This window comes from Haliotis rubra, unplaced genomic scaffold (assembly GCF_003918875.1).
Source record: "Haliotis rubra isolate DU_JTF1 unplaced genomic scaffold, ASM391887v1 Scf39, whole genome shotgun sequence".
NCBI lineage: Eukaryota > Metazoa > Mollusca > Gastropoda > Lepetellida > Haliotidae > Haliotis > Haliotis rubra.
Window position 1 is genome coordinate 1,426,081 of NW_025767068.1, and position 111,483 is coordinate 1,537,563.

The window sequence follows — 111,483 nt, forward strand, 5'->3', positions numbered from 1 at the left end:
TGACTATATCATGAGCAGATCTTTGTTTCGGCAGTATTACAGCTGTATGATGTTTGTAAACAAATCGAGTCTGAACCAGACAATCCAGTGACTGTCACCATGCGAAATGATGTCAGAGCATATGTGTATATGAATCACTATGGAATTGTGATGATACCAGGTGTTCGCGAACAGGTGAGTGTATCCTGCCCCACCGGTGGTACCCGTCATACACATATACAAAGTCATTTGTTCACCTGAAATGATTCGGAACGTATGGTATAAGTCAAAATAGGGAACTGCATCGGACATCATGTTTGTCACTGATGCATCAAAGTTGGAAACTTCCTCCACATGTCTACAATAAACCTTCTAAGCTTTACTGAGGCCTCGAATGTTGTAACCTTGATCAAACAACTTCTGAGCACGAGTGGCATGACGTTCTTTAAAATCCTGATAAAAAGAGCAGGCTCGATTGTACCTCAAAAGTTGTGAAATGTAAACACCAAAGGCTGGAGCTTTCTTGAATATATGTAAAACTCTATCCATAAACATAGGACATTGCAGAGTCAGTTATGCAATAGATTCACAAGCTCACTATCAAATACTGCTGATACCGGAGGTAAGGAGACACAGAACCACACAGGCGGTTGTCAGATCCATGTGTTTTCTCTCCGACTAATTGTTATGTATACAAATCAAACTTTTGAAAGCAATAAGTGCTAATATCCGCAAGCAGACATTGTGATGGCACATTTCAGTGATCCTTAGTATTCTGTTGTGCCGTATGGAATATGATCGTCTGACGTTGTCGTTTTGAATTGGATAGGGCCGTTCACCCATCTGATTGGATATCAAAACTTAGCAAAAGTGCGAAAGCATTTAGTTTATTGATTGAAGATTTTCACTTAATAATGTTTCGATGTAGAAACACGTCAGTTTCAAGTCTGTGGTCTCTAACTGCCCTTGGTCTCATATGTTGTGTAGCTGTGTCTCGCTATGGTATCTGTGTGTAGTCATATCATCTGATTTCACCCAATATATTCCCAGCGAGTCAAATTCAAACTGTCACTGCGCGTCTCTCCATGTGGGTGTTTTCAGAGACACAACAGTGAGTCGTGTAAACTGTTTGGAGAACTATTTATTCTACAGGGTATTGTCCATCATGAAGTGTTTCGCCAAACGCTCGGCCTTGTTAATGCTCCGTCTGACCACATCTGGAACATCCTGAAATGACCAAACAGATGGAAAACATATCGTAAACATACTATGGATGTCTTGAATTGACTGTGTAAGATGTGAGGAATCGCCACATGACGGCTGCTTATGGGTAAGAGAGTAATTTGGATATGCTACTTAAGAACCTGGAAACATTATCTAGATAAGCATGATACACACATATCCTGACATATGGTACGAGAGGTGCGACGCCTAGCGGGCTCCCCGCCTCCCATGGTTACAGTGGTATAAAGTTGATAATGAATTATGTCCCCTCAGTTCTTTTCACCCAACTTCAAGATACATGCACGATGGACTTACATTAGATGGCAAAGGCTTGCAGTTGTCTGGGACAAGGAAGACATCCGGCTTTCTGATTCCTGGCTGGAAGTTGGTTAGGATGTAGAGGATGTCCGCAGAACCTGCAAATAGTCGCATTTCAGGGCAATCCGAATGTATTGTTTAAACATGACAAACAATAAACTCCCTTAAAACGAACCCGAATATAATGACCAGTGTTTTTGCTGTGGTAGAAATGTGTATAACGAGCTACGATTATAACGATCTAAAATTAGTCGTTTCTTTAAGTTCGCAATAACCGTTGTTTACTTACAGGGATCATTCTTCCTATCACATCGTCCTTTATCACACTGATTTCATAAAGTTCTGCATCATATATATGGAGGACACAGTGCATGTGATTACAAAACACATATATAACTGAACGAACATTTTGTTCTGGCAAACTAGGGCCGGTGTTACATGTTACTTACCACCCTGAATGGTTCCAAAGAGAGATTCGAATATCGGGATACATCCTTTGTCGGTGACAGATAGTCGTATAACGTTGCCAGATTCAGGAACCAAGAACTGCCAGGTTGTGAAGGGAATCGCGCTGACGCCTGATCCGATATAGCTTTCTCGTACCTTGACAGCATCATCTGAAGAATCCAGACATTAAGACACTCTGGACAGGCGTGGGCACTGACTCCACAGCAACTCATTTGAACTGATGGCACATTTACATGAGAACATCTTTACAGTTGGTCAGTGAAAACTCCAGTTTAACATCCACGTGGCACTGACTGGTTCCACATACAAATCATCAAGTTCAAGAATCTTTAGTCCACTTGGGATCAATAAAAGAGTGGATCGTAAAATCAAGAAACCTCTGAAATCCCACCTGGTATGCAGCTTTTCAGAAACCGGATAGTATTCTTAGATTTGAAACATCCATCCTTTGTTAGTACGAACATTTCATCCTATTGAAATATAAAGTAGAAGGTAAAACATAGATACAATAGCGGCTCAGTCTCCAAAGTTTCGGGGCAGTTGTTAAAGCTAAAATCAAGCACCATCTTAGAGGTACTGAGATAACAATATGTGAAATACCGGACATCTTCATTGATAACATCTGTGCCGGTGAGGACCTTAAGGCCAGGAGTAACAATCTCCATGGACATGCACCAATCCACCACCAGTCAGCTTTCTAGTCAGCTTTCCATTTACGTCTAGCAATATTCAATCAGTCACATCATTTGATGTCTACATATCCATGTCAGTAATGTTGTGGCGATATATGGCAATGTACGGAACATGGTATTCACAACTTCACACATTCATTGGACGATAAGATTTCGAAATGCAAATTTCTTACGGCAACGTCATCTACGACTACGTTGGTGGTCAAGCTGCTGCCATTGGTGAAGTTCAGGGTCGCTTCTACCATCAGCTTCCGGGAATAGAAATCGTAGTGGATGACGTTCTCGCCCTGTAAATCCATACTGGAGATACTAATGTGGTTGTATTTTTAAGAATGAAATTATCTTTTACGCTCGCAGTCAGCGGGTGGTCATTTGGGTAAATCAAACACTTCTTATGTTGAGGGCCGTGTACCGTGTCTTGTTGGTACCAGCAGGTGCACTCTACAACAACGTCTTGTTGGTACCAGCAGGTGCACTTTACAACAACGTCTTGTTGGTACCAGCAGGTGCACTTTACAAACATTCAAAACCATAACTAGGCCAGAGTGGCTGCATCTACTCAAGGACGCGAGATAAACCACGTTGCTCTTCTACCTGTTACTTTGTTCCAAGAAAAAGGCTAAGTTAAGGATGCATGAGGAGACCAGAGAATAAGTTAATGACCAATTACAATATATACGTGTTTTGTATGTTCATTACAGATCAGCAAAGCACTAACCAGCAGGTAATAACTACATGTCTACTCACATTAATCAAACCTGGCTTTGGCTGGCCATTTTGGGTGAATATACCACCCCCCACTTCGCCCATTCTAGCCTCAAACTTGCGATCTATGCAGCATGGCGTCCCTGCCGACGTTGACGCCACGAGGATGCCACATACCAACACGGACAACATATTAACAGAACTGGTCTGATGGACGTACTTACTAAAACTGATATAATACTCGTGGCCATATGTTCAAACTCACATTGCCGAGTTCCATGCGGACAATCCCAGTTTTTCTGATAAACACCTTTCCACAGAGAGTCAACGAGTTCAGTCCCGAAATACATGTTGACTTTAAGATTCATGACTTGTGTTATGTCGCTCACAATAATAGATACGGATTAATTATGACGAATATTGGTTTTGATTCAATGAAGTTGAAACAAAAACTACATGTATTCTACAAGTATTCTACAGTATCATTATCATCTATATTACAGAATAACAGAATAACAGAACTTTAATGTATTTCGGGGCCGGGAGGCCTAGAGTACAGTGTGGAAATATTATGATATATATATAATTGTTAGAGCGCTATAATGTTATGGTACATCATACACAATGCCATTGAGAATGTGGTCAAATGCAACACGCTCTATCTGGGACCACGCCCACACAGACTCCCGCACCCCTGCCGGGCCGAGTCCCATCTAGGACCCGGACCCACACCCCCACAGCCCGGCACCGATAGGCTGTGGGCCGAAGCAGGTATTTGTCCCTAAACTTGGAAGTGCTAAAAGTTTTTGGTGAATACGTGAACTTGGTATCAAATTAAAGGTCCTGGAACTGCTCTTTCAGAAAATACAATGTTCTTGTGAAAAGATGTGTTCACTGAGGAAATACTGTTGTTTTAATAAGACTCCAACTTTACATTCGAAGGAAATCCGGAATAATGTTCACAACAGCATACTAACACACTTACATTGCATTAACATAGGAATGTTTTTATTAAAAATATTTGTTATCATTTATTATGTCTTAAATGTGATAAAGTTAAAGGTCACATGCAACCCAAAAATCAAACATAATTAAAACACAATTATCACTTCTTCATGACATATAATATGCATTGCTGATTATGAAAAAACAAATAAACAAAATTATAAGCGTATAATCGCAAATCAAAAGTGCAATATTTTGTACTTGGGTTTACCTCCCTCGCAACGAAGCAGGTGGGATACCGAACCCAGTCAGAGCGGGTGGGTGTGTACTCAAGTGTAACGGCTGGTTCATTAGCAGATGCTGCCCTCACGGCTTATTGTGTGTATATATATAGAGATGTTGGGTTTTGTAATTACATGATCAGTTTTTGTGTATAACATTTTGCAATCAACAGACATCATAACATGTCATGTGTTCAAGTATCACACCTGCCTGTCTGTGTAATTACATAATGTGACAGAGACCGAACTCGGGCCATAAATCAATGCGTTTTGTTTATGGTGTATAGCCTGATTGGTGTTAAGTTCAAATTGCATGTGGTCAGTGATCGCAGTTGTGTACTGAATATTGTCATTAGCAGACAGGCAGGCAGACACACAGGTGTCAATAAAACAAGACATTGAGTTTTGTCTGTGACAACGACATATCTATATCACAGTTAGAAATTGTGTCAACGCTAAATAATGACATTGCTTTTAAGTATCGAAGTGAGAAAGTGACTCGGTAAGAAGAACGTGTGGTGAAATAGACAAATGAAATTATATAAACAGTTTATTTACTGTCATAACATATAAAAAGCTCGCGCCTGTGAGATATCAACAAAACATTATGAAAATAGCTCACGCCAAAGCCTTCACCGAGTTTTCACCAGACAGCCCGCTTCCAAGTTGCGCGAACCTATTTCACTGTGCACGTGCTATGAGCGCAGCCCAGCTGTTCAAACCCGTTTTCCCGGGGAAATTTAGTGAAACGTTTGAACTCCAATTTCGCGCGTTTTTTTTCATCGCGTTATTTTTTAACTTTATAAGTTGAATTTGCATTTTTGACGCTTTGTTTCGGTAAGTCCATACCGAAAGGTATCAGAATCTGCAAAGTTGTGTTTTACGTTGCATGTGACCTTTAAGAATTTCAAGTTTCATTTGCCACATTTGTAGGTATTTGACTTGTTATGTGTCACAAACGCTGTCTCTTAAGTGTAATGCAACTGTAATGAGGATCAAAGAACAGTATTTTCCAAGTAAAGTACATTTTGTTAATTCTCATATGAAACTAACAAATATCTCATTCATATTATGGAGTACACTATGTAATGGTAATGTTGAAAGTGCACTGTATACAAGTCTTCTTTGTGCCACATCATAGTATTTCAAACACAAACCACATGTTATGACTACTCTTGTTACTGTAAGGTGTCAGTATTCCTCTTCACTGTCTTCAGTGGCACTCTCAGTGCATCTTCTGTCACCTGTCGATTTTGACAATCTGATTCACTGTCACTACATGGAATGTTGATCAAGGATGATTTTCCTGTCTTGTTGTAGTACACAAACTCACAGCAAATTGATTTAGGCTGTAGAAACTCTAAATTTGTATACTTTGACTGGAGTCGTGATTTTAGCTGACTGTTTCTATGTGTCATGTCAATTCCTTCTATTTCTTTAACAGTCTTAATGAAAATTTCTGTCAAGAGGGACATCTTCAACACTTCCTCATTTGATATCAACCGCTCTTCTATGACATGTAAACAAAATACATCAAATGATTTTGCCAGTGGCTTGGGTCCTGCACCACAATTAACTTCATAAACACACTTTGTGTATGTTTTGTAGCAAGAGGCATGATATCTAACCTCAACTGAAACAGGATCTAGGTCACCTATTTTCAATAAAATCCGCTCATCATTCCTTATCTTGGCAGCCTCTAATAGTTTTGCAGCATCAGTTTCACAACTAACTGGTTTCTCAATCTTTCTTGTGAAAGTAGATTTGTCACAAACAGTCTTATTACTGCTGCAAATTATACATTCTGGCGGCAGAACATATTGTGAATGGCTTTTAGCACTAGAAGTTTTAGGAAACTGTAATCTCAGTAGCAGTTTTGATTTCTTTGGAGAAGACACTGATTCAGAGCTGACAGACTCCAATTCTGATCGCAAACAGCCTTTATGCTTCCGCTTAAGACCCCTCTCAATTCGAGTTTTATCAGTAAGTCTCTGATAACAACGTCTGTGAAATCCACCAGTTTCCAGATTGGTTTTATCAAAACTCAGGGCTATTTTTTTCTCCTTACCATCAAGTGTAGCCCAGACAACCAAACACTGCAGTAAGTTTGACCATGATGTTTCAGAACAAGAGTCTTCAGAAGATGACATATCCCCCCGGTCCCCACATCTTTGAAAGAACAAATCATCTGACAGTTACTTGAAGTCCAGCTTAGTGCAAATCGTTTTAGACTGACTCTTCGACCTTGTGCTTCATCTAAATCGACGTCGTGACTTCAACAATCATATTCTGTAGTTGCCATTAAAACGTATATTTCAGAAATGTATTTTAGGGTCTGACAGGCTACTAACTGCACGAGCTCAAACCTGCATCCTACACATGATAAGTATCTGTGATGCAACGGCGCTTGCAGTCATCATCCGGCCAGGAGGCGTAGTATGGGTGGCTTCTCTGGTGAGTATTTCATTGTGCGAAGGAATGGGATGAAGTGGTGTATTATCCTTTGTCAAGGTATTTAACTCCCACATTATTGATGAAGGAAGATAGTAAGGCAGCTAGGCGAGACTCTGTGGTGGAACAGCATGTCCTAATCCATTTAATGGGAAACATAGCCGCGGGCAATATGGCTCTCATTGTGAGGTAAATAATGTGTAGTTGGTGACTTGGAGTGTAGGTATGGGTTGATCCCAGTCGTGACAGAGCGTCACCATGCCAAGCGATACGCTAGGATTTCCTTCCAAGTCGCCATCAGGGTGGGCGTAGACTGTAACTGAGGTTGAGAAGGCCGGAGAGGGTATACTGTTCACGAATGAGAACAGGTTTTATCTATGCATATCGTATCATCGTGACAAGAGTCTACAGCTTGTGTTACCCAACTTCATCAGTTTGGGGAGGAAGTGTAATAGTATAAGCATAATGGGAGCGAAAAAATGTATCATTCTCCATGGCAATCAATATCAATGGCATACACTATCTTCGACATCGTTCGAGATCATATTTGCCCGAAACGACGTAATGTCACGTTGCAGAAGAAGAACGCCCACCCGCGCTGCACGGGTTGTAACATATTTTGAGGCAGCATAGCATTGCTGCACTGCCTTGTCCGGCTGGTCCAATAGACCTTTCACACATGTCTGGGATAAGACGCTCCGATGTGTACGACAGGACCAGAATCAGCCCGTAAAGGTCTTTCACCTTGGCCAATCTTTGGTGAGCATCTGGAACAACATCCCCAAGGCTGTTTTCAATCATCTTGTGTCTTCAATGCACCTCCCCTGTATCGGCGCAAATGGTGGACACATCCTATGTTTACATATAGTTAACTCAGGCTGTTACGCCAAGCCTCTCATAAGGCGTGTCGCTCTGTCTCCTGTTCCCAGGTATGGAGTGTTTTACATGCGTTTATTGGAAAATGTCAAATGACCAAATACCATGTTATTATTTTCATACTTTTTACAGCAGTTAGTATAAAGCACAGTTACTCTTTCTGTTAGTATACAGCACGTAATCACACAGCGTTATTAGGGCGTCAAGCAGTGTAAAATTTTACAAAAGATCCTGAATTATATTGAATTGATGTATATAAGGAAAACACGAAGTAATGCAGGTCCATGGTCCTAAAACACCTATAAACATAATGTGGGCGAACTGGGGTTCGAAGCCCTTATACATTGCATATTGTTGAATGATGGACTGTGTTTAGGATGAAGTTTAAAGTTACTAAGATGTTTCACAATTGCTCATCAATAATTGCACGGATGTTCTTTAGCGTCCGAAAACCCAAACTACAAGGATACTTGACAGAGATTTACCTGTAATTAATGAAAAATGGTCCATTAGCACACAAGCATTATTCCATATTTGTAATGTAGCACTATTAATATGCATGGGTGACTCCCATAGAGTTGGCAGGTGGATTCATTACTACACGTGTCTTGCAGCTGGAGCTGATGACGTCTTATAGGTTCATTCAACATAGTGGATGATTACGTCTTATGGTGTTGTAGTGGATGTATTACGTCTTATAGGTTCATTCAACATGGTGTTGTAGTGGATGTATTACGTCTTATAGGTTCATTCAACATGGTGTTGTAGAGTGGATGTATTACGTCTTATAGGTTCATTCAACATGGTGTTGGAGTGGATGTATTACGTCTTATAGGTTCATTCAACATGGTGTTGTAGTGGATGTATTACGTCTTATAGGTTCATTCAACATGGTGTTGTAGTGGATGTATTACGTCTTATAGGTTCATTCAACATGGTGTTGTAGTGGATGTATTACGTCTTATAGGTTCATTCAACATGGTGTTGAGTGGATGTATTGTCTTATAGGTTCATTATACGTCTTATAGGTTCATTCAACATGGTGTTGTAGTGGATGTATTACGGATGTATTACGTCTTATAGGTTCATTCAACATGGTGTTGTAGTGGATGTATTACGTCTTATAGGTTCATTCAACATGGTGTTGTAGTGGATGTATTACGTCTTATAGGTTCATTCAACATGGTGTTGTAGTGGATGTATTACGTCTTATAGGTTCATTCAACATGGTGTTGGAGTGGATGTATTACGTCTTATAGGTTCATTCAACATGGTGTTGTAGTGGATGTATTACGTCTTATAGGTTCATTCAACATGGTGTTGTAGTGGATGTATTACGTCTTATAGGTTCATTCAACATGGTGTTGTGTTGTGTGGATGTATTACGTCTTATAGGTTCATTCAACATGGTGTTGTAGTGGATGTATTATAGGTCTTATAGGTTCATTCAATAGTGGATGTATTACGTCTTATAGGTTCATTCAACATGGTTCATTTGTTGTAGTGGATGTATTACGTCTTATAGGTTCATTCAACATGGTGTTGTAGTGGATGTATTACGTCTTATAGGTTCATTCAACATGGTGTTGTAGTGGATGTATTACGTCTTATAGGTTCATTCAACATGGTGTTGTAGTGGATGTATTACGTCTTATAGGTTCATTCAACATGGTGTTGTCTTATAGTGGGATGTATTACGTCTTATAGGTTCATTCAACATGGTGTTGTAGTGGATGTATTACGTCTTATAGGTTCATTCAACATGGTGTTGTAGTGGATGTATTACGTCTTATAGGTTCATTCAACATGGTGTTGGAGTGGATGTATTACGTCTTATAGGTTCATTCAACATGGTGTTGTAGTGGATGTATTACGTCTTATAGGTTCATTCAACATGGTGTTGTAGTGGATGTATTACGTCTTATAGGTTCATTCAACATGGTGTTGTAGTGGATGTATTACGTCTTATAGGTTCATTCAACATGGTGTTGTAGTGGATGTATTACGTCTTATAGGTTCATTCAACATGGTGTTGTAGTGGATGTATTACGTCTTATAGGTCTTATGGTCCAACGTGGTGTTGTAGTGGATGTATTACGTCTTATAGGTTCATTCAACATGGTGTTGTAGTGGATGTATTACGTCTTATAGGTTCATTCAACATGGTGTTGTTCATTAGTGGATGTATTACGTCTTATAGGTTCATTCAACATGGTGTTGTAGTGGATGTATTACGTCTTATAGGTTCATTCAACATGGTGTTGTAGTGGAGTGGATGTGGATGTACGTCTTATAGGTTCATTCAACATGGTGTTGTAGTGGATGTATTACGTCTTATAGGTTCATTCAACATGGTGTTGTAGTGGATGTATTACGTCTTATAGGTTCATTCAACATGGTGTTGTAGTGGATGTATTGTCTTATAGGTTCATTCAACATGGTGTTGTAGTGGATGTATTACGTCTTATAGGTTCATTCAACATGGTGTTGTAGTGGATGTATTACGTCTTATAGGTTCATTCAACATGGTGTTGTAGTGGATGTATTACGTCTTATAGGTTCATTCAACATGTGGATGTATTACGTCTTATAGGTTCATTCAACATGGTGTTGTAGTGGATGTATTATTACGTCTTATAGGTTCATTCAACATGGTGTTTGTAGTGGATGTATTACGTCTTATAGGTTCATTCAACATGGTGTTGTAGTGGATGTATTACGTCTTATAGGTTCATTCAACATGGTGTTGTAGTGGATGTATTACGTCTTATAGGTTCATTCAACATGGTGTTGGTGTGGATGTATTACGTAGGTTCATTCAACATGGTGTTGTAGTGGATTATTACGTCTTATAGGTTCATTCAACATGGTGTTGTAGTGGATGTATTACGTCTTATAGGTTCATTCAACATGGTGTTGTAGTGGATGTATTACGTCTTATAGGTTCATTCAACATGGTGTTGTAGTGGATGTATTACGTCTTATAGGTTCATTCAACATGGTGTTGTAGTGGATGTATTACGTCTTATAGGTTCATTCAACATGGTGTTGTTGTGGATGTATTACGTCTTATAGGTTCATTCAACATGGTGTTGTAGTGGATGTATTACGTCTTATAGGTTCATTCAACATGGTGTTGTAGTGGATGTATTACGTCTTATAGGTTCATTCAACATGGTGTTGTAGTGGATGTATTACGTCTTATAGGTTCATTCAACATGGTGTTGTAGTGGATGTATTACGTCTTATAGGTTCATTCTTATAGGTTCATTCAAACATGGTGTTGTTGTAGTGGATGTATTACGTCTTATAGGTTCATTCAACATGGTGTTGTAGTGGATGTATTACGTCTTATAGGTTCATTCAACATGGTGTTGTAGTGGATGTATTACGTCTTATAGGTTCATTCAACATGGTGTTGTAGTGGATGTATTACGTCTTATAGGTTCATTCAACATGGTGTTGTAGTGGATGTATTACGTCTTATAGGTTCATTCAACATGGTGTTGTAGTGGATGTATTACGTCTTATAGGTTCATTCAACATGGTGTTGTAGTGGATGTATTACGTCTTATAGGTTCATTCAACATGGTGTTGTAGTGGATGTATTACGTCTTATAGGTTCATTCAACATGGTGTTGTAGTGGATGTATTACGTCTTATAGGTTCATTCAACATGGTGTTGTAGATTGATTCATCACTAGATGGCCTTGAAAATAGATTCATTACGTGGTGACCATGTAGTCAGAATAATTTTGTGATCGTCTTGAAGATGGATTCCTGGCGTGTGCTATTGTAGATTGAATCATTACTAAATGTCCCTACTTCAACAGAAGAGGGCTCTGCAGATGTGTCCACATGATGTTATTGGTGTTAACATTTCATATTGCCCTTTCACAGTTCGCACAGTCCGTATGACATAAATGGTTTATGATTCGATACTGACTTAATAGAGAATATGGATTAGTGCTCCATTTACCTTGATTCGTAGTCGTATTAACCTGTCTATGCATGGTATCTTCAAAACTGAGTTGAAAACATAATAAAAGCGCGTATCAGTTTTATGTTTATTGGGGACAGCTGTAACCAGAGGGTGCGTCATCACTGAGAGAACACTGTTTGGACGTGTCGGACGGACCTGCCAACTGGGTTCGGAAGCTGAAACAAATGGTTTGAATCAATCAGTTTAACTAACTTATTCCTTGGACTCTAGCGTCAAGAAAATCAGTTCCGTCACATAGAGTAAAGTAAGTGTTTGAACACCCCACGGCAGTACAGCCAACAGCCAATCCAGCTATGAACCCCAAACTCAGCCACATCGCATTTCCTGATTCTATTAAAAATAGCTGAAAGCGATATGGTTATTTAGAATTACGTCTGTTGTGTACAAGATGAGATTCTACTGCTTATAAAGTAAAGAAATAGAAAGTTTCAGGAATATGTTCGTTATAAAATAACTTATAACAGTCCTGCACCTCTAAATCTCTGTTTGACGAAATGCTACACCTTATTTCACAAGTACAACATCTTAAATGGGTGATGCTAGACTGACGTTAATATAGTTAGAAATATCACTATCTTATTTGAGTTGATATAAGGAGCCATATTTCAGGTCAGAACTGATCAATCAAGTCTTGCCAAATCTTCCTAGACTAATTACTAAAATATAAGACTATGACGATCGTTAAGCTAGCGGGTAATCGGGGCAATTATCACTCGATAAGGTCGTATTCGGATCTCAGTGTAAATCTGAAATGGCCAATGTGCCAATAACCGGAAATAAGAACACAATCTCTACGTAATATCTCTGTGAGAGGTGTGCACTCACCGAAGAAGACATCCGACAGGCTTGAGGGACGTTAAACACGTCACTATTTCTGAGCCCAGTTCGGAACTCACTGAAGACGTACACAAAGTTGGTCTCAATCACTGAAAATGGTAAATCATAGAGTTTAAGGATACAGGAACAAGCATGATGTGATAACAGCAGTAAATGCTCTCTTACAACCACATTATCCAGTAGCACCGTTTGAAACATGGAGCAGGATGAACCATATGCTGCATTTAGGAGCGAATTAGGGTAAGAACATTGCTGCCTCTTGCTTCAAGCGCAGTCAAGCTGGACTATAGTCTGTCTGTAGTGAAAACGTACCGATGAATTTCATTTTAAACAAAAAAGTAAATCGAATAAAGTGAAATTAAGATTGCGAATCCTCATAATTTTACCTTGCCAATTGAACATTTAAATCTCAGAATTTTATTCAACTTTGGATAAAAGTTGTTTAACAAACGATCATAGATTCAAATCGCTATTATTGTTTTGTATTACAAAGGAGCATGCACATTAAAATGAAACACCGAGAACAAGTAGGGTTGGTCTAAGTTAACGCTCATCACGTATCGCAGTTGCATTTGTTTCACTGTTCCAACTACTGCGCTTACCCCCTTGTAATATCTATGAATTGAATCTATGATCGTTTGTTAAACGACTTTTATCCTTAGATGCATAAAAGTCTGAGATTTAAATGTTCAATTGGAAAGGTAAACTTATGAGGATTCGCAATTTCCATTTCACTTTATTTCATTTACTTTTTAGTTTAAAGTGAAATTCATAGGTGCGTTTTCAGGCGCGTACAGCAAGCCAAGTTTTTCGTGTAAGCCCGATAGGATGCAAAGCTTTATAATTAGATAGTATTGAGGACTTGCCCAACTCTTTTTTTTTTTTTATATAATGGTATCTCCGCCCCTGGTTTTCACTGCAAACAGGCTATAGTCCCAAGCTGGTTCGATCGTACCATCGTTGTTCATAACTTCAGTCAATCGAAACGGCAATCTATAGGTGAGTATCATACAGGTGGGACATTGCTGTGTTTGGTGTCAGCCAACAAATACAAATGTAATACAACAACATATGTATGTAGGTTTACATACTCTGTTTTCCATCAGGCGTTGGTACATGACCCACAAAAGACTCGACAATGGGCGAGCATCCGTCCTGAGTGACGGCCACTTTGAGGGACTGGTCAGTGTTCTGGGGATGGTACTCCCAGTTATACAGAGCCAACTTCGACGTGCCGTACCCCATGTATGTTTCCCCAATGTACTTGGCAGTGTCTGGTGGCAGAGAGACAATTGGCACATCAAGTAATTCTACTGCTCGAAATTGATCATATTTACTGTTATTTCACATATATATTTCCAAATGCTTACTGCCCATTTACATTGCGAATTGAAATAAAGATTACTTTGGATTTTGATCAAAGGAATTTATTGAACAATGAGAAAAAGATCATTCACATGGGCGACAGGGAGTGATTGATTAATAAATGGAATCAATTCCTTCGCGGACACAACCCGTCAGGTGCACGTGTCTGTTAAGGGGAACTTAGCTTATCAATATTAATAACGTTATAGTGTACCTTTAGGAAAAAGGTCTGTCCAAGAATTGGCAGATCATATTTCTGTCTTTCTCTCAACAAATGTTACATACCAGGAACACACGGATCTCGCATCTTCGTGGTCAGAGGAGTGTGGTAGCAATTGCCTCGGTTTTGGACATATTGCCTTTTCTGCAGAAAAATGAGATTCTATACTGGTAAGTTGGGTTTGGCGCTGCTCTGAATGATGTCTTAAAGTCCAGTATTGAGTCAGGTTTATGTGACAGGAAAGATCGAATATACGTCTGTATGGAAGTGTGGGCAGTGTCGCAGTCTATATCATATTATTTTATCATCATATATTTAACATATTTATAATGAATAATATATCTTAATATTATTATGTCCATTTATTACGTCCATTCATTATTGTTCGTGTTTCTGTTGGGAGCGGGCGGTAATAAGTTAAATAACTTGTGCCCAATCGCTTTCAACATGGAATAAAATATGTTCAAACAAACAAACAAACAATATCATCTGCCTGGAGGGCAACTGACTCGGACACCACGTGGAGGAAGCTGTAGCCACTGTGTTACTGCTCATGGAGCTATCAGACCAAGGATCATCATGGGACATTCACATTAACATTCAATACAGTAAAACTGTGTGATGCAAGATGTGCCACTTTATCCATAACGATGAACATTAAACCGATTTGTGTAATACGGTAAGAGCGATATAGTGTTCAGTTATACGGGGGTGAGTCAGTTAAATGTGGAGGAGAGTGAAGGGCTTGATGCAGATGAAACCAAACACCTAGAGTATAGAGTAACTAACTCAGAATCGTAATCAAGATCATGGGTTTCAGGCAAACTTGATAGACGCAGCACTGAATAATTACATCAGTAACATAGACAGGTGGACTGACTGACTGACTGAGTTTAGTTTTACGCCGCTTTTAGCAATATTCCAGCAATATCACGGCGGGGGACACCAGAAATGGGCTTCACACATTGTACCCATATGGGGAATCGAACCCGGGTCTTCGGCGTGACGAGCCAACGCTTTAACCACTAGGCTACCACACCGGCCCTGGAAGGTCCGAAGACGAATTGTAGATATACTGTCTCTTTTCAGATGAATGAAGCGTGAGCGTACTATTTTTTGTTTGGAACTTCCGGGTTGTGAACTAATTTTCTGGGATTAAGACGCTATTAAATGACCATTAAAAGACTATCACGATACTGATGAGTTTTTGAGTTTTAACTCACAGGTACAAAGATTATTCAATGAACACATCATGTATATATTGTTCTTACGTTGGGGTAATCCAGCAAGATGTTCGTGACGGTCACTGATCCGTTCATCAGGGTCTGATGGGCCTCCACAGCGATCAGTTGGTTGTAGGCATCGTAGTGCACCCTGTTGTAGCCCTGGAGGACGTCACATGTTGTTGCAATCAGTAAATTTGGTTGAAGACAATTGTGTTCAATATTTCAGTCGCATCATAGCACAAACATGTCGAGTAGGTGGAAAGCCTAAATTGATATTAACCTAGCACGGGAATGGTACTAATAACTAAGAACCATAATCAAATTCTAGGATTCTGCTACCTTTCATGGATGCCCTAGTGCCTTGGACATTTTGGTAACCCAAACATCATAATGACGTCACATTGACACATAGCGATTATACGTTGTTATTAACCACTTCATACTTGCACGTGACCACAGCAGTGATCTATGGGACCTATTAATGAAACAGTATTATGGCAATGGGGTGGAAACACCAACCCTCCGCTCTCTGGGCAGACGATCTGTCCGCTACACGATCAAAACATACCGTAAACTTACCAATATAAAATACCAATCGTTTCCACTTGGCATGGTGTTGGCAGACCGAGGATCAAACTCAGAACGAATCAGGGATCAGACCCACGATCATCAGATCCATCGGTCTCCGATAATGAATTGAAGGGCTCCTGCTCTACTTACATCTAGGAACGATGGAGATCCGGGTTAGAATTGATCTTCAGTAACGCATGCTTGTCGTAAGAAGCGATTAAAGGGATCTGGGGGTCAGGCTCGCTGGCTTGGTTGACACAGGTCATCGTATCCCAGTTGCGTAGATTGGTGCTCATGCTGTTGATCACTGGATTGTCTGGTCCAGACTCGATTATTTACAGACTGCCACCATATAGCTGGATTATTGCTGAGTGCGGCATAAACGCCAAACCAAAATCAAACCATACTTACATCTAGCCAGTTCTGTACGAGATGCCCATTGTGGTTGTAGACATTTCCCCCCACCTGACCCATCACCGCCTCGAACTGATGGTCAGTACAACAAGGCTTGGGGTCAACCCCCAGGGCAAGGCCAAACACAGCGGACAGAATCAGAAACCTCATAGTGGAGAGTAGCTCAGTGTTTGAAGTCTTCGTCTGTTCTGACGAACCATCTGCCACGTTATATGAATGCCCTGGTTTTTGATAGGTCACTCTACAAAAATAGAACTGCTATCACTCAGGTCTTTATCTCTCACTGTAACAAAGTCTTTTGAAATAGTGTGAATACGTGCAATAGTTCGTATTTCTTTAAAATACACCCATGTAAACATGTTGTAATCATACACACGATGTAGGCTGAGAGGACTCGTGTTATACACCCCTACTATGCCTTATAGGAGGGTACGTATCAACCGAACATTGTAATGAACAATTTCCCCATTGCATGTTAAAGTTCTCCGAGAGTATGAACAGATATTGATAAACTTCATTGAACGATTCTATGATAACAAGTGAAGATACCACGTGGCACAGGTTACAAACACGCGCAAACACAGGGCAAATGTTAACCTGACAGACTAGAACATTGTACTGTTCAGTGTTTTTACTGACAGGTATCAGGCAAGGTGAATGTTTATTTCCCAAGAGAAATAGTCCTCTATCTGGACCGCGTTCGAATGTCACATCATGTCATTATAGTTTTATGCGATGGAGATCAGATGGTGGAAACTGCCTGTGATTCCCTGTTGTCGACCACTCGCTTTATTATTGCTGTAAACGGCCCACTGAGAAGCAGCTGTATCTGTATGAGGCTCAAAGAGATATTGAGACAATAGATTTGTTGATTCCATTGGTTCTCTGGGACAGTGCTCATGGAACTATGCTTACTGTATGACATGACCTAGATAGCAAATATTACATTACATACTAACATTTGTATAGCGCCGATATCCAGCTCAGCTCAGCTGCTCAAAGGCGCTTAGTTTTTCCCTCGTTCACTGGATGTCAATCTCAACGGCAGATCGTATTGTCAATCTCAACTCCCTGGGGAGCATACAACTCTTGCAGCCACTTGGCGCACCAGGTTATTGTGGCATTCCCATCCTTACGGGGTACCCATTCACAGCAGGGTGGACTGGGACACATAGTCACAGTACTTTGTGCAAGTTTTACTGCACGTTGCTGTACCCGCAACTAGGTGTTTGCACGTATTCATGTGGCCACCATCTGGTCATATACCAACGGATTCGTGGGTTCTTTTAAGTGCACAGGGTTGTGTACTGTACACTAGGGGTTGTGACAACACGGAAAGAGTCTGCACACAAAGTTGACTCCAAGGTTTTACACCCGCTCACAGGTGGGCTCCATCCCGTCACCTCCAGCTCGCTGGATCACTAGCCTGGCGATCAGAAACTGTATAGGCAATGACATAGCACTTGCAATGACATAGCCGTCTACTTCGACGAGGTTTCTACTTTGGATGGAGACCAGCGAAGCCATTTTGGATTGTATATTTACATTATGCTGACAGTGTCCTCCCAGATCACCTAATTTCTCCCCACAAGGTAACACAGTAGAATTAGGTGATTTGGGTGATCATGCTTGGATGGCAGACAGTATGGTGTGGATTTACATCTACTTCATCGTCTACAACACGACGTTTCTGGGCTACTTCTTGTCCCTTCATCAGGTGAAGGACAGAATATGATAACGAACAAAATATATAGTACGTACAGGAGGCCAGTGAGATGGAATTAAAGATTGAGATGTACATAAATCAAGGAGATTAAGCATCGGATGCTTGGATGAGTTTATAATTAGGTAATGTGGGTAGTTGGAACAGTCCATTTTACTGAATGAAGGGTAGGCAAGACAATACATATCAGGCATTTTAATCCAAGTAGTCTGATGCATAATTCCAATAGTTAAGCAAATCAGGTATTTTAATCCACATACTGTTACAAGTATCAAGTTAATCCATGATCAATGATCATTTACAGATTGAGATGTGTCTCTCAATGTCTCTGATTGATCAATGTCATTTACAGATTTAGATGTGTCTCTCAATATCTCTGAATGATCAATGTCATTTACAGATTTAGATGTGTCTCTCAATGTCTCTGATTGATCAATGTCATTTCCACCTGCACATCATCGATTGTGGTAGTTTTTAGATTATGTCGACATTGTTATGTTTGAATCTTGTTCTGACATTGATAATCATCACGAGCGTTTTGTGCTCAGGTTAGGTCTCATGGAGTTTACTTTGTATGTTTTCACAAGCAAACATCAATCGCTTCACTCCCCGCAGTTTCATATATTTATTCCAAGAATTTCACCCACAGAGCAAACCATACCTTGTGAAGAAACCCTTATTTATTTCCCTTATATATATCCAACTTACGTCAACAATGAAGTATGGTGCCTGGAATCACACTTCATGCGTGTGACAATTCGACTCCTATATTCGTGGGTGGTAGCATCATTCTCATAGTCATGTATACCTCTTGCTCTCGGAAATTTCAAACAACCGTTATATTTTCTTAAAACTAGTATTACATTCAGAGCATCCTGATACCACATCAATACAGAATATAACAATGGCAATATATACTGAACGGCAAAAGAGACGTCATACCGATAGAGGTTTCTTAAAGTACACACTTTACTTCACTGTAACTAACAATCAAAACGGAGGATTCAGTTCAAACTTGACTATTATGGCTAACAAATTTACGGGAATCATGGTACCATTAAGATACCCCAAAGTCAGTATCGTGTGTGGCCACCATGGGCATTGATGAAAGCGTTGCATCGTCTGTACATGGAATGAATTAGCCGGTTGATGAAGGCCATAGGCACTTGGGTCCATACTCTGCAAAATGAATGATCGAGTCCAGCCGCAGTTGTCGGCCTTGGTTGGAGGTCATTCAGTCTTCTGTTAATCTCGTCCCAAAGGTGTTCTGTTGGACTTCGGGCTGAGTGCAGGCCATTGTAGGGTTTGGATGCCATGTTGTCTTAGGAAGTCCAATGCTCTGGCAGTGTGGGCACGAGCGTTGTCTTGTTGGAAGATGTGATTTCTGTGACGTCCAAAATGTGATACAACATTGGATCTTATGATCTGGTCAATATAGCGAGCAGCTGTCACGTCATTTCTTTGTCCTAGACCGAGATTCTGGAACCCCATGGGGCCAACTCTCTGGTTCAGATCAATTGCACATCAACAACAATACACTCATTTGAAAACCGTTCCCCACGCCTTCGCCATACGCTCACTCTGCCATCGACTGTCGAAACACAATATCGGCTTTAATGCGAAAAAGGCACAGTTCTCCAATTGTCGATAACGCCAATTTCGATGCTGAGTTGCCCATTGCAGTCGGTTTTGGCTGTGACGAGCGGTGAGGACAGGACCACGATATGGCCTGTGACAGCAGAGGTTTCTTGTGCGCAAACGTCGACCCACTGTATCAGCACTATTGGGTCTGTTGTGAGTTCAAATGGTCTGGCGTGCTGTTTCCGTCGCTCTAGGGAAGCAATCCTGCAGATGGTTGCGCACAGTCTGTCGGTCTTGACGTTGTGAGGTTACTGAACGTCGCCCACGGTCTTAAATGCTGTTAATGGCCTGACACCGCTCCTGCAGTCGGTAGATTGTCCTAACATGAACATTAAAATGATTGGCTACCCTCCGTGCAGTCTGGCCAACTTGCAATGGTCCCAAGACTTGGTTCCTCTGATCTCTGGTAAGTCGTAGCATGGCGATTGTGTCAAAACAAAAATGATTTCAGGCGAGTTTGGGACTCGCTTTCGTTGGTAGTGTTATCACGATATGCACGTGCATTTTCATTTTCAAGAATGTCATACGGAACCTTTTACCACATCTGCCTTTTTAGATGCGTTTGGTCGCTATGCTTGTTCATCAGAAAACACACTGATGTTGGTAATAACTGTCAATTCGGATTGAAAAACACGTTAACAAAACGGCGCAATCATAATAAAAACACCACATTGTAAGAACAAAATTTTGCATTGGGTTTTGAAAGGTGACGTTTCTTTTGCGGTTCAGTATATACATAATAACAGGCTTATGTATATTGTATACGATGTACTACAGATATATCCCAATGTCTGGGGCGCAGGTAGTCTGCCAGTCCTCCAGGGGGAGGTAATTCTCTGGTCAGAGTTGCCTCCCATCACAACGATTTACGCAGATCATGTTCCCAGGTTTGTCAGCATCATGCCGGCGCTCCTTGGTTTCACACAAGTAGTGAACGTCTGAGACCACCTTCACTTCGGATTGTTAAAAGCGGCATTAAACTCAACTCACTCAATCCCTGTGTAACATTAGAATACACAAATGCACTATAACTGGCAACCCTATGTCGTCACCCCCGACTTAGACCCAGAGTAGATTTGCATCCTACGTGAGTCCATTCATTCTGAGTATCAGCACAGTAACAAACATGGAGAACCTGGTCGGGTTCTGCATCCATCCTACAATAGGCAGTACACAACACCATATAACTCACATGCTGTTTACATGTATCTAGCTGCTCGGTTCACATACTAACCTATGTTGGTTTCATACCTTACCAACAAAGTCTGTAATGATAGTACCTGCCTCGTACCTTCGAACCTTCGACATGGCTATAACCTGTCTCCGGTTGAACGTGTCTCCGGTTGTCGCCCAAACAAAACACAACAAACTCCACGATTACTTCAGAGCGCTTTATGTAAAGGTACAAGCCGACGGATTTAGTTGGCGAACAGAGCGTGAACACCACGAAGAGAGCGACCAACAGGTTGTGGAATCTGCAATAAGATATTCTTTCAAACATACAAGTAAAACTCGCAGTAGACGAATGAAAAGATTCCATGAAAGCATAGTGACAATAAGAAGCAGATTGGCTTAACTAACAATTTCTAAATTAAGCATCGCATTGATCTAACCTGTTTCAAACATGGTTGACATTTAATGAACCCTTGTGCCTAAAGGTTTAAACAACATTTTTTTGATAAGCGTTTTTCAATAGATATTCATGATTTTACTGTTAGACCACCTCTGAGTGACGTACGTGAAATATGTTCGCTGTACCTTTGGTATACGTGCATCTCGTTCTTTGGTGAATCGTTAGATTAATGCCCGTCCCGGGACAAATATGCAAATCATGATTTCCTGCTGTTGGTTAGTGTACGGTTAAAAAACGGAGTCATGGTTTGAATAAAATAATATTTTTAGGAATGCGGCCCAAATTACAGAAATACATTTCTATACTATTAACTGTTGAAATCGATGGTGGGGTCCACAATTCCCTAACCATCAGTTCTTAACCAAAGTTTGGCGTGGCCGCGACGTTACCATGTCATCATTTAATTTATATTAGACAGACAGACAGACAGACATTTATTCAGTAATAGGCCACTGGCCCAAAATACATTCATAAAAATAATAAGAAGTTACATGCGTTTTACCAGGGAGACTATATAATGTTGTAGATTATCCCTGGTTTACACATAAAACATTAGAATCTCTTATTTTCCCAACATTATATAAAAAATTATTATTATATTAATTTATTATATTAATTTATATTACAATTATATAAATATTCACAGAGTTAATGTTTTTTTTGTATATCTGAGGCAATCAAAGCCACGATGTGTGTAACGACATACGTCTTACCGTGTCAGTGGAGCTGGTACACCCGGAGGGGATTTTGAAAGCGTCACGGTTACCGATGGAAGGTTGGAATCCCACCATTAGGAACATGGTATTGGCAACGACTGAAACAAGGAACCACAGCTGACACGTGGGTCACAGGAGCATACTCATTCACCCGTGCGGATATTCCTGGACAGATTTTGATCCCAACCCCCGGAGTCGGCATGACGGGGATTGGTCGGTTACTGTAACCTTCATGCAACATTCTGGCACCATCTTACCCAGGGCGGTGGGGTAGCCTAATGGTTAAAGCGTTCACTCGTCACGCCAAAGACCCGGGTTCGATTCCCCACGTGGGTACAAAGTGTGAAGCCGTGATATTGCTAGAATATTGCTAAAGGCGGCGTAAAACCAAACTCACTCGCTCACTCATCTTACCCCTGGCGGATAGATTTGACGCTGCCAATCACTGGCTTTCCTGAGCCAGACTAGCTTGGTTTCAATCTTCAATCATCAATCAATCAATAGAGTATGATTTATTGCTGCTTTTAACAACTCCCCTCAGATATTACAAAGGAGGACAGTGAAAATAATTCTCAAGTCTTTGATATGACATGAAAATGCTAATCCCACCGTGTCAGATGGGGAGGAGTCCCAAGTACTCTGCTGCTTGACAGTGACGACTCAACAAATAGGATGCTGGTGCAGGTGACATGTCAGCCACTGGACCAACCACACTACCAGCCGCTGTGATAAACACGGACAACTGATGACTGCGACTTAACCCCATTCTCTTTCACAATGTGCGTTTTGTTCTATTTGCAATATTCATTGATACCCTCGAGTTTTGTAAATATTCATATTGATTTGAAGGCTACCAGGTTCACTGATGTTCGTGATCTGGTAGTGTCCGAATATATTCTCGATGATAGGGACACAGCCTTCCTTGGTGACAGTCAGCTTGATGATGTGGTCGGTCCCGGGTTGCCGGTACCTCCAGCTGACCAGGGGCAGCTCCTCCGTCCCGTAGCCCATGTAGGAGTAGCCGTCGAACTCGGAGTCATCTGGAACACACACGGGCAGCTGCATAATATACCGCTCGGATATAGTAAGGGAACAAGGAGGTGCTGTATCAGGAAACAGGTAGAGTACAGTATCAGGGAACAAGTAGGCTGCAGTATCATGTAACAAGCAGGGTGCAGTATCAGGGAACAGGTTGGCTGCAGTATCAGCGAACAAGTAGGCTGTAGTATCAGGGAACAAGTAGGCTGCAGTATCAGCGAACAAGTAGGCTGCAGTATCAGGGAACAAGTAGGGTGCAGTATCAGGGAACAAGTAGGGTGCAGTATTAGGGAATAAATAGGGTGCAGTATCAGGGAACATGTAGGGTGCAGTATCAGGGAACATGTAGGGTGTAGTATCAGATCAGAAAACAAGTAGGGTGCAGTATTAGGGAATAAATAGGGTGCACTATCAGGGAACATGTAGGGTGCAGTATCAGGGAACATGTAGGGTGTAGTATCAGGAAACAAGTAGGGTGCAGTATTAGGGAATAAAATAGGGTGCAGTATCAGGGAACAAGTAGGGTGCAGTATCAGGGAACAAGTAGGGTACAGTATCAGGGAACAAGTAGGGTACAGTATCAGGGAACAAGTAGGGTGCAGTATTAGGGAATAAGTAGGCTGCAGTATCAGGGAACAAGTAGGCTGCAGTGATACAAGTAGGCTGCAGTATCAGGAAACAAGTAGGCTGCAGTATCAGGGAACAAGTAGGCTTCAGTATCAGGGAACAAGTAGGGTACAGTATAATGGAACAAGTGGGCTGCAGTATTAGGGAATAAGTAGGCTGCAGTATCAGGGAACATGTAGGGTGCAGTATCAGGGAACAAGTAGGGTACAGTATCAGGGAACAAGTAGAGTGCAGTATCAGGGAACATGTAGGGTGCAGTATCAGGGAACATGTAGGGTACAGTATTAGGGAACATGTAGGGTGCAGTATCAGGGAACATGTAGGGTGCAGTATTAGGGAACATGTAGGGTGAAGTATCAGGGAACAACTAGGGTGTAGTATCAGGGAACAAGTAGGGTGTAGTATCAGGGAAAAAGTAGGGTGAAGTATCAGGGAACAAGTAGGATATAGTATCAGGGAACAAGTTGGGTACAGTATCAGGGAACAAGTGGGATATAGTATCAGGGAACAAGTAGGATCAGGGAACAAGTAGGATATAGTATCAGGGAACAAGTGGGATATAGTATCAGGGAACAAGTGGGGTACAGTATCAGGGAAGACGTAGTGTATTTTGCGGTTACCCACACCCATAAAATATTAAATATTGTTTCATTCAGATCAATTCATGCACTTTTTTGTGTAAATTAATGACAACAATATTGAAATATAATAACATTATTGAAATAGTTAACAAACATAACAGAAATACCCGGAACACCTTGCCTACACCAGGACGAGTTCCCCCTCCCCACTTGCCAGGCCTTGTCTTATTTGTTTACGTCAGTGAGGAACCAGGGCCAATCTATTCTTTATATCCAAAATATCTTTCCCAAATTATACACAATAATTCCGTGTATAATTAAGGATCCAATTGGGTGTGACAACATCACACTGGTTTCATATGTCCATGTTGTGTTCAGATATAGGGCACTCAGTGTTCCGCCCAAGTTCACACTGGCGTCTTACCGGGTATGCACGGTTTCCGGAATGTCCGTGTCATGGCGTAGCGGGTACACGTGCCGTCTTTGGTGATAAGATACTGGGATTTCTGAAATGCATACATTTTCATAGTAAAATGACAGTCATGTTAAGGCAGCTACTCACGTGTAACAGAGTTATGACCTAAATCTCCGCCCCTTTCTCTGCACGTATTGTTGCAATGCTGCACGTAAGGATCGACAAACGTTGTAAGTGGAACATCCAGGATATATATCATGTATATTGTCTGAGTGCGTGCATACCTTTGGATAGTCTTGGACGAGGTGGCTGGTGATTTTTGTTCCATTCGAGAAGATAACAGCTTCAACGGCCATCATCTCGTTGTAGGAGTCGTAGTAGACGACGTTGTAACCCTATTCCAGACATATATAGTACGGTAGTTAACATGTAATGCATGTAATATTACCTCGTGTAACTAGACATGTCAAATATATTTCGAAGACACGATATTCTGCTTATTTGTTATGGGACAAATGATTACCTTAAATATCAAAACTACACAACGTGCCATTCCGTGGGAATTCTGGTGGGGAAATGGGTATTGCTTGCAGATTTCCGCACTAAACAGGTGAAGATCCGGTTTACAATTAGTCTACAGCAGCCTATGCTACATCCTACCTCCTCGTATGAGGGTGGTCAAGCTGGCCTGTTTGATGTACAGTTGTAGCTGTATCCTGCGTGCACCGATGCTCTTAATGTCAACCACTGAACTGTTTACTCCAGACTTGATTGTCTACAGACAGCCGTCATATAAGCGGAAATATCGCTGAGTGCTAAACTATTTATAAGCGATTTCACAGCAATATCAACGGGGTTTGCCGCGGAATAAAATGGCTGGCAGGATCGACTGACCTGTATGAAGTTCTGAACATAGTGTCCATTCACTTTATACATTGCCCCTCCCGCCTCTCCAAGCGTGACCTTGAACTCCCGGTCCGTGCAGCACGGTTTGGGTGGGGCAGGGGTAGCCGACTGACCAACGCCCACCAGACAGACCAGCAAAAGGATGACGCACATAGCAAACACTTGACAGGTAACAGTAACTGTACCGCTATAAGCTCTTAATGTTGGTGGGTTTATCTGTAGATGGTCAGCTGGTGAATCACATACTGATTAAATCTAGTGGTCACTCCTGCGTCATTCAGCACTAGTGGGGTACAGCACGCGGTTTAGACTAATGCTTAGTCTCTGAATATATATAATTTTGATTGTAACAAACAAGCCCATTTAATTTGAAAAGGAGCCCCAGTTAGACCAGAGATTCAGAACCTGAGGAAATCTAGACTTGCTTTATTTAGGGCTTTAGCACTGCAGAGAGGGCTTGGCAGTAGGGAACATAATGTGGTTCAGGGACTGTGAGACAGACTAGGGGCGGTTGGGTAGCCTCGTGGTTAAAGCGTTTGCTCGTCACGCCGAAGACCCGAGTTCGATTCCCCACATTGGGTACAATGTGTGAAGACCATTTCTGGTCTCCCCGCCGTGATATTGCTGGAATATTGCTAAAAGCGGCGTAATACCATACTCACTCACTCACTCATATCTTTTGGTGGATAGGGGATTCTTTGATTTCGTTAACAGAAACATTGGGGTGGGGGGATATGTGGGCGGGTGACACGGCGCCGTTGTTGTTTATATCTGCGTGGTTGTTCAGTCAAAAGTCATGGAGATCACACGATGTCTATGTTTTAATGGCAACAAACTAACGTTTCAAACTAAAGCACTCACACAATGAAACGGATGACATCCCTTTGTTCTGCTGTCCTTACACCGTGGTCATTGTCAAAGGAGAAGTATTTATCTATCAGCAGTTTGATGTGGTATTGGTGGTGGTACATTTACAGCAGTTACTTCAAACGAGACGAATGTATTGATCGGAATTATATACATGTATTAATCAGTAGATCAGTGTCATTTAAAGTAGATCTAATCAATATCCTTTTCCCTACAAAGCGTCGGAGGAGGAGATATACCTATGATATTATTTGGTGAAAGTTTATTCCACACATATTGTCTCCTTTTTAACTATAACCCAGATAGCATTCGGACGTTGGCCCAACGTTGGCAATGTTGGCAAAACCATTGCCAACATTGGGCCAACGTCTGAATGCTATCTGGGAATCGTCATCCAAGCAATTACCAATATATATTTTATGTTTTGCGTCCGAAAAGTTAACAGGGTTAAACGAAATCCCTGCATGCAAACAGCTAGATTATACGACCGCTTCTGTAGATGTTTCGACGATGTCTGAGCATGCGCATGGTCTAACAGGAAGCACGAGTTATTTTTCTGCGAGCGAAGTTTGTGTGATAAGAAGAAAATGCAGAATCAAAGGTCTTGGCAGGTTCAAACATATGATGTGTTTGTTGGTAACTTGCCGCTTGATACTGACCAGGTAAGCTGGTATCAAGACAAACGAGGTCATTGAGTAAATTGCTTAGTTCGCCGATATGTTGACAGTCAATCCATCTGCAAAATGAAAATACACCGGTTTTCAGAAACTGACACAACAAACATGAAATGTTCAATATAAATTTTGATGTTTTCTCTTTGATTGTGAACTTTTGTCAGTAAGGGGAATTATACCTCGGGTTCATGCATGTGTCTATTAAATTGTTGAGTAATAATTTGACAAGAAATACTTCGAGAGTGATGGCCTTCTACAGCAGTGTCATTTTCCAGAATTTTAATCACATGGACATTTCGCGCCATTTTGGTGTCAACTTATCCTTGAGAACTAGGGGTGACAGGTCATATATATCAGTTCTTGACAGTGGAAATCACAGACTATATGTAGTATTCACAGGTTATACCATTTTTAAATAAAATTAACTGTAGAATCCATGATATAAATACAGTGAGTGATGCAGGTCTTTCCATCCTCTATACGGTGATAAGTATTATCTATCTGTTACAGTGAATAAGGTTTTATGCCATGTTTACCAATATTCCAGCAATATCACCACGGGGAACCAGACATGGGATTTACACATTGTATCCAAGTGGGGATTGGAAGCTGGGTCTTTGGTATGACAAGCAAACTAGACTACCACTAGACTAACCCACCACCCCAAACAACTATAACATCACCAGTGAATTGCACTGAAAACAGAGTAGTTGAAGAAACTTTGAGTCAATGTAGCATTGAAGTAGCCATGGCAGCAGTCAAGTTCAGAACAAATTGGGGGTGGTGGGGAAGCCTAATGGTTAAAGTGTTCGCTCATCACACTGAAGACCCAGGTTCGATTCCCCACATTGGTACAATGTATGAAGCCAATTTCTGGTGTCCCCTGACGTGATATTACTGTAAATATAGTAGATGGTATTTCCTTTGAATTATGTTTCTTCATCATGTTCATGGTCATCACTATATGATGTTATGGTGCAGTTATCTGATACTTTGCATTTAAGTATTAGTAAATTCAGTGTGCAGAGTACAAAATATGGCTCCATACACAGGTGCATAGGGACCGCACTATCTATGTTTGCCCATTGCAGTATTTGTAAGTGTATTATTTGGAGGTTAACAACGTTACAATCAAAACATACTCATGTTGTTTTGGTTGCAGCATGCTTTATGTATTTTATTAGATTCAAACTCTGCCCCAACCTGGATACCCCCTGTAATTTCACTGTGCATCATAAAGAGTGGAATTTGCCAATAGTGTAATGATGTGGTTATCTGAATATAAATAATAGCTGTTACATAAGTTGTCAATCATGTCAGTGGAAAACATCTTTATAACAAGTGTATTTAAACCATATCTGTAGCTGATCTCTTCAGTGGCTGATGGTGGCCATTGGTTCCCGTTTCTCATCTTTGATGACTGTAGTGTCGTAGCACAAATATGTGTGACGTCATAGGTTAATGTGTATGACGTACTACACGGTATCGAGCAGACGACCATTAGATCCAGGGAGCGGTGCGGCCGTCACGTAGACTTACAAGTCAGTGTATTTGAACCATGAAGATTAAAGGGTGTTAAAGTTATATACAACGCTTGTTCTTCCTTGCAATACTTGGACTTCACGATACTATAATGACTATCTCAGTATCATTGTGTGCACCTCAGGAACTACCTGTACCCCTGGGTTCCAAGGTTACTTTCTTTGCACATTGTTTGCTTTGAGTGAGACCTTCCAGCTTAAGAAGCATGGAGTTGTAGTTCTTATTTGTAGTATCAGAAGAACATATTACTATTGTTTTTTAAGGATTTATCGTGCCAAATAATATTATAGGCACAACCTTGATTTCATCAAACTGCCTAAAATACAGATGAGCATAATCTGACTTCTGAGTTTCAGAATGGATGCACAGTTTGACATATTACGTTAGATTCTCTGTGTAATATATGAACTGTATAAAGAACTCATATTTACTATCAGTACAATGGATAGATACTCACATAATTATCATTATGTTTGTATATGTGCAAAGTTTCTCCCTTGTTTTCTTGTACAGAAAAAGGTGTCCAAGTACTTCACAAAGTTTGGAGAGGTTCATGCAGTCATTGTCCGTGACAGCAACACAGATGGCAAGAAACTGGCGTAAGGGTTCTTCCTACTAACCATGCTAACAATATTCTGTATGATATTCATGATACTAGTTTTGAAAACAGTACTAAGTACAGGAGACTTTTAATTAAGGATGTGTCAAGCCACTGTGATATAATGTTTCCAACCAATCAAATCACTTCATATGCTCTTTTCAATGACAGCTTTGGCTGAGTGAAATGGCAGTAACTTGAGTAAGCATGTGATATCTGTTTTGTCTTTGTGGTGATTTCTAGATAGATTAATTGTATAATTGAACAGCTTTATGAAAGTATCAGAAAGAAAACTAATAATTGAAATCATACTTTGTGATTGTGGTGAACTGATCATACAAGTACAGATATGCTGGTAGACAGTTTAGCTTGTTTGGTATGTTTAGTAATGAAATCAATTCTTGTTTTGTTTTTCAGCTATGTAAAGTTTTTATGCCAAGAAGATGCGGAAAAGGCAGTTGCAGAGTGTCAGAATATTGATATTAATGGGACCAAAGTTGTTGTCAGGAAAGCTGAACCAAGGAAGAAGTATGTGTTATATGGATATGTTATGTTTTTATGTTGTGAAGTGATTCATCTGCAGAAACAGTCTCCTGTATCATATACTTCTGGGTTGATATTTGGGATGTTACCTGATATTTGTAATGAGTGAAGATCTGCATTAGAATTGATCTTCAGCGATCCATGCTTGTCTTAAGAAACAACTGTAAAGATTGGTCAGATTCACAGAGTTTGATGATGTATATCATATCATATTTGCTCATGGTGTCAGTCACTGGATAGTGAGGTCCAGGCTTCATATTTGCAGACATCAGTCAGCTGGAATATTGCTTTGCCACAGTACCGCCTCCTGTGGTGTAGTGGTTAGAGCGTCTGCCCGGAGAGGGGAAGGTCGCGGGTTCGATCCCCGACCGCGTCATACCAAAAGACGTTAAAATATGGTACTTGTTGGTCCCTGCCTGGCGCTCGGCATTAATGGGTACAACAAGGACTGGTTGGCTCGGAGTCAGTATAATGTGTCTGAGTGGGGTATTCATGCTTCACTGCGGCATGGTATCTCAGTGGGCTAGCACTATAAAACCAGCTTCAGTCTGGGCTAGTACAAGCAGCCGCACATACACATACACATACACACGCATGCACGTTGTCATATGAGTGAAATATTCTCAGGTACGACATTAAACCCAATTTTCACCTCACCTCACCTCACCTTTGCCACAGTAACCCCCTGGATACGAGATGTCGGTACTATCCTCCTCATCAACCCTCACTGTAATGTTGAATATAAAGCATGCACACAAACACACTTCAATCTTCTGAATTCTGTGGGAAATGTGATTGCCATTTTGTAAAATGCTGAAAACATGAACGTGCTGAAAACAAACTTAAAATTAGTTCCATTGTAAACCTTGCCCATTTAGACATGTTGCAAAATCACCCTTGTTTAGTATGTGTTTTGAAAAATGTTGATTACTCATAAGACCCTTTTATGTACACTAAACGCCAAAAGTGCCTCCTGCCTTAGAGATGGAGGTACCTATCTTAAGCTGGCGTTGTGATGCGTGGACGTGCACTGCTTTGTCTGTCTACGGTGACCCAGTCTGACTGAAGCCCTGAATAAGTCTTAGAACCGTCCTACGGTGGCATCCGAGGGCGTTGGGAGCAGCATTGTATGTCTACCCCATCTGCTCCATCCCAATGGCTCTTTCTCTCTCTTCAGCTGTTAATCGTGGCATATTTCTTGTACTTGTGGATCATATCATGCATTCTAGTCTCTGTTCATACCCTATAGATTCATTCCACATGTGAAAATGATGCAAATACTGCTTGAATATTGCTGCGTTTTGGCAATGTTTTAGAAGACTGTAATCATAGGAATGGTTATTTTCCAATTTCCAACAGTTGTTTCTTGTTTTAACAGTTGATAAATGGCGACTTGGAATGATTTATCTTTGTCTCAAAGCAGAATTTTATTACGTTTCTTTTGGACATCTAAATCACTGTTGTTGGTTTATTTCGACATGGATGAAAATAGGACAATTTAATTCTTCTGAAAAGGATGCATTTCACCTAAATATGAATGCATTTGAGAATTTCTTTTCGTGATTTGCATAAAGCTGTGTTGTTAAGCTTTCTTGTAAACTAATACCTTCTAACATATCTTTGATAGTTTTTCAGTAATTCATAAAGGTAGGAGGGTAACATTTCTTCTGGCGTGTAGTGTATATACGATCCCTGATTGAGCGTGTAAGTCCCCCTGCAAAACCCGGCTGACTGATGCCATTGTCAATGTAAAAGTCAGTTGCAGGATAGTAATGTTTCAACATTGTTGAAGGATCATGCAAGTAATAAAAGATACAAGTACTCAAAAATGTTGCAACTTACAGGAGTGCAGTTCAGTTGCAACTGGAATGAACCATTTTATACCCACAATGACCCTGATGACTTACGTGCCGTGTAATGCAAGAGCACAGGCTAAACCTAAACTCACTCACTCACTCACTGATTGGATGTTTGTAGCATGTTTTGGAAACTGCAAACATGGGAAAGTTGCAAGACTGACAGTGATGGAACTCACGCCTGACAGCAAACAATGTTTTACGCCGCATTCAGCAATATTCCAGCTATATGGCGGCGGTCTGTAAATAATTGAGTCTGGACCAGACAATCCAGTGATCAGCAGCATGAACATCGATCTGTGCAAATTGGGAAACGATGAATGTGTCAACCAAGTCAGCGAGCCTGACCACCTGATCCCGTAAGTCGCCTCTTACGACAAGCATGGGTTACTGAAGATCAATATTCTAACCCGGACCTTCACAGTGTGCATCCAATCAGTGTGACATAGACGTGAATAGCGTGTTCATATTGTCTACGTAATTAGACCTATTGACCTTGTGGGCACATGTTTATGTCCTACACAGAGTACCTACACTAAGTATATTCGCAGTATTCTTAGAGTTGAAGGTTGAGTGACTACAGTACATATGGTCAGGGCTATCTCTATAAGCCAAGCATTAATCCCCAGTAGTATGAACTGTCAGGCACATGCATGCAGGTCACTATGGAAGTGAAATAATTTTCAATTTTCAGCTCACCTCACGACATTCATGATGTTCAATGTAGAAATGCCCAAATTCCGCAATTATGGTAGGTTTCACAGACTGTAGTACATATGACATGTTTACGAAATCTGATTGGATCAAGGGGACGAATGGTATCGTCATGATTTGTTCTACTTGGTCTGTTGCAGAGCAGGACCAGACCGATTCAACAAGGACGATGCTGGCACAAAGTCAAAAGGTCCGTACGGACAGAAATCGGATCAGGGTGAGGACACAGGAACATTTGTTGTATTTCACATGTTCAAGAAGTGAGCATGACTCAAGTAGTGAGTTGATGTAAACTAAGGTTTAAACTTCATGTAAAATCAAGGCAGCCGCAGCTATCACCATTACAAACAAACATTATCATTTTATTGGCTAATTTGGCAAGGACTAGAAGACTAATTGGGATCTGGTTGGGAAAGTTATAGACCCTGTCTTAAACCTGATGCATCTGATACCAATAGAAGTTAGTAACAACCCGCTGATCCCTGAAACTCATCGTGATGATTTTACTTTCAGGAAATGCATCAAACATTCAATCAAAGGATTTACTTGAGGTGAGTTGATTTTTTCCATTGGTGACCATTGGTACAGCCAGGCAAATTAGACCACCCTCAACAGGTTTTTGACACCACTTCTTACCCCATTCAGTAATTATGAAATCTTATCAAAGACAAGTCTATAAAAGATAAAAAGTCAAAGGCAAGCAAAAGTTGAAGAAAGTACTGCTGAAAGTGCTGCATGTTTGTGTCATGGAGAAACCATGTAATTTGATTGGATATTTGCTTTGTGCGTTGTCGTTCTTTATTGATTGTAAACTATCATACTACTTGATGGTTGAGGAGACTTCCAGTGTCCTAATATGTTGTCGTGTCACTACCAGGAAATGGTGATGGTGACCCATGTCGAGTCTGCCAACTCCTTGTGGGCTCAGATTGTCACGGAGGACAACATGCAGCACCTCCTAACCATGACGGAACAGCTGCAGACACTGTGTGCAGCCGCTTCCAAGATCGCAGGTGTCCCAGAACAGAACAAGGTAAGAGTTTGTATGGCCAGGGTCTGGTGGGTACAGTTGTCTATACGGAGGATGGAAGGTGGGTAGTTTGATGCCCTGACTGTGTCACACCAAAGTAAAACGGTAGTTCTCATTAGCCTGCTTCAGAGTTTTACATGACGCGTGATTCCTGCGTGATTTGACGCAACAATTTTGTTAATAACTCTCAAAATACTATCATACGAGTCAAGCTTGATCCAAGTTTTATAGGTGGCCCTCACAATTCAGTTCAATAAAATCGATTTGATAAGCAAAAACCTTAGGATATTGTTCAATGATAGTTTGACTTTTACAGAGCTGTCAAATTGTTCCTGAGAACTCAGAGGACACAGTAATCCTGGCTGTTCGAATTGAAATATGCTGTAGTTTCATTTGGTGGTGTGACATACATAGTTACATACTGAGAATGATTGACACAAAGAAATAATAAATTCTTTTTCAGAAGAAGTCCCCCTTGGGGTACATATAAGCATTAAAATGTCCATTTTAAATCCTACGACAGTTGTAACTATATTTTTCAATAAAATATTTACAAAACAAAAAACTCGTTTTGTCTTGAGACCACACCTACAGGGCCCCACCGCCCCCTACAAGAGCAGGTAACTCTCGCCGTCTACCTCGTACCTCACTTTTCATGCTGTCGTTCTGTTGAATAGACGTGCATGGTGTTCGTTTTGAGTTTGCTCTCCTACCGATACGATGAGTGTTAAAGTGAGTCAATCTGTATGTATGGTTCCTTTCTTTACGCACGGGCGTTAGATGGACTTTATATGTTGATATTCTCATTCATCTTTTGTTGTAACTTTGCCGTCGGTTCTCTGTTTTCTAGCCTTGTGGCAGGCAAAATGGCGGACCACGCGATCATGGTTTCCTTGCTACATGTTCTTGGTAGCTTGTAGTAGGGAGTTCATATATTATGTTTGCATATTATATGGTAGGCTTGCCTAAATTCGCTCTCTTTTCAGCGAATTTGTGGTAAGTCATTGTTGAGTAATTTTGATAGTGTTCGTTTCGTATCACTCCACTTTACTCACTAGTATGTACACGCAGGTGCGGCTAGCCTTTTTTCTGCTTTGCATTGTATGTTTAGTATTTAAATGGCTGTAGCTTGTAGCATCTAAATATCGCCTGTGCGTTTTATTTATTGCTATTTACTTGTGTTTATATGTTTGCTGCTTCACAGTTCCTGCTAGTAACACTGGCATGGTTCTGTTTGTTGCAGTTTAAGCCCTTTGCGTTATGCCGTGCACACTACCGCCACAGGATGGTCATAAAGTATGCCTCTGGTGTTTACCCGAGGACGCTCACAACAATCAAGGATGTTCATAATAAGCGCCTTTGTGCCAATATTCCTGTTACGTTATGTTGTGTTATGTTACACATTTATACATTTCATACGTTTATACACAACGTCGCTCATGGTGGCCGAGGTTGTGTTTTTTTCCTGGGTTTCTGCGCCTCACGCGCATTCTTTCAGGCACACAGATTTTATGTTTTTCACTAATCTGCTTCAGGCGGGGGATAATGTTTGATGAAAGGTTTCTAAGGAAATCCCTTTATCGTCCCCATGACTACTCCTCCCCCACAAACAATGTTGCTACACTAACGATTGATTTCTTACTGATAGCAGCAGCGGAGATCGTGGTTTCCAGACTCCAAGAGGAGATTGGTACCCGGTCTGCGGGTAGAGATTACACCGGCGCATCATTTGGGGAGGTCCCGACCTGAGCTCTGGGTCAGGAACCACCGACCAGAAACACACACACACACACACACACACACACACACACACACACACACACACACTTATATAGCGCTATAGACTATGTTTGACTATATGCTCAGTGCGCTTTTGGAGACAGTACTGGGGGAACCCTGATTTATCTGGCTACTCCTACGTGGTCATGGGATCGCGGTTCAGTCTAGAACCGCCGAGCTTTGGCTCCGCGGATGCTCTGAACCCCATGAGTAGCACCGACCTGGGCTTCGGCACTGGTAGGGCGCAGTTTCCCGGCGCCGGTAGTTCAGGTCTCGGCCTGATGTCTATCGACTCCTTGACCAAGAAGCTATCGAGTGTGCCGGGTGTGTTGGTCACCTCGACGCTCCAAGGTCTGTCTGAGTGCTTGGGATACCTTGATTTATCAGGCTTCTCCCATGTGCCTCGGAACCGGGGTTCAGGCTCGTACAGTGGACAAGTCGATTTGAGCTTCGGCTCTTTTCGCTACTTTGAACTTAACACTGAGTAGGTTCGTCCCTGAGGCAAGTGCGAGATAGAATCGCGGTGTTGTTCACGTCAAATACCCGAACCGTTGGAGTTCGCCTCCCAGAGGGAAGCCTGCTTCCAGCAAGGTATCCGGGACAAGGCCCCACACTCTACCGTCAGTCTGCCGTTGTTTCCCCTTAACAGCTCAACGCTGTATGCTCCACTTGGCGCATCTCTCAGCTCTGCTGAGGGAGCTGGTGGAAAGGGGAAAGAGCGCCAGTCATTTTTCATTGGCGCTCTGGGCGGCATCTGAGCCATTCTCATATGAGAGCTGAACACGTTAATAGAGGTACTGAGGGGATTGGCACACGTCAATCGACCTCGAGGTCACGTACCTCCTTGTCTATTTCACCCTGATTTCAAGATTAACCTTTGGTTCTTCTTCGACGGTATGCGCTACCAGTTTCGTGTGCTCCCCTTAGGCTACATTACAGCGCCAAGAGTGTTCACCAAATTGAGGTTTATTACAGCCCAGATAGCCAGATCGCAGCTGGTGCCGGTGTAGTCACCTGTACCTAGGCGACTGGCTTATCGGGGTTTTAGAATAAGAGTTGAGCCTGGGAACCTCACGATCAGTGTTGGTCACTGTTACGAAACTGGGCCGAATTGTCAACCTCACGCAGTTAGATGGACAGACGTCAGGCGTCTCTCTGAGGGACTCCCCCTGGAGACACCGTCGCTCTCAGTCCAGCCTGGGTTGGGGCAATGTTCTGGGCGACCTGCAGTCTCTTGACAACGAAGTCACAACCTGCACATCAATGTGCTGGAATTGACAGCAGTCAGGTTTGTGTTCGATCCCGCACGCCGGGATTCGAATTACCTTTTTGGCCAGACATTCTCACTCTGAACGGGGCACCACACCCGAATCCTCGGATTCTCTGGGTGGCTTGGCCTCTGTCGGGTCTAACCCCCAGACTCGCGGAATTCCTGCAGCCGTTGCAGACACAATTCTGGCTTCGAGGCGGGATTCGACACCCGTTCAGTGTGTTGATACGTGGGGCGCGCTGGTGTGCAGATAGGGGGATTTCAGAATCCCTATTCTGCGGATTTAGTTCGGATATTGTAGTTACTATAACCTCGTTTTGGTTGAGAGCCTTATGACCTCCACCATTCCCGGGTACTCCATGGCTATTTCCACATTCCACACCTCGTTCGATGGTGCTCTGCCTAGGCAGCACCCTCTCATACAGCGCTTCGTAGCTGGCATGAACAGAGTTCGACCGCCTCAGCGGTGACCCAGCCCACCTTGAAATTGCCAGTTATTCTCAATTGGCTGTCCGGCCCTGACTTTTCAAGTATATCGTCTCTCTCACTTCACTTGTTGACGTGGAAGACGGCTTTACTTGTGGTGGTGAGCTCTGGTAGAAGGGTCGGGTACATCCATGCGATACCCACTGACCCGACACTGACAGTATTTATACTGATCATGTCCGTATTCGCCTCCCGGATACCTACCATTCTCAGTTCGATATTACTTTCTACGTGACTGCTCATATCGAACTTCCACCCCTTACCCAGACTTCCACACCGGGGACCGATCTTTCGATTGCTCACCCGTTGGAGTGACTATAACGAATGAACAAAAGGGATCCGTATTGGTACCCATGTGTTCTGTTTGGTGGAGGGAAGACTGGGGAGTCTGCTAGCAAGCAGATTTTATCTCGTTGGCTTGTTTCCTTAATTGTTCGGTTACAATGCTAAGGTTTACCTTCCCCTGAGGGGTTGAAGGCAGACTGGGTAGGGCAGATGCCGCCTTGTTGACAATACACAGCGGCACTGCTCAATGAAGAGATCGGTTCTGTCGCTCTTTGGAGCCGACAGAACACCTTCATTCGCCATTACCGACTTGACGCGCATTCTAAGGATCGTGCTCGGTTCGGTCTTTCGGTTCTCTCCAGTGGAGAGTGTCCTGCCACCCTGACCAAGTTAGTAACAGGTCATTGGTATCGGTTCTGTGTTCAATGTCGATATGGTTCATATCACTACATCGTATAAGCCTTACCACCCTTTTCGGGTTGGGTCGGGTTTGGGTGTACATACGTCCCTTACGTCCTCTTCACTTAAAGGCAAGAGAGGGCGGGGCCGGTTTTGAATGCTTTAACCAGTCATATGCTATTAACCTGTCTTGCGACGGAATTGGGTACGAACCCCCCACGGGTCGCTGTTTGGTATGCTTCTTTTCGAGACACACGTAACGTGACCAGGTTAGTGTAATAGTGAGCCAACACATGTTCGGACAGGCTTTTCGCCATTCAGGGGATTTTTGTACGCTAACAGTTTTTTCCCTCTTCCCGAGACTTCGGTATTTGGGAGTCTGTGTTTATCAGCACTTTGGGTGATGGTGGTTTACACTTACCTTCCTCATGCCGAGAGCGTTTGATTGGGGTGTTTTATCCTGCTTTTCACTCGTACAATGCATGGCGTTTGTACTTGTTCGATTTCCTCAGAAAGTTTTTAGCGAGGCTAATAATTTCTCTGGGTTTTATTGAGGTCCCGGGCAAGCCCTCTTCCAAACAGGAGGGGTGCATTCGAGCATTAGTTTGCAGTACTTATTAGCTTGACTCTTGGGTTATTGGCTGTTAGCGTTGTTTACGCTTTGATTACCCTTATACCTCTCGCCACGCTTCTCTGGTTCAGGCTATTAAGGTTGGGAGTTGTTTTGGCATGTCACCATACATTCCTTTCCACTGTAATGGTTGGGGGTGGAGTTATTTGTCATAATTGATGTGAGCCAATTGACGTATTAGCTTGGACTCTCTATTTCCCGCCCTAGCCACGCCCCCGCCTGATTGACATCAGCGGTCAGGTGGCTCTGTAAGTGTGTTTTTCTATTTCCGTATCGGTTGTAGATTTCACTCCACCACGGGTTTAGTTGTTGCCAGACAGAATGCCACTCCCGTTACAAATATCTTTGGGAGTCTGTCATATGCTTATATGTACCCCAAGGAGGACTTCTTCTGAAAAAGAATTATACAAACCTGTAGAGGTTATGAATTCTTTGAAGAAAGTCCTCCTTGGGGCACGGCCACCCGCCTCCCCTCATTCTGTCTGATTCGTTCGACATGAAAAGTGAGGTACGAGGTAGACGGCGAAAGTGACCGGCTCTTGGCTGTAGGGGGTCCGGTAGGGCCCTTGTAGGAGTGGTCTCACAAGACAAAACAAGGTTTTTGTTTTGTAAATATTTTGTTGAAAAATATATTTACAACTGTCGTAGGATTTAAAATGGAAATTTTAATGCTTATATGTACCCCAAGGAGGACTTTCTTCAAAGAATTCATAACCTCTACAGGTTTGTATAAATTTTCATGACTCCCAAATATTGAAAATGACTCCCAAAAATAAATATTGTGAGTCACCATGACTCACATTTTTAAAAGTCTGTGTAAAAACCCTGCTGCTTGGCCTTCAGATTTAAGGGGTACGACAAGAGTCTGCTCGTAATGAGTAAACTGTGTCTGGGTGAGGCACCCATGTCAAGCTGTACATCAGTAGCCTAGCACTATAAAACTGGCATGAGTTCAGAGCAAGGACTATTTCAGTACAAGCACAGTAATGTTGGTTGTGACATGAAACCCACTTCACCACGTCTCATCTGCTTCCATGTGCACAGTCTGGAATATTCCAGAAAAGTAGACCTATGATTGTTATAGTGCCCTTACAGTCAATATTTCTAAGTCACTACAAAATGTTTTCTTTCACTCCTTTACAGCATGTTAGTCATGTATGTTAGTGGGATACCATGTAGTTCATGTAGTACCATGTTATGCTGCAGATTTATGGGGCTCAGTTTTCCGAGGATCAGCAGTGGTACAGATGCAGGGTGAAACAGAGCTTTGGCACAGACAGGGTATGTAGTTCCCCAGCATGTTCTGTGGTGTTATAGTTGAGCCAACACTTCCACCCAGTCAGGTTACGCTTGTTTATCACAAGGTTTTAGTTTGGGAGATGTTAGATGAACAACATTCACAGATTAGCTCACCTGCATATAATTACAGATCTTTACTTACTGATCAAAGGAAGGCATCACTCGGACACAAACTCGACTGCAAGAAAGATCACTAAAGGAAGTGCTATATCTGTCATGTTTATTGTAACTTAAGACATGAATCGCTGTCATGAACTTATGTCATATTTGTCAGACAGATGTGAATTCAGAATACCTAACACAGCTTGCTGAGCAGATATTTGTTAAAAACGGGGTCAATTATTGTTTTAATAATATTCATTAAATTGGACCCAAGGGAGATAATATCTAGTGAACACGAACAGAAAACTAAAAATCCCCGAGAAGAATGCTAACGGTAGTATATATTGAATAGCTAAAATTAGTATTAGGAGCACTGGTTGTTCAATGTAATGCCGTCAGATTGTTTGAGGTAGAAATAGAGTTGGGGTTTAAAATATATTGAGGATGTACATGATTGAGATTTGACATGTACAGGTGAAGGTGCTGTACATCGACTACGGCAACACCGAGGAACTGAACCCCAGCTCCCTTGTCGACATGCCGGCTAACATATCCTCCGTGAAGCCTTTTGCAGTCAGATTGATCTTCAACAACATCAGAGTAGCTGACATGTATGATAAGAAGGTGAGATGAATTGTTCGATCCGATGTATTCTATTGATAATGGTGGAAGGAGTTGGTAATCAAGCCTGGATCAGTGGCTCACACCATCATCCTGTGTATTATCCCCCGCAACGCGTTTTGGGGGGTATTAAAATGGACTCCGTCCGTCCGTCCGAGCACATTTGTCTTTTCCGGAGCAGAACTCTAAAACCGTTCAATATTTCTTCACCAAACTTGGCACATACATGGATCTGGTGGTGTTGTCTTTGGTAGTTTTTTCTGAATTAAATAGCAGAACTCTGAAAAACGAGCAGAACTCTAAAACCGTTCAATATTTCTTCACCAAACTTGGCACATACATGGATCTGGTGGTGTACTGGTGCCTTTTGGTAGTTTTGGAATTCTGAATTAAATATTTTTGGCGTTTCCATGGCAACAAGTTTGACTTAGACTGAAATTGGTGGTAGTGCTCTTTTCCGGAGCAGAACTCTAAAACCGTTCAATATTTCTTCACCAAACTTGGCACATACATGGATCTGGTGGTGTACTGGTGCCTTTTGGTAGTTTTGGAATTCTGAATTAAATATTTTTGGCGTTTCCATGGCAACAAGTTCGACTTTGACTGAAATTGGTGGTAGTGCTCTTTTCCGGAGCAGAACTCTAAAACCGTTCACTATTTCATCACCAAACTTGGCACATAGATAGATCTGGTGGTGTACTGGTGCCTTTTGGTAGTTTTGGAATTCTGAATAAAATATTTTTGGCGTTTCCATGGCAACAAGTTCGACTTTGACTGAAATTGGTAGTAGTGCTCTTTTCCGGAGCAGAACTCTAAAACCATTCACTATTTCTTCACCAAACTTGGCACATAGATAGATCTGGTGGTGTACTGGTACCTTTTAGGAGTTTTGGAATTCTGAATAAAATATTTTTGGCGTTTCCATGGCAACAAGTTTGACTTAGACTGAAATTGGTGATAGTGCTCCTTTCTGGAGCAGAACTTTCAAAACCTTTCAATACTCTCCTTCCACTTTTCTATATACGCACCTAAATATTTGACATAATCATAACTCGTAGACATAATCATGAAGAGTATGTTGCCATTGCGGGGATATTGATGACTTTGTCTTCTTGTTTAGTTGACATTTACGGTCATCAACCATTAGCATCTGCATGGCACATGTAAGACCTAAGACTTAATCCCTTCAAAAGCCGCCTGTCTTCCATTGTGATGTTTGTAGGATGCTGTTGGTAGCGGTGTTAAATCATACCTGGGCCTCCTTTCAAAAAGCACTAAGGTGATCGTAAGTCACAAAGGTAACCTTAGTGCAGTGTTAAAGAATGGGAGTTAAGGTTAACCTTAGTAAAGGTTGCTTTGTGAAAGGAGCCCCTGATCAATTGATGGTACTTCCTGAACAGTATATGTGAAATCTTCTACGTTTCATCAACCCGTGAAGGTCCTGGGTTAGAATTGGTCTTCAGTAACCCATGCTTGTCTCAACCTGTGAAGATCCGGGTTAGAATTGGTCTTCAGCAACCCATGCTTGTCTCAACCCGTGAAGGTCCGGATTAGAATTGGTCTTCAGTAACCCATGCTTGTCTCAACCCGTGAAGATCCGGGTTAGAATTGGTCTTCAGCAACCCATGCTTGTCTCAACCCGTGAAGATCGCGGGTTAGAATTGGTCTTCAGTAACCCATGCTTGTCGTAAGAGGCGACTGGTGGGTTTGAGTGGTCAGGCTCACTGACTTGGTTGACACATGTCCTCGTATCCGAATTGCGTGGAACGATGCTCATGATGTTGATCACTGGATTGTCTGGTCAAGACTTGTTATTTACAGACTGCCGTCATATAGCTGGAATATTGCTGAGTGCGACGTAAAACTAAGCTCACTGACTCACTTCAACTGAGGCATCATTATGGAATCCAAAATAGGTCGGTCAAGTACCCCAGCTTAATATTGCTGGGTTTTCTTCCAACATTTTATTGAAAAGAGTGCTTCTTAGTGTTATTTTGCAAATATCTGAAGGCAAACTTGCTTTTATGTTCCTTTCAAGATTAAATACCAGAATGCTATATTCATATGACGTGTAATTTTTCTTTTCCAAGGCTATTAACTACCTCAAACAGACAACAGAAGGGAAATACATTCGTTCTGTGATGAAACGGAAACTTTCAGACCAGACGGGCTACTATGCCGAGATGTTTGTGGAAGGGGAGTGTCTGAATGACAAGATGGTGGAGGAAGGCTATGCTAGCTTCAGGCTGGAGATGAAGCGTCGTGAGATGGACGGCAACACGAGAGGTGGGGGGGGCTTCGGAACACCGACAGAGAGGGATATTGGAGGGGGTTACTCTGTAAACGCAGACAAAGCCTCGGGTGACTTCACTCAGAGACAAGTGTTTGATGAGACAGGAAAAATTCAAGTTTCGTTGCCAAAGTAAGTAGTGAACATTGATTTGGTGTTAACACGCATATGTCTCTTATAGTTCAAAAACATATCAGTCAAGATCTTCCTCTTGATTATGTCCTGCTCACATAATTTGTGTTGTGATCATTCATGAAAAATATTGGACTAATCTTTAACAGCCTTGTCAGTTGCAAGAAATGATTCCTATTTCTCATTTACTTACTACTACTACTCATAATGATAATGTGTTTATGTATATACCGCCAAACTCCGCACTAGGTATGCTCATAGTGCTAACAATCAATACAACAGCACATTACCTCGGATAACCCAGGTTGCCTGATAGGCGCTAGAAGGTTATAGTCACATGACTATATCCCACCGGGTACCCATTTTCTGCTGTAACACTATGGATCTCAGTTTTTGTTTGTATTTCAGCAGTATGAATGTTTGCACATAAGATAATTATGAATGGATTTGACTGTGGACTGATGGAAAGTTCTGATACACATATCCTGCTTTATGTACAGCAGCGGCAGATCCACGCCGAACTCGGACACCAACCATGTCAACTCAGGTCAAGATCTACGCCCAGAACTGAATGCCAAGATTCAGGAGTTGCAAAAAGTCAAATATGAGAAAGAAAAGATCAATGGAGAGCTGGCTAATCTTCGCTCAAGAATGAAGGTGATGATAAACTCAACTAAGTTCCTGTCAGTTTGGGGGCGGTGGGGTAGCCTAGTGGTTAAAGCGTTGGATCGTCACGCCGAAGACCCGGGTTCGATTCCCCACATGGGCACAATGTGTTAAGCCCATTTCTGGTGTCCCCCGCCGTGATATTGCTGGAATATTGCTGAAAGCGGCGTAAAACTAAACTCAGTCAGTCAGTCCTGTCAGTTTGCGAGCATGGATCCCAGTTTGTCAGATGACTCGTTGATTTATACACAAAGGCTTTATTATCCCCCACAATGCATTTTGCAGGGGTATTATTTTGGACGCCGTCCGTCCATCTGTGCAAATTCGTCCATGCAGAAGTGAAAAATCATTAAATATTTATTGCGTTTCCATGGCAGCAAGTTTGACTTCGACTGAAATTGGTGGTAGTGCTCTTTTCCAGAGCGACCCGTGAAGGTCCAGGTTAGAATTGATCTTCAGTAACCCATGCTTGTCGTAAGAGGTGACTAACGGGATTGGGTGGTCAGGCTCGCTGACTGGGTTGACACATGTCATCTTATCCCAGTTGCGTAGATCGAGGTTCATGCTGTTGATACCTGGATTGAATGGTCCAGACTTGATTATTTACAGATTGCTGCCATATAGCTGGAATATTGCTGAATATGGCGTAAAACTAAGCTCGCTTACTCACTCACTTGTCCTGAGCAGAACTTTAAAACCATTAAATATTTCTTCACCAAACTTGGCACATAGATAGGTCTGGTGGTGGACTGGTGCCTTTTAGTAGTTCTGAATAAAATATTTGTTGCGTTTCCATGGCAATAAGTTTTACTTTGACTGAAGTTGGTGGTAGTGCTCCTTTTCAGAGCAGAACTCTAAAACAATACTCTCTTTCCACTTTGTGGGTATCGAGCAACCTAATGACATAAATCAACATTGCCACTCTATTTCCAGTATTAACATTACTGAGGCACATCAAACTGTACATTTGACATGGTCATAACCAGTTGACATATTCATGAAGAGTATTTTACAATTGCGGGGGATAGTAATGACTTTGTCTTCTTCTTGAATATCTTTTCAGCTCTATATCCAATGGTCTGTTAATCAATATTATGTTATATTTAATATGTATGTCTTGTATGAGTTGTGGTACATCTTCAGGTTCTTCAAAATGAGTTTGCATCAGTGTCGAACAAGATGATCGAGACGTCAGTCAACAATCAGTTCCGCACTGTGCTAGAGCTTGCTGGGAAGGTCAAGAAACTCAGGTCAGTTTTAGAGTATATGGGGGTGTTCACTGGGATCAGGTACATGGGGTTGTTCCAACATGGCCACCGTTCATGTTCCCTGGGATCAGGTACATGGGGTTGTTCCAACAAGGCCACCGTTCATGTTCACTGGGATCAGGTATGTGGGGTTGTTCCAACATGGCCGCCGTTCATGTTCACTGGGATCAGGTACGTGGGGTTGTTCCAACATGGCCGCCGTTCATGTTCACTGGGATCAGGTGGGGTTGTTCCAACATGGCCGCCGTTCATGTTCACTGGGATCAGGTACATGGGGTTGTTCCAACAAGGCCACCGTTCATGTTCACTGGTACATGGAGTTGTTCCAATATGGTCGCCTTTCATGTTCTCTGGGATCAGGTACATGGGGTTGTTCCAATGTGGCCACCGTTCATGTTCTCTGGGATCAGGTACATGGAGTTGTTCCAACATGGCCGCCGTTCATGTTCACTGGTACATGGAGTTGTTCCAATATGGTCGCCTTTCATGTTCTCTGGGATCAGGTACATGGGGTTGTTCCAATGTGGCCACTGTTCATGTTCTCTGGGATCAGGTACATGGCCGCTGTTCAACATGGCCGCTGTCCATGTTCTCTGGGATCAAGAACATCTGGTTGTTCCAACATGGCCACCATTCATGTTCACTGGGATCAGGAAAATGGGGTTGTTCAACATGGCCACCATTCATGTTCTCTGGGATCAGGAAAATGGGGTTGTTCCAACATGGCCACCATTCATGTTCACTGGGATCAGGTACATGGGGTTGTTCAACATGGCCACCGTTCATGTTCTCTGGGATCAGGTACATGGGGTTGTTCCAACATGGCCACCATTCATGTTCACTGGGATCAGGTACATGGGGTTGTTCCAACATGGCCACCGTTCATTTTCTCTGGGATCAGGTACATGGGGTTGTTCCAACAAGGCCACCGTTCATGTTCACTGGGATCAGGTACATGGGGTTGTTCCAACAAGGCCACCGTTCATTTTCTCTGGGATCAGGTACATGGGGTTGTTCCAACATGGCCACCGCTCATGTTCTCTTGGATCAGGTACATGGGGTTGTTCCAACATGGCCACCGCCATGTTCTCTTGGATCAGGTACTCCAACATGGCCACCGTTCATGTTCTCTGGGATCAGGTACATGGGGTTGTTCCAACATGGCCACCGTTCATTTTCTCTGGGATCAGGTACATGGGGTTGTTCCAACAAGGCCACCGTTCATTTTCTCTGGGATCAGGTACATGGGGTTGTTCCAACATGGCCACCGTTCATTTTCTCTGGGATCAGGTACATGGGGTTGTTCCAACAAGGCCACCGTTCATGTTCACTGGGATCAGGTACATGGGGTTGTTCAATCTTGCAGGTGTCAGTTTCCCGGGGTCCAGAAGACTCCAATCGATGATGGCATTGACCTTGTGAATAGCGAGGAGAGGATACAGAACACGTCTGTGAAGAGTCTGCCGGATGTGCTGTCTGCACTCTCAAAGTACAGAGGGGCACAGAAAGACATCTGCATGCTGAAAGATATGGTAGGTTATTCATTCTACATGTCTGTGTTTTGATAGCTTCATCAGCCAGTATCTGTTATGGGGCCTGTTGAATATGAAAGGCCAATGTATTGTTCCCGGTTGCAAGAACTCCTTCCACTTCCGAGTGGTGAAATATCTTCAGTTATTAAAAACATTCCCATTTCTGCAGCTCAGTGGCTAATAATTATCTGCTAAGTTATATTCCAGTATAACTTACAAGCAATGCCATGATGCCACTTGTTTGCAATGCTGAAGTTTCATACTTCATACTTGTCCCTCTTTCATTTGCACTCACAATTTCAAGGTGGAATGTAAAACATTTAGTTCAAGCTACAAAGGACATGCCAGAGCTTGAGTCTACCCTAGGTAGTCTGCAGCGTGTAAACATGGCAGTGTCATTGTTTGTTGCAGAGTACATTAGACAGTCTTGTTGAGGCAAGAAACTCGGCCAGGGAGGAGACTGTTGACATTCTGCGAGTGTGTGTAGAGGAGCTGGAGGCGCTTCCCCTGACTGACAGGGGCAAGGCTGTTCAGGTGAGATCTTCAATCTGGTCTACACTGACTCCTAGTCTCTGAAATGACATATTTTACAGAAAAAGCGGTTCTTACATTATCTTCATGAAACATGATGTAAAGGATCCCAGAGACTTTCCTGTTTTCAGTGACTAAACAAATGTGCAGAGCTGTAACACTGCTTGGAATTTCACCCCACAAGTAAAGATTCTTATCTCCCATCACTCGTTTGCCTTTGAAAATGTGTATGACAGGAATATAGATGGCCCCCCACTACCACTCCCAAAACATAGACCCTCCCACTGTTGGCTCAACAATGTTACTGTTATTTGCACCCGTAAACATAAATCTTTTTGAAATCTTTATCTTTGTTTACACGAGTATTAATGCAATGACTGGGCATCTATTTTGTTTGGGTGGGGGTAACAAAAACTCCTCTCTCTCTCTCTCTCTCCCTCTCTCTCTTTCTCTCTCTCTCTCACACACACACACACACACGTGTGTGCATAGAAAAAAGCCATCCAAGTAAAATGTTGATGTTTACCATTATTTATAGTATTATACTATTATCATTTTATCTTCTAGGAAACTTTAGCCAAGATACGAAAGTGCTACGACAGTTACTTCAAGTTTGTTGTCCACTCATGTCCCTCACTAGAAACATTCCTACCAACCTTTGTTGAGTGGAAGGTAAGAAAAGGCCATCTTCACACTTTACTATGCATTGCTTATCCAATTTGTTGTATCATTATTAGAGGTGTGACGATACAGAAATTTCGCGATACGATACATATCACGATATCTTGGAACGATAAGATTTGAATCAATGCATATCATGATATGCTATCTTTAGTTATTTTTTTTGAAAAAGTATAATTTTTCCTTATCCTGACTCATGCTTATTTGCTTTCTCATCCTCTCTTCCGAACGGTCAAGTGGAAACTTGAATCCTTTCAATTCCCTTGAAGCGAACGTACAATATCTCACCCTGAATTACCTCCCTTTTCCCACCAAAACTGGCACGTGACCTGCCATGGCTTGCTCCACACTCTCTCCTCTATCGCCCAAGCGGACGGTTGGGTGGTCACTTCAGGGTCCCTTCGCGGCTTATAACTTCAAATATTTTGGATATATAGCACAAATTCTGCCGTGATTGTGTTTCTCAATGTTGTTTATCATATTTATAACAAAATTTATACATTGTATGTCAAATTAATTCACAATTTCACATCACGTCTCAACGCTTTATTTACACCCTGGGTGTTCTTCTTGGCTGGTTTACGGTTTGAATATGTCTTGATGTTTGAATATTGTGTATAATCATGTGTATATATTGAATTTATGACTTCTGAGCAGCTGAGCGTGGACAACCTGCAGAAGATGATGACTTCGTCTTCACTGAGGCAGAGGTACTGTCATGGTGGCTGATGGTCTGCCGATATCGTCTCTATCCAGAGACTCCAATCCGGCAGAGATGTACTGCATGAAGGAAGATGACTTCGAGTCGATTACCATACCGCCAATGAAGCCCATGGCGCAGGTTGCAGACAACCTGAAAACAGCCTTTGAAAAGTCTTCAAAGACACAAGGGCAGCATACTCCGCAGTTCAGCACTAGATGGTTCCGGCATCATAACATGGACCGCTTCATTAGGCGCCTGACATAGATGAAGATTTCTACCTTGTATCAGACTCGAAGTCTCGCAGTTACAAGGTGGAAGACAAGAAGTTGGCACAGCTTGATACGACAACCCTTAGGGCTTTTTACGGGTTAGCAAGGTCCAGAGCCATCAACGAAGCGCTGATGTGTGCTTTCAAGCATCCTAAGACAGAAGACGAAAGAATGATGTCTACACTAGTGTTACAGCGCAAGGATCAGGAGTTTATCTCCGATCACTTGGCCTCTACGTCGGCGGGCATCACACTATTGCGTCGTCAGGGGCTGCTGAGTTCCTCTACATGGCCAGATGTCTACACCAAGCCTTTACTACGAAAACCTTGGGCAGCGCCTACACTGTTTGACGGCGGCATCCGGCAGTTGTCGCGTGAAGTAACACAAGACTCCAAGGACTTGACGTTGATCAAGTCGGTCCAGACGATGAACACCTTGGTGCGTCAATCTACTCAGCGCAGTCAACTACGATCCCGCTTCTCAGGTATGCAGAGGTCCAAAGAGAAGAAGTTTCCGTCTAAACGTGGTGACAACTCGGATCATTTCATCGACCAAGTAATGCCAGAAGATACTCTGGACGTGGGCGGTCCTCCGGCGGGAGCAGGAGGTCCCGTTGATGAAGATCAGGTTTGGAACGACGTTCCTGTACAACCGTCAACCGTGGGTGGACGGTTGGGTTTATACTGGGAAAATTGGAGAGTACTACAGGACGACTACATTATAGAAATATTACGAGAGGGCTACAGTATCCAGTTGCAATCGACGCCGCCGTTGACCAACAACCTGTTGGTCTTCAAGTATCCGTAGCTGCAGCGAGAGCTATCGAGATGTTATTGACGAAAGGTGCAGTAGAGGTTGTCGATCAACGCAGACTCACGCCCGGGTATTTCTCTCCAATTTTCCTAGTACCCAAAAAGAACTCCAAAGAGAAGTTTCGACTTATCTTCAACATGAAGAGCTTACCTGTTGAAACCAGAGAAGTTCAAGATGCTACATCTACCTCACCTGAGACATCTTATTCGACCCGACGACTTCATGGTCAGCATAGATCTGCAAGATGCCTAACTACATATCCCGATGCACTCAGAATCACGGAAGTACCTGCGATTCCTGTTCGAAGGGCGGCACTACCAGTGGAAGGTCCTGCCCTTTGGAATTTCGTCGGCCACGTGGTTATTTACGCGAATAACCAAACCGATTGTCGCTTATCTCCATCAGAAGGGGCTACGCAGTGCCTTCTACCTAGACAACGGCATCCAGGCACATCAAGATGCAGATCAACTCAGACTACAGCTGCAGTTTGCAATCAACCTGCTGACACAGTTGGGCTGGCTGGTGAATCATCAGAGGTCGGAGCTGGAGCCGACCCAAGATCCACAGTTCCTGGGCATCAGATTCCTGACGTTAGAGAACCGCATCCTGGTACAAGACGACCGATGGCAGAGCATCCAGTCGTGCATACCAGACACCCTCAACTCTCCACTAGACTTAAGAATGTGGCAGCGACTCTTGGGTCTACTGACGTTGGCGCAGGCTCTCACACGCAGAGGAAGATTTCAACTTCGACCACTACGGAGGTTCCTGATAGATCATCTAGACAATGTCCAGCAGTTCGCCATCCCGCAACATCTAAAGCAGTACCTGCTTTGGTGGACAGTAAGATCGAATGTTTGCGGCGGAACCTATTTGAGGGAGCCAGAGTACGATCTTCATCTCTACGTGGATGCGTCCCTCCAAGGCTGGGGGGCACATCTCAATGACAAGGTTGCAGCAGGGCAGTGGTCACAAACAGTGAAGAGTCTGCACATCAGCCAGCTAGAATTGAAAGCAGTAATAGAAGCAGTTCTATATTGGGCGGCGGCAGTTAGAAGATCAGGTCCTGATGATACACACGGACAACTCCACGGTGGCCTTTTACATAAATCTGCAAGGGACCACGAGATCAGCGCCGTTGCTTCAACTGAAGTTCCAGCTGTTCAACATTGCAGACGAAATCAACCTGAAGATGATCCCAGGGGCAAAGAACGTCCTAGCCGACGCCTACCCAGACCAGTACGGCCGTCTCCAACAGAGTGGAAGTTACATCCAGAAGTGTTCCAGTGGGTAACAACTCAACTAGGCCATCCCCTCATCAACCTGTTTGCAACCCGTTTCAACCAGCAGGTGACAACGTTCGTCTCGCCAGTGCCAGACCCGCTGGCATGGGCTGTCGACGCCTTAGCCATATCCTGGGAAGGAATGAAGGCCCACGCCTTCCCTCCACCGATCCTGGTACCTCAAGTATTACGCAAGATCAACCAGACGAGTATGCTACAACTGATTTGGGAAGCGCCTTATTGGCCAGCGAGACTATGGTTCCCAGACCTCATAGATCTTCACGGCGAACCAGTTCTACGATTACCAGATTGGCCGAACCTACTCGTCCATCCTCACACCAAGCAGTGTCATGGCAACCCAGAAGGGTTCCAGTTACACGTACGGAGAATATTATGTAGTGCTTGAAGAATCGAGGTTACTCCACTAGAGCAGCCAAGGCTGTGACCGTTGCCCTACGAAGATCTACACGTAACCTGTATGATGACAAGTGGAGAAGTTTTGACCAGTATGCTGTTCAACAGGGGTTCACGGCCAGAAAAGCGACACATCCACAAGTAGCAGATTACTTGTGTCATCTGAGGTCCACTAGACATCTGAAGGGCTCTAACGCTGTCTACATACCTTGCGGCAATCAGCTCGGTCATCACCATGAAGACAGGGGTGAAGCTGACCAAGGTGCCTGAACTAGTGGCCCTGGTGAGATCTTTCAAGTTGGAAGATCAACAACAGAAGTTCAGAGCACCAGCATGGAACCGCAGACAACATTTGAGTTATTAACTCAAAAGATGATATTCCTCCTCGCCTTGGCTACTGCTGCTCGGATGTCAGAAATACACGCCCTTGACTTCAACCGTACGAGATTCGACACGGGAAGAAGGGAAGCAGTCCATCTAGGCCTTAGATGGCACTTTATAGCCAAGAACCAGCTACCAGGCCAACCGGATCGTCAGTTCTACGTTCCGGCATTATCAACAATCCTGGGTCCAGAAGACACTCAAGATTTATCTTTATACCCGTCAGAGCTGAGAATCTATTTGCAGAAATCTGCTATGAGAAGAAGGAAGTTCAAGCGTCTATTCATCCCGCTATTCACCGCTACGACTGTAGAAGTATCACGTACAACGATCTCCTTCTGGATCAGAGCAGTGCTCTAAGAGCCTACAAAACAGTAGGGTTAGAGCCTCCAGGAGAATCAAACCCACATGAAGTTAATGGAAACTGCTCTATATCATCTATAATGGAAGGCTGCTTTTGGAAGTCAGACACTGTCTTCGCTAATCACTACCTGAGAGACATCTCCACAGAAGACTTATCAGGGATACACCAGTTCGGCCCTCTAGTCGTAGCGCAACAACTCACTGTACCGGCCAGACGTTGAAGAAACTCACCCTTGTCACGCAGATTTGTTGACGCCAGGCAACTGTCCATTGCCACCGGCTGAGAGTCTGTGTTCCCCTGACTTACGAGATAAGTCAGCGCATGAGTGATACATTGACTCAGTTATGGTAATGTTCTTGCCTTAACAGATGGGTCGCAATTCCAGTTTCGGTAAAGTTCTTACCGTACCATATTGGGTCGTTGCAGATATCTAGACAACCAGGCGTCTAGTATACTAAATCCACAAAACTTAAGAAGTTTACTTCTAATACAAATGTATAAGAAGGTGAAGTTAGCCGCAGAAGAAGAAAATTCCCAGGGGGTATATATATCAAGCGAACGCTGACGTGAATACAATCATACAGGGAATCCAGTTAGGTGGTTGACCCACCACCGATTCCGTCGGATTCAGTAAGCAAATAAGCATGAGTCAGGATAAGGAAAAATATGTAATTTTTATGATAAAATTAATATTTTATACTTATCCTGAGATGAAGCCCTCTCAACCGTCCCCTGTCACCACACGTGTTTCCCTGTAAACCTGCGTGGGGCTTATATCGGAGAGAGTGAGGAGCAAGGCATGGCAGGTCACGTGCCAGTTTTGGCGGGAAAAGGGATGTAATTCAGGGTGAGTGATTGTACATTCTCTTCAAGGGAATTGAAGGGATTCAAGTTTCCACTTGACCGTTCGGAAGAGAGGATGAGAAAGCAAATAAGCATGAGTCAGGATAAGTATAAAATGTTAATTGTATCATAAGATTTACATTTTTGATAGCAAGCAACAGTCTGAGTTTTGACATAACTGTTGATTTCTAGTGAAAATTAACAGTTTTAGGTCAATGATACATATCACGATTATAAGAAAAAAAGGTATCGATATAATTATACCCTGATATATCATCACAGCTCTAATCATTATGTATCAAAATGCTTCGCAACAATTTTATTGAAGTCAGAACTTCCAGTTAAATACCTGAGGATTATAACTTTTGTTCAGGGTCGGTTATGACTGTATTGTTCAAGTGTGGATTGTAACTGTATTTTTCAGATGTAGGTTGTAACTGTATTGTTCTGGGGCAGATTGTAACCTCCTTTCAAAGACAGCTCGAAGCAACCTTTACTCCCATTCTTTAACATTGCACTAAGGTTACCTTAGTGACTTACAATCACCTTAGTGCTTTGTGAAAGGAGGCCCAGGTGTGGGTTGTAACATTGTATTATTCAGGTGTAGGTTGTAACTGTATGGTTCAGGTGTGGGTTGTAACATTGTATTATTCAGGTGTAGGTTGTAACTATTGTTCAGGGTGGGTTATAACTGTATTGTTCAGGTGTGGATTGTAACTATTGTTCAGATGTAGGTTGTAACTGTATTGTTCAGGTGCAGATTGTAACTGTATTGTTCAGGTGTGGGTTGTAACATTGTATTATTCAGGTGTAGGTTGTAACTTTTGTTCAGGGTGGGTTGTAACTGTATTGTTCAGGTGTGGGTTGTAACTGTATTGTTCAGGTGTGGGTTTTATCTGTATTCAGGTGTGGCTTGTAACTGTATTGTTCAGGTGTGGATTGTAACTGCATTGTTCAGATGTAGGTTGTTACTATTATTCAAGTGTAGGTTGTAACTATTATTCAGGTGTAGATTGTAACTGTGTTGTTCAGGTGTGGATTGTAACTGTATTATTCAGGTGTAGGTTGTAACTGTATTGTTCAGGTGTAGGTTGTAACTGTATTGTTCAGGTGTGGGTTGTAACTGTATTGTTCAGGGTGGGTTTTAACTGTATTCAGGTGTGGGTTGTAACTATTGTTCAGGTGTGGGTTGTAACTGTATTGTTCAGGTGTGGGTTGTAACTGTATTGTTCAGATGTGGGTTGTAACTGTATTGTTCAGGTGTGGGTTGTAACTGTATTGTTCAGGGTGGGTTTTAACTGTATTCAGGTGTGGGTTATAACTGTATTGTTCAGGTGTGGGTTGTAACTGTATTGTTCAGGTGTGGGTTGTAACTGTATTGTTCAGGTGTGGTTTGTAACTGTATTGTTCAGGTGTGGTTTGTAACTGTATTGTTCAGGTGTGGGTTGTAACTGTATTGTTCAGGTGTGGCTTATAACTGTATTGTTCAGGTGTGGGTTGTAACTGTATTGTTCAGGTGTGGGTTGTAACTATTGTTCAGGTGCAGATTGTAACTGTATTGTTCAGGGTGGGTTATAACTATTGTTCAGGTGCAGATTGTAAGTGTATTGTTCAGGGTGGGTTATAACTGTATTGTTCAGATGTAGGTTGTAACTATTGTTCAGAGTGGGTTGTAACTGTATTGTTCAGGTGTAGGTTGTAGCTATCGTTCAGATGTAGGTTGTAGCTATTGTTCAGGGATGGTTGTAACTGTATTGTTCAGGTGTAGGTTGTAACTATTGTTCAGGGTGGGTTGTAACTATTGTTCAGGTGTAGGTTGTAACTGTATTGTTCAGGTGTGGATTGTAACTGTATTGTTCAGTGTGGGTTTTAACATTGTATTGTTCAGGTGTAGGTTGTAACTATTGTTCAGGTGTAGGTTGTAACTGTATTGTTCAGGGTGGGTTGTAACTGTATTGTTCAGGTGTGCGATATATCTGTATTGTTCAGCCTTAACATAAGAGTGATGCTGTACAAATACAGTGTAATACCATATTTGTGACACATTATCTATTTTCACATGTCATTTTCCCTGGCATCTGATGGACAATTTGTTCTTCACAGCAAAAGAGAATGACTGAGTTCTCCGAGGCACGACAGATGACTGACTCGTACAAGGATGCCGCCATGACAGCACTCACCAGCATTCAGTCTGTAAGTACAGTTGACACAGAGGCCTGCAAGTTGCATAGTTTCTGTATGGTAATGTTTTTAGCACTACATTATAGTTGTATGATCTAGCAATATTACCATCGGAAATCTCTTTAAGACAGATGTCTCATGTTTTGGCTGATATGGACTGATTAACAACTTGAGTACATCATTGGTGTTAGTGTGTCATGGGTGTTCTAGTGGTTGCTGTGTTACACTGAAGGCTGCATCCCCCTACCTTCTCCTATATTCCCTTTGTATTTTTCTAGCAACTTTCGTTCGACAACCTGGAGAGTTCAGAGCAACCTGATTATGACCTGGAAGCCCTTCTTCGCCAATACATTCAGGGCCTGCAGCATGAGATCACCGTCACTGATGCTGTAAGTCAACAGATGGTCACTGCGTCTCGGTTATCATGTGTACAGCACAGTACTATACTTACAGATATTTTCTTATCCTGACTCATTATCTTTTGCTTATCTCCCTTTTCCTTGTGATTAGTAGTGGAACACTTGAATCCCTTGAAGTTCCCGAAGCGGACGTAAAAATACACTCAACCACAAGTTACCTCCCTTTTCCCATGTAAACAGTCATGTGACCAGCCTTACTTGTCACTCTCTCCCTTTTTTGCCCAAGTGGATGGTTGGGCGAGCACTGGAGTCCTGTATACGGCATTATATCCTTTTTATTTAGGTCCTATTCTTCAAACTTAAGCTGTGTATGGATTTGGCAATAACTACTATGTATTATATTTAAATTTTTTGTAAAAGGTATTTGTATTTGTGTCATAATTTCATCGTTATGTAATTTTGTGTACATTTCATGAAATCTTGCAGTGTTTGCAGGTACAGGTTATCCGTGGCTGATCCTCACCCCAATGCATTTCGTGCATCAAACCATGTTCTTCCAGCTTGCGCTGTACTTATTGTGTTGATTTATCAAATCTACAATTTTATCAATATTTGTCTTATATCTATAGACGTGCCATGGATCAGGTGAGGAAGTCATCTCAAGTTACCTCCGCATGAAGTACACGTTTTTTGATGATCCCCCGTTACTTCTAGCCGAGTACCTACGAGATCGGCGACTCAATGGACTTCCACGACTACTAGATGGTCTTCTGCAACGGTCACAGCAGTCCAGCTGTTTGACGAATTACCACCAACTTCTCAACGGAGTGAAGTTGAGGTACACAATTCATCAGCGTTCGCGAACTCTTCCTCTACACCGCAGCAGCTTCAATCAACGCAGAACTTGATCCGGGTGAAATTATGAGACAATTCACCAACCAGATGATGGCTATGATGGAACGGAGGTTCGAGGAGGAAGCGAAGGCTTGGCGAAGCTGCTCATCTACTGACACCGTGAACAAACCTACAGACCTGTGCGAACCTACTCCGGATAGAACTACGTTGCGAAGGTTTCCACAGTCTGACGACTTTCTCATTTTGGAGGAGGACAGAAGACATGAGATGCCTACTCACCGTTCTACATCTGCGAACCCTCAACGTTCGAGAACTTTAAAGAATTCATCTCCTACACATAGCCGTTCTAGATCAAGATCTCATATGTCTCAGACGTTCGCGAAGTCACTCATCACGAGACAGAGGTTCGCGAAGAGAAGGCTCACATCACAGAGGTTCGCGAAAGGATACATCTAGTGACAGAGATTCGCGAAGAGTAGGCTCACGTCACAGAGGTTCGCGAAGAGATGAATCCACAGATAGAGGTTCGCGAAGAGAGGACTCTCAAGACAGATGTTCGCGAAGGGAGGAATCTTCAGTTTCGCGAAAGGATGAGGGAGGTTCAAGAAGGGATACAGGTTCGCAGAAGGATGATTCGCGGAGGCATAGCTCTACCGATCAGGAGATAACTGATGTATAACCAGAGCCAGCCTTCGACACACATCTCTACGTAGACGCATCGATACAAGGTTGGGGTGCACATCTCAACAATCAAGTTGCATCAAGGAAGTGGTCCAAAACAGAGCAGCATCTTCACATCAATCTGCTGGAGATGAAAGCTGTGATCAACGCCTTACAACTATGGTCGAGCTAGCTGATCAACAGAATGCTAATGGTCCACACGGACAACTCTAAGTGGCATTCTCCATAAATTGGCACGGATCTACAAGATCACCAAGCCTACTACAGCTCACATTCCAGTTGTCTGACATAATGAAGGAGGCAAACATCTGGATAAAGGCGTGTCTCATACCCAAAGCCAAGAACGTGCTTGCAGACGCTCTCTCCCGACCACTGCACCCGTCACCTTCAGAATGAATGCTCCATCAAGAAGCATTTCGGCTCATCATAAGGGAAATAGGATCCCCTTGCATAAACCTGTTTGCCACGATGTTCAACATACAACTACAGACGTTTGTCTCACCAGTTCCAGATCCTCAGGCCTGGGCAACAGATGCACTGAGCATATCCTGGGAAGGACTAAACGCTTACGCGTTTCCACCCCCGATATTACTACCGAAAGTACTGTTGAAAATCAAACAGACACAGGCGCTACAACTGACTTTGGCCACGCCATACTTGCCAGCGAGAGTATGGTTCCTAGACCTAATAGAAGATCTCGGAAGTCCAATAATCAAGTTACCAGATTGGCCGAACCTATTCATATATCCGCACACCAAGCAAGTCCACAGGAACCAAACACTGTTCCAGCTACACGTGTGGACCGTATCAAAACATATTTGAAGAAAAGAGGATACTCCACCAGGGCAGCCAAAGCAGTAACGCTAGCGTTACGCAGATCTACTCGTAACCTATATGATGACAAGTGGCTGAAGTTTGAGACTTATGCAAGGCGGAAAGGCTTTATTGCTATGAAAGTTACTCATCCTCAAGTGGCGGAATACCTGTGTCATCTTAGACAGACTAGACATCTGAAAGGTTCGACATTATCTACATACCTCGCTGCCATCAGTACAGTGATTACCATGAAAACAGGCATCAAGTTGACGAAACTTCCAGAATTATTTGCTCTGCTGAGATCTTTTAATCTGGAGGACCAGCAAAAGAAGTTCAGAGCTCCGGCCTGGGATCTGAATGTAATTCTATGTCATCTTACAATTGATGTCTACGAACCTCTAGACCATACTACCTTCGAGCTGCTGACACAGAAGACTCTGTTCCTGCTTGCGCTATCCACGGCAGCTCGAATATCAGAGATACATGTGCTGGACTTTGGTCGAACCAGATTCGACACGGGGCAACATGCTGCAGTTCATCTAGGACTTAGATGGGACTTCATTGCCAAGAACCAACTACCTGGTCAGCCAGATAGACAGTTCCACGTACCAGCGTTATCTACAATCCTCGGACCAGAGGATATAGAGGACCTATCCTTGTGTCCAGGCAGAGTCTTGAAGAGATATCTTCAAAAGACTAAGACAAGGAGACAAAAATTCAAGCACCTGTTCATCCCATTATCCATATAGACATCAGCAGAAGTCTCAAGAACGACGATATCGTTCTGGATGAGAGCCGTCATATTGAGAGCCTATAAAGCAGCAAAACTAGAACCTCCTAGAGCTTCCAACCCACACGAAGTCAGAGCACTGTGGGGTAGCCTAATGGTTAAAGCGCGCCAACATTGGCTCTGCTCTATATCAGCAATTATGGACGGCTACTTTTGGAAGTTGGATCAGTCAGTGTTTGCCAACCACTACCTCCTGCATTATGGAGCTGCTTTTGGAAGTTGAAGGTGTTTGCCAACCACTCACTAACTTGGGTCTGTCGTTGCAGCACAGCTACTAACGGTTCCTCAAAGGCGCTGAGTTGGAAAATCTCACCCTTTATCACGTTGACTTGTTGATAATTTTTATTGAGGAAAAGTATTAGTTTGAAAGTCCATGCGCACAGTCTAGGACAGACTACCATGAGTTATTGAAGATCCTTTACGGATCGTTAAGGGGTCGCAACTCATTTATGATAAAGATCTTATTATAATCTATGGGTTGATATAGATATCTAGTAAAAAGAAGATACTAGTATATCTTAAGCCACATGAATCAAGATGATTAAACTTGTCTGAGATGGAAGTAAGACAAGAAAGTGGTCCCCCCAAGTTATAACGGAAGTTGGAAGAATAGGATCACGGAAATGTCGTTTCGCAGTTCGGGGTGGGTGTGTTCGGATTTGGGTGTTTGTGAGGATACAGGACGTATCTAAGGACTGCTGATGAATCCACAAATGACTTGACCCACCACCAATCCATCAGATTCTATAAGCAAAAGATCATGAGTCAGGATAAGACAAAATATGTAATTTTTCAAGTAAAATTGATATTTTTATACTTATCCTGACTCATGACAAGAAGCCCTCCCAACCTCACCGCTGGAAACACTTTGGATTTCACAGCAGATCCAAGTGCTTGGGCAGAAAAATTAGGAGAGAGTGACAAGTAAGGCTGGTCACATGACTGTTTACGCGGTAAAAGGGAGGTAACCCGTGGGTGAGTGTATTTTTACATCCGCTATGGTAACTTCAAGGGATTCAAGTGTTCCACTACCATTCGCAAGGAAAAGGGAGATAAAAATATCAAAGATCATGAGTCAGCCTAGATGAAGTATAAAAACATCAATTTTACTTGAAAAACATTCTTCACAAACATTCAAGTGCTGTTGCCACACTTTGTTTGAAACCATGCCAAACTTAACATCTCATGCATGCATTATGAAAAACAAAAATCATGTGATTAGCTGAATTTTATCTAAAATTTGTTTACAATGAGAGAACAGTAATGTTAAGGTTGCTGGATGATTATGAACTGATTAGATGTGTTGTTGTCAGGAGCGGACTTCAGAGGGTGCCTTCCTGGCGGCACTGGTCCAATCTTTGTACACTGAGCTGCAGTCTGAGATGACCAACATCGACAACTACCAACACCTCCTGGCCGAGTTCCGCACGATGAAGACAGAATGTGAACCGTGGCTTCATGATAAACCCTGTACAGAGGAACTGCTTGGAATTCGCAAAACACTTCGAGGTTTGCGATCAAAACTCCGACACAGGGTTGCTGACAGACAGGATTTAGAGGAGGCATGTTTTCTCATTGATATTACATTCATTGTCTTGTGTATATTAGAAGATAAAGGAGTAATGTGACTGATCAGGGAAGGTATAGGGCTGAAATGGTAGACCACTGTGTATGCATACTGCGGTATTTTGTTTTCGGTTCGGTACACCGAAATTCACTTTGAAAATACAGTATGTTCTTACTCACCTTATGCACATTACTTTAATTTAATTCTATATGACATCTCCATGTAGCTACCGTTTCTGGCATTTCTGTTCCAAATGCTATTGTCAACAACTCATGCTAATTCGATTGGACGAAGTTTGTGTAAAGGCACTTTCTTTTGGGTCCCAATTCCAAGAAGATTTCTTCTCGGAACTTAAATGTTAATGAACCGAACTGAAATGTACCAAACCGAGAGCTGTGTACAGCAATACGTACTGAACCGTGGCATGGACGTACCGTTGCACCCCTAGCAAGGCACTGCTACAGACTGAGGAATTCTTGTTCTTCCTGTGAGACTCAGCAATTGACCCTATTTTTGGTGTTATTGTAATTATATAATTTGTTTTAACTACTTGTTGATGTTATGTCTATGGACATGAAATCTTACAAGGGTTCAAGATGACATATGTTACATTTAAAAATAGTGTGCAGAATGTTGTATACCAAGAGTTCTTGTAAAGTATTATGCCTAAGTTAGCAAATTATTAAACACACATCTTCAGAATCCATGTTTTTGCCAGCAGAATGAGGGTGGTTCAAGTGAGTTGGATGAGATCAAGAAGGACATCAGTGCCATCAGGACAGAGATACACCAGGCACTCAGCATCGAGGATGGTCTGGTGGTGAGTGGGGCACAGGAGGGATGGGGGATGGTCTGGTGGTGAGGGGGGCACAGGAGGGATGGGGGACCGGTCTGGTGGTGAGTGGGGCACAGGAGGGATGGGGGATGGTCTGGTGGTGAGTGGGGCACAGGAGGGATGGGGATGGTCTGGTGTGAGGGGGGCACAGGAGGGATGGGGGATGGTCTGGTGGTGAGTGGGGCACAGGAGGGATGGGGGATGGTCTGGTGGTGAGGGGGGGCACAGGAGGGATGGGGGATGGTCTGGTGGTGAGTGGGGCACAGGAGGGATGGTCTGGTGGTGAGGGGGGGCACAGGAGGGATGGGGGACGGTCTGGTGGTGAGTGGGGCACAGGAGGGATGGTCTGGTGGTGAGGGGGCTTAGGAGGGATGGGGACGGTCTGGTAGTGAGGAGGGGAAAGAGACAGTCGTGGGGGGAGAGGGGACGGTCTGGTGGTGAGTGGGGCACAGGAGGGAGAGGGGAATGGGAGGGAGAGGGGCACCTGCAAGAATAACATTTCACATTGTGTCCCCTTGTGGTTTTTCAGAGGTTTACGGCATACTTATCTCATATGGCCTTCATGTCAGTAACTTAATTCAGGATTCACTGGTCGATGTAAACATGTCATTGCACACTTGTTTCATTTCCAGACTGACTTGGCCAAGATAGCTGATGCTCACTTCCCAGAACTTATGAAGATGCATCCTGAACTGGGTATTGACATACACCTGGTGAGTGGAATGTTTCCACCCTGACTTGTGTACACCTCTGTTGTGTAAATGAAGATATGTCTCTGAGAAATGTTTCCAAGTGGTGTTATTATTACCATCTAAAACCAGTGTTTAAGACATTATGAACTGTGTTTGCAGGAGTTCAATGGTCTAGTTAAACCCAGCCAGGAGATTGAACATTATGACCTGACACAAGAAGAGGGGGGAGCCCAGGGGCTGTATGTGTCAACCTTCTTGGGGAAGCCTATATTCATCCGGGTGAGCAGAAATCTTGTCTATGTCTATGTTTGTAGTGTTTCTGTTTTCAATAATTGTATTTCCTTGGTCATGTCTTACCTTGCTGCGTACCATGTGGTGTGTGTGTTTGCTCTATACAATATGTGATTTCTTGCTCTGTATCTTGTCTTACCTTCCTGTGCAATGAAAGCTCTGTCTTTGGGTACTGTACCATATTGTAGTTTTCTTCTGTTCTCCACATGTTTTTTTTTCTTCCTGTGCATCGTGTTTTGACTTAGATTAAGTGAGTGAGTTTAGTTTTATGCCGCACTCAGCATTATTCCAGCTATATGGCGGCGGTCTCTAAATAATCGAGTCTGGACCAGACAATCCAGTGATCAACAGCATGAGCATCAATCTGCGCAATTGGGAGCCAATGACATGTCAACCAAGTCAGTGAGCCTGACCACCTTATCCCGTTAGTCGCTTCTTGCGACAAGCATGGGTTACTGAAGATCAATATTCTAACCCGTACCTTCACGGGTACTTAGATTCAGATGTTAAGATTTTGGTTAGAATTGGTCTTCAGCAACACGTCACTATGATGTACCCATTATTTTCATGCATTTACTTCTATTACCCAAAAGTTATCTCCATGTATTCACTTAACTGTTTCAGGAGCACTTGTTGTCTGACGGTGATCGTCTAGACAAGGACGAATGTGTCCGGCATGCCATATCATATTCTGCAGCAAAGCAGGAGAATTTACAATCCGTCATGTCCATCTTCTTTGATAAGGTAAGGGTGAAACTGAATCTGTATGTAAGGCTTCAGTGGGCAACTGTTGCCACTAGTCTGAAGCATCGTCCGTTCCATAGCTCACAATAGCTTCTACCTGAAATCATTAGAGCTGCATCGATTCGGTTTGATTCATCGAAAATCAAATCTGAAACCTATGTTTCGATTTTCGAAAACCATTTTCACTATTTCGATTCAATATTTGAATACCAATTTTAGTTAATTATGTCGTAAACGTTTCGGCTGGATTATGGTTGCCAGTTTCCTGTGGGATACAGGTACATACAGAATGAACGAGATTAAAATATTTCTCTAAGTCATAGCTATCCCTAGTGGTATGCCTAAATATCTACATGGTTATCTCCCTTAGCTGTGATGTCACAGCATTGTTCTTTGAACACCTTCATAATATTTTCTGTATGGTCACACACAGACGGTCAGAGTGGAAGAGGTTTATTGTCAAGTTTAATCTTACAGAGTTATTCATGTACGGTCAGTAGAGATCACATTTGGTCACCAGACAATCGCATTGTGACTTTATTATTGCTTATTGTAAAAACTTTTTGACTTTGTGTAATTTAGGAATTTTCCCGCCCTTTTTGAACTTTCCCGCCATGTCGCAAAATAAGTGCGTTCATTGTCAAAACTTTATGGCACTTTATGTGCATCATGTTTTGTTGGAGCTCCTTGCACAGTTGAAGGTCGCTGTTTGTTATGTTCTGCCTTATCTACGGAGAAATGGATTAGTGTTGATAAAGCACGTAATAAGGCGAGGAAGAGAAAATTGTCAGAGATCTCAGATTCCTCTAGAAGTAAAATACCTGCCTCTCAGCCTTCTAGTTCAGCAGTTAAATCGGACTCAAAGTCAAAATCTAAATCTAGATCAAGTTCATCATCTAGCCAGGTTGATATGTCAGCTATTACGGAGCTTTTGTCTTCTTTCAAGTCGGAAATTCAATCATACATGCGGCAGTCCTTCCATGACTTTGTGTTATGTAACGAAGGGAAAATCTCAGATCCCTATCTATATGACTCATACGATGAAGGGCATGCTAGGTCCCAAGGTCAAGGGTCATTCCCCGTAGGGCGGGACGGTGCTCTGCTCGGTTCGGTCCAGCATTACCCACGTCCTGAAACCGGGTCGCCGATCCCCACGGTGGGAGACGCTAAGGCTTCGAGCGGGAGGGACACGGTCCCTGGCTGTCACCCCTTAGGGGTCAGCACCCAAGCTAGCTTGCCTGCCGAGCCGGCTATCGTGTCACGCTCGGGTGATTCGGCGTCCCTGGCACGGCTTGGTCAGGATCCCGTTAGCCGAGTTAAGGTGGTCGGCATGGGTCCTAATCAGCCGTTATATAACCCAAATTCCATGGCTCACGCACAGCATGGAGTAGCTTGCTCTACGGGGAGTGTAATGGATGTAAGTGGATCAATTTCACGTCAAATGACCTTGATCAACAAGACTTCAGGACTTATGGATATTGGGTACTTGTTCAGGAAGATTTTCATGAACATCTACAAGATTATCGGATGAGAAATTAAATTAGTGATGTGAATTAACAGTGAATGGTGATGGTTTCACAGATCACGTGATTTGGAGAGAACTGTTACATGTTGGGAAGCTGTTCTAGAGGATTAGTTTAGGAAGAGTAGTATATATATCTGAGGATTCATACATGAACCGGAAGTGACGTCATAACCGGGAGTGACATCATAACCGGGAGTGACACCATAGGTAACGTCATAAAGCCAAAGGTGACGTCATAAACCGGAAGGTGATGATAACATACCAGAAGTGACGTCATAGTAACGTAGGGTGACGTCATAAATTCGAAGAAGGTATAGTCAGTAGAACGAAAAGTGACGTCATGTCTGAAAACGAGGTTTCAGGATTGGAATAGGTTCTCGGAATTGGTGAGAACATTATCATCAATTAGGAATTAATTCCGTTAATGGTCTAATTTCTCTCCAAATATTTCAGAATCTTCCTTCACGTTAACTTCCTGTTCTAGTAATGTATTAACAAGATAATATGGTGGCGGGAATATTAAACAGGAAGTTATCTAAGTCATAGTTATCCCAAGAAGGGAATTCGGGATTCCAGAAGTATAGTGGTATTCCTATGTGGGATTCTGGCAACCATAATCCAGAGGGAACGTTTACATAATCAGGAACAATTACGGATATTGTTAGTAATTATTAGTAAACTAACCTCTGGATTATGGGATCTAGGACCCTCCCTTACCTCCCCGCGATGTGTATGAGGAAAAATAAATTTTAAAAAATGAAAAAAATTATGAAGGTGTTCAAAGAACAATGATGTGGTGTCACAGCTAAGGGAGATAACCATGTAGATATTTAGGTATGCCACTAGGGATAGCAATGACTTCGAAAAATTTTAATCTCTTTCATTCTGTATGTATCTGTGTCATCCACAGGAAACTGGCAACCATTATCCAGAGGTAAGTTTACTAATAATTACTAACAATATCCGTAATTGTTCCTATTTCCACACAGCCAGAACTTAATTTTGACTCCAACTTTAGCAGTTTCAACGCTGAAATAAGGCGAAACATGATTGGTTGACGCCGGGCTAATTATCCAGTGAGAATTGTTGTTAGTAGACCTCGCCAAAAAAGCTGACATTACGATAAATAGCTGACTCTGGGAGTTAAACGAAATCTGATGTTTTTACTTGTATGAAGAATCGAATTGAGGGTCCAATATTGAAAATCGAACCGAATCGAGGTCTCAGTGAATCGTTAGAGCCGTAAAAATCATGCTGAGAAGAGTGATGGCAGTACCTTTTTGTTTTTGTCACTGACTCTAGACCAACCAAACTGTGAAACTTTTCATGTGTACTTCAGAACTCCAACTGTCTTTTAGCTTCCATGATGCACTGGATGTTGTCCATTCTGTTTGGTTTTGTCAGTGTAACACCTATGCTCTGGTTTGTTACAAATTTACCGCTTCCACATAACAGGAATATAGCCGAGTGCTTCGTGAAACAATAAACACAATAAACAGACTACAAATTCACTTAAGATTTTATTATTCTCACTTCATTTTTTTGTTGTCAGAATGCTCGTCATGCATATGTCTGCACAGCGAAGAATGGGGAGAGATTGTCGAGTATGGTCCACAAGGGCAAGAAGCCCCACAGAAGGGTAGGTTGTACATCACACAAACACACCGTCAGTAACATCGTCAGTGTACCTGTAAACCCCATGAAGCATCTTCCTCATCAGCTCCAGTTTGACATGACCCGTGAAGATCTTGGGTAGAATAAGTCTTCAGCAACCCATGCTTGCCACAAAAGGTGACTATGCTTGTCATAAGAGGCGACTAACGGGATTGGGTGGTCAGACTCGATGACTTGGTTGACACATGTCATCGGTTCCCAATTGCGCAGATCGATGTTCTAGCTGTTGATCACTAGATTGTCTGGTCCAGACTGGATTATTTACAGACCGCCGCCATATAGCTGGAATATTGCTGAGTGCGGCGAAAAACTAAACTAACTCACTCACTCAAGTTTGACATACACCGACTCACTTAAGTTTCTGTTCTAATTTTGTAATGGTTGAAATTTCTTTAAAGCTTAAGTGTTTATTGTGTTCACAGAGATGGTGATATTCACCTCACTACCAGCTGAGTATCCAGGGTATCCATACAATTGCTGGTCTTCTTGTAACTTGAGATCTAATGTGACATCAGAGACAAGAGTTAGGGCCGCCCGCCGCCCGTTCCTCTATGTACCTAAGAATAAGGTACCAGATCTGTCTCTGCACCAGAGGAGGGTTCCAGTACATTCCAGAACTCTGTATAAATATAGCACAACTCTAAATATAGAGCACAACACTGCCCCCTACTGAATGTCAAATTCAGGTACAATATATTACACTCTGTACATGGTGTCACAATAACACTCCCATGTAAATGTTTCTGTTACCAGGGATCTTTTTCAGATTCTTAGCTCCTACATCTGAATTCACGAAGCTAATGGTGATGATATGTCTTTTTCCAGACAATACAGATGATCATGAGGTGTTTAGCTAAAGCTCTTCAGTCTCTCCATGCCAATAACATTGTCCATGGGGAGGTAACTCCGCAGAACATTCTCATCAGAGAGGAAGATGGCATGGCTGAACTGATGCATCCTGACTTCTCGCAGACAATGGTGAGGTGCCAACTGTGTAAAAATGGTCATTAATATCATGACTTCACTCAGAGCTGTTCCAAGAAGTGTAATGTGTAATATGAGTGTCATTCCTGTGAAAGTTTGGCCCAGATCTGCTGGTCATCTGAAGGTTTGGCCCAGATCTACAGGTCCTACACTCAGCAATATTCCAGCTCTATGGCGGCTGTCTGTAAATAATCGAGTCTGGACCAGACAATCTAGTGTTCAACAGCATGAGCATCAATCTGCGTAATTAGGAACTGATGACATGTGTCAACCAAGCCAGCGACCCTGACCACCTTATCCCGTTAGTCGCCTCTTATGACAAGCATGGGTTACTGAAAATTCATTCTAACCCTGACCTTCACGGGACCCAGGTCCTTTGAAGGTTTGGCCAAGACCTGCAGATCAGGTTTTGTCCTCATTATAAAAATTGGTTCTCAATCTGTTAGCACCATATTCAAAGTGATAATCACCTACCTTCAGTGACTGAGATTTATAGTTTTACAGAAATACAGCTCCTGGAGATAAGAATGCAGACTTGGTTATATCCATGTTTGTCATAAGTCAACTGTCTTGTAAGACCGCATTTTTATTTGTAGAAAGAACGCAGCAGAAAAAAGTACTCCACACCTTCAGGGATCTCATTCATGGCACCAGAGTTGAAGAATGCTATGCTGAAAGATGTCTTCCCAGCAACTGATATGTTCAACCTGGGCTTGTTGTTGCTATGGGTAGGTAAATTAAATATTTTCTTCTTATCCTGACTCATGATCTTTTGCTTATCTCCCTTTCCCTTGCGAATGGTAGTGGAACACTTGAATCCCTTGAAGTTCCCGAAGTGGACGTAAAAATACACTCGCCGACGAGTTACCTCCCTTTTCCCGTGTAAACAGTCGTGTGACAAGCCTTACTTCACTCTCTCCCTTTTCGGACAAGGATGGGGAAGCACTGGAGTCCCGTATACGGCATTTTATCCTTTTTATTTAGATCCTATTCTTCAAAATGACGCTGTGTATGGATTTGGCAATAATTACTTTGTATTATATGTAAAAAAATTGTAAGAAATATTTGTATTTGTGTCATAATTTCATCGTGATGTAACTTGTTTACATTTCATGAAATCTTGCAGTGTTTGCAGGCACAGGTTATCCGTGGCTGATCCTCACCCCCAATGCCCTTCATGCATCAAACCATGTTCTTCCAGCTTGCGCTGTACTTATTGTGTTGATTTATCCATGCCATGGATCGGTTGAGGAAGTCATCACAAGTCACGGCTGATAAATCAGGACATCAGCCTGCAAACCGTATGTTGCTTGCTATGGCTGGAATTCATAATACTGGTGCTATGTTGAGTACGTTGCAGGGTCAGTCGTCTGGTACGGGGGCGAAGAAGAGATAGGCTACAACGCAGTTGACACGGGCTCAAGTAAGAAAAAGACGTCGTCTGCTTCTACGTCGCAGAGGAGAGCATCTGTTACCAGATCGGAGGGTAAATCTACGTGGCATAGTAAGTCAACGCATCAAAAATCCTGAACTTTTTTGATGATCCCCTGTTACTTCTACCCGAAGTACCTACGAGATCGGCGACTTTCACGACTACTAGATCGTCTCGTGCAACTGCCACAGCTGACCAGCTGTTTGACGTACTACCACCAACTTCTCAACGGAGTGAAGTCGAGGCACACAACTCATCAGTGTTCGCGAACGCTTCTTCTACACCGCAGCAGCTTCAATCAACGCAGAACTTTGATCCGGGTGAAATTATCAGACAATTCACCAACCAGATGATGGAACGTAGGTTCGAGGAAGAGACGAAGGTTCAAAGGAACCTCTCATTTGCTGAGTGTATTTTTATGTCCGCTTAGGGAACTTCAAGGGATTCAAGTGTTCCACTACCATTTGCAAGGGAAAGGGAGATAAGCAAAAGATCATGAGTCAGGATAAGTATAAAATATCAGTTTTACTTAAAAAATTACATGTTTGAAGAAGACCACCTCATCACTGTCAACTGGCCAGGCCGAATAATTCTGATCCTGGTTTCAGTGTTGCCTCGAATCAGCAAGTTCTTTGATTATTTTGGGCAGTGACTCCACTTGTTGTCTCACTAACTCCCTGCTTTCTTTATAGAATTTATGAACATAATGAATTCAATTCATGTTCTCAACTATAACTATTTTACCTTTCAGCTTTACTATCCTGATGTGCACTTCAGTATCAAGGCTGATGCTCCGGACTTCACTGGAATGCCTCTTGTAAGCTGAACCATCAGTTGATTATGTAACACAAAAGATGCTACAGGTTGACAAGGGGTGGACAGATGGGTTCAAACAGGCCCGTAAACAGCAACTTCACAAAATTACTTTCAGGCTTGCTTAATCATAAATGCTTGACCGAAATATAATTGTTTTTAAATGATGACCAAAGTGTACAAAAAAAAACTACCATTGCAGTTAAAACTTTTTTCTACCTCCACTTCTTGCTTGCCACAATGGTTATTACAATGTTTACATAAGCAGTCGTTTCACACACTCAATGTGATGATTTGTAGGATTAACTGAAATAGCCACACCTTTGATTTGTGTCCAATTCCTGTGAAACCCAGTGTCTACGAGCAGCCACAGCTCCCAGTCATCTCCTGGTGACATCATGGTACTGGCATGTGGAAAGATACGTGTCGGCACACAGCATGTTAGTCCGGTTGTCACGGAATGCATCCAACTCTCAGAACAGTTCCTTTATTTACCATGGCTTCAGACAATGACTATCATGACCAGTTTATTGTATACTGGGATCTTACATTCGAGGGCGGTGGGGTAGCCTAGTGGTTAAAGCTTTCGCTCATCACGCCGAGACCTGGGTTCGTTTCCCTAAATGGGTACAATGTGTGAAACCCATTCTGGTGTGTCCTGCCGTGATATTGCTGGAAGATTGCTAAAAGGGGGGTAAAACTCACTCACTCTTACTTTCAAGATACCTATTGTAAAGTTCAGGAGAGGCATTAAGAAATGTTTTCTATGTTTAGGAAAAACCCGTCCAAATTTTGCTTTCCTCACTGCTGAACAATCTTCCCCATCTCCGAGTGACAACAGATCTGCTGATGACGTCAGAGTACCTAAACATGACCATCCCAGAAGTAGACCCAGAGTCACAGCAACAACAACAGCAACAGCAGCAGCAGCAACAACAGCAGCAGCAACAACAGCAACAGCAGCAACAACAACAGCAACAACGAGTATCCCAAGACCAACAGCTTGCTCCAATACAGAGTAGTGATTGGTATGTGATGTATACCAGAGCCAGCCAAAGCATTGTCTCATGTCTTGCTTTCAGTATCCTGTAGTGTTTACAGATTAAAGTGGTTATAGCATCCGTCCAGAGAGCAGAAGGTCTCAGGTTTGATCCCCAACTGCATCATACCTGAAGACATTAAAATATTGTACTTGTTGGTCACTGCCTGGCACTCATCATTATTGGGTACATCAAGGACTGGTCGGCTCGGAGTCAGTATTATGTGTCTGAGTGGGGTATTCATGCATAACTGCAGCATGGTATCTCAGTGAGCTAGCACTATTAAACCAGCTTATGTCTGGGCTAGTACAAGCAGCCACACATACACAAGCACGCATATCGGCGGCCATATGAGCATATCTAAAGAGCAAAATAATCTACGCTGAACATCAATTCTCAGTACGACGTTAAACCCCATTTCACCTCACCTTACAAATTGTGGGCCTATGTGATAAGACATTGATGAAAATCTTCAATGATCGTAAATTGTGTAAGCTTACAACTTGAATTTCATGCGAAAAATCCTTTTTTTCTATTTGATAAAACTAGCACACCTGTCAACTAATTAGCATAATGTAGCTTAAGCTCTTTCATTTAAAACAGTAATTTAGTTAGCTAACAATGGGCAATCAATCATCAGATGCTATTTGGCGTTAATCCTTTGAAAAGGACGCTATTTTACGTTATATCAACCCACACGGGCAGAGTGTATTCCAGTATAGATTAGTAAATCTACATACATAAACACTACCTTTGACAATTCCGCTGTAAGATAAAAGTAATTAATCATATCACGCTTGTTATCGGTTAACTTTGATCGAATGTTCATAATGTTGAATATTTACTATACATATGTAGACACAAGAAATGCCAAAATGGAACCTTTGACATAATTAAATGTACGGCGTATACCACTAATTATTTGTTATAAATTCATTAATCTGGTCATCAAGCGAATGATTAAATAACATGTGGTTTATACCACCTTAACACCATGGTTCATTTACAATGGAGTATTACATTGCATATGTATTGCATGTAAAACTTATGGGCCTAATACTCATATTGTCTTTGAGAATACAAACAAGATTTTACATGACATGATTAAACATCAGTGTAAAAATTACAGTGTGTGGGAGTCAATTTGGATCAGTCATTATTCATAGCTAACAAACTCTACATAACTGCCCAAGCACACTACAAATCAATTGTGACATGAAGTATCCAGTGAGCTATGAAAACAAGTTGTAACTCTCGAAAAGCTTATGTTTATATTCTAAAGGCTAGTACAAAATTAAATGCCAGCCACTTAACATACACACTCAAGCACGTCTGCCATATGAGCAAATGTAAATAATCTTAAGTCAAACTGACGTTAAACCCCATTTCACCTCACCTTACAAATTGTGGAATCCTGTCTTTACTGCTAACCAACAAGAATTGTGCTCTGTGTCTTCAATGAAAGCTTACAACTTGAATTTGTTTTTTTCTATTTGATAAAACTATTTTCATCATATAAACATCTCTGATTATGACATTTGTTTCCTCTCATTTTCTAGTGATGTTATGTCAAATATTGGTTCCTTCGATCCAAGCATGCTTGATATGGGTGAACCCGACCCAGAGGCAACCAGCCAGTCCCAGTGGGTACCGGACCAGAATCAGTTTGATCCAGTTGAAACCACACAAAACCATTGTGAACCAGATCTATCAAGTGAGATTTTGCTTTCGAATGGAGAGGAGGCTAACAACACTGTAGAAACCAATGATCAAACCGAAGCAGTCAACTCAGATTGTGATCAGTCTATATCTGTAGAGTGTGTTAAGAACACGGACACTAATGACGTAATGGATTCCTTAGAGGACAAAGGGAGAGAAGCAGTTGAGGATGGTAATACTGAAGCTGAGGGAGAGGTCAAGGCTGAAAGTGAAGATAAACCTGAAAACAAGCAAAACAGCAATACCGGTGAAGGGTCTCCGGGACTAGTGGAGATAATGACTGGGAGGGCATCACCATTGACAAACACAGACAGTATTAACCTAGAAGATGGTGAGTGATAATGAAGGACACTGTTTGAAAGTCTTTATAGGCATGATTTGTGCATGAAAAGTGCAATAAGGTCTTTGAATGACAATAGGACTTAATCTTGATATCTCTACTCTCTTGTTTTCCCCAGTAATATGTAATGGTGAATTGTTTTAAATAACCATGAAACTATTGCCTGAATCAGCTAAGAATCAACCAGTAGAGAGACTTGTCACCATGGTAACTAGAACCATAACAAAAATATTCAGTCTGGCTCTTTGTTTTCCAACTTTGAAAAAGATGCTTGGTGTTTTGTGATTGATATATTTGTGTGGTTGCTTTCTGAATGCCAGAAGATGACTGACCAGGTATGTACAACCCTTGTTTCTGCTTCATCTGCCTCTCTCACAGCCTCACGCTCTCTTGCTTCTAGATGTCCTGACTGCAGATTAGGTGTATAGCTCGCTATTTCGGGGTAGAATAATGTTTAAGAAGTGTTACATTGCAACTTAAAGCTCAGCTTTTTGCCCGAACAGGTCAACTGTACAGAGTTGTGTCGCTTCGCTAACAGGATCCGCTGGCTTGGTCTTTGTTTGATCTAACCTGATTGTGATCCTTGTTGTGTCACCACAACGTCCAGCCTCAGTCACTTTGTCATTACATAATGTGTGTGAAGGACACTTGTAAGATCTGTGAAATACCAAAAGGAGCCGTTTGCTTCTCTTTTCCCCTCACCCTATGAAGAGCCCTGGTTCGAAAGTGTCCCTATCAACCTGTGAAAAATTATGTGGAAGGTTGGGCTTGTTGTTTCTTGTCACCCCAGCATTGCTCTTGCTAAATATTAGTACTGCATGGTATTACCAGTATGATGCAATACGCCTTTTCAAATGATATGTATTACGATATTATTACTGAAAGCCAATCTTTTAGGTAGAGACATATATGACATTTTGTATCTCTCTCTATGGTTTAAGTTAAGATATTCAGAGACTTACATTCACAAGTGATATTTCCCTTCAATAATTCATTGACAAAGCAGCAATACATTACAAAGTATAAATTGTATAAAAATGAAAATAGAATCCCTAACAATCTCTAACTTAATTTTGAAATTTCTGTTATCAGAATCATAACATTTATTTTTAGGGCCTTTGTATAATATGCCTTGTAATTTCTGCAGGTACAATCATTGTCACTTTAGCTCCCAATATATTGCAATACATATCGCAGTACAGATGCCCGAATTGCAATACAATTTATTCGCCACTACACAGACCTAATGACTATTACTGTCCGTCATGACTTTGTCTGGTCCACACTTGCAACCTGCTGTCACGTAGTTGGAACATTGCTGAGTGTGGCAACAACAAATCTGATTTAGCCGAGATCACGTAAGACTCCTTGAAAAAGGTCCACAATGTGGGCAGCAGTGGTCTTAACGGACACCCTCTTGTCCCTGTAGTACAGCATCTGGAGATCACTATCTCTCCTCCTACTTTCTACTCCTGGTGGAGGATCCTCTTCATCACATGTGTACAATATGTGAACCCCTGTATCTGGTGTTCTCTCTCTTTCTCTCTCCTCTTCCTCTTTTCTCTCTTCTCTTTTCTCTCTCTCTCTCTCGCGGCGTTCCCTTCCCTTTAATCAGCCAGACTCACCGCTGTTTTCTGATTAACATTTGGTGGTAGGCTCTATGACATGCAGTTTGCTTGTAATCTTTTTTAACTTTGGTGATGGTGTTTTTATAGTTGATAGCATCTGTAACAAAAACTTCAAGCTTCATCATTTCAGTGGAGAGTAGTTTTAATGAGTGGAGTTTCATTAGGTAAGTTTAGTATGCTGGCTGTGTACCAGTGGCTGAAGTCCCAGTGCTTGCGCTCCTACAGGTCACATACACACAGACTCACTATAACGGCCTGTTTGTCTCTAGTCTGTTGTATGTAGTGTTGCCATTTACGTAACTTTAGAACAAACTCATGCAAGTGAAATTACAGCTTGAAATTGTTTCTTGGCCGGAACCAGTTAGATATGTATATTTTCCATCTGAAAAGTTTTAACAGAAGTTAAAGATATGTAACTTTTGAATCAGCAATGGATAGATTAATAATAAATACTATGATATTATGTCATCTTTCCACTCTGTTAGTTTGGCACTGATGAACATTGTTCTGCAACACTGCTTAGGATATTACAAGTAGAGAAGTGCTTGGTTATATTGGCTGAGCTCAATACATGCATGTCCTATCTCTTTCAACATCTTCCTTGAGTATGTAAGTAAATTAGTACTTTAAATCCTTTAGTGGAAGACATGTTTTTTTAATTAGTTAGATACCGTAGTGTGGGAGTCTCTAATGCCATCAATTCAAGGTTATAGTATCTGTACTTTACTGAGAGAAAGTGTAATCCTAAATATAGCATATTAACTTGATTAACCAGTTTGTTATTCACTATGATGTAGTTTGTAGTAATTGTTATGTGTTGTTTATTTTTCCAAAATGGTATTGTTGGACCTTAAAATCTGACTTGGTTAACAATCCAGACGATAGCGAGGTAACCCACCCTGTGTGCAATATGGGCCGTCATTATCATACCCACGCTGCTTCCATCTAAACCCGTGTGCAGTATGGGCCGTCATTATCATACCCACGCTGCTTCCATCTAAACCTGTGTACAATAAGCCTGCATATACTTCCTTTTCTCTTTGGTACCTTAAGTTCCTGTGTAAAGTTCACACTAAAGGTAGACTGAATGGGTAGCTTAAAGTTCTCTCCAGTGAGCTTCCTTCTCCCATCAGAAAAGAATGTTCACTTGAATACAACATTACAGAGCTTTTTACTTACCTGTCACCATTTCTTTTATTTCACTAGTACTGCTGTGTAATAAGGGCTCTAAATGAAGTTTTAACATTCTCCAGGTGTTTGGTCGGGTAATAAGATGGCCACTTACATTTAAAATTGGCCAGTAAAACATTGACTGGCTGATGCTGTTGAAAGATTGTCTCACTCACTGTGCACAACTATTCTGTTCCAGTGGTGAAAGGGTTTAGCAAGCAGAATTCCTTCCTGAGAGAAGAGACGAGAAGTACGCCACCCCTCTCTCAGCTGCTGAAACAGTACCACAGCCAACCCAGCACAGAAACAACATCTCACCCTTAGATACAGACCCACAGACTGGCAGATCTCTTCTCTTGTGCCTTTTTTGTTTCTGTTCATATAATTTCATTAAGTGTCTAAGACGGATCTGAGTTTTCTGATAAAATGGTTGCTTCATGGGTTCAAGAGATGACCCATGCTGTGCATTGTTTGTGTTGCACAGTGACATATGTTTGTTAAGTTGCTATGGCACAAGCCAGAAATGAAAACATTTTCAAGTTACAGGACCATAACTGATCTCATGTCTTACTCTGCATTCAGTAATGCAGATGTTTGATGATCCGAGCTGTTCTTGTATGTTGTGAGCATATTAACAAAGTTGCGGGAGCAAGGTACCTGAGAGAGAAGCATCTGTACTTTCCTCAAAACAGTTGCTGCCATGCTCTGTGTAGTGTTACATCAAATGTCAGTATGTATTGGGGTTTTATCATGGGTTTCAATTCCAGGTTCAACAATTTTGTGATTTTGGTCTTTCAGCTCAGAAATGTTAAATGTCTGGAAAAAGTCATTTTGACAACAGACATGTTATGAATGAAAGGCTGTTAAAACCTGCATTAAGCCCCGTCCACTTCCTCCCCAGAGCATGCCTTGGTCAACAGGTTTGGTCACACCGGTGACTTGAGGTGGCCCTGTCTTCTTTGGTGCTGCAATTTTCAGTGTAGAGTTGCTTCCCATAGTTACATAGTCACTTGACACGTCTCTCAATCACATAAGTAATTTGAACAGCTAAGTTCAGGGTTGTGTAATTCAAATCGAAATGAAACGAAGTTAGCAAACGTGGGGAGAGTATATTTATGAAAGTGGTGTAGAGATGATATACTAACTGAGGTTGTAGTAACAGGTTGAGGAGGAGGAAATCCCAGCCCCTTTAAGTAAGATTCTACAGACACAATGATTCATTTGTAGTGCCCCTCGGAATTACATTAGTGAGTACATCTAGCAGGTGCCCCTCGAATTACATTAGTGAGTACATCTAGCAGGTGCCCCTCGAATTACATTAGTGAGTACATCTAGCAGGTGCCCCTCGAATTACATTAGTGAGTACATCTAGCAGGTGGGCTATTTAATTAAAGGGTGTATGATATATTCCTCCCAGCTTCATGGTCTAAACTAAAGACAAATACAGAACAGAAGAGACATACTTGTTGATGGTGTTGGAGCAAGTGATCCAGTGGCTGTCAAGCGAACAGATCTAGTCAGCGGATAGGCAGCCGATATTGCTAGTACGACAAAGAAGCACATTGTGTTGACTGTTACTCCGATCATGTAAGATGTAGTTCTGTCTTTCAGTAGTCTAGTATTTTGTAATCTGATGAGTCACAGGATGCCCATTTCAGTCATGAAGAATGCTCATTTCAGAGATAGAGATGCATCATTCATAAAGGATTCCAAATTCAGACATAAAGGATTCCAATTCAATCATAGAGGTGCCCAATTCAGTCATAGATGTGCCCAATTCAATCATAGAGGTACCCAACCTCTTTCTTTCATTCCAGCAATATTTGTCAGATTTTTCTTATTGACACTTTCCTTCATAAGTCCCCAAACATTTTCTATTGGATTTAGGTCAGGGCTATAGCTTGGCCAATCTAATAATGTCATATTTTGGGTCCGAAATCAGGCCTGTGACTGCTTTGAACGATGTTTTGTGTCGTTGTCCTGCTGGAAAATCCAAAATTTCCATAGAACACGTGAGCAGATGGAAGTAAATGTCCCTCGAGAATATCTGTGTACCGCTCACTGTTCATATTCCCATCAAATACACAGAGGGGCATTGCCCCTAACACAGATATTTCGGACACGTTAAATTTCGGACTGTACTTTGGTTGCTGATACAATGGTGTTTTAGTTTGTTTGTTTGGTCCAGAATTTCAGTGTATTAGGAAACAACCGCACATAACTTTAATCTGAGAAAATCACATTGTCCCAGCAATATTTTTCAAAACATGATAAACAGTGGACAAAGGGATGCCTGTTCTACTTGAAATCACTTTAGCTGATCTGATGTCCTTGTTATATTACTCTAAAATCAACTTCCTCTTCTCTAAATCTTCCATACTGAGGATCACTGAAAATGTTGTCTGCTAGCAAGTAAACAAAGGGGGATAACTCTTCACAAACTAATGAAAAAGGATTAGCAGAGTTGTCTCTCTTGAATGAAACAAAGCACTTGATAGCTGGTCAAGGTAGAAATCCAATTAAACATATTCCTAAAATTCTCAATAATTTCTGGTCATACTATAGCTGACCTATACCCTAACTCACAACTAACCTTAAGGATCGATTGTAAATAGGTTACGTTACTCCCAGTATTATCTCTGTCCCTTGCTTCCCCTTTCTGATCAAGCACCCCTTCCATATTTCCTCGGGGCAAGGCACCCTTTGCCGACCAAAGACTTGACAATGATTAGGGTATGGCACCTGTTACCCGAACGATAGAAGACCCACATGAGATCAGTGAAGTGAGTTCAACAGTTGGGGAGGAGGAGCCAGTTGGCCCCACAGGAAGCTGCTCGCAGTAAACTTGATGAGTGCCATGTTACATGTTTATGAATTTGAGACCAGCTCAGAACTATATTATGAATCACTCCAGTTATATTCAGATCGAATATATAAAGATACAGACATTTTGAATTAAGTTGCACAGTGTGAAAGTTATGAAACCTCTTACTTCTTATAGCATGGAAACTACAAACAAAACCATTTGAAACTTCCCTTCTCTGGTCGACCACCCCTGATTATCCCACTTCTAATGGATATATGGTTTGTCACAGTCCCATGATGAAAAGTCAGTCTTGGAACTCTGAAATTTGTGAATTGCTGACATTTTGTGTTGTGACACCAAGGACGTGTCCGAGCATCACTATCATCAGTCGTCCAGTTCCAACTCCATTATTCCACAATATCTATTTCATTATTGCTGCGTTGTAGTCAATCGCTGTTATGTTAATCAGCCTGCAGTCACATGGATATTCCTCCAGAGATATATTCTGGGTCGGTGAGGATACAAGAAACATCTTTTCTGTGGTACCCCTCTCAGACAACTTGTGAATGTTTTGATGGGAAATACTTCAAGCGAGCATGTCTTGATTGGTGCTGAAGGTCCAAGGTGACCGACAAAAGACACATTTTGTTCATTAATATGTACACAGTTTAGTTGCATTCCATATCCAAATTCAGATGAATATTGGATGTATCCATTCAAAAAGAATTACTCTTCCTAGTTTACTGTACTTGTAGAATTTGGTAGAAATGTACTGTGTGATTGTGCACATTGTATCCAATTTTACATAATCATGTGCAAATTGATTTAATTACAAATGTTAAAAACTGGGTTTTTTCATTGTGTTTATTTTTTATTAGTTGATCTGTTTTGTATATGTTATTCATGTCCTGAGTCTGTGATTTTCACATCTCTGTGATAGTCTTAATGGGACAAGTCACACACTATTCATCAAACAAAGGCAGGTCGTTCCCTGACCGTGTGTCCTGATTTCATATTGTTCCAAAGTCTCCATCATCTCTGTAGATTCCCTAGCACCACCTTGTCCAACCAGTCAATCAAAGTTGTTGCCATTTATTTTGTCGGTGTTCCGTCCGTTAGAAACAATTTTCAAAACTAGGTATATTAGTATCATATTAGCACAGATTGATCTTTGACACTGGTCAAATTGAAAAATACTGAAATAAAACACTCTGATGTGTTATAATGTGATATAAAAAAGTTACCTATTTAGTAATGAATAAAAACAACAGTTAAGCTGAAATTGTACAGCCAGGTTTTTATTACACTGCATGAAACTGAATTGTTCAGTGATAAGGTGTGCTTGTGTTGTGACGGTGTTTGGATACCTGACTCTGACAATCGCAGGCTTTTGGAGCTGTTCGTGTGTTTCACAGTGTTTTTTAAAGAATTTCTGGGGCGGTGGGTTAGCCCAGTGGTTAAAGCGTTCGCTTGTCATGCTGAAGGCCCGGGTTTGATTCCCCACATGGGTACAATGTGTGAAGTCCATTTCATGTGATAATGCTAAAAGCTGTGTAAAACCCAACTCACTCTAAAGTATTTCTACGCAGTCCCGAGTAGTTGTACTGGTCAGACTATCATGGCAACATGACAAGCACGTTTAAACAGATCTTTACCAGAGTTGGGTTGACTCTCTGCACACCTTTTGAGTACTTTGAGTCTTGGACCTGGCTGAACAGGATTCCATGAAGTTGTGTGGATTAGTTTGTGTCAAGTGTTACTCCTGGAAGTGCAGTACAGTAATAAAGATGATATTTCAGTTGTCTTCATAGCTATTGTTAGACTAAGATATTATTCATGTGATGAAATTCAGACACGTTTCAAGAATCATTCTGCTGTTTACATGGAAATAATCACAAACTGGTTGGGTTTGTTTTTCTTTTACAAGAAAACATTTCTTCAGTATTTCATGTGTCAAGTTCCTGTCTTGAAGGCACAATGTCACACCACACTTCTGTATAATTACATCATGCATTTCTCTCAATAATAGCATCAGCCCTAAGGGAAGCTACCATATAATTTATTCAAAAAGATATATATAAATGTATTTAGATTACAATATTAAAATGAGAAGTTCGCATGAATTAATGCAACGTTACAACATTATTTCAAGTGAATCCCATAGTTATGTCCCTTGGAACGCTCTTTATGAATATCCTGCGTACAACTTGTGATAAAACTCCAGTTAGACAACACCATGTGCGACTGTTTTTGATATACGGAGCAATCATTTACACTCCATATATGGCAACTGTTATCTATTTGGAAGCTGTTCACCTCGAAGTTTCAATTATCGATTTCAGGCAAGTCGTAAGGGATAATAAGTCTTATTGCATCTCTCTCTCTCCCTCATCCCCCCTCCCCCCAATATATAAAATATTGCCAAAGATGTGAGACATTGTGCCTTTAAGCATGTGATTTTATTCTGTCGATTGTTCTGTTTCCGTTTACTCAGTACTTGGGATCAGTGATGTCCATATTTTTTATTTCACGGGTAGACGTGACATATATTTGTTTTGAAATCTTTGCAAATGTGTATCATGTTATCAAAATCATGCTTCTGTTTTAATTCTGTAATAATATAAGATACAAACTCTAAGTGATCTTTGATTATGTTTGTGTTTGAAAGAACACATGCCAGTCAGGAATCAGATGCCTTGATTACTCCTGTCAAGGTCTGACAAGACTCGGGAAGAGGGCACATCATGTGAGCTCTGATTAAACTTTGACCATCTGATCATTTGATCCAGTCACCGTATCCCAACCTGTAACCATCAGATCAATCCAGTCACCGTATCACACCCTGTAACCACCAGATCAATCCAGTCACCATATCCCACCAGATCAATCCGGTCACCATATCACACTGTAACCACCAGATCAATCCAGTCACCGTATCCCACCCTGTAACCATCAGATCAATCCAGTCACCGTATCCCACCCTGTAACCACCAGAACAATCCAGTCACCGTATCACACCCTGTAACCATCAGATCAATCCAGTCTCTGTATCCCACCACCATATCACACCCTGTAACCACCAGATCCGTGCGGCCACTGTATCACACACTGTTGAGTTTTGAGAAAACACAGGCAAATGCATTTCCCAGAATAAACTGAAATCGATCTTAAATTGTCTACTATGTTTTAGTAGATAGGTTATTTGAGTTGTTTTGGCTTTTGTATTTTAGAAATGCAGCTGAGTTTGACAATTTGAAACCACTGAATTTCTAACTCAGTTTGAGATTTGAGTTAAAAGTTAATTTTGTTTCGAGAAATCAGTCTCAGATCAATGCTAAACTACCAGATCAATGTAAGTCATATGAACACAAACTATAACCATCTGATTGTAGAATTTCCTTATTAACCTCAGTGAAGATGACTTCTTCAATGAGTGGATGGGTTAAAATTTGACACAATCTTTGGTTCAAATGAAAGGAAAAAGAATTGCTCTTACCATTTATTTTTAAATGGACTGTTATGATATGTATATATGCCAGGGTTAGTGATCTCATGTTATACCAATCTTTTAAATAAAAACATCAATACATTCTTCAGTTTTGTCCTGTGTCCAGGACTATCTTCAAAATATGAAATTCACTTTATTGAGGCATCTATAAAGAACGAGCATATACACACAAGCATTAATCAAACACCACGCACATTCTTATTTTAATACGATAAGTACAAAAACATGTATATGCTTTGGAAAACAAATTCTGTGTTTAAAAATGGTAACTGTAACATATCTTACTCTGATTTTAAAAAAAACAACTAAAAAAAATTTAGTATTTGGTAACAATTTACATGCAATTGTGAGGAATATCAACAGTGCTAGAAAGTCTGATCACCATGACTACGCCACCAATCTGATAGTCACACAGTTTTCAAATAATGATGGTATGCATCACAACTGGCAACCACATCAGTACCTGGTCCAGCTTGCACGGATATCCTGACAGTCTCCTCATGAATGTAATTCTCATCATCAGAATTTTTCATGGAGTGCCTGCATCAATTCCTGCAGATTCTTCACAGGAGGATCTTGAACAGGACATCCAAGATAGCCCCAAACACTTTGTTCTTCTTGCAGGCCATGGCAATGTTTCCAAGGAATTCTGAAAATGGGCAATGGTGGCTCGAGAGATCTAGCATTGTCATCCATAATATCGGATGACTGGCAAGTTGATGGTTATCAAAATGTATTCTGTACTTCCTGTTGATAATGATGACCACTGAGAGTCCGAAGAAGAGTAAAGAGATCCAACGTTAAATTGTACAAAACACAACCCCACACCATCACTGGGCTGCCACCACAGAGGTCAACTGCACAGATCAACATACTCTCAGACCAGCTTGCAGCCTAATTTCAATTGGATTCAGGTGGTGCTTAATTAATGATCATGTGTAGATGAAAGGTTTATTGTCATGACAACAACCTCTTAAGAATTAACAGTATTAGAACAGCCTCAAACCAGGTTGATTATCCTTCAACCAGTATTCAGAACATAGAAGTAGCAACATGTATTGAGCACACCATGCCATAAGATGGACATTGTTCTGAATATTTCTCAAAAAGTTTTATTTCCTTTATACACCTTGCTAAAGTGTCTGTAACAGGCAGATTTTCACAAGAATGCTCAGGACAGGAGCTTTTTATTCGCACACAAAACGTAATAGACATAGCGCCATGTGGCGTTTCTGATGAAGACTGTCAGAGTCTACCTATATTAACTTCTTTACACAGTAAAGTCAGACAGTCATCTCAATGCTGAGTGGAGCCTTGGCTGTCCTTTTGTCCCACTACAGGTTCACCCCCATCAACACAGATGTCTGCACAACACACGGAATATTGACCTGAGACTTGTTGATCAGCAGCACCTGGGTTGGATGGGCCATGGATGGGCTGTTATACAGTGAGCTGTACAGATCCAGACATTTGATCTGTGTATGGAGCGAGAGCAGGTATCACTTCAGAATCTAGGAAGTCCAGTACCTGTGGATGTGAAACAAGGGGACTGTGTACCTGGCTGTGGTGTTGATTACTTTCACTGAAGAACCAAATACATGTCAGACATGAAGTTGGAACGACAATGTAAAGGTCTTGACCCCTAATGATAAAATAACACTTAAAGATCTTGTCTTATGGCAAGCTGGGGACTGGCCTTTAGGGAAGAATGAAGGTCCCCAATAAAACAAATCTTGATTACTCAAGTAACTCTAAACATGCGTATCCCTGGAAGATTCTACCAACACCAACACTTCTTTGATTGGCATTTTAGAAGTTGAGATGAAGAATGAGGACAATTTTTATGGATATTCAACTTCATTATTCTGTATAGGCAATATTTCAACATAGGTTCTAATGTTGTCAAGCAAGTGTCACCAATGTTGTCAAGCAAGTGTCACCCCCCCAAAAATTGTCCTCATTCTTCAACAATAACCAAATGACAATTCAATATACCGTGTGACCCCTCACAATAACCTCAGTATCACAGCATTCTTTACAGGTAAAGAACAGGTAATGAACCTTGAACATTCTAGGAGAAATCTGTCAGATTTACCTGTTTAGGAGCCAAGCCAATGAATGATGAAGGGTCCAGCAGTGCATCCAGCTGGGTGTGTATAGGGGCGAAGTACTGGGAGGCGCGGATCCTCTCCACCAGGTCGTTGTCCCGGCCCTCCTGCTTCACCACGCTCCCCGCAGCCTGGGACAGCACACGCACCTCCTCGTGGCACTCCTGGCGACACAACACTCAGACGTGAACCTTGGCACCAACATGGCAGGCTTGACTGTTAGTATGGGGATGGGGCAGTTTCCAGAAAATCATCTACAGATGTACACTGGTATAGGTACACAAGACAAAAAAGGACCAAGACAATCTCCACACCTCCCCTAGGCATTCCTCAAGCTGGGTCACAACATTCATCAGTGAACCATGTCTGTCACCAAGGTTCTACTATCATGTTCAGCATCATGACGATCTCATAACCCAGCAAATTTAATCAGTGTAAAATGTTGCTGTTCATAAGTGATGATGTTACCATAAGGAACTTAATATCTGTATAGTCATGATCCTTTACATTACTTCAATATTCAATCTCAATTTGCATCATTTAAGACAAGAGGTCCAACATTACTGAACAGATTACAGACAATGCGCCATGCAACAATAAACTACATGTGTTTGAACCGAACTGATAATGCTTCATCAACACCATTGGTGCTGACTATAAACACAGCATACATCACAACACTAGGGTCTACAGGACCTACTTGTCTGTTGCCGCCTGCCTTCACCATGGCCATGATGATGTTCTCCGTGGCCATGAACGGCAGCTCCTGCTTCACCCTCTTCTCAATCACCTGTAACGACAACAGAATAGGAGACTACTGAACACTGTAGACATCCTGATCTAGAGGTCACGGGGTGATTCCAGTAGGAAAGTAGACTGCTACTGCACAGTTTGTAATACTAACCTTTGGATATACGACCAATCCCTCGAAGATGTTCTGTAGCGTACACAGCACACAGTCCGTTGTCAAGAAGGCTTCAGCCAGGCTTATTCTCCTGCAAGTCACAAAATACCAGTAAATAGATCGTCATTGATACAGGTCAAACTGGGCTTCACACTTGGAGTGGGTGAGCATAGTTTTATGCCACCTTTAACAATATTGCAGCTATATCAAGGTAGGGACACCCAGACTTTGTCCACTGGACACAGGTGGAGACTTGAACCTCGGTCTCTGACATGACTAGTGAAAGCTCTAACCGATATACTATCCCAGTACCCCAATATGGTGTGCTTGGGGGTAGTTGTAAGGAAAGCATCATTGGTATAATAAATGGGGTGGTTGTAAGAAAAGCATCATTGGTATAATAAATGGGGTGGTTGTAAGGAAAGCATCATTGGTATAATAAATGGGGTGGTTGTAAGGAAAGCATCATAGGTATAATAAATGGGGTGGTTGTAAGGAAAGCATCATTGGCATAATAAATGGGGTGGTTGTTAGGAAAGCATCATTGGTACAATGAATGGGGTGGTTGTAAGGAAAGCATCATTGGTATAATAAATGGGGTGGTTGTTAGGAAAGCATCATTGGTACAATGAATGGGGTGGTTGTAAGGAAAGCATCATTGGCATAATAAATGGGGTGGTTGTTAGGAAAGCATCATTGGTACAATGAATGGGGTGGTTGTAAGGAAAGCATCATTGGTACAATAAATGGGGTGGTAATAAGGAAAGCATCATTGGTATAATAAATGGGGTGGTTGTTAGGAAAGCATCATTGGTACAATAAATGGGGTGGTTTTAAGGAAAGCATCACTGGTACAATAAATGGGGTGGTTGTAAGGAAAGCACCATTGGTACAATAAATGGGGTGGTTGTAAGGAAAACATCATTAGTATAATAAATGGAGTGGTTGTAAGGAAAGTATCATTGGTATAATAAATGGGGTGGTTGTCGTCTAGGGTCCGTTCCATCCACTATACAGAGACAGTCATCAGACAAGCAGTATTCCTACCTATTGGCGCTGTCGTCTAGGGTAAGTTTCATCCACTGTACAGAGACAGTCATCAGACAAGCAGTATTCTCACCTATTGGCGCTGTCGTCTAGGGTACATTCCATCCACTGTACAGAGACAGTCATCAGACAAGCAGTATTCTCACCTATTGACGCTGTTGTCTAGGATACATTCCATCCACTGTACAGAGACAGTCATCAGACAAGCAGTATTCTCACCTATTGGCTGGCTAGGTCGTTCCATCCACTGTACAGAGACAGTCATTGGACAAGCAGTATTCTCGCTAGGGTGTCGTCGTACGTTCCATCCACTGTACAGAGACAGTCATCAGACAAGCAGTATTCTCACCTATTGGCACTGTCGTCTAGGGTACGTTCCATCCACTGTACAGAGACAGTCATCAGACAAGCAGTATTCGCACCTATTGGCGCTGTCGTCTAGGGTACGTTCCATCCACTGTACAGAGACAGTCATCAGACAAGCAGTATTCTCACCTATTGGCACTGTCGTCTAGGGTACGTTCCATCCACTGTACAGAGACAGTCATCAGACAAGCAGTATTCGCACCTATTGACGCTGTTGTCTAGGATACATTCCATCCACTGTACAGAAACAGTCATCAGACAAGCAGTATTGTCATCTATTGGCGCTGTCATCTAGGGTACGTTCAATCCACTGTACAGAGACAGTCATCTGACAAGCAGTATTCTCACCTATTGGCGCTGTCGTCTAGGGTACGTTCCATCCACTGTACAGAGACAGTCATCAGTGGGTCCTGTATGAGACACATCAGATGTCGAGACAGAGCACAGCAACGCTCCGACCTCATGGGGTTACGTTTGTACGCCATTGCACTGGATCCTAAACAAACAAATACCATTTACTATTAGTGGACAAAGTGACACCGTCCTGGTCAGTCAGTCTTGCCGTCCTTTGCCTTGCACTTCAGTCCATATAAAAGGGGACAATTGTCCTTATACACATGATTCAGTAATCAGGAAACCTGCTAGTACAAAGGAACAGGAGATCTAAAAAACAGGACACAAACCGTACTTGTTTCAACAGAAGGGATTTTGGAGATCTGTTTCCTGACCTATTTCTTTCATGTAGCAATATTTGCTCCAGCAGCCATATGTATATTTCCAAGATTGTATCTTCTATAAAACCCTCACCATTTGTATTATAGAAATTGCATTTGTTGAAAGAGGTTAACTAATACACATATTAACCTGTTATTGAATCCAAAGAATCTTCCCTGTAAACTGTATTTCTTTTATTGGACTTGGTTTCAGTTAGCCAATGTGCTATAGACCCATCCTGGGTTGTGATCTCAACCATCACCATGAAGTATATCATTCATGTATGTTAAATATGAGCAATACATCATTGCTCTATCTTCTGCAACATTCATGAGCAATGCAACATTTTGCTCTATTTTCAAAAGGTTCCTCCAACTCCTTGAAGTTGGCCAACAGTCTGATATCTGTACAAATCTGAAGAAGCAGGATAATATTTGATACCTAGTTTGGTGTATTCTCAACAGCTATGGCTATAACACTGTCTTACATTTGATGACAGTGAGTGAATATTGTTGTATTCTCAGCAACAGTCTGTGAGTATCTGATAGTGAGTGAATATTGTTGTATGAAGCAGTTATGGCTATGACACTGTGGCTTACAAGTATTTGATGACAGTGAGTGAATATTGTTTTATGTCTCAGCAACAGCTATGGCTATAACACTGTGGCTTACAAGTATTTGATGACAGTGAGTGAATATTGTTTATGTCTCAGCAACAGTTATGGCTATAACACTGTGGCTTACAAGTATTTGATGACAGTGAGTGAATATTGTTTTATGTCTCAGCAACAGTTATGCTATAACACTGTGGCTTACAAGTATTTGATGACAGTGAGTGAATTTTGTTTTATGTCTCAGCAACAGCTATGTCAGTTGATCCACATACAAACTGGTTACTGATATCTGGTTCGATTCTGTCTACACAATGCACCTCTGAACACGTACTTCTGGTGTGAAGACATTCCTCAGCTGACTGAACTGGATTGGTAACTACAGCTACTAAGGTAAATCAGATACTGAAAACTCACATTGAAAATATATTTTATTAGATATTGCAAAACAAAAATACTCATTAACACTCCAGAAACACTTGTTTCTATAAATAGAAACAAAACATAACAGTAAATAGCTATCTTTGACAAAAGTCTCCTTTCCAATATAGTTACCGGTAAAGCCAATGTCTTAAACAATGTCGACATGTTCAAGTGATCATACAAAACAACAAAAGATGAGAGAAACAACACATGGCACAAAAGTCTCATCTTCACACAAGAGCCTGTCTTGACACTCGAGCCAGTCTTATCCTTGACACACAAGACAGTCTTAGCCTTGACACAAGTCAGTCTTAGCCTTGACACATGAGCTAGTCTTATTCTTGACACACAAGCCAGTCTTATCCTTGACACATGAGCTAGTCTTGTGTGTGTGTGTTGTCACTTACTTTGTACATAAATTTATTTATTTATTTTTATTTATTTAATTTTTTTTTAAAATGGGGGCAGTCACATTGTACATGCTTCTCCATAAAATCATCATCACCCCTAGAGATACATTATGAACAGTCCCTTATCAATAAATATGTGTGCACTTTAATATAGTGAAAACAGAGATCATAATTAAGACATACGAAGGTGTACTGTTTCACTACAACTGTTAGTGTAAATGAATACAGGCCTGCAGGGCTCATACAGATGTATCAACTTTGGAAATTATTTGAAAAGCTTTTACAATGATTAGTTTGATAATTCTTTTTATTTAATTTATCAGGGGTATTGGAGTATTCCATGTCCTGAAATACGGCAAGCAGGTTGTACTGATAAAAGGGTCTCAAAGAACAGAACTTATTACAGAGCATGTGCACACAAGAAGGAAAAAGATATCGCATGGAGAGATGGTCTGTAATCTCATTTTCTGACTTCCAAGTTCCAGTGAAACAGAACTATCTGAGCATCATACAAGTCGGGGTTACAACTAAAGGCCTGTGATGCAGGGTGTTCGGACAAAAAGGTACTGTTCAGAATTGATGACAACAATCACAGCACGAGGGCACAAGGGAGAAAATAGCAGGAAAAATGTCAGCATGTTATACGTACGGAAGCAGTGTGTACTAAAGAAATACAGTTCGCTCTACCCCCTGAACTAGTATAGTTAAAGTACGAGGATGCTTGTGTCAGGACAAAACCTGGCACTATTGATCAGGGGGCATAACCTTAACTTCATGCACAGCACAATGAAATCACTGCTGTATCTGACAAGCACCATCAAAACCCTGAATGTATCGAACAAGAGATGGAGGCAAAGGCAGTTTTACCATATCTTCAGATAAGACAAGTTCTTGAAGTGATGCACGACATATTTCTTTCAATGTCTTTAGACGGAATGAGGAGACAAGACTTAGGACTTGCTGAGCACATGAGAGAAATTGTCCACTTGGTGAAAACACTGGTGCAAAGTGATGGAGGCCATTTGAAGATATGTATGTGAATTGTCCTTTAAACTGTAAGTTCAAGTCATACATGTAGTTCGTAACATTGAAATTCTTGCAGATAGCAGGTAATGGATTATTTGTGGAATCCCCCAGCACAGATAGTATGATTAAACGTTGGTCATGAACGTTTTGCAGAACTGAAAACTTGTCATGGGCTGCTGCACAACCTAAGGCAATGTCTTCAGTAACAGATGTTGTACAATCTTCCAGAATAATCCGACATAATTTAGGTCCACAAGTGTTCATTCTTGCCACAATGAGTGACTTTGTTGGAACAGCAGGATCAAATATAACAGACATTCTCTCAAAAGACATCTCTGGGAGGGGGACTTCTTTACAGCAAGAAAAATCTACTGACATTTTCAACAAGATAAAATCATGTTGTTCATACTCTAGAAAACATTCAGGTTGATAAAGAGGGTTTTTCTTTAGTACAATGTACTGAAGATCCATACTCATACAACATTCAAACAAGTGCAACTTCTCTTGACCTTGGTATCTCCTCTCAAATTTACAAAGAACGTTTTGCTTATTGATGTCACATATAAAGAAGTTTACAGCTCGCTGGAAGAAACACTGAACCACAGCAATGCCTTTACTAAAACCAATCACAGTGCAATGAATGAGACCAGTGCCTCTCATAACTTTCTTTGGTATAAGGCATTTTTTGTCAATAGTTGTCTTTATTATCCACTTCCTTTTATATGACAAATCTGTGACAATTAGTTCTCCAAACTTTCCAATAGCTGCATGGAAATGTCTGTTTTCTGTGCAGTGAGGCTGCAATCCATACACAAGACAATCACATGCAAGGGAGCTACCTCCACTGTGTTCATACAGGACTTGGTAAGCTGGTCGAGAGGTGGATGGCCTCACATGGGGTAAAGTCTCCTGCTTGGTAAATGCTTTACCCATGTCTATAGTCAGCAAACACCTAAATTGTCATCTGTGTCATCAGTAACAATAGAATAGACACATGCTTGTTAACTTGGAGCTATTTGCGACCACGCCCACTTCTATGAAAACTCGAGAACTCATCCAAATCTGCATCTGCTTCTTGACATGACGTGGAGTATTCATCGTAACTGAACCAGCATTACTAGCACTGTCATCGGTGAACAGATCCAAAAACCGAGGACCTTGCGTATGGTGGTTACCTCAGTTCTTCGCCTCTCGTATGTCAACATAAATCCCGGAAGTGAAAATCGTTGCTATGATACCCAAAATATGAACTTCCGGGTCCACCAATAAAGCGGAACGAAAACTATTACTGGCGCGGCGCCTTCCCTTCTCTTTAACTTTGCGAGTAAACAGTGGAGTTAACCCTATTGTGTCGGCATATATTAAATCGGAATCAGAAACGAAAATGAATTTCTTCTTCTCTTGTAAAACTCGGAGAAACATTAGATGCAAAAAAAACCCAAAACAATTTCTATTTCATTTACAATTTAAATGGGTTATTATTATTACGGTTCTAAAAGTCTTCATGGAAATATTGACCAGCATATACAGTCCACTGTTTAAATGAGGAGGGAAAAACTGAGAAAAAATAACTGCACGTAATTCCGTGGCATTAGTGTAGTTGGCTAAAGAGGCATTATATTTTGCGCCGGCTTTCATAAATGAAAACACAGGCCACGCCTACAAACGGATTACTGTTTCCTGATTGGTCGACAATAAAATAGGCGTGTGTCATTACTGCAAGGACAAATCTACGTGTTCTTTACGCGCCACATTCAGTGATTCAGTAGTTACACAATAACACGAACAGATGGTATCTGTATTTTCATGTCCAATTACACGTTTACTTCATCGACTGACCTGACCTTATACCGACTGACCTAATATCATTATATCTCATGATCCACCATTCATCTCCAATTAAAATTAGTGTACAAACAAACCTCAGTACATCCTATCTCCTGTCTAATACATGGACATACAACAGTGAACACGGTGAACAAAACAAGGAAATGTAATACGGACAACAACAGTGTTAGAGCAGAGGTTTTTAGCTCGACTTGGGTCAAACTACACCCGATCTCACTGGTTTCTCTGTTCTTTAATACAACATTTCGGTTTTACAAATTTGTCTTAACAGGGTTAAGGACCATCATCACTTGAGTTATAATGAATATATTTCGGGCAACTCTCTCTCTCTCTCTCTCCATAGCGTTTTTCCTCTATAAAACTGTTCTCATTTTATTGTTTTTCGTACTTTTATTGTTTGGTTTTTGGTTTCGTTTTGTTTTGAAAAATAATATTTATGATAACGCCTAAATAACGCCGCAGGCACCCCCCAAATGTCGCTGGCGTTCCATTATATTTTAAGAAATAAGAACATTCGGGAGAAATAGTTTATTGCTTTAAGTGATTTCTGTATAGTCAGATGTCCATTCCCATATCATGACCACTTTAAGCAAACCTGAGAGTGAGTGAGTTTAGTTAAACGCCGCACTCAGCAATATTCCAGCTATATAGCGGCGGTCTGTAAATAGTAGAGTCTGGACATGACAATCCTGTGATCAACAGCATGAGCATCGATTTACGCAGCTGGGATACGATGACATGTGTCAACCAAGTCAGCGAGTCTGTCCACCCGATCCCGCCTTAGTTAATTAGTTGCCTCTTACGACAAGCATGGGTTGCATCACAGAGATCACGAGTGCCAGACCAAAGTGAAAATGACAGGCAAACTTTAAGAATACTTGTTTAGGGTACGTCGTACGTCAACTCAACGTCCACGGGAACACTAAATGGCGACATTATCAACAGAATAACAATGTCTGTTTTTCACCCACCCGTGATAAGCCCCTACCAAGACATAGTGGTTCGAACAGCGTATCTGCGACACGGGTAGCCTGAGGTCCCAGACAGTAGTTCCCACAACCCATGCCACCACTGACAACAAAGGCGTATCTGTAAGGACAGTCCGACCAGGCGCCCATCCGGACGTCAAATGAGGGATGTTCCTCGGGTGCTCATCACCACGGAGTCACGGTTTCTTCTTCACATGCCGATCTCAGTGCATGTGTCTACGGGCGAGTGTTGTGCCAGTTCCCGAACGCAATTTTATTGTTTTTAACACAGGAGGGCGGTGGACGGACACAGCAACACTGTTTAGCAACACGTCATTCTGTCCTGACTCATAACGTTATTGTGGTACACTGGTGTGATTTGTCATTAATCGAACATGCCTGGGATGAAGTGGAATGTCTTCCAAAGTCTCCAACAACCTTGCAGAACGCCATTCTCCTAGCCTGTGTTCAACAGTTATTAAACCGGAATGAGGCGAAGGTGTCTTGCCTCTCACCCACCATGAGCTTGATGAGTGAAATGATTCATTTGCTCAGAAGTTCCTCGTGAATGATTAGACGTAACCCAACCATCTTTCAGTGGGTTATTATTATCAGTACACGGGAGTTAAATGATTGGATTTCTTCTCTTTAGTTTGACAAAAGTTTATGTGATACACACAACCCAGGACCACACCTTTGACTGAAGCTGATATTTTGGTTCTCAACAAATACGAACTAGCATAAGTCACCTGAAGTTTTGCTTCTGAGTATGAACTCTATGCACATTTTCTATACATCGTTACAGATCCCAACACAGAAGTATGGAAGTCACAGTCCTCGCGTGGAGATCAAGAGGATCACATTCGCATCCCATTCTGGAACAGTGTCTTCACCGCTTGCGTCAAGTGCGGGGAGCGGAACATTTGGAGCCTGCGGGACTGAGCTGTTCTTCTGTATGACCAAGGGCTGTCGATGGGAAACCAGCTTCAAGTACGATGATGGGTGTAAGTGGACTTGTGACTTATGACCAGCTGACAATTTTCAATTTGTAAATATGGTCAGATCTCGTCACCTTACTTTTCATAATTTTCGATTCAATGTTAAGTTTAATTTGAAAGTGAATTGAGCTGAACCTGTAGTCAGACTATCAATAAGATGTCAATAAGTAGACCAAGCAAGCCTTGTAATTTGGACATTGACTCATTCAGATATCATGACCAATCAACCATTTTCCACAAATCATAGTTCCAATGCATACATGTTATCTACAAAAAACACAGCTGAAAGTTGTGGAGCAACACCAGCACCATTCATGTTTTAACTGGCATCTCCAACGTGCATGCTATCTGGGTCTTATCAAACATTGTGATTATGTTCACTTAAAGAGTGAAAATATGACCGTTAGAGCAGTACTGACTTATTACGCCTTTGTAATGATGATTATGACAGACTTCATCCCACCTCCTCTATTGAGGAATTACAATGTAATCTGGCATAGAGCTTTCAAGCTGCACCTAAAGAGCCCCATCAAATATACTGCCTTCCATGGCTGTTACCTGAAGCATGGGTTACCCCCAGTGTCATGACTCTTCATACATGTGCCAAGTCTTCATAAAATAACTTCTATTATTTCTTCATAAGTGAACGAATTGAAAATTAACTTTAGAAAGTCTTTTTAGCATTGAAGTGCAGATGTGTTTTTCAGTTTTCTTGCAACAGGATCCCACTAGTGAAAGCCTAGTCATGTGCATGGTGTCAAGGTAACCCTACCTCGTTACCTTGAACAATGAGGTATTTTACCTTGCCCCTCCTTCTCTTCCCCTCACCATCCAAGTACAATAGCCCTGTTTGTTCCTGTAACTCTATAGGTACAAACATGGGGTCAGTTCAGCAACAACACAACATAAGATTTATACACTTCTGAAAAGAGTCAAAATCCATCTTTCCTCTAATTTCATACCTGTGTATTACAAATATCCATGTTTTTGAAAACACCTACCGGACGTTGACCTAGTTTTTACAGATACACATATAGCTAGTGACAAGGGAGTCCGTTTCCACTGATTCAGTCTGCAGCCTAGACTTCGAAACTGCCCTGTGTTACCCGTTACAGTAAGCTGATTGGGTCCTGTCTGTGTTGACAATCTCTTCTGTGTGTCTGACGTCTGGTCCTCTGTTACCCGTGATAGTAAGCTGATTGTGCTCTGTATTAAATATCCACATAATGAATGGTCGATGTGGATCGGATGCTGAAGTAGGTGATTCTACTTATATTGGTGCTAATGGCACGAGTTTAGTAGACTATGCTATAGCGTCGTCATCACTGTTTGACAGTGTTCGTGACTTTTCAATCCCGTCCCGCACAGAATCTGACCATCTACCTCTTACTTTGTGTCTACGTGCGCTTCACTCATATGGGTACCCCCAATACAATGAAAAGAAATCCTTTAGATTTATTTGGGAACAGGATAAATTAGACCGCTTTAGACAAAATATTCTTTCAGACAATGTACAAGGACTACTTAGTGAGTCTCTGGATTCAGCATTTACTGATATCGATAGAAGTGTTGATTTGATAACTGAAGCTCTTTGCATAGCTGCTAGCGACATGAAAAAAAAATAAATCACACCAGTAGACAATATGAAAATCCATGGCACGATACTGAATGCAGGAAACTTAAAAAGAAAGATGTAGATATTTAAACAAATTTAGGAAATCGAAAGACGAGACACTTTAGAAAAATATCACAGCAGTAGGAATGCATACCATGCACTTTGTAGACAAAAGCTTAAACGAATATTTTAAGGTAAAACAACAAAAATTAGAGAATTGTATAAATGATTCAAAAACATTCTGGTCTATGCTGAAACAAATAAACGGACAAGCGTATTCGCGAAATAATATACAAATTGAAGATTGGTACAATTATTTCAGTGACCTGTTCTCCCACTCGGATAATGACAGTGCATTACATGACCAGTCTGACACAGAAGTGAACAATTCTGATTGTTCTGATTTTAGTCCAAGCTTCATAGAAGGTATTCTTGACTCACCAATTACTAAGGAGGAAATACTTCATAGTATCACAAACTTAAAAGCTAATAAATCTTCTGGTATAGACTCTACCATCTCTGAATTTTTTAAACACTCTACAGATTTACTATTGCCACTCTTAGAATTGATATTTAATATCATCTTGGAAAAGGATACTTCCCAAAATCCTGGTCCACTGGCATAATAGTTCCTATATATAAGAACGAGGACGTAAACAACCCTGAAAATTATAGGGGCATAACGTTATTAAGCATATTTAGCAAAATATTTATATCTACCATAAATAAGAGGTTAGTTAAATGGGCAGATACTCTAGACAAGATAACAGAATCACAAGCTGGCTTTTAGGAAGGGATACACTACTATTGATAACATATTTGTTTTACATTCTATTATTCAGAAATATCTTAATCAAAAGGGACAAAAATTCTATGCCTTATTTGTAGATTTTTCCAAGCATGTTCGATTCAATAAACAGGAACAAACTATGGAATCTCTTAGACAAGCATGGTGTCAGTCGTAAAATGGGAAAATTACTGCGGAGCATATATGCAAATGTGAAAATTTGTGTAAGGAGTAATAATGAATTATCAGATACATTTCGAGCCAATTAGGAGTCAGACAAGGCTGTATATTAAGCCCTTTTCTATTTACATTTTTCATAAATGAACTAGCAACCCAAATCCAAGAAAACTGTTCAAACGGTATCCAATTACATCCAGATATAATGCAAATATTCCTGTTACTATTTGCCGATGACATCATATTGTTTTCCAGCACAATTAAAGGCCTACAAAGAGAAATTATTGAACTAGAGAATTATTGTGATAAATGGAAACTAACTGTAAACCAGGCTAAAACAAAGATAGTTGTTTTTAAAAATGGAGGTAAGCTAGCCAATAATGAAAAATGGTTCTTCAAGGGAAATAGACTGGAAACAACCACTTCATTATAAATACTTAAGGTGCATTTTACCAATCATCTTTCATGGGCAGTACACACATCACAGGCAGCTATACAAGCAAAGAAAATATTAATAGGTATAATAAAATATATACATATTTTAGGCTTAACTTGTCTTACAAGTCTTTTTCAAAATATTTGACGCCAAAATATACCCAATTTTGTTATATGGTGCAGAAGTATGGGGTTTTAAAACTTTTGATGTCATAGAAAAAGTCAATTTGTATGCATGCAAGAAATTTCTGGGCATAAAACAGCCACGTCAACTTGTATGGTCTACGGAGAATGTGGAAGATATCCATTGTACATAGAATCAAATGTAAAAAATTATTAGATATTGGTTGAAATTATTAACAATGCCCTCACACAGATTGCCAAGAAAATGTTATGAAATGATGATACTATATGATAGCCATGGGAAACGTAATTGGGTAACAGACATAAAACAGTTATTATCATCTATCGGCTTCGCAATGCCTGGCATGAACAATTTGTAGAATCTCATTCTCACTTTGTCTGTACAGTTAAACAAAGACTTAAAGATATATTCCTTCAAAATTGGTTAACTAGTCTCTCATTATCTAATAAATGTTTTACTACAAAATGATAAAAGATTCCATATATGCAGAACATTATCTTTAAGTCTTGACCATAAGGAAATATAAATCTTCATTAGCGAGGTTCCGCTGTTCACAAGATGATTTATATGTTGAAACTGGGAGATACCAAGGTATTGAGAAAGAAAGGAGAATCTGCCAAATGTGCAACTTACACGAGGTCGAAGATGAGTTTCACTTTTTATGTGTTTGCCCAGCATACTTAGCGTTAAGAAATAGATATATAAAGAAATATTATTATGTACATCCTGAAATGCATAAGTTTATATCATTGATGAATAATTCCAGTAAAACACATATAGAAAGATTGTCCATATATATCCATAAAGCTTTTATTCTCCGGAAGAATGTTCTACTACCCGCACATGATTAAACAATGTACTACAGGCCTGTGGCCTTTCAGTATGAAATAAAGATTGAAGATTGACTACCCGTTACAGTAAGCTGATTGGGTCCTGTCTGTGTTGACAATCTCTTCTGTGTGTCTGACGTCTGGTCCTGTGTTACTCGTTACAGTAAGCTGATTGGGTCCTGTCTGTGTTGACAATCTCTTCTGTGTGTCTGACGTCTGGTCCTGTGTTACCCGTTATAGTAAGCTGATTGGGTCCTGTCTGTGTTGACAATCTCTTCTGTGTGTCTGACGTCTGGTCCTGTGTTACTCGTTACAGTAAGCTGATTGGGTCCTGTCTGTGTTGACAATCTCTTCTGTGTGTCTGACGTCTGGTCCTGTGTTACCCGTTACAGTAAGCTGATTGGGTCCAGTCTGTGTTGACAATCTCTTCTGTGTGTCTGACGTCTGGTCCTGTGTTACCCGTTACAGTAAGCTGATTGGGTCCTGTCTGTGTTGACAATCTCTTCTGTGTGTCTGACATCTGGTCCTTTCCTGTCTGTGTTGACAATCTCTTCTGTGTCTGACGTCTGGTCCTGTGTTACCCGTTATAGTAAGCTGATTGGGTCCTGTCTGTGTTGACAATCTCTTCTGTGTGTCTGACGTCTGGTCCTGTGTTACCCGTTACAGTAAGCTGATTGGGTCCTGTCTGTGTTGACAATCTCTTCTGTGTGTCTGACGTCTGGTCCTGTGTTACCCGTTACAGTAAGCTGATTGGGTCCTGTCTGTGTTGACAATCTCTTCTGTGTGTCTGACGTCTGGTCCTGTGTTACCCGTTATAGTAAGCTGATTGGGTCCTGTCTGTGTTGACAATCTCTTCTGTGTGTCTGACGTCTGGTCCTGTGTTACCCGTTACAGTAAGCTGATTGGGTCCTGTCTGTGTTGACAATCTCTTCTGTGTGTCTGACATCTGGTCCTTTCCTGTCTGTGTTGACAATCTCTTCTGTGTGTCTGACGCCTGGTCCTGTGTTACCCGCTATAGTAAGCTGATTGGGTCCTGTCTGTGTTGACAATCTCTTCTGTGTGTCTGACGCCTGGTCCTGTGTTACCCGTTACAGTAAGCTGATTGGGTCCTGTCTGTGTTGACAATCTCTTCTGTGTGTCTGACGCCTGGTCCTGTGTTACCCGCTACAGTAAGCTGATTGGGTCCTGTCTGTGTTGACAATCTCTTCTGTGTGTCTGACGCCTGGTCCTGTGTTACCCGTTATAGTAAGCTGATTGGGTCCTGTCTGTGTTGACAATCTCTTCTGTGTGTCTGACGCCTGGTCCTGTGTTACCCGTTACAGTAAGCTGATTGGGTCCTGTCTGTGTTGACAATCTCTTCTGTGTGTCTGACGCCTGGTCCTGTGTTACCCGCTACAGTAAGCTGATTGGGTCCTGTCTGTGTTGACAATCTCTTCTGTGTGTCTGACGTCTGGTCCTGTGTTACCCGTTACAGTAAGCTGATTGGGTCCTGTCTGTGTTGACAATCTCTTCTGTGTGTCTGACGTCTGGTCCTGTGTTACCCGTTACAGTAAGCTGATTGGGTCCTGTCTGTGTTGACAATCTCTTCTGTGTGTCTGACGTCTGGTCCTGTGTTACCCGTTACAGTAAGCTGATTGGGTCCTGTCTGTGTTGACAATCTCTTCTGTGTGTCTGACGTCTGGTCCTGTGTTACCGTTACAGTAAGCTGATTGGGTCCTGTCTGTGTTGACAATCTCTTCTGTGTGTCTGACGTCTGGTCCACCTGGCGGCTTGGCACTTCCAGTAACCATGGTAACATACCCTACAACTCCCTGCACTATATTTCAGATGGTGGCTGTGTATATTTTGAAACCCAGGGTTGGCCAAGGATCATCGCTCACTACCCAGTAGCCTTCATCATGATGTGGGCTGACAAACACAAGCTCGGGTCAAAGGTCAAACATATTATCTTTGTGAGGTGAGGTGAAATTGGGTTTAACATCGTGCTTGAGAATATTTCACTCATATGACGACGTGCATGCGTGTGTATGTGCATGTGCGGCTGCTTGTTTTAGCCCAGACTGAAGCTGGTTTTATAGTGCTAGCCCACTGAGATACCATGCCGCAGTGAAGCATGAATACCCCATTCAGACACATTATACTGACTCTGAGCCGACCAGTCCTTGTTGTACCCATTAATGCCGAGCGCCAGGCAGGGACCAACAAGTACCATATTTTAACCTCTTTTGGTATGACGCGGTCGGGGATCGAACCCGCGACCTTCCGCTCTCCAGGCGGACGCTCTAACCACTACACCACGGAGGCGGTTATTATCTTTGTGAACAAAATTGATGGTAACACTCTGCTTTTGCATGTTAAGACTGGCACGCTCCAGAATGCTCTTCAAGGAGAAAAGAAAATATGTGCTAAGATTCAGGACATTCTTAATGACAGGTATGGAGCTCTGCTCTAGCAATCAGACACAAATGTTTGACAAGCCAATCTTTGTAAGAGTGTTCTTTTCCCTGATGCCTTATTACAACACTAGAGCCTTGGACTGTAATGGATCTTCTTGTAACAGTCAATGGACTGTAACGGATCTTCTTGTAACAGTCAATGGACTGTAACGGATAATCTTGTAACAATCAATGGACTGTAACAGATAATCTTGTAACAATCAATGGACTGTAATGGATCATCTTGTAACAATCAATGCACTGTAACGGATAATCTTGTTACAATCAATGCACTGTAACGGATCATCTTGTAACAATCAATGGACTGTAACAGATCATATTGTAACAATCAATGGACTGTAATGGATCATCTTGTAACAATCAATGCACTGTAACGGATCATCTTGTAACAATCAATGGACTGTAATGGATCATCTTGTAACAATCAATGGACTGTAACGGATCATCTTGTAACAATCAATGCACTGTAATGGATCATCTTGTAACAATCAATGCACTGTAACGGATCATCTTGTAACAATCAATGGACTGGAACGGATCATCTTGTAACAATCAATGCACTGTAACGGATCATCTTGTAACAATCAATGCACTGTAACGGATCATCTTGTAACAATCAACAGCTCAATGATAATGCCACAGTTGAATCAATAGTAATATCTTACAGGCATTACTCAATATAGTATACATATCTGTATAGTACTGACTATGGAATGTAATATATTCATATGATATATCATGCTTAACCTGAATATATTGTAGTTATCCTGACCCAATTGATTGAGTGAGTGAGTAAATATTACCATATGTCAATCTGGCAATACCTATTTAATGTTGTAAGTATTTGCAGTGATGAGAATAACCTGACAGTGCATACCCAGTTTACCATTTATCAGTTTTCCTAATATATATATGTCACTTTGTTGTGATATGTAAAGACTGTAGAGGCATAAGAAAATTGTCTACACCTTGTCGGTCCCATCCATTTGCAAAATTTTAAACAAACAATGTTTCACATTATTATGCAAACATCTGACAACCTACTGATAATAACTATAGAAAATGAGCCACCAACTATTACACCACAAACATAGTATCTAGAATTACTTCCCTTGGACTGTTGTACACTGACTTGTCAACATGGCAGCAGATGAAGTACAGGCCACACATGACAAATGACATGTTCCACAACTATCAGTGACTACATAGGTCAAGGCAATTGACAAGGTTAGCATTGGGTATTTCTTGGTGACGGTATTTCAGAATGTCTCTTTGTCCTTCCACTTGTTTCATCCACTTTACCTTGTATATGGTCCATCAGTTTAAAAAGTCACCCCTCAAGTAGACACTAACTCAACTTTACTGCAGGAAATAAAATGCTAAGATAACCAAGAAGTTGAAATCAGAGTCTGCTGTGATGGATGCAGGCGCAAGATGGTACACACTGGAAATAGATCCATTCTGCTGGGATGTTCATTGTGAAAGCCAGACTCAATCATTCCAGTTTTTATCTGTATCACAGTTTTTTTTATTGTGAGTACTACTAAAGCCAAGCATGACTGATATCTCCACTCATAATGAGGATAAACATGGTTGATATTCCCCATGTTGGGTGACAGTCAACTGTTGTGGTGTCAACAGTCGACAGAAGACTAAACTCTGTATGAGGAATCAACAGGACTGCACCGTATTTCTTGTATAATAGTATACTACATTACACGCTCCAAACATGTATTGTAATCTTTCTTCAGTGTTACAATGTGTTGGGTAAAATAAACATAACAAGATTCGTTATTATTTGTATCGGTTAACTTTTCTGTGGTAAACCTTGGAAACTGATGACCAAAATGTAGAAATGATGAAGTGATTTTTCAATCATGTTGTTCTCTCCCCTCTATCCATGTCGACAAAATCACACAAACCAGTGATTGATATATTTTGAGGATGGATTATGTTGTCAGAACAAAATGACATTCAAACAAACAAACACTGACTGTGACCACCATTGAGTCATACAACATGCATCAGGCACTGGGGCAAAGTGCTACCCTGTCTCTTCATTAGGTTCAATGCATGGATGAGTACCCTATGTCTCTATATGAGTGAGGTTGTATTGCAGTACAATACATACTGAATATGTGAATAAATGTGTACACTGTTACTTCCTTGTTATGTCTGTATGTCTGGGGACATAGCTTTGATCCAAGAATAGCAAATTACATCAATCAGGACAATCCAATATCATTATTCTGTCTGATGTTTAAATATGCCAAAATGTGTGAATTTGGACTTCACTTGGAACATTTAGATGAACTTGTTGGCAATTATATTTTACTAGAAAACCTTTGCAAAACTACAAATCTAAGATCAAACTAAGTGTTGCTACTTGTCAACTGTGACCACCTACCTTATGGACAGATGACCCTAGACTGGCCAGCGTACTGAGACAGTCAACGTCCACCTTCCTACTGTACGTCTGACCACAGATCCGGAAGTGACTGAGAAGGACAAGGACACATATTTGTGTGCAGTACTGTATGCATACATTATCAGCATAAAATATTTCAAGGAATAAATCATTCTTTCATGTTGTTTTACCACTAACACTGCCAGTAACACTGTTACACCTTGTTACACCACAGACAGAAACAGTAACACATTGTTAAACCACTGACAGAGACACTGTTACACATTGTTAAACCACTGACACTGACAGAAATACTGTTACACATTGTTAAACCACTGACACTGACAGAAATACTGTTACACATTGTTAAACCACTAAAACTGACAGAAATACTGTTACACATTGTTAAACCACTGACACTGACAGAAATACTGTTACACATTGTTAAACCACTGACACTGACAGAAATACTGTTACACATTGATAAACCACTGACACTGACAGAAATACTGTTACACATTGTTAAACCACTGACACTGACAGAAATACTGTTACACCTTGTTAAACCACTGACACTGACAGAAATACTGTTACACATTGATAAACCACTGACACTGACAGAAATACTGTTACACATTGTTAAACCACTGACACTGACAGAAATACTGTTACACATTGTTAAACCACTGACACTGACAGAAATAACATTGATAAACCACTGACACTGACAGAAATACTGTTACACATTGATAAACCACTGACACTGACAGAAATACTGTTACACCTTGTTAAACCACTGACACTGACAGAAATACTGTTACACATTGTTAAACCACGGACACTGACAGAAATACTGTTACACATTGTTAAACCTCTGACACTGACAGAAATGCTGTTGACACTGTTACACATTGTTAAACCACTGACACTGACAGAAATACTGTTACACTTGTTAAACCACTGACACTGACAGAAATAAATACTGTTACACATTGTTAAACCACTGACACTGACAGAAATACTGTTACACATTGTTAAACCACTGACATCCACAGAAATACTGTTACACATTGTTAAATCACTGACACTGACAGAAATACTGTTACACATTGTTAAACCACTGACACTGACAGAAATACTGTTACACATTGTTAAACCACTGACATCCACAGAAATACTGTTACACATTGTTAAACCACTGACACTGACAGAAATACTGTTACACATTGTTAAACCACTGACACTGACAGAAATACTGTTACACATTGTTAAACCACTGACACTGACAGAAATACTGTTACACATTGATAAACCAGTGACACTGACAGAAATACTGTTACACATTGTTAAACCACTGACATCCACAGAAATACTGTTACACATTGTTAAACCACTGACACTGACAGAAATACTGTTACACATTGTTAAATCACTGACACTGACAGAAATACTGTTACACATTGTTAAACCACTGACATCCACAGAAATACTGTTACACATTGTTAAATCACTGACACTGACAGAAATACTGTTACACATTGTTAAATCACTGACACTGACAGAAATACTGTTACACATTGTTAAACCACTGACACTGACAGAAATACTGTTACACATTGTTAAACCACTGACATCCACAGAAATACTGTCACACATTGTGAAACCCACTGACATCCACAGAAATACTCACACATTGTGAAACCACCAAAACTGACGGAAATACTGTTACACATTGTTACACCACTAACTGACAGAAATACTGTTACACATTGTTACACCACTAACTGACAGAAATACTGTTACACATTGTTAAACCACTAAAACTGACAGAAATACTGTTACACATTGTTACACCACTAACTGACAGAAATACTGTTACACATTGTTACACCACTAACTGACAGAAATACTGTTACACATTGTTACACCACTAACTGACAGAAATACTGTTACACATTGTTACACCACTAACTGACAGAAATACTGTTACACATTGTTACACCACTGACAGAAATACTGTTACACCTTGTTACACCACTAACTGACAGAAATACTGTTACAAATTGTTAAACCATTAACACTGACATTACAGTGTTACATATTATTACCAATATTGTAATGAGGTTTGCTACCTGGTAAAGCCTGCTGCCTTCGTTACCAAGTCGTCAAGCTGAGTCACCTGTGAAATAGGTGAAATAGAATCATGATATGAAGCGAGTGTCTCTTTATAGCGAGTGTCTCCTTTCATTCTGTGTCTGCATTACATAAATGTGTACGCATGGAAAAATGAATAAGGGACAGAAATAACAATCATTAGATATGAAAATGTCAATTAATTTTTCAAAACAATTGAAATGTAATACTTCAAACTATTATGCAATAATCTGTATCTTTTAATTTTACAAAACATTTGGTTAGATTTATTTAATATTTTATGTTCAACAAAACTCAAAAATGACTGACAACTGATACTGTCATATACATAACTGTTTTCTAGGAGAGAAGACACTGGTTATCTCATACATACAAGGGAATAACAGTGTTTGTTGATGTGATGTTCCAACTCCACACTTCCCTACGTGACCACCTTTGGTAAACCCTGGAGGATGGACCAGATAAACCAGGGATGGACAGTATAAGCAACATCCAATCCCAGGGTAAAATGACGCTCAATCTAACGTATGTAATATTTGGGATTACACTTTCTTAAGTAAAGTACAGATTCTAGTACTTTTGTTTGAACCCACACCCTCAGTCAGGCACCCAATCGCCAGCACACAAAGCCAGCCGCCTAACCCCCTCAGCCAACGCAACTTCCACAAAACCTCTTTTGGTATGTCACAGCCAAAACCACTAGATTCCATCTTGCTAGTAGACATTCTATCCCCTACACCACAGAGTTGGTGTCAACTTGGGAGATTTTGCCTTTTCATGTTCTTTCTGTCAAATGGTGAGAGGTGTACATTGCTTATTCACCTGACATTCTCCCATATTTAACTCCACACCCCAGCTCACCATGTATTTGTCATCAAATCAGTTTACATGAATTGGATTAACATTTTACTCATTTGTTCACGTTTGGTTTCCATGTCTGCCTGAAGTTGATTTCAATGTTGGACATACAATGTACCTTAGTCTCATCTCCATCAAACAGAGCAAGAAAGCTGGCCTGTGTGCCCGTGGTGCCCTTGACCCCTCTGAATCGCAGGTCACCGAGTGCACGCTGCAGGTTGCGGAGGTCCATGAGTAAATCCTGTATCCAAAGACACGCCCGTTTCCCCACGGTTGTCAACTGTGCAGGTCTGGTGACAGGGACACAAAACATTACACAGCATCAAGGTTCTTGAAGGCTTTGACACGATATTATGGCAAGTGTATTCTGTCAACAGTAAAGCCTTCTTCCCAGCCCTCACTTAATATTATATATCACACAAAAACTAGTGTTGGGAATTGGTAAAAATCTCATAATTGATGATTGATTCATTACAACCGATCAATCATTGAAAATAATTGGTTAGCCATTTATGGAATTTGTTAATACACAAAAAAATACGGAAAAAAACATGTACCGGTAGTTCTTTGGGGTTTTTTTTGCAAAATTTCACATCTTTAAAGGATGACTAGTATGTTAGGAACATGGATTTCTTAGAGTTTTTAAGATAAATTCAATCATGACTTGGAACGAGCTTGTAGTGCTTATGAAATGTAACAGACAAAACCAACCTAGTGAAAATTACTGTTAATGAAAACAAGTGTTCCAGAATTGTTTGTGTTCGATTATGAGAAAACATGATCGATTGCTCGGTCGTTTAGTCACTACGACCAATCTTCGATTATTTCAATTAATCGGACCACCACTAACAAAAACAGAACTAACTCCCACATGTGTGATACTGTGTGTGGCCAAATGGTAGTAGTGCTGCTACTATGACATGTTCCAGCCATCATCATGATGTCACTGCTCATTGAAACCACACAAAAATAAATGTGAATATTTTCATGGATTTGTTTCATGTTTACATGGAACTGCACATTAACATGTATGTAGATATTTATGATGTTTTCTAACAAAGATGTTATCCCTAATTAGTTCAAAAGTCATAAGAAAGTTATTTACACTTAAACATACTCTAAAGAAAACAACAGAAGAATGGTTCTCAGTGTTCTATAAATAAACTGTATGGTTCGTAACAAGGGCGCCGGGTACAACAAAACTCACATTTACCCTTAACTCTGTCACACTAGGACAGTTATCTTTTAAGAATACCTCTCTTTGAGTTTGAATATTCTTAAAAAAGAGCACTGGACATCCTGCTTTTTACAGCTGGAGACATTGACGTTGATAGAAGTGAAAAAGATTGTGCAGAAAATACACCTAACCAAATATTACTTTTTAAACATACTGGATGACTTGTGTGCCATATGCAAATATACTTACTGTAGGTGTGTATAACCCAGGCATGGTAGAGCATTGTGTTCCCTGGCAAACTTGGACAGTCTCTCAATACATCGAGCAAGCTGACAACAAACAGGTTCATAGGAAGGACTAAAACTACTGACATAATTGTAGCAATCATACTTAATTATTTGTCAAGTTCATCTGCTTAATTTATGGTGTGCATGTTTTCATACTGTTTTTATCATATGAGAAATTCTTTCATAATAAACTTATTGAACAATAATATGTGTACATACCTTTGGGAGAAGGATTTCAAAACCATCCCTCATGACTATCAAATCCTGAAATAGCATACAAAACAGAACATGTTAAAAGATCCTATGTATTTCATCATGACCTTTTTCAAAATCAGGACAAAACACTGAACTCCTGTACTGTACATTATTACTTGTAAGATCTCTCCACTTGAAACAAGCACTGCAACACAAACAGTATCCATGGTAGTGTTCATTCCTTCATGCCCTACTTCCCAATATTCAATGTGACTGCTGTCAGTGAATAATTGAGTGTGGACCAGACAATCAAGAGACTGACATCATGAGCATCAATCTATACAATTGTGTACAATTGTCTCAGCTGTCAGGTTGCTGGAGCCAGATGACATGTATCAACAAGTCAGTGAGTCTGACCATCCAGTCTCAGCTGTCAGGTTGCTGGAGCCAGATGACATGTATCAACAAAGTCAGTGAGTCTGACCATCCAGTCTCAGCTGTCAGGTTGTTGGAGCCAGATGACATGTATCAACAAAGTCAGTGAGTCTGACCATCCAGTCTCAGCTGTCAGGTTGCTGGAGCCAGATGACGTCGACCATCGTGTATCAACCGTATAGACCATAGTTCTATAGAACACAGGTAAACAAAGGGTAAATATAATTGCTCACGGTATTGTCTCCCACGTAGGCTGAGGTTGCACCAAGGTGTATGATTGGAGCAGATTTAGGGCAGCAGGCAGCAAATGTGTGGACATGAGCCATGACGTCATGGCGAACTCGTTTCTCTTGCTCTGCAGCCATCTCAAAGTCAATATTCTCAAGGTTACTCCCCATTTCTGAAAGTTGCTCATCTGTGATGTTTAAACCAAGTTGCTTGAAAACAACAGAATTCAAAATAAAATCCCATGACATAACATAAATCTTAAATACTGAGAACAATTAGCATATAGATATGATCAGATAAAATTGATTTCCTAATATGGATCCCAGATTATTTAATTCAACTTTTGAAGGAATGCATGAGCTCCAGAATGAAGCACAAGTAACACGTACATGATGTCTCAGGCAGGTGACTTTGTTCAAACCTGCCTCTGTTCACCCAGCAGTCAATGGGTACCCGGCGGGATGACATGGTCATATGACTGTTAACTTTCTAGTGCCTTACAAGCAGCTTGGGTTGCACACTGATCCACTAACTCGGGTAATAATGTCAGCGCTTTGAGCATACACCTTGTGTGTGGATGTTAGCACAATATTTGTACACACATGATTATTATTAACCTAAATGAGACATAAATATATGGAGTTAATATATTGCAAATTATTGGAGTAAACTTGATTTTATTCGCCACGATGGCATATTTTGTCCTGCATAATTATATAAAAAATATGTACATTTACTAAACATTGATGCAATATTTCAAGCATCTGTCTAAAAATATAGAAATAAATACTCTTGCTACACAAAGTGGGATCTCTTTCAGTTTGTAACAGTGAAGCCCATGCATTTTAAGAGAATGTGACGAAGAATCTGGCTACTGTATCAAAACTACCATGCTTGAACATATAAATGACATTTTTCACTCCACTGCGACGCGTACTACTTTCCACTGCATTCTCGCTGGTGGATATATCGCTGCATGGAGTTTCACCGGTGACGGCACAATCAATCTTGAGCAAGTCTACATATCATAAACGTAAATGTGGTTATTTTTATATAACGACGGCTTGACTGTCTCTGCTGTTTGGTTTGAGCCAAATGTGTTTTTAAAATCACCAAATGCAGTTGTGATTCATCAAAACTGACGAGGTATTGCAGTGTAAATACTTCAACACCATTAATACTGAAAATGAGAATGAGCGGGATGTGGACGAGGATAGTGAATACTAAATTTACCTGTTCAGCTTTAGCTAACCACAACCACAGCTGTCTCCAAGTTGAAAATTTCTTTTTGTCACTGAAGTTATACACCATTTCCCGACTGGCATATCTTGACACAAGCGGGGTGTTGTACTTGAGATGAACATCGGAAACATGCTTACTGGTGGCCGCCATGTTTATTCTAGACTGCCAGTAAGTCTCTCATCCAACATTTGTCCGTCTTAACAAATTTCGTATGATCAAAATCGTGGAAACGTTATTTTCTTTGCCTGATAACTAAAATCTTTATCAAACAATCAGGTAAATATAACGTTACGTGGTTTTTATTGTAAGGTTTGAATGAACGAGCTGAGGTCACATTTCAGGCAACAGATGTGGGGTTTATCAATATAATATTCTGAGTAAATCAGTGTGTTAGGTTAGGGAGCATGCACATACATCTGTACCTGGAACAGAATATCCAAATGTAACCCCGGAATATGACCTGTCTGTCAGAATATCCTACGCTAAATTTGATAATTTGATATATGGTATTTATCGTCGAAAATATACATGTTTTCGGGTGTCATACATTGGCGAACGTAACCGTTTCCTCTAGCTAAGCTGTATAACGAGGGCCACACAGCACACATTGCAAATAATTATTATCGAACGATCTCTGTTTAAATGTAACTTTTATAAGTTAGTGAGATGTTTTGTGTTCGTTGGTTAAATTAGAAACATATGACAGCGAAGGTTTCTTCTGTGCCAGAAAACCCATAATTTTACGAGGATCGATAATTAAACTATGGGCCCCGACTGTGTTTCAGTGTGTATTAATAAGACGTTTAGAAAATCGCTTAGAACATCAAATACAAAACCATATACAAAACACTAATGAGTTCCATTTTTCGGACGCACATCATAATATTTAAAAATGACTACTTACATAAATATATATATATCCATTCAAATTGTTCTAATCGTGATTGAATCAATTAAAAATAATACAACCACGATGTTACTTAATTGGAGGCCCCATCGATCCTCTAAAGCAATAAGTTGGACAGTACGTAGGGTATTAGGACATCTATGCTTGGAACACTCAAGTAGGGCGCGAAAGGTCGCTGTTCGATTCCCGGCCGCGTCATACCAAAAGACGTAAAAAATGGTACTTGTTGTTCCCTGCCTGGCGCTCGGCATTAATGGGTAAAAAAGGGACTGGTCGGCTCAGTCAGTATAATGTGTCTGAGGGTTTTTTATTAACGCTTGACATAGACTTAAGGTGGTCTTAGCGCTAAGGTTGTTTTGTACGACACTCTAATCTTATCGCAACCTGCCCGTTTGACGATACTTGTCCCACAGTCGAAAAATTACACTTTAGGCTTTGCCAAACTTTCAGGCAGCGGAACTGTGAGTTGGAGGACATTCCACTCCTTGATTTATATTTAATGTGACCTGGTCAAACATTTCCTACACTAATGCAGAAGTTTAGGTCTTCATGCTTAACTGCGGCATGGTATCTCAGTGAACTAGCACTATAAAACCATAAGTTGGTCTGGTGTTTTGATTATGATCAGCGTTTCATTGAGTATTATATATATGTTTGTAACCTCTGCTTGAGTACGATACTCAGCTGAGCGCGATTTTGAGCATGAGCACGAATTTGAGCATGAAATTGAGTTGAGCACGAAATTTTTTTTATAACCTCGGGGCCAGGGCTGCCAGATTTTCCCAATTAGAAACTCCTCAATTAGAAAAATCGTGCATTTTTATACTTCAGAATTTAAGAAGACGAATGTCACGTCATAATGATTTGCCTGGAATGCCGATATGTAACAATGACATATTTACCCCATCAGACCCTGCTATGAAAGTTACTGATCCTAATATAACCATATGATCTCCTAATCAAGTTAGCTATGTTATTGTATCATTAAACAGGTAGAAAAGGAAAAATAAAAATATCTATTTCCAAATATAATTCTCTTCAAAAGTTTAGACTCAATGTTTAGGAAATTACAGAGTGCTGGCCATACCATACGGTTTATCCGATGACGTTGCAAGCATTCATTCACAATTCTGGCTCGATGTGGACGTGCGTTACCACCTTGAAACTCAGGACACTCTCCCATGGCCCTCATGAAAGGAACTACAAACTGCCTTGCACAACGACGAGATCGGTCTTGGAACGCATGGAGATCTCACCCCAGACCATTACGGAACCCCCTCCGAATCGGTCATGCTCCACAACGGCAACGTCATTAAACCTTTCACCTTGACGTCGGTAGACAGGATTATACGGCCATCATTAACATGCAAGTTGAAGCGAGATTCATTGCTGAAGAGAACTTTCGACCATCTGCGATCACTTGCAAAAGCCAAACGGTTCTGTCTGTGATGAGGCTTGAGAGGAGGTCTGACGGCAGGACGTCATGCTCTGATGCCGTGTGACAGCAGGCGACGGCGTACAGTGGACAGTGAAAAGCGGGTCCCTATTGCACTGTGTAGTCTGTCTCTGAGGACTCTAGCTGTCGTGTGCCTTTCCCGGAGAGCTGTTAAACGGTATCGATCGTCCAGTCTTGTTTTAACTTTTGGCGACCGGATCGGGGCCTATCCTCCACGGAGTTGGTTTGTTGATAACAGATCCACAGGTCTGAAATGGCTTTCTGTGAAACCCCAAGTCGTCCGGCCACGTATCGCTGTGATCTGCCATCCTGAAGTAAAGCAATTCCATGGTGACGTTGGTCTTGGCTTAACGACCCATGGTGTTATTGGTCAGGCTGTTTTGTGGCTACCGACCGAGTTAAGTGGCTATGTCAGTGACCGAGATTTCTATACATTTCTACCGATCGGATGCTGGGATGCCTTGCACATGCATGACATGTTGCCACTAGCAAAAAAAAATTCACGGAAAAATGTATCCCTGGCGAAAGTTTTCGGGAAACATTAATTGCATATTGCCATTTTAAGTGTGGGTTATTTGATGGGGAGTCGCAAATATACTTTTGCTAACCCAATTACCCGACAGCTAAGGTCCCTTTCCAACATGTGAAATCACCTGAAGAAGGGGCAAGAAGTAGCCCAGAAACGTGATATACAATAAACAAGAAGTTGCCATCCATATACTCGTCTTATATATTCACCAACTTCTAAATGCCTCTCAAGAATCTCATGTGAAATCACTATTTGTACGTATATTGATCAAATGTGTATATTGGAGACACTTATTCTCTAACACACTGAGTCTAAACTTTTGAAGAGAAGTATATATTGTATGTCATTTTTCACCTTGTTGGGATTTTGCACGCACTGTGCTGACATTTTGTCCCTTGGGATTTTGTCTAGGTGGGATCTTGTCCTACCCTCCTCACCGAACCCTAACAGCCTTAATTCGTTCAGAATATCAATCACTGGATTGTCTGGTGCAGACTCGATTACATCCAGGACGCCATCCGAGTATTGTGGGAATATTGCCGAGTACGTTAAACAAGAAACCCAACAAAT

At 41.4% G+C, this 111,483-nt stretch overlaps 6 protein-coding genes across 9 annotated transcripts; 1 reads left to right on the forward strand and 5 right to left on the reverse strand.

Moving 5' to 3' along the window:
* Nucleotides 1–1,102: 1,102 nt before the first annotated feature.
* LOC124286720 lies at nucleotides 1,103–3,638 on the reverse strand. Its single transcript, XM_046723147.1, has 6 exons — nucleotides 3,429–3,638; nucleotides 2,855–2,968; nucleotides 2,381–2,459; nucleotides 1,971–2,138; nucleotides 1,519–1,619; nucleotides 1,103–1,206 (listed from the first exon to the last, which is right to left on the reverse strand). Exons 1-6 carry the CDS (start codon nucleotides 3,576–3,578, stop codon nucleotides 1,126–1,128), a joined length of 693 nt encoding a protein of 230 aa, XP_046579103.1. The 5' UTR covers nucleotides 3,579–3,638; the 3' UTR covers nucleotides 1,103–1,125.
* An 8,356-nt stretch (nucleotides 3,639–11,994) lies between these two features.
* Nucleotides 11,995–16,805, reverse strand: LOC124286719. The gene is made up of 6 exons (XM_046723145.1): nucleotides 16,572–16,805; nucleotides 15,636–15,749; nucleotides 14,430–14,508; nucleotides 13,871–14,053; nucleotides 12,768–12,868; nucleotides 11,995–12,097 (listed from the first exon to the last, which is right to left on the reverse strand). The coding sequence occupies exons 1-6, from the start codon at nucleotides 16,722–16,724 to the stop codon at nucleotides 12,041–12,043; spliced, it is 687 nt and encodes a 228-aa protein (XP_046579101.1). The 5' UTR covers nucleotides 16,725–16,805; the 3' UTR covers nucleotides 11,995–12,040.
* Nucleotides 16,806–21,315: 4,510 nt separating this feature from the next.
* On the reverse strand, nucleotides 21,316–26,076 carry LOC124286716. Its single transcript, XM_046723141.1, has 6 exons — nucleotides 25,843–26,076; nucleotides 25,233–25,343; nucleotides 24,958–25,039; nucleotides 23,142–23,327; nucleotides 22,285–22,385; nucleotides 21,316–21,413 (listed from the first exon to the last, which is right to left on the reverse strand). The coding sequence occupies exons 1-6, from the start codon at nucleotides 26,005–26,007 to the stop codon at nucleotides 21,357–21,359; spliced, it is 702 nt and encodes a 233-aa protein (XP_046579097.1). The 5' UTR covers nucleotides 26,008–26,076; the 3' UTR covers nucleotides 21,316–21,356.
* A 1,177-nt stretch (nucleotides 26,077–27,253) lies between these two features.
* Nucleotides 27,254–75,930, forward strand: LOC124286701 (serine/threonine-protein kinase 31-like). 4 transcript variants are annotated; one of them, XM_046723120.1, is made up of 29 exons: nucleotides 27,254–27,383; nucleotides 29,451–29,536; nucleotides 29,953–30,063; nucleotides 32,789–32,865; nucleotides 33,162–33,199; nucleotides 33,526–33,681; nucleotides 39,735–39,809; nucleotides 40,404–40,553; nucleotides 42,641–42,972; nucleotides 43,473–43,629; nucleotides 44,782–44,888; nucleotides 46,273–46,438; nucleotides 46,850–46,972; nucleotides 47,537–47,641; nucleotides 54,824–54,913; nucleotides 55,180–55,290; nucleotides 59,716–59,964; nucleotides 60,691–60,789; nucleotides 61,437–61,517; nucleotides 61,656–61,775; nucleotides 62,412–62,531; nucleotides 65,609–65,695; nucleotides 66,556–66,708; nucleotides 67,311–67,442; nucleotides 68,898–68,963; nucleotides 69,734–69,987; nucleotides 71,559–72,049; nucleotides 72,379–72,393; nucleotides 75,056–75,188. In XM_046723120.1, the coding sequence occupies exons 1-28, from the start codon at nucleotides 27,309–27,311 to the stop codon at nucleotides 72,387–72,389; spliced, it is 3,822 nt and encodes a 1,273-aa protein (XP_046579076.1). In that variant the 5' UTR covers nucleotides 27,254–27,308; the 3' UTR covers nucleotides 72,390–72,393; nucleotides 75,056–75,188. The 4 variants fall into 4 exon arrangements, with proteins under 4 accessions (XP_046579076.1, XP_046579077.1, XP_046579074.1 ...); XM_046723121.1 differs by having other exon boundaries at nucleotides 72,382–72,393; XM_046723118.1 differs by lacking the exon at nucleotides 72,379–72,393 and having other exon boundaries at nucleotides 75,056–75,930.
* A 5,218-nt stretch (nucleotides 75,931–81,148) lies between these two features.
* Nucleotides 81,149–108,174, reverse strand: LOC124286693 (adenylosuccinate lyase-like). The gene is given in 13 exon segments (XM_046723110.1): nucleotides 81,149–82,697; nucleotides 83,266–83,442; nucleotides 83,979–84,068; nucleotides 84,183–84,273; nucleotides 85,944–86,091; nucleotides 86,654–86,723; nucleotides 101,446–101,536; nucleotides 103,578–103,624; nucleotides 104,576–104,747; nucleotides 105,884–105,963; nucleotides 106,141–106,185; nucleotides 106,785–106,988; nucleotides 108,013–108,174. Coding segments are annotated over 13 exon segments (1,461 nt in total). The 5' UTR covers nucleotides 108,172–108,174; the 3' UTR covers nucleotides 81,149–82,610.
* On the reverse strand, nucleotides 87,791–90,187 carry LOC124286692. The gene has a single exon (XM_046723109.1). It carries the CDS (start codon nucleotides 89,710–89,712, stop codon nucleotides 88,546–88,548), a length of 1,167 nt encoding a protein of 388 aa, XP_046579065.1. The 5' UTR covers nucleotides 89,713–90,187; the 3' UTR covers nucleotides 87,791–88,545.
* Nucleotides 108,175–111,483: the final 3,309 nt, after the last annotated feature.

Bases quoted from the DNA above. Each gene is read 5' to 3' on its own strand.
- LOC124286692 (XM_046723109.1), bottom strand. From the start codon at position 89,712: ATGGGTAAAGCATTTACCAAGCAGGAGACTTTACCCCATGTGAGGCCA.
- LOC124286716 (XM_046723141.1), bottom strand. From the start codon at position 26,007: ATGTGCGTCATCCTTTTGCTGGTCTGTCTGGTGGGCGTTGGTCAGTCG. The intron at 25,040-25,232 runs GTATGCACGCAC...TATGCATTTCAG, and splicing joins TCGTCCAAGACTATCCAAAG to AAATCCCAGTATCTTATCAC. The intron at 23,328-24,957 runs GTAAGACGCCAG...TGTGTGTTCCAG, and splicing joins CCGGAAACCGTGCATACCCG to ATGACTCCGAGTTCGACGGC.
- LOC124286720 (XM_046723147.1), bottom strand. From the start codon at position 3,578: ATGTTGTCCGTGTTGGTATGTGGCATCCTCGTGGCGTCAACGTCGGCA. The intron at 2,460-2,854 runs GTAAGAAATTTG...ATATTTCAATAG, and splicing joins TAGTCGTAGATGACGTTGCC to GATGAAATGTTCGTACTAAC. The intron at 2,139-2,380 runs GTGGGATTTCAG...TGGATTCTTCAG, and splicing joins TCTGAAAAGCTGCATACCAG to ATGATGCTGTCAAGGTACGA.
- LOC124286701 (XM_046723118.1), top strand. From the start codon at position 27,309: ATGCAGAATCAAAGGTCTTGGCAGGTTCAAACATATGATGTGTTTGTT. The intron at 43,630-44,781 runs GTGATGATAAAC...GTACATCTTCAG, and splicing joins ATCTTCGCTCAAGAATGAAG to GTTCTTCAAAATGAGTTTGC. The intron at 44,889-46,272 runs GTCAGTTTTAGA...TCAATCTTGCAG, and splicing joins GGGAAGGTCAAGAAACTCAG to GTGTCAGTTTCCCGGGGTCC.
- LOC124286719 (XM_046723145.1), bottom strand. From the start codon at position 16,724: ATGAGGTTTCTGATTCTGTCCGCTGTGTTTGGCCTTGCCCTGGGGGTT. The intron at 14,054-14,429 runs GTATGTAACATT...CTCTGCCACCAG, and splicing joins GCGAGATCCGTGTGTTCCTG to ACACTGCCAAGTACATTGGG. The intron at 12,098-12,767 runs GTGAGTGCACAC...CATTTGTTTCAG, and splicing joins CCTGTCGGATGTCTTCTTCG to CTTCCGAACCCAGTTGGCAG.